This window comes from Physeter macrocephalus, chromosome 10 (assembly GCF_002837175.3).
Source record: "Physeter macrocephalus isolate SW-GA chromosome 10, ASM283717v5, whole genome shotgun sequence".
NCBI lineage: Eukaryota > Metazoa > Chordata > Mammalia > Artiodactyla > Physeteridae > Physeter > Physeter macrocephalus.
This window is the reverse complement of record NC_041223.1, coordinates 11,694,361-11,811,887: the sequence shown is the minus strand read 5'-3', so window position 1 is coordinate 11,811,887 and position 117,527 is coordinate 11,694,361. Positions and strand designations below refer to the sequence as shown.

Sequence of the window (117,527 nt, the reverse complement as noted above, 5' to 3'; positions counted from 1 at the left end):
TGCGGAGCACAGGCTCCGGACGCGCAGGCTCAGCGGCCATGGCTCACGGGCCCAGCCGCTCCGCGGCATGTGGGATCCTCCCAGACCGGGGCGCGAACCCGGTTCCCCTGCATCGGCAGGCGGACGCGCAACCACTGCGCCACCAGGGAAGCCCTCACATGAACTTTTTAAAAGATTAACATTAACATAAAAACAAAACAAAAATTTAAAGGGCAAAAACACATTTACATGGAGAATTGGTGGATTCCTAAGAATTTGTTTCCACATCCATCTAAATATGAGGATTATTGTCTTATGCCATGCTGTCTTAATAATCAGTATTTGAGAGGTGATGACCTTTTATTCCCAAACAGATACTTCAGTTAATTCTCATTTCAATTCCGTGGTGGAGGTTTATAAAGATATTCAGTGTGCCCTGCTATGCTGCTAGCAAAGACACAGCTCAAACTCCAATCTTCTGACTCTGCTAGGCTCTTTTACCTCTGGTGTGTATTAAATAGCTGCTGAACTGAATTTTGAAATTCCACCTTAAGAGAATCTTCCAAGTTTCTAATAGTTCTTGAGATCTAATTTTTATCATCATAAATATCTCATCCTCAGTCTTTTAGTTTTCAGAAAATTTTGCATAACTCCCTGCAAAGCCTATGAAATCAGCAGGGGGTGTGTTAGTAGTGTATTTCACATATTAATGCAAACAGTTTTATCCCTTAAAAGAGACGTATGCAGTTTCATGAGTTTTGAAGTTTTGAATTATCTGCTTCATTTAGATATAAATTTTAATATGCTAAAATATTAGAATTAATACAGAAATTCCTAGCCCCACCTATCAGTGCAGATGAAGAACTACAAGTGATTTCTAGTAAACTACAGAACAGAATTCTAATCCTCATAAATCCCAGAATGGTTATAGAGGAAAATTACTTATCATTTTAGTATTATTTTAATGGAAATGCATAGGGAACTTTGTTTGGTATAAGTAATTTAGTGTCTATTTACAGAAAAAGTGCTAATTCTAAAAGGTTGTCATTTTACAGTTTCCTGAAAGAGACTTGAAAGCCACAAAAAGCAGTATCTTTCTGCCATGTGGGAATTTTCAGAGAAAATTAAATGTGGCCAGGAATTGCCAAATTGAACTTTTTAAAATGACTATTATGGTATGTAGAGTGCCCTTTTCTGATAGTATTTTATAATTCCATGTAATATGACTCCATGCTCTAGAGAAATGTTGAGATACATGTTGCACTATTTAGTTTAGTTTTTTCTTTTTTAATGACTGTTTGTCATTTAACAGTCATTAAATATTGACTGTTTGATGCCCACTGTTCACAAAGGAATCTAGTGACCTACCTAGAGGGAAGAAGGAAATACATGATAATTCTGAGCAGACAGGCCAAATGCTTATTCTTTGCAGATGGAAGCAGGGCAATGATGGCAGGCGACACAGGCTAATTGCCTGAGGGAACCATGTAAGAGTTACACTATTTTTTTAAAATATAGTGTTTATCACTGTTACAAGCAGTATTTGAAAGCCTGCTGATTATCCCCAAAGATCTGTGAACTGTTGTCAAGTATCCTAATGAGGTGGTGAGAGCAGGCAACCCTTACCACTCAGGCTGACTCAGAGCTGGGGGTAGGGATTTTTCCTACAGACTAAAGCAAATCTTTTTGTGAATGAAGAAGTAAACATATGCTAAAGGCATTGCAAAAATAATTAGCTTGTATTATATCAATTGTTTATTAGTTTAAGCCTCAACTTTTAATTGGGAGAAAAAAAGGTTAAGAATAAATAAAACTGTGAATATGAATACATTTGCATTTAAGGCTTTTCAATGCATTAAAAAATTTACGTGGGAACAAACTGCTCTGTGAATGAGGAGACTGTGTACAGCAAGTAAATGGATCTCCCAGGGCATCTTGGTGACAGCTCCCTGTCCCTCTCCAGCAAAGGGCCTATGGGGTGGACTAGACAGTCAGTCAGGCCACGTCTATTCCTTCTTTCTCTGTTCTAGGTTCCCTCTCCTTGCCCATCTCTAGCTCAAGCCCCAAAGACCAAAGAGTGTAGGCCGAGGCCATAGGAGGATGGCGGTGCCGGTGGGCACATACCTGGCCTGGGATCCTCATTCTTGTCGGTACAAGTTAGTGAGTTGTAATTTATTCACAGCAGCTGGCTGCCTATTCCTTCAGTTGAGAAGGGATTGGTGAAAACAGAAGGAAGAAGGATGGAGAGGCTTGGTCAGAGGAGGAGGGCCAGAGCAGGTCTGTTGGCACCCTATCCTTTCCCTTGTGGCCCACCTGGAGCCCAGTGCCTTCAGGCTACTGTTGAGTTTACCATATTCCTCTTTCATACTATACTTCCCCTCTCCTAAACTGTGCAATCGTGGATTATTTGGGTGAGCCCAATGTAACCCCAAGGGCCTTTATTAGTGGAAGAGGGAATTGAAAGAAAAGCAGAGACAAAGCAGCGTGAGAAGGATGTGGTCGAATATTGTTGACTTTGAAGATGGAGGAAGAAGGCCAAGAGCCGAGCGGGTAAAACCTTCAAGGTGTGGGGACACTCTAGAAGATGGAAAGGCAAGGAACAGGGTCCTCCCCTAGAGCCTCCAGAAAGGAGCACAGCCCTGGTGACATCTTGATTTTAGTCCAGTGAGACCCATTTCACCCTCTGAACTACAGAACTGGAAGACAAATTTATGTTCTGAGCCAACAAATTTATGGTAAGTTGTTACAGTAGCAACAGAACACTAATACAGTATCTTTATAACATGAGTATAGTAACAGATAACTTATAGCATTACAAAAATTTTTGCAATATTAAGATATTATAAAATAAAATAAAATATTATGTATCATTCTACCTCATAATAATGAATATAATGGACCAAATATAGTCCCAACACATTGAAGATACTTCATAAATGTTAATACTCTTTCCCTTTTCCTGTCTGAACACACGTATCTAGCAGATCTATATCAAGTTACATATAATCAACATATGAATTGTTGATACTCTTATGGTACTGAAGTCAAATAACCATTAGAATGTAGTTCCCATATTGTTGTAACGTGACAAAGTAAGCTCAGAGGATTACCTGCCTATTTATTATTCTGTGGCTGTCATGAAAGATGACTTTCCCTTCTGCAGATTTTTATTGAGCGTGGCTGTTGCATATTGACTTTTTGTTCTTTTACTTCATTATTTACAGACATTGACAATTTTAACATCAAAGGATTATCTTAAGGCTGGAATTACAAATGTTACACTTGAAAACAAATGTGTCATTTGGTCTTACTCGTACCCAGTTTAAAAACCTTACTCCTTTTAGCCTATTCAATACTTCTGTTGTTCTTTTGTGAGGGCAAGGAAGGGTGAGTAGTTCTAATTAGGCAGAAAGGTTTGGGTAACAGTTATATTAAACCAAATCAAGTGGCAGTGCAAAACAAAGTATTAAATTATCATTACAAAATGTTAAATCGTGTTTTGAAATGTATACACATAGTATTGTGACTGAAATCCTGTAAATTGTAGACTATATAAAAACCAGTTTGCTCATGAGACTTGCACATGGGAGAGACAGTGGGGATGGAAATGAGAGTGCTGGCTTAGGGCTGTAATAACTGTAGTCATTAATTTATATTGTATTGTGTTCATTATATTACATAGTGTCATTATATTAACCATATCATATTTTATCACATTGTACCATATCATACTATAATTTATATATTATATTTTGAGTTAATAAGCTTTTGTGGTTTCACTCAGGAATCCAATCATGACTTAAACTATTATTTCTATTAAAAATGCCTCCTAAATTCCAGTGAATTTACAAATAATCTGCCACAAATAATCAACCTGAACTCTGGTAACTGTTTCTGTCATTCTTATTCTCTTACGCTGAAATCTGCAGCCACTCCATATCCCTTTTATATACTTTTCAAACTTTTTAGACTGTGATCCACAGTAAAAAAATGCCTTTTACATTGTAACCCTGTACACACATACTGTCACATGCAGACGTTTCATAGAACATTTAACCTAACTATGTGTGATCCAATCTATTTCCTAAACTGGTCTATTCTTTTTTAATCATTTCTTTTTTTTTTTCTAAAAGAATGATTTACAATATTAGTTTCTACTGCTCAATAATGGATTCTGACCTGCAGTTTGTAACACACTGTCTTATTTTCTTATTGTCCCCTAAGCCTAAGAAGTGTATCGGGGTCTACTCTTCCAAGGTCTCTGTCAGTTTTCCTTCATTCCCCTGTGATGACTAACTCATGTGACATTTTTCTTTCTTTCTAAGTTTTGGAAATGCCAGCAGGGTAGGTCACTATCAAATATAGTAGGTGGGTTATTCTTTTCTTGAATAAATGTATATAGTCCCAACTTAATTTATTGTAAAATATAATGATTCATGTCATAACAGAAGGATCATATACTGTTTTCTCACTCTCTTAAACGAATTGATTTTGGCAAGTCTCATGATACATATCCATTCTTGGTATATTAAGTGGAAGACAGAGCATTTTGCTTCTTTTCTGTTGCAGGATTAAGGTCTCGTATATCATGTTCACTGTTAGAGGGAGCCTTGGGAAGACATGGAAGCTTATACAACTTGGGACACTTTCTTTTAGAAAAAGAATACAAAATTATGAATACAAAATTAGATATGAGAGTCATATTTATTTGGAATAATGAAAGAAATTACAAGCATGACAAATAGCACAAACATCACAACATCTGAAAAGTAATGTAATGTTTTTACAAATTAACTCCTTTCAAACTGCTTTCATAACTTTTCCCTGACATTTTTGGAAGCAAACTCTTTGGTGGTTTTTTCATTTGAGGAGGTTTTGAGAATATCTTCCATAGAGAGAATAGAAAGATAATTTAGTGTTTCCTCCACTCTGATTGATTAAAACTTGGTTTTTATTTTTGATAGTTTAGAAACATTTCTTGCAGCTTCAAACTCATTATTGGCAATGTCATCTAAATAGTTAGGATTGTTGTCAAATTTGGAAAATCTCTTTTAAGCTTTTTGCGTATATGATCTGTATATTTTTAGGGCATTTCAAGTTTTTTTGTGCTGTGTCTAATTTTAAATACTTTGATGACACTCGTTCACCAATTTGTCACAGGCATCCTCATTGTAATGATGTATTATGAGTTTGTATTAGAGTCACTGATGTCAGTATTTGGTGTCAAATAATCAAGACATTTAATTTTTTCCAGTGTATTCATATGATTCACTTCTCTTTATTAATTGGGTTATCAAACAGTCCATAAACCTGTTCATTATTTCTACTCAATTTATTTATTCCTCTTAATAAATTACTGCATTTGATATGATGAATTTTTTGGTTGTAATTCACTTCTTGATATAAGAATAATTTCTATTGACTTTATTGCTCTATTTATCACTCTGTTGCTTTTGTTTCTTACCCACTATTTTTTAATCTAAATTTTCTTTCAGTTCTTTAAATACACAAATTTAAAGATAACAGAAAGCATACTCCATATTCACACATATCAGGAGTCTATAATTTTGTATTTGTTTTACTGAAATGTTCTAAAACATCTTTCCAAAGTTCAATTAAAATATGTATTCCTAACTCACTTTCCACTTCCGCCAGACTCCCAAAGTGGTCTTGGCCACCAGAATATCACCTGGACAGAGACAATGGTCTTAACTGTGGTTACAATGCCTTACTTTTGCAAATTTTACAAAAACGCACAACCGTGTGAGTATATTTCCAGGGACCCTCCCAGGGCCTTGCAAGAGGTTTGTTCGAGTCGAGGCCTGTCGCTTCAACTTCCCGAGCTTCACGGTTCATCTGCCCATGAGCAGGAGGAACAAGGGCCAGGCTGAAGGACCTCTGGGAGACACTGTTATTAGAGAACCAGTCCCGCCACAAAGGCAGAACCAGGGCTTCTTTACAGTATGAATATCGTAGCTTGTAGCACCTCACAAGCAGATCCTGAGGCAAGGATGTGGATGCAGGTAGTTTATATGGGAGGTAATTCCAGGAAGCACAGAGAAGGAAATGGGAAACCCGTGATGGGAAAGGGAGAAAAGTTAATTAAATGTGGTTAAAGAGTAATTTAGGGCTTCCCTGGTGGCGCAGTGGTTGAGAGTCCGCCTGCCGATGCAGGGGACGCGGGTTCGTGCCCCGGGCCGGGAAGATCCCACGTGCCGCGGAGGGGCTGGGCCCGTGAGCCATGGCCGCTGGGCCTGCGCGTCCGGAGCCTGTGCTCCGCAACGGGAGAGGCCACGACAGTGAGAGGCCCGCGTACAGTAAAAAAAAAAAAAAAAAAGAGTAGTTTAATGCTAGGGCTCTAGGACAACTAAGCCTCAATCTCGCTGAGGACACGTTGAAAAACTTTGCGAAGCCCAGCTCGTAGTCTTCCCACTAGAAGCTGGGGAAGCTCCCCCAAGCCCTCAAAATGGAGGACAGCAGTGGAGGGGGAAGCTGTCAGTCCGCCTGGCATCACAGCTGCAGGTAAACTTAGGAGGACACAGGGACACGGGGTGGGGCAGGAACGCACAGCACCTGCTGCCCTGTGCAAACCCTATTCCCCCTGAGAACTTAGGAACTCAGAGTTTTTCAGAGTGATAAGGAATCTTCAGTGTTGTGGACCTTTCTTATTTTATTACAATGACTTTGAAGTTAGAGGGAAGGGAGTTCAAAGACAATGAGGACTCACCCCCACCTGCCAAAGAAAGTTCTCTAACGCCTGCAATCACACCGTAGAATCAAGACGTTGTGAGCTAGAGATAAGTATTTTCCTTAAGCCAAAAGAATACACTTGGAATTTGTAATTCCCTTCACTGAAATTCATCACCTCCTAAATATCATGTAAACAAAAGTGGTGAAATATTTTTATACCTGTCCACAAGGAACAGTTCGTTCATGAGAATGAAGTTTGCCTTTCAAAGGGCTCCTCTGGTGTGGACTTATTTTGAAGAAGGGAAAACTTGACCACTTCATTCTCAGATACTGTTGTCACCTTATTAAGACTAGAGTTATGATAAATCAAGGCGTCAAAAGAAAACATTTTTACATGGGGCTGGTCTAGTAGGAGAATGAATGCCAGGCTAAGTGTTGATGAAGCTGGGTTCTTGTCCAAATTTGATCAGCTCTGTGATCCTTGAGAAGCCATTTCCCTACTCGGTGCCTCAGTTTCCCCATCTGTATGACAGAGGGTTGGATTGGTTGACCCTGAAGTTCAATCCCAGGTGTGAGGCACTGTTGTTGAAAAAATGAAGAGTGTAGCATGTCATGAGGCCATGTGGGCTTCATCAAAGAAATTCACCTTTCTGACCTTCAATTTTCTCATCTGAAGGATGAAGGGGCTGGGTTAGCTATCTTTAGGGACATTTCTGCTCTATATAATCCAATGAAATAGAAACGTGTGTGTGGTGGGGGGAATCTGGAAGGATGCACTGAGGGAAGCCCAGCCTGGCCACTTGGTGGTGCTCTTGTTCCACATTAAGAAAGATTTTCTAGCTTTTTCCAATAGTGCTGAAGTTTGAGTTAACTAAGCATAGTGAAGATAGATTTTCCAAAGGATACTGAAATAAAATCAGGTCGGCAAAACCTCCCAGAATTATGGAGGAATGACAATAAACGGCAATGCCAAATAAGAGACATAAAATCTCTATAGTCAAGGCAGTAAAACATAGAGGGGGACGTGAGAGTTGTGTTTTGGGTATTATTTAAAGGAATAGAGGGAGAGGAGTACACTGTAAATTTATATAGTTTTTGAAAAACATAGTTTAAAAGTTAACCCTAACATTTAAAGATTTAACTTGTAAAATAACCGAATACCTTAAAACTGTGTTGGAGCATAAAAGTCTAAACCACAAAATCTAAACCACATCAATGAACTCGATATTTCTTCGGTCTATATCTAAAGGAAACACATAAGGGAATTGTAGTTCTGTTCCAATATTTTAATATTAAATAAAAGGAACCAATCTACAAGTTTTGAGCTTTTCCCCATTTTATAGGAGAGTGTGTCTCTATCAGGCCACCTAGCTTACCTTTAAAACCCTGGGACGATTGCTTCTGGAGTAAATGAACTGCACTGGTATCTGCAGGGCTTCAAGTCGAGGTCCGTTTCTGTGGAGATAAACCAGCATCAGTAGGAACGCAGGGGTGGATAAAGGCTTTCTGATCACACAGCGCTGCCCACCCCTATCTCTAGAAAAGGTTATATTCAAAAGAAAAACAATCTCCCCAGTAAAGCACCAGTGAAGATGGAGGGGCTTGTGGAAAAGGGCAACGATGGAGAAACTTGACTCTTGCATGAATCCTTCACCCTCCCAAATATTGCACATGGCATCTTGTATTCAGTGCGATAAGCTGGGAGACGGTGGGAGGAGGAGACACAGGCCCTGGCCTGCCATTTGCCACCCCTGACTCCTCTGCTCATCTTCCCCTCTGGTTTTCTTTCTTATCCTCCCTCTGAGGTGGACACAGGTTTCCTCTGAAGGCCGAAGCATGGGCCTTGTGGCTCTGGTTGCCATGGCTGCTCCTTTTCTCCCCTTTCCTTTGATACATTAGCTATTAGCTTACATAATCCTCTCACAGGAGGATGTCCCTATTCAAAAGAAAAAAAAAGTTAGAGCGCTAAGTAACCTTTAACAATGAATAGCATTCATTATGCATTTGCTTAATGATACAAAGGCTTTGTTTGCTCTATTTCAGGTGATAACAGCAGATCAAAGGCACGGGACCAGAATGCACTTTCGGAGAGCCAGCAGAGACTGTATGGAAATAATGCTTAGCATTTATGTCGCACTTTATACTCTCAAAGGAGTCTGCAATTATTAATTAATTATCCCACACAATAGCTCTAGGAGGAAGGTCAGTGTCATTAGCTCTATTTTACAGATGAAGAATCAGATAGCAGTTAAGTGATTTCCCCCCAACATTTAAAGATCTCCTGTCAAAGCGGATCCAAGGGTAGGGGCTGCAAGTAAGTTATGAAGTGGCTGAAGGCTAAACAGACCAGAGCTGCCCCTGGTGGAGGTTTTACTTCCTTTGATCTACCTTTTGAAAACCCTCTGAACGGATTTATGTTCTGGACTTGTGGACTGCCTCCCCATGGTTCCTCTTGCGTACTTGTCTTCTCTACATCTCTGCTGTTTTGTATGTAATTTCATTCCCCTTTCTTTCATTCATTCATGAACCTTAACTGGGTACTTAATGTAGTTGAGACGGGCAGGAAGAATGGAAATGAACAACTGACTCTTCAAATGGTTCCTGCCTTCCTGCACACATAGTTAGCAGACATTTGGTTCTGCCCCAAATGGCCATGGAGACAAAAGGTCCTTGAAATTGGATCCTGTCTAAAACCTTTGGGCATGGACCAAACATGTTCAAGGATGTTTTGGATAGGAAAAAATTTCAAGGACCTTTGGTATGGACTAAATGTCTTATGGACCAAATGTCTTACAGACATGTTGCACAGGACCAAGTGTCCTGCAGGGACACACACACACATCCCCATCCTGGAGGACACTGGAGGAGGGAGTAGAGGCCCCCTTGTGGAGGGAGGAAGGACAACACTCAGGGGGTGATTCTCCTCAGCAGTAGCCAACCTACTCCACATCGCCAGCTATTCAAGCAGCAGGGCTCCTGAGGGACCCCAGGGGTGAGAAAGTGTAGATAAGGGGTCCTGAATGTGGGTTATTTCACATTTTTGCCTTAGGCTTGGCTTTCTATTGGCTAATCTGATAAACTCATATTCTGCGGGGCGGTTTAATTATTTGTGTGAATGTCTTCTTTTTTTAAATAGGACTCCAACCAATTTGAAAATAGAGACTAATTCTTGTAGCCCATAGCCATTGCAGGAAATAATGGCATGAACAGCTACCGTGTATTGAGTGCTTAGTTCTTTACAATGCTGCTCTTAGTTAAGCCTCACCATGACCTTTGAGGCAGGTATTGTTATTACCCTTTTTTTTTTGTTAACAGCTGAGGAAAGAGAGACTAAGAAAGTTTAAGTAATTTGCTCAAAGCCACATGGTTCTTTCAGCCATTTAAAAGGAATTTAATGACCTATGCTTTGTGCTAAGCATAGAGATCCAAGTGGTGAGCAAAACAGACATGGTCACTCCCTATCTTAGCTTATTCTTATGCTCATAACTTGCTATCTCTGACACTGAGCAAATTATTTAACATTTCTAAGCCTCTCTGTCCTCACGTGTAAAGAGAGAAAGATAATAATATCTTCTCCATCATAGGGTTGGTGGAGGAATCAGGGCTGCTGCTAGCTCACAGGACATCTTGGCCTAAATTAGAGAAAGGTTCCCACTCTCAAGTAAAACATCTTTTTGAAGTTAGTATAGTATATATTTCTCATTAATTACAGTGATACAAACATAAAATAATTCTGAATAATAGAAATCAAATTATTCAACAATATAATACGTGATTTGAATTTTTAATCACAATAATTAAAAAATTAAATTTAAAAATACAAAATACGTAACAAGCCCAAAAGTTTAATAGCAGTTAATTATGAAATTTCCATAGCAACAAATAAACAAGTGCTCTAATGTAATTAGCAGATCATTACATAGTAATCTCTAATTTATATCAATTTAATACTCACTTTGTATATTATTAATGCTAAATTAGTATTAGTTACTACCTAGTTATTTGTATCATAGTGAAAGTGGCTATATGTTTAAAATAGGAACTCTACAATCCCACTTGGCACAAAAAACACATGGCAGAGTATGTGAACTGCAGTGTATTGATGCTGATAGAGATTTTTATAAAATGTTAAGAGACTAAGCAGTACTTCAGTGAGCACAGCAATTTCTTATTTAGAAACATAGGTTATTTTGAATTTTGTTAGATCATCCAGATATTTTAATAATCAAACGTATTCTTCTTTCGTAAGTCCAATCAGACAGTGATAATATTCCAATCCTATTGAAAAAAGACATTTTATAGTCATCTGCCACAAAACTGCCTTAATAAATATATAGCTCACTCACCTCTGAAGTTAACAAAGTTATGATAAAAATACAAAAAAAATTACAGAATCATATGATTGTGATTGGCTATGATGTGACAGTCTCCTTAGATTTGCTACTTTTGTGCAGTGTACAACCTAAAGCACATAGGCAGTGGTTTGGGGCAGGATTACAAGAGATAATTCTAGAAAGTACTTAGCATTCATGGGAACTATCATACACTTGAGTGGTCAAGGTTAGTTGTTTTTTTTGTTTGTTTGTTTGTTTTTTTTGCGGTACGCGGGCCTCTCACTGTCGTGGCCTCTCCCGTTGCGGAGCACAGGCTCCGGACGCGCAGGCTCAGCGGCCACGGCCCACGGGCCCAGCCGCTCCGCTCCGCGGATCTTCCCGGACCGGGGCACGAACCCGCGTCCCCTGCATCGGCAGGCGGACTCTCAACCACTGCGCCACCAGGGAAGCCCATTAGTTCCCTTTTTAATTAGTACTGAATATACATCGTCAGTGTGGATAATGCAGTTTAAAGAGTGATGCCCAACTAAATAGCACAGACTTTCTCAGTTGGCTCCATCTCCTCCCTTCAGCAGCACACATCACAGCAGGCATGACTCTAATCATGGGATGTGTGTGGTGCTTCGTTATCAGTGGCAGTTGATCGCTCATTCTCAGATTCACTACAGAGAAAAATTCACATCGTGGTTTGTTTCAATGTTCTGCTTTAGTTCTCCTAATGGCAGCAGACCGGGAAAGGAGCCCCAGTGCTGACTGCTAAAGTATAAATAACTAGTAGCCCAAGTGGGTATTCTATACAGGGATATTCAAGGGAAAGAGGTGGGAGTCCTTTAATGCCCAGAGGTAACTATATTTAAAGAAGAGGTAAAAATAGAACTTTGTGATGTGATTTAAAATGATTTAGGAGAAAAAAGGAGTCAAAGGTATAGGAGAGATTTTCAGACAGAGAAGATTTAGCCAAAATACTTCCATTATGATCAGGAGACTATGAAAACATGAAAAATAAGCAGCAGGAAGTGATGTGGGAAAGGTCAGGGACACTGGTTTGGGAAGCAGTGCAGCAGATAAATGTGAAAACGGAAAGCTGAAATGTAAACTTGAAGGCGTAAGAATGAGGTGAAAGCAGAGAAACAAGTTGCCGAAACCAAGCGTGACATTTCCACACACCGAGGCGGGTGGGCGTGCACTCGGGACCTTCTGCAGGACATTGAAAGGAAAGAGAGCTAGTTGAAGGGAGAGAGTTCCTCCACTTTGGTATTGTTTGCTTTATTTTTTAAAAGTTACTTTGTTTTAAAGACCATGTCACAGAATTTTCAAAGGCCTTTGTCTTTTTAAAAATAATTTGAAGCATTGTTAGTTATATGGGGTTATCCCTCTCTTTAATGAGAAGGGGAGAGAGACAGAGAGAGGGAGGGAGAGAACAGCAGGCACAAAATGAAGCGATAGGAAGAATCTTTCTAGCAAGGTGAGAGGTGACTGCTGTGATAAGTAAGAAAATGCTAGAGAGAAGCAGAGAGAAACGGGGAATAAATGAGAAGCCTAACCTCTGAGGAAGCGAAATCACCAATAATAGGAACATTTTAAAAATTATATGTATATGGATTCCCATACTTGTATATCTGTCTGTCTATACTTATAAAATCAAGAATAATTACGTCAGGTAAGGGCAAACATTTTCCTGCAAAGTAGTAAATATTCTGTCATGTAATAAATATTTTAGGCTTTGTGAGCCATACGGTGTGTGTTGTAACTACTCAACTCCGCCATTGTAGATTTAAAGCAGCCAAGGACAATATGTCAATGGCTGAGGGTGTCTCTGTTCCAATAAAGCTTTATTTACAAAAACAGACATCGGACTGGATTTAGCCGGTGGGTTATAGTGTGTTGACCCCTGACCTCAGGAGTCTTATCCCCTCATTTCCAGATGAAAATAGGAGATCAAGAGCATTTCAGGAAGCTACCCCAAGTGTCACAACTCAGTAGTGGGAAGTTCAAATGAAGACTAAGAAGTGTTTAGATATATGCTAATTTTGGAGGGATCCTAATCTTTTAAAGCAAAACAGTACTCAGTTGCGCTGGAATTCTGGCTCTCAGTCATGTTTGAATGCTTCAGTCTGGGTAATTGAAGCTTCGGAGTAGCCCAGGGGGCTTACTCTTAAAGCAAAAAGTCTTTCCATGTTAATTATTTTGGACAGATCATCTTTCTAAGATCTATTACATATGGCCACACCTTTTTAAACAGCATATAATTTAACCTTTGTGAAAAAGAAGGTTAAGGTTCACCATTTCAAACCAAGTTTAGAGCCAAGAAGCCCATTAGGTACCATCTAACCAAGGGCCCTCAGGAAGTACTGGGACTCAGAATCCTGCTTAACCCATGCAGGTCTCTGTTCACTCATTCAAGGGCAGATGTCAGCTGGTCAGCAGGTCTCTGACTGTGAGAATGCCTGCGTCCAGCAGCCTCCCGTTCGCCACTTGCTGTCGATAACCAAGACGATCAGATGATGAACTGGTCAGAACTGGGGCTCCTATGAGACTCTCTGTTCTTCCTTTCTTTTCTCTGAAGGTTTCCCCTAGCTGCCAGTCTAGCAGAAATTAGAAGCCTCATTCCTGGGTTTAGTATTAGTGCTCTAAATCTGATATTTGGTCCTCAGGTCCCTAGCCCTGGTGAATGCCTCAGGGGCTGCTGCTTCCCTATAAGCTCCGGCTTACATGCCCAGCCCATATCCCTAGATGTTAAGCTCTGTTCCTCGGTGTTGGGATTCGGGACTGTTTTTGAATTTTACCTCTATTGTCTCAGACTTACCTTCTTGACTGTTGCTGTCTTTTTCTCCATCATTTCTTATCCCTCCTGACCAATCCCCATAGCCCAAACACAGAGTAGTTACTCACTGGAAATACTGGGGAACAAAGCCCTGACATGAGGACTCTTCCATTGCCTGACTCAGAGTCTGGGCACTGTGTTTGATCTGAGGGCTGATTTGACATTTGAATTGGACATTAGCCACAAGTTCATTAAGTGCCCTGGTGACCATGATTTGGACCACTGGCCTAATTCACCTATGTTAGACTCCCGGTCCAACCCTGCCCTTCTAGGCTGACTCTGTACCCCTCACCTGTCAGCTACAGGTAGCATCTTGCCTCACAGGGGAGGCATGTCAGCTATTACAGGAGCAAATAAGCTCTGAGAGAAGGACATGGCTTTCAGCCACCATATTTCTAGGGTGACTGTATGTTCCAGTTTGCCTGGGATCGTCCCAGTTTATGTTTGTTGTTCTGGTGTCATTATTAATAGGGCCTCAATCAATGTCCTGATTTGGAGGAAATCTTGTATGGTAACCCTCCATTTCTCATCTGAAAAATGGGGATAATATTGCCAACCCTTTCCTTCTTACAATGTTGTTAAGAATAACCAAATGAGATTATATTTATGAAGGTGTTTCAAAATGCTTTAAAGAAAACCCACTGTGGAAACATGAGGTCGTGGTATTATTTTTTGTTATCATCTGTTTTGGCTCTCATAGACTTATTAGTTCAATTTCATTTTCTTGGATATGTTTTAGATTGTTGAGGTCATGAAACAAGTTATCTCTAGTTAGAGAGGTTTTGTATATATATGGTTCCATTAGCAGTAAAAAAAAAAAAAACTCACTTTTTCAAGTTTACACTTCATTTAAAAATACAATTGATTTTTACAAAATAGAAACATGCCAGTGCTATAATTTTTCCCCCCACTATTCATGTTGGACTTCTAACTGATAAAAAAGGTATACAAATAGAATTTTAAGCAAAGGATAAGCCATAAAGCACCATTACTGCAATAACACAAATAAGGGGAAAAAAACCAACAGAATACTTAATGCTGTGTGTACGGTGTATGTGTGTGTATGTTTGGTTCAATTTAAGGCATGTAAACCTGTTAAGTCTGCATTTGTCTGCACCTGTTAACACTGAAACGGACAAGTATTCTGAGCAAGAAAGGACAAAATTTGGGGTTGGGTCACCAATAAAATGATGAATCAGATCCTAAATACCTGAGAGTTGACTGTCTTTTAAATAGTGACATTACTTCCTTTAGGCAAAACAGACAATCTGACAGTCCCACCTGTAATTAAACTCTGGTCTGATTATGCTGCTCTAAGTGTGGGCTCTGGTTTAATAATGCTGTTTCTCAAATGGGATTGCTCTTCCATTGCTCTTTATTCCTGAATCACCTGATCCTTCCTCAATAGGGAGAAAATGTGCTTACTTAAATGAAATAATTCTTTCTTTCAGGGTCTGACAGTATCATTTGGTGTGTTATCTATTTTCGGGCTTCTGATGATACCTCCAGGCAATGAAGGAGTTAATGTTCCTCAAATGGACCCTGTGGGTTCCTTAAAAGGGTGGAAAGCGTTTGTGGATTTCACAGACGGATTCTTGGTTGCTCCATTAGAGTTGCTTGTCCTGACTCTTCATTGTAATTTTGTTTTAAAGTGGAGAAATATCGCCCTCTGAAGTTGAAAACTGGTCACCTATATGTTCTGTTTGACCTATAGCATTAAATTTTTTTTTAAATATGAAATTTCATACAGAAATATAGAATTCTGGCTTCGCAAAAAAAAAATAAAGGAATATTTCATGTCAACAAGTTGGCTGGAAACTGAGGCTGTCCTTCTAACGCTGCCCCCAGCGGAGACCTGGGACATTTGCCAACCCCCTCTCGCCTGAGACTTAGAGTTTGCAAGTCGTAATCTACACCTTTATTCATTTAACAAATTATAAAGACCTGTTTCATGCAAAACCCTGTTCAAGGAACTGAGTCAATATGTATATAGCTCTTTACTCAAAGGCTCTTATGGAATCCCTGAGATACTCAGTGGAAGGCATTCCATGGACACATGAGTTGGGATGTGTTACCTGTTTCTCTCTTGGAAATTCATAATGCATATTAGCACATTAAAGGCTCTGAAAAGCCTTTCAGTAAAGAAACTTGTTGAATATTGCTTAACCATTGTTTCCTTTCTAAAAAATATATTTTTAAAGTAATAGCTATTACTTCGACAAAGGCTGGTTCTGGTGAACACACTTTAAGAGTGATCTGTAGCTTGGCTCTAAATTGAAGGCTGTTAACATTTACATGTTAATAAATGTAGGGAATGAATTAGAAACCTGGGGAAGTTTCTTGCAAAAATATTCAAAGGGGAAAAATAACTGAATGAAAGACGGTTTGTCTATAACCTGAAATAAGGTCCATAAGATATAAGGACTCATGCTTTCTTTTTTCATAAAACACTAATGTTGGATGTACTTTATACTTTCTCTTTTAAAAAATTACCATTTGTATAGAGAATTTTTCTAAAATTCAGTCAGTGTCGTAAGTGGGAAGAGTAAATGAATGTGAACTGTTTTGAGGACTGATTCACTAATACATTCATGTATTCATTTAACGAGGCCAAGTCCTGTGGGTTTTACTACCTAAATATCTCCGGAATGAATACACTCCCCTCTCACTGGTATCCTTACAGCAGGTACTACTGTCACCTGTTTTAAGTCAACTGAAAGACCTCCTCACTCTAATATACTGTACCCAGAATGAGCTATTAAAAATGTGAATCTGGGGCTTCCCTGGTGGCGCAGTGGTTGAGAGTCCGCCTGCCGATGCAGGGGACACGGGTTCGTGCCCCGGTCCGGGAAGATCCGCCATGGCCGCTGAGCCTGCGCGTCCGGAGCCTGTGCTCCGCAACGGCACGACAGTGAGAGGCCCCCATACAGAAAAAAAAAAAAAAAAAATGTGAATCTGGAAACCTTTGAATGACTTCCAGTTGCTTTTGAAGATCAAACTCCTTAGGAAGTCTGCAAAAACTCACATACTCCAGCCTCAGCTAATTCAACTCTCTCACTCTTTTTCTGTATTACATTCTCTTAAGCCTTTCTGTTCTTCAATGTGCATTCTCCCTCTTGCCCCAGGGCCTTTGCACGTGTTATTTTTGGTCCTGCCTGCAACTTTCTCCTCCCTCTCTTGTCTATTCCTCCCAAATTCTGTTGGGTTAATGTCTATTTATTAAAATCTCAGCTCAGATATTGCTTCTTTCTTGACCCATCACCACTCCAGACCTACAGTTATGTCAGGTTCCCCTGTTTTATCCTTTTATATAGCACCTTCTTCAGTCATACTTTTGTAATTCATACTTTTTAAGATTATTTAATCAACATTTGTCTCTCTCTTTTGTTTACTAGTTTCCTAGCACCTGGCATAGTGGACATAGTGAGGAACACTCAATAAATATAAATGAAGAGGTATGTGGCAGAAGATAGAATTTTTATGCATATTGGCAAAAGAAGTGACAGAATCTACTTTTTTCGGAGATTTAAAAATAAGCCAAGATTGTTTATAAACTGGGACATTGATCCATATATTTTGATATAAAACTTTTTTTTTTTTTTTTTTGCTGGTGGAGGGAGGGAGGCGAGTGAGAGATGGGATGCAACTAATCCAGCAGCAAAGAAAAACAAAACTATTTTTTCTAGCGAAATAAGTAATGGTTTTCTGGTTGGATAATTCTACACACAGAAAATGATTGATTAAAACTTCCTGTAAGCTTGGGCTATGCAAATACAGCAGGTGTCTATGTATATGCCAGGCTTGAATGCAGTCTTCAATTATTTTTTGGAAAAATTGCCCTGGTGGAGTTTTGAATTGTGCTTCCACACCTGTCAGTATGTTCCAATCACTACCCAAACAGGAAGCAGACACGGCCAACTAGGCAACAAATAATAAAATCATATAAATGAATATAGTGTGGCTTCCCAGTAAGGGATGAATGTTCCAGCTTACTTATTTCTGTTTCATTTAAAAAAAAATGATAGGATGATCATGACTGAGTAAATTTCAGCAGGAAAAGGGCTCTGAGGTCCTGTGGCACTCTTCACTTAATACTATGGTGATCCAATATAGCCAAAACTCTTCTGAGAATTAGCTCTTACTTACAACCTTCTAGTACCCCAGGGTTCCTTTGGCAAACACTTTTTATGTGGCGTTAAAGAGTGCCCTAAGGAGCTCTTAAAAAGTTGATGAGAAAAGGTCCACTTTGTAGCAGGGAATGTTTTACCTTTTAGGTAGGTCAGTGGATCAATGTTTCTGGTCCATTTCAGCCTAACTGCATACCATGTGCAGTATCATTTTTTATCATCATCTTCTGATCTTTTTTTTCCCCCTAGGTCTCATTAAGAGACTCCTTCCTGAAGGAGACTGTGGCCACTAAAAAGTGATTTCCAGCAACAAATTCAACAGCAAAAATTCATTCAGACTCATGGGTATGTTATTGTGCAGTTCCTCTTTGCCTTACACTGCAAAAAAAAGTTTGACCACTTAAACAGGAATTGCTGAGAACAGCCAGTGATTAGGATGGATTCACATATAACTGGCACTGTTTTTCAAAATCCAGTTTTTTTCATTATTGGTAACATTTTCCAATTGACATATTTATTAAGCACCTATGATGACTGCCAAGGTTCCTTCCAATTCCAAGAACATTCTATTATTCTCTTCTTGTATAACCCATCTTAATTTCTGATTCTGTGACCCTGATTTATATGTGAGTCTGAGTTTAAACTCTGCTCAACTGAAGAGAATAATAATATCCATTTCCAGTAGAACAAGCTTAGAAAATGAGTCATAGTACATAAATTAAATAATTGTACTCACTTTAGAAACTGATATTAATATTTTGATTTTTTTTAAGTTAGGGTAGTAACAACATACCACTGGCTCTCTCAACACCCGGATTATTTCTGATCTGAAGAAAGCAGACATGAAAGGAAATCCATTTATTCTCAAACAGAGAAGCAACTTGATAGTATACATGACAACCTTCAGTAATTAATTCCATTAATATGAGCAACTCTTTAAAATCCTATTTTAAATATTTCCCAATTTAATATTATATTTTTTAGAAGGACAAGTCTATGCTATTTATCTAATGGATTCCTTGACAATTTGAAATGAACATGGCTTACCATGCCATAAAGTTAAATGCATTTATTTAAATATTCCATACTTAATATGCAACTTGAAAGTCTCTGGGATGACATAAGAACATATTTGTCTAGCTCTGATTTTCTCTTCTGAAGCTTGGCCATAGTTGTTGGTATTGCTTTTCTGGCTCTCAAGGAAATGATGAAAAATTCCCTTGCAGGTCTTAGGACCACTCCCCCCAATACCAACTCTATTTTGTAACTATCCTTTGCAGTTGTATAACTTCAAGTTTGAGATTGATACACATTTAATCATTTTTAATTATTGCTTAGTGTCTCCCTAGGTTTATCACTGTATTTGCCTTATAAAGGGTATCCCTTAAGGGAAAAAAAAAATGCTCTAAATTTAGTGTTAGGCTTTGGTAGGTAGGAAGTAGGTTCTATTCTGAAAACAGTTGAAGTGAGTGGAGAGAGTTTTTGGGTCCTCATTCAAGGCCACTTAAATGGCACTAGAATTCTCAGTGTTGGTCTTGACTGCTTGAAGGGTACGGTCATCGTGGGGTGCTCACGCTTGTGTGTTTTCCATTTCCTAGTCTAATATCCTCAAGCCCTGTTTTTTTCAAATTTTAAAACCCAGCTAACCTCTCACTTTTTCAAAGAATCCTGAGTGAAGCTAAACTGTCTTCAATCACAGTAGTGCGGAAATCTCTCTTATTCAGGTGTTGGGGGAATCCTACAATTTAGCCCTTCTTATCCCATGACCGGTATTGTTTTCTTTTTCTGGGGTCATTAAAATGACCACTAGACTTCTCAAAGTTGATTTTAATGACAGATAATTAGATTGCCTCACTCAACTTGCCAGGGATAAAATGAGCTATTCTAGAAATGCTTTGAAAAGTTCAAAACTTTTACATCTCCCTTCTCCCCTGCTAATGGGAAATGGGGCTGGCATGACTCCCTGGTGAGTAGACCACGGATCACAGAGATTTTGTCATTTTTGCTGGCAGAACAAAGGAGGAAGAGGAGTTTCCACATTGGAGTGGGAATAACATTGGCGAGCAGAGAATGTTTCTGTGTCATCAGGAGTTATAGACACACAGGAGGCTCCTGAAACTCCATAGATTTATCAATCCATTCATCCGTCATCCATCCACCCATCCATCCATCCATCTATCCACCCATCCATCCACTCATTCATTTATTCATTCCACAGATACTTTTAGAATGCCTCCTCTGTGTCAGGTGACAGGATAAAAGACTGATTTGTGTGCCCTGGAGCTTTTATTCCAGGTTAACTACTTTTGTTTTCTGATTTGTCTTCGCTCCTCTTTAAAGCGCCTCTGTGTTCTCCCTACCTGTGTTTGCCAGGTTCAAAGTGAGTTCAATACGTGCTTTATTGAGGACGATGTTTACAAAGGGCTTTTAACCTAATTTAGCTGCTGAAATTTCTATATAAGAGTTTCTCTTTTGCCAAAATCATTTGTCTCCTTTCTTCCTTGTTCTTTTCTTTAATATTATTTAATTTCTTATATGACTATTTGTCATTCCTTTTCTTATCTCCCTATCCTCTTGAATTCATATTCTTCCTTGGCTAACTAAATAAAAATGTTTGGAGGATTTTTTTACCCCCATTTAAAAAAATCTCTTTTATCTCTATGTGACATTTTCCCTTTCTGATAGCTCTTTCATTTTAGTGCTTTTTTCTTTTGCCTTTTATTTGGCATTGCTTTTTATTCCTGTGCTCAGTGAAGTCGGTTTTTTTTACACATTCTTCCATTTCTTTTCAAGTTGGCCTGTATCTGCTCTCAGTTTCTCTTTTTTTTTCTTCACAAATCTCTTTTATCTCTCTGATCTTTTCCTCTCTCCCCTTCTTATTCTCTTCCCTCATTTTTCAAATTTTCCAATCTACCCTCATCTTTTTATTTTCTTCTGTGATTTCTGTCTTCCTTTTTTTCAGTTCTTTTATTCTTTCTTAGTACTTTAAAGGGAAGAACAATTTGGAAACTTTTTTTTCTTCTTCTTTTTCTTTTTTTTAAAGCTCTTGTCAGGAAAGGCTACCCTTTCTGGGCCTGCTTTCCTAAGCACAGCAACAACACCAGAGGTGATGGGTTTGCGAACCCACCATCCCCGGCCCCAGGATCAGAGCATCGCAGGGCTGAAGAGGCAGCCAGCAGCCCACACCTCAGCCTTTATGCAAAAGTGCTCTTTCACCCCAGATATACAGAGCTGTTTATTCCTTTCTTAAAAGCCATAGTTTAGCAACTTTTTCAGCTAAGCACCTATGCCTCCTTTTACCCCAGTTGAATGAGGCAAGATGGTTGTCTCCATTGGATGAACGGGGCAGCTCAGGCAGAGCAAGGAAGAGCATGTTTCCTGAGCTCTCCCAGTCCTGCAGCAGCTGCATTGCACCTGGGGAAGGCCTAGAGTGTGCTGTGGTCCTAGGCCTTTCCCTCTAGATTCCAGGGGGGCGTTTTCAGTACTTCCTCCTACATCTCCCAGCAAGGCGGTGTTTGTGGCTTTGCTTCTCCCCCTTCTCTTATGCTCCTCTTCCCCTCTACTCTTCATCCTCTGAGAATATAGCTAATGATTAAGGTAGTTTTCCATCTACACTTGGATTGGGAGGCATTGCCCTGGGGTCTCACTCATCAAATTCCAGGCTGGCATCCTCCAGTCAGAAACGCTATGGAATGGATTCCTGACCCTTTGGCTGGTGGGAGGACCATGTGTTTTTCAAGTCCCTTCTAGAGGACCATGTGATTCACTGATGTCTCTTTGGGTAGTTCTGGGTTGTGCGTGGAAACGCTTGCTGTTGAGATTTTTAAAAAAATGTACATCCCTCTTACTTCTATTTAAATAGATACTTCCTTTCATATTTTCTTTCCCTGTTTTCACTTTTCCTATATTTCACAAATACTTATCCATGATTACATATGTTCGGATGTAGACTGTTATCACATCCCAGCTTTTCCTCTCTAGGTCCTAACCCCAAATTATTCAGATTTCAAAGTTAGGATGAGAAGGCCCCACAGATAGCATCAAGACTGCTTTCACCTTGGAGACTCTGAATATAGTAATGTAAGGGTAGCAATGATCTGTTTTCACCTTTAAAAAGGGGAATATTTACCAATGATAAACTGTATAGACTATAAAAATGTAATTTTTCAGCCCTTGGCAATAATCATATAGACTTAGTGTGCTAACGCTGGTTGTCTCAAGGGGAAACTATAAAGGATTGCCTAATGAAAGGGATTTGGCAGTCCAATATTTTTGTGGCATGAGCCCAACATTGGAAGGAGTAATAAATGTGGTCCTTTGCGTTCAAAAGGTGAGGGACCCCCTCATTGGAACTTATTCCAGATCCAATTGCAGTGAGTGGTTGAGGGGGGTTTAGAACTCAGGGCTTCTGACTCCTACTCAAGTGCTTCTCACTGAAAAACAGAGTGTTAACTTGTCCTTTCATTCAACAAACATTGACTGAGGGCTTGTTATTGGTCAGCTTGGTAGAAAACGGGAAGACACAAGGAACACACAGCTGAGCAGGAAGACTGCCATGTCACTGTCTGTTGTCACACTGGGTGACATCACAGGTGCTGTGTGCTCTGCTACAGTAGGCAGAGGGGTTAGGGGAACCCTCAAATCTTAAGTTACTGCTTTTATTGACTATTTAATGTCTATGTGTTATACTTACAAAATGTGCCTATTTTATGTTTATTTATGTCTTTTAACTTAGGGTATTAACTTTCTCTATGATCAGCCCTTTTACTACTTTTAAACCTCTTACACAACAGTTGTATTTCCCCTAGCTTGATGAGACCTCAGGAAATGTTTCTTTGATAATAATGATACATGGTTTGTTCTTCTACTGAGATGACAAGCTCATCAAAAATCCCTATTGAATCTCATTCTTTTGAGGTCCGTCCACTTTTCCAGCTTCTGATCCTTATTAACTTTAACCAAGATCTTAAAGTTGTGGAACATCCCCTACAAATTTTCCTTTTAATAAATAAATAAATAAATTAATTTTCGGCTGTGTTGGGTCTTTGTTGCTGCGCGTGGGCTTTCTCTAGTTGCAGCGAGAGGGGGCTACTCTTCGTTGTGGTATGCGGGCTTCTCATGGTACGCGGGCTTCTCACTGCAGTGGCTTCTCTTGTTGCGGAGCATGGGCTCAAGGCACGCAGGCTTCAGTAGTTGTGGCACGCGGGCTCCGTAGTTGTGGCTCACGGGCTCTAGAGCACAGGCTCAGTAGCTGTGACGCACAGGCTTAGGTGCTCCGTGGCATGTGGGATATTCCCAGACCAGAGCTCCAACCCATGTCCTCTGCATTGGCAGGTGGATTCTTAACCACTGTACCACCAGGGAAGTCCCTCCCCTACAAATTTAATTAGGATGTTCACTTGTCTCAGTGACTAATAAGAGTGTAAAACAGAACCCCATCCAAGGCCAACACCATGCTCTGCCCTAGTCCCTGCTCACCAGCTGGCTTTGTAAGGAGGCTCAACTCACCCAAAGGCTCCCTAGAAAGTTCTTCTAAAATCAAGGACAGCACACAAAGTTATTGCTAATTAAATGTTTAATATCCATTATATATATTAATTTTTAGTCAAATTTATGACAAGGTAGAGTTGTATTTTTATGTGATCAGTGTAGTTATTAGCAGGTTAGGGTCCTGTCGTAGTCATGGTGCATGCTCTATTTTTGCTCATTTTATAAGACCTGGGGCCTAATTTTACTATTTCAAATGCCTATAAAATTTTATTGTTGTGTCTTTTCCTTTATGACTTATTGTTGGTCATATCTATGATTTATTGAATTTAAGTCCTTGATCAAGAACACAACCCCTAATTACAAACTGGTTTCTATGGGACGATACAATCTGCTTTACAGTGATATGTTTCATGATGGAGTTTTTCAGGAATTTTTTGTGGTGACAGTTGTGGACTTTTTAACACTTAAAACTGCTTCAAGTTCAAATTCCTATCAAGGGCCTCTGACATAAAAAAAATGATCATTACATTAAATAAATGAACCTCATTTCATTTTTTTGTAAATTATTTTTGTTTATATGTTTTAAGAGCAGAGAGTCTAAAACCCTATTTATTTTGCATAAGAGATATTGAAATGTTTTGATTTAATACAATGACCACTTAAAGGGAAAGGGAGAAGAATGATTAAAAAGCATGAGAAAAGGAGGGAAGTCCAAAGGAAGGAAGAGAGTTTGCAAAAAGGAGAAACATGGAGAAGAAAGGCCTGGAGCAAGGAAAGAAAGATTAAAAAAAAAAAAGAGGCGGGCTGAGTCAGCAGAATGAAATAAGCTAACTAAACATGAGACCCTGTTGGCCACTGTTCCCATTTTTCTTGTCTACAGCCCTCTGAACTAGTGCTGACCAAGGACCCCTGTGCACAGACCTTCAGGGACACCAGAGGGTCTGGGTAGGATGACTCCAGCAGTCATTCTTGATGATGACACCCAGTGGCAGCTGGGGTCAGGCTGAGGTGGGAATTAGCGCTTGATCAGTGAGGCTCTCACCCCCTTTTCTCCAGCAAGGAAGCCACCCAGAGGTACATTTGTTATAGGCACCAAACCCCTACCACTGTAACTTCTGGAAGGCCACTGGAATCCAGGGTCAGACAGAGACAGCCTCTGCGGAGACGATCCCCTTCGTGCAGCCTCCTGCAGTCTCACTGCCACCTTCCACGGACCCTGTCTCCCCAGACGCTGGGTGGAAATCTTCCCCAATCACCCCCACAACTGCCTGAGTGAGCTTGCTCATCCCCAAGTGAACTGAGCTCAATGTCAATCATGAATAGATAAATAGACATGCCACTGGTCTTAGAGAATTGCTAATAACTGCCATTGGCATAGCACTCAAAATTTACAAAATTTTTCTAGCTACACTATCTCATGAATCTCGATAACAACTTTCTAAGGGACACATTATAATTACTATTCCCATTTTACTGATTAAAAAAAACAGGCTCAGAAAGATAAAAAAAGAAAAAGAAAAAAAACAAATAAAAATCAGGCAGAGAGGTTAAATAACTTGCTTCATGCTACATGGCTAGGAAGTAGCGTAGAGACAACATAACCGACTGGTTCTAATTCTAGCAATTTTCCTCTTATACTTTCAGAACTTTCCACTTACATTCAAAATAAATATTTGATGATATGTCAGGGCAGAGATGGTGCAAATAATTCTTAGAAGTGAGAAATACAGGGACCTCATTCTTCCGAAGGTTAATACTTCTCTGTTGGAGACTTCTACACCTCTGTTCTTTTTTTGTCTCAAACACACATGTTCTCTCTTTTACTTTTATCTTGTGGGTGGAGTTCCACCGTCTTCTGCCCTTAGACTGTTTCATCTGAGTTTGCCCTCTGAGTGTGCATAGAGAAGAACCATTTTGCTGTGGCTGCTCTGTTCTCCAACCGTCCTGAGCATTCACTTGTTTCTGACTGACTTCAGTTCATGAGTAGCTGAGAACCACGGACGGGAGAGTCTTCTTCCTAGATCACCAGAGCTACCAGGAGTAATGTTCTACGCTTGACAACTCTCCAAGAAAGCCAAAATCATGTCGAATTTATATCCTTAGGTGTTCCTTTCTTTTCTATTACACACATTAGTTCTTCCCACGTCTGGTCTTATTGTTGTATTTGTGTCATAAATGAATATCATTAGAAAAGCTGGTTTAGCAAATGTTAGCATCAACTACATTGATAACATCATTTATAGGGGCCTCCCTGGCGGCGCAGTGGTTAAGAATCCGCCTGCCAGTGCAGGGGACACGTGTTCGGGCCTTGGTCCAGGAAGATCCCACTGAGCCTGTGTGCCACAACTACTGAAGCCCGTGCACCTAGAGCCCGTGCCCTGCAACAAGAGAAGCCACCGCGATGAGAAGCCCGCACACCGCAACAAAGAGTAGCCCCCTCTCGTCGCAGCTAGAGAAAGCCCGTGCAAAGCAACAAAGACCCAGTGCAGCCAAAAATAAATAAATAGATAAATTTTCAAAAATATCATTTATACTCTGTTATTGAAAAAATGTTTTAGATTTGCGTGCCATCAAGTTTTACAATTACTAAGACATATACATTACAGCCGACCCCGCAGGAAAATAACTCCATTATAATATATTGATAATAATATATTAGTATATATGTTATATAAATGTGTGTCATACCAAAAAGATATCCAGTTTATATTCAGAGAAGCTCATTATTCTACCATAAAACACATTTACCTCTTTTTTACTATGGTATGTTTGATGCCGAGATTAGAAGGGGAAAGACTAAAACGAAAATAAAAAATGCTTTTCTTTTTTGATGATGAGTATTTTGGTAGTTTAGTACATTGTCCTATAATTTATTATGGGGGTGGTAGTATATATCCTGCAATGGAAAACCCCAGAACTATCTACCAGCCTCTGAGGATTAACAAAGTTGGGTACTGTTCTAGGGGAAGGGATCACGGGGCTTGAATACAGGATCTGTGCAATTGCCCTTGATAGATGGGAGGAAAGAGACCTTAACAAACTCCTGACTTAACTCGCCCAAGGTTTCTGGAGAAGCTTGGCAGTGAGCACAGCACCAAAGATGACTCTTAGGAGCCCGGGAGCTTGGAATGGACAGGGGCAGACTTGGGAAAATGAAAATAAAACACAGTTGGATGCAACACACCGAGTCTACCTACATAGTTCAGGAAATCCCAGGTTGCCCGGTGTCAACGTGCATTCAGAAGAGGACCTTCGACTAAGTGGCACCATCCAATAAAAGGCGAAAGAAAATTAGAAAAGTACAACTCAGCCAGTCAGGCCAGATGAACACCCATCAGCAACTCAGTTTCTCATCTCTCTGCTTGTCTTCTCCAGCAGGCACTCCCTTTGAATGGGATTGGACATACCTGAGAAGAGCAAAAATTAAAACCCTTTAATGACAGAAACAAATGCTCGGTTGGAACTCAGGACTCAGCCCTCAGCACTCCACTCCCCTGTACACTTCCTGGTTTTGCTCATCTGCTCCTTCACTGAAGTACTAATGGCTTCAGAGGGAGTGTCTCCTGCCTTGGGTGCGGCTGGCACCAGACACGACGCCATGATAGATATTTCCCTTGGATGGTTTCCGGTCATCACAGACTCCACATGACAAGCTCACTTTGCTCAGTCCTGGCTGCACTTCCTTTCCTAGAAATATTTTCCTCTTTCTACTCACAGCGATAGCACGCTCCCAGCCACAAACACTCACAGTATCTTTGAATCATCTTGTTCCTTCTCATATCCAGTCAATTTCCAAGCTTTGTCAAGTTTTCCTTAAACAGCTTTTTTGCTTCCTTTTGTGTCCATCTCTACTGTTAATCCCTGCTGGACATGGATCACACTTCAATCTCTTAACGGTCACCCACTCCATTTTGCCTGATTTACTAATGCCAGAACGTTATTCTTTAAACACTTAAAAAGATCACGTTAAAAGACTTCGAGAGACTTTATTTTGCCAGTGGAGTAATGATTGCATAAGACCACACAGTTCATTAGGGACAGAGTTATGACTAGAGCCCAGGATTTTTTAACCTCAGTTCCAATACTTTTTTTTTTTTTACTAAAGTATATTCACTGTGTCCTAAGAATTCCAGCATAGGAATGCATTATCTGTCCTAGTTTCTCCCCGGCTGCTTTAGTTTGTTTGTACTTTGTTTTAATCTATAAGCTGTCTCAGTTCTTTTTGGAAGTAGGAGGGATCTTAAAACTTAAGTAAATCAAAACAAATATTGGTCAAAATAAAAATCCTGTATAAATAGACAGATAAAACTACATCAAACATGTAGAACCCTTTTTTTTTCGGAGACAAATTATACTGAAAGAATTTGGTTTCACAGGCTATCAGCCACCCAGTCCAGATGATTTCTGATCCGGGATTCTCTCTTCAATGACACCTGCTTCCAGGGAGAGTATCTGTTCTGACTGCACAGGCTGAGCTAGCTCTTGGTACTGAGCTCTGGCTCTTGTCCTATTGGGTTTCAAGAATACCTGGATAGCTCAATATCTCAATATTGTAGAAGAATGGAATTCCATCCATCCAGGGAAGGTTGGCTAAAATCCCATTTTAACAGAATCTAAATTTGGGTTGGAAGCTTCTAACAAAGCTATTTATTAAGCCTTCACTTGGCCTTAAGAGGCCTCCTGCAAGAGGCCTGTAGCAGAGGGATTGGCAAACAAAAGCAGAGAACAGCAGGGATGGTAGCTCCATAGCTGTAACCTCGCAGATACTGGGGGAAGATGCTCTCCCTAAATCCTAAAGCGGGGCTACGCTGGACTCAGTCTTCTGAGGGCCAAAGACCTTCCATAGCCCATTTTGGGCATAATAGTTGTCTCAACTATTAGTGGAATTGTTTCTTATGCCACCCAGTTATAACAAATGAGAAACTGATTCAACATGCAAAGCCCTTATTTGGCAATTTTCATCTTCAATGCACTTTCCAAATGTTAACTAATTAATCTGCTTGACAGTGTTCTATTTAACAGTGGTACCTATTTTATGTTCATAAATTCTTTGATATTTCATTTCTAGGTCTTTTTTCCTGTCTTCTTCGAAGGCCAAAATAATGAGGTTCTTTGCTGATGTGGTGCCTGTTCTCTTCCACAATCTAGATGCCCTCCTGGTGGCAGATGATCAAGTGAGAAAATGAGATGAGGATATGGGAAAGAGAGAAGGAAGGAAAGAGCCTCACCCTTGTGAATGTCAGAAATGCCACCCAGCGAAAGACCCTGCAGCGCTACCTCCGATGGCGCCAACAAGATCCCACTAGCTCCTGAGTGATCAACAAGTATTCAGTGAGTGCTTACTATGTGCCAGGCCCCTGTTCTAAGCACTAGGCATAGAGCAGCAAAGAAAAGAGACCTCAGTCTTTGCCCTCACGGAGCCCCAATATCAGAAACTCAGAGATCTACCTAAAACATCTCCCTCAAACAGTCTCATAAGTTTACGTCTTCTTCTTCTACAGCCTTTCTCAGGGAAATGAGTTCCTCACATTTATTTTTCATGGAGTAAACAGAACTTGATTTATTCTAAAACTTTCTCTTGCAAGCCTCAAGATCTGCTCCCAGGAATTAGTGACTGAATCCATACCCTTACCATCTAGACCACTAGTTCTTGAGATTTGGGGGTTATGACCACTGTTAAGAATCTGATGATAACTAGGCATCTAATCAACAGAAGAAATATATATGTATCATAAATATATACAATTTTTATTTATATATATTTACATACAGATATATGTAAATACATATGTATAGAAAAATGTGCATGCCATTCTAAAGGCCATGCACCCCAGGTTAAGAAGCATCACCTAATCTAGAAATATCACTATTTTAAAGACTTCATTTCATTTAGATTTCAGCTATCAGAATTAGACTTTGGAGACTGGAGAATACCAATTACAATCACCGACTCTCAGAGGCAAGTGTCTTCACTTCTTCGACCTTTTTGAGCATTTAAAAAAATTGAGGTATGGTTGATTTATAGTACTATATTAGTTTCAGGTGTACAACATAGTGATTCAAAATTTTTATAGATTATACTTCATTTATAGTTACTATAAAATAGTGGCTATATTCCTGTGCTGTATAATACATCATTTTAGCTTATTTAGTTTATTCTTCATAGAATATACCTCTTAATTCCCTACCCCTATCTTGCTTTAATCATTTCTTTGAATTATTTTGGCCCTTCTTAAAGCAGGACTGAAAATGCACAGAGCACTCTAGCTGTGGATATACAGTTCTTTTTGAGAGTATAATATTGGTTTCTGCATAATTTTTAATCTTTTAGTTGAATCAGTACATTGTCTTTAAGGTACAGTCTGTAATGATGGCATGCGCCACGTTCTAGATGGTGACTAAAACCTTGGAATCCATCATTTTTCTGGATAATTGGTCTTACACTTCCCTAAATGTATCCTCTTATACTTGACTATAAGGAATTTCATCTGCCAGTTTTCCGCTCCCATATGCAGTCTTGTGAAAATTTCACAGCTTCCTCTGCATAAGTGGCATAATATTTCATTATTAAAAAGAACTTAGTGTCATGTGCAGACCTGAGGATTTTCTTGTAAACAGTCTCTTGTTAAGATCTTAGCATCCATTTGTGAGTTGGCACAATTTAAAAAATATTTTTCCTTTCCTTTCTCTCCTTTTTGGGAGCCAGTGTCAGTTCTCTTCTAAGATAAAACAGTTAATTAAATTCTGTGTTTGGTCCCAAATAATATATGGCAAAATATCAACAGTGGATATCTCTGGTTAGCTAGATTATGGATGATTTTAATTGAATTCATTTTGCTTCTCTGTGTTTTCCACATTTTCTACAAAGAATAAATATTTCTTTTGTAATTACAAATATCAAATATGCATAATTTTTCATGGACTCATATCCCACCCAGGCCTACTGAGTATTTAAATGGAGAACATTTATTGCATGCTTCCGTCAGAATATTAGGGAGGTGTAATATCCCTTTCAGAAGCTATCTGGCCTTACTCTGCAGATTATCTTATTCTTAAATGTACAGAATATTACCCTTTGGTCCTTACTCATGAATGTTCATCACATTAGCAGCTCCATTGAATTGATCTGTCTATACAAGTTTCAGTGGATCCCAAATTTCACCCTTGAATGTCTTCTAAACTCTTGGGTAGAGCCCATTTATTTCCAGTGATTACTCAAGTTTGGGAAAGAAAATTGTGACAAAATGCATTATTGATTCAGCCACGACATCTAGTTTATTTATTGCTATTTGATTTTGTATCTGTCACTGGTCTGCTTCGAAAGTTAATTTAGGAGTGAGACTGTCACTAATGCTTTCCTTTATAAGATGAATCATTCTGCTATCTCCTTTTCAGACCTGCATGGACTTTTTATATTGTGATCATCACTCAGTTGGTCTCGTTGATTCTCTTGTTATCTTTCTGGCTCCCCTGTTTCTAACAAGTATTTTAATACCGGGGTTGGTTCCTCAGATATGTGTCCTGATTCTCTTTTTAGCTTAAAAATTTTTTCTTTGCATCTTTTCTGCTATGTATGACATCACTGATATGTTTCTACTCAGGCACATTTATTTTTAATACGATGCCTTTAAAACAATACATTTCCTTTTTAAACTTCACTTAGCTTGCAGGTTATACGGAAATAAGCTGTAGGCTGGATTTGGCCTACAGGCGGTTATCTGCCAAACTCTGATCTAGATATTTAAGTATGGCACTTTCTAACCCCAGTGATTCTATCATATTTCCTTTGCTCATAAAGTTCTGCAACTTGTTTTTGTTTAAGAGGCCCTAAAATACAAAGCCATATCCCCTCCCGTGTGCTTACACCATATTCTTCCCATACGGAGTTTTTGTTTGGCAGCAAGAGGTTATATGGTTCCTTACTTGCTAATTGTATCACAGCCCTCATTTGTTACCATGTATTTCCATCTGGCCATTTGGTCTGATAAGTCTTTAATGTTTATTTGAAGCAGTTACACACACTGAATTGGTCTTTCACCGCTTCTCCCATCTATTAGTTCTTAGGTTGCAGCATCCTTATTTTATTATCCTTATTTTTCTCAGATATGTTCTGCACTTCCTCCTTGATTGCTTTATTTGAATCTTGGATAACTCAGATATTATGTTTCTAGCCATTTTTCTCCCTACTTCTTAATCTTAAACTTTCTGAAATTTGAAAAGTAACCTTAACAGTCTGGTGCTATTTTACCTCAGATGATAGGCTACTTTTTTTTTTTTTTTTTTTTCTTTTCTGTATGGACTCTAATTTTCCAAAAGATATCCTGGTTCTTGGTGAATCTATAAATCTCTTCCTTTTACCATTATCTTCTCTATATATTCAGACTCTGGAAATCTGCTCTCTTGAAAATTTATCAAAGACTCTACCTTACTTCAGGAGGCTGGACTGAAGCTGTTTGCCTTGTAACTTAAATTTGACCCAGGGATGATTCAATTTAAGTCCCTATAATTGTTCATTGTTTATTGTCCCCGGGGATTGCAGCTCGTTTCACGAAGGGCACCAGAGGTGTTATGATGGGCATTCCAGTACATGGATCATGGCCAATACAGTCTATTTTTGAGCCAGTTGTCCAATCAACTAATGAAATTAGCTCCTGTCCAAAACTAACATCCTTCATCTTGGAGAAGTTTGGTCAGGCAAGAGGACTCTGGAAATGTCTTAGGAGTTGGATTCTAACTAAAGACCAATTTCTTTCCTTACTATTTAGGTACTTTTATTTGGTGTGAGGAAAATAGCTTGAAATAAGATTCAAGAGATGGGAATTTTTATTCTAGTTACATGAACTTAACTGAGTTAAACTAGTCTGGACCAAAGTTTCCTCAACTGAAAAATGAAGAATTTGTTGTAGTTGGCTTCCAATTCTGTCTCCAACATTCTGAGGTTCTGTAACAAACTGTATATTAAGAATAATGATGTGCCCAAGTGGTATATAAGAATTGACATCTAGAGATGCAATTTTCAGGACCATGACACTTTCATATGAAGTAAAGTCAAGATTTAATTGCTTAATTCTTTTTTTTTTTTAAGATGTTGGGGGTAGGAGTTTATTAACTAATTTATTTATTTTTGCTGTGTTGGGTCTTCGTTTCTGTGCGAGGGCTTTCTCTAGTTGTGGCAAGCGGGGGCCACTCTTCATCGCGGTGCGGCCCAGTAGCTGGGGCCCACGGGCCTAATTGCCCCGCGGCATGTGGGATCCTCCCAGACCAGGGCTCGAACCCGTGTCCCCTGCATTAGCAGGCAGATTCTCAACCACTGCGCCACCAGGGAAGCCCCAAATTGCTTAATTCTTTAATGGACGATTTTTTTCAGTGATTATGAAAATGACTATGTCTGTCAGGACTTCAACTCTGAACTCTGAAACTTGAACTTTGAAAATTACTGCCTTGACTAAGACTATGAAGAATCTGAGGCACAGAAAGGAAGACTCTTCCCAAAATGAGAAACAAGGAATTCTTCTGGGACCCAGAATTAATTACAAAGTTTTATATACAGTAATATCAGTTTGAAAAATACATTATTATTAGTTCCTGAACACTATTTCTAATTACGGTTTCATGATATTCAGTGTGTGCTATTTCAGGGCCAAAGGTCAAATTGGTTTTGACTTCTTATTCCCAGAATCACTTTTCATAAGAGAAACAACTATCCAAGACAAAAGATCTCTCTTCCCTCTCGGTCCTCAGACCTGGGTTTTTGTTTTTTAATATAAAGCAAGGTGTTTAAGTAGAAGAAATAACACTTGAATTAAGTGAGATTCCATTCAGCTTTTGGATTTGGTATCTTCTGTTGGTAGAAATGAGATGATTAAGAAATATGATTTAGTTTATTTTAATATTAAACAATAAAAGTAGAGAATATAGAATATTTTCTTAATATGTCTTATACACTGGACACATTTTGCTGGCAAAGGGCACCCTCTGACACATGGGATGCCTTGCTGTACTCCAGCGGAGCTATTGGAAATGCACAGTGGATCTTCCTTCAGTTGAGACTTCTTTGTCTGTGATGTTGCCTGTTGACATTCATCTTTCGTTGATGGCTTTGTCTCCAGACTCCTGACTGCTTATTTTTACTCTCTGAGTCTGGCTTTGGTCCCTCTCTTTGGTGTCTGCTGCCCATGACCCAGGCTGATACCACGTTGAGGAGGCTTCCAGAGATTGGTATAGACAAATTGGAGAGTGTTTTTTTTTTTTTTTTTTTTTGTGGTATGCGGGCCTCCCTCTGTTGTGGCCTCTCCCGTTGCGGAGCACAGGCTCCGGACGCGCAGGCCCAGCGGCCATGGCTCACGGGCCCAGCTGCTCCGCGGCATGTGGGATCCTCCCAGACCGGGGCGCGAACCCGGTTCCCCTGCATCGGCAGGCGGACGCGCAACCACTGCGCCACCGGGGAGGCCCTGGAGAGTGTTTTGATCTTACAAATTTAACTTTGAACAAAGAAAACAGGCTATGGCACAGAGGCTTTATTTGACATGGTGATTGCTAAATGCAAAAGTCAAGTGGAAAGAGGTGGTCTTCTGAATGTAAAATTGCCTGGCTTATGTGTTGGTACAATGGCTGGGTGGGTTATTGGGCAAATACCCATGGCCAAGTGTACATAAGTAATGGGCAGAACATAGGAAAGAAGCCACTTAAAAATAATTGTCTTTAGTCACAAAAAGACAAATACTGTATGATTCCACCTATAGGAGGTGCCTAGAATGGTCAAATTCATAAAGACAGAAAGTAGAATGGTGGTTGACAGGGGTTGGGGGGATGGGAGGGAATGGGAAGTCGTTTACTTGGGACAGAGTTTCAGTTTTGCAAGATGAAAGAGTTCTGGAGATGGATGGTGGTGATGGTTGCACAATAATGTGAATGTACTTAATAAACCTGATCTACCCTTAAAACATAGCTAAGTTGATACATCTTATGTATATTTTACCACATTTAAAAATGTATTAAAAATCATTGTCTTTAGTTTATTTGGCTTACGTGTAGGTGTTTTCTGCTCGTATCAAAATCCATTGTATCAGTTGTTTTACCTTAAGAATTTGGTGAAGTATCCTCCTAGGAAATATATCTCCTGATAGTTGAAATTATTAGGCAAGGAAGAGCAAGTTGAGATGGTTACTGGAAGGGCATCCAGTATTTCAACTTCAAGATTAACTTTAGTTGGACTTCCCTGGTGGCGCAGTGGTTAAGAATCCACCTGCCAATGCAGGGGACACGTGTTTGAGCCCTGGTCCGGGAAGATCCCACATGCCGCGGAGCAGCTAAGCCTGTGCGCCACAACTACTGAGCCTGCGCTCTAGAACCCGCAAACCCCAACTACTGAAGCCCGCGCGCCTAGAGCCCGTGATCCGCAACAAGAGAAGCCACCGCAGTGAGAAGCCCACGCACCACAACGAAGAGTAGCCCCCGCTCGCCGCAACTAGAGAAAGCCCACGTGCAGCAACGAAGACCCAATGCAGCCAAAAAATAAATAAATTAAAAAAAGAAAACCAGATTAACTTTAGCATTTTCCTCAGACCATAGAAGAAGTAATTACTAAAGGACTTACTAATTCTATACTTGTAGCATATGGATCTTTGTTCTCTTCCTCTTTCTAATTTGAAACATTAGAATATCTAGGAGAACTGATAGCAATTTCATATCTCACTCAGCTTCACTCAGAATGTTCTCCAACTTGAAAATTTCATATAATTCATATGAAACCCATTTGCCCAGCTCTTTAAGTTTGATAGCTACTAACCCCTAGTATATTGAGCTTAGTTAAAACACATAGAACAGAAATCCCAAATCAATTGTGTTTTCTTAATATCCAGGCATTACCAGGCATATGTGCATGCCTTAGAGTATAGAATGTGTATCTAGGATCTGGGAAAGAACTTACCTCAACAGGAAAATTAGAAGCTCTAGTGTTTGGCCCAGGATATTGGGTTTGAGAAAATGGACATATAACACTCCTTTTCTCTTCCATCTGCTTTGAAACTAAACAATAAAGTGGAATAAGGAGCTAGAGGAGAAAATAGCAGTTTTTTTGGTGTTTTGTTGTTGCTTGTTTTTTTATAATACTGAAGAACATGGCTTTAGAGTGGCAACGTGGACTTCCATCTTGAATCTCAGAATTGGACAAACATCCACCCAATCACAGGTGACACTGCAGGCTCCTCCTGTAGGCCCAGAGCCTTTGCCAGCAAGCCTTGGCACGTGGAAAGCCTAACACGTAATGTGTTCTGCACAGGCAGAGGCTGAGCTGTCCATGCCTAAGTGCTTGCTCCTGAATTTGCCAGTAAGATAAAACAATCCTCCTTCTTGGAGAAGAGTGAGCGAGGAAGAGGAGTATATCCAAATTCACTGGTGTCCCTTCATGGTGAAGATGAGGCCTGGGCTGGGACCCTTTCCTCCTCCAACCCTCACCACCTCCAACACAGCTGGCTCATCAGTATCTTCATAGCTGTTGGCTGAATAGAGCCCAGGACCCACCACACAGACTCTTCTCTGGTCCCGTTTCCAGGGAACAGGATGCATTGAGAATGACCAAAATCTAAAAAACAACAACAACATGCGGGTTATTGAGAGCACAGGCCTCAGCAATACTGGCTTTCGCGCTTAGGCAGGGACTGGAGACAGCAGTCCACACTGACACCAGTGCTCTGGGGGGCAGCGGCCTTCATGGTAATGTTGGCAGGCATTGGTAGCAGCACTGACAGCTGGAAATAATAAAAACAATCATCGTAGTAAAAGCCAACACTAATAAGCATTTACAGAGTGCCAGGAATTCTGTTGAACAATTCACACGCATCATGTCATCCTTTAAAATTTTCTTTTTTATGAAAATTTACGTGCTAAAAAGTAGAAAGTAGAAATTAAAATTACCCATCAACCCATCATCTACGTTTATTTTTAAAACTTATTTATTTATTTATTTGGTTGCGCTAGGTCTTAATTGCGGCTCCTTAGTTGCGGCACACAAGCTCCTTAAGTTGTGGCATGTGGGATCCAGTTCCCTGACCAGGGATTGAACCCAGGCCGCCTGCATTGGGAGCACGGGGTCTTAACCACTGTGCCCCCAGGGAAGTCCCCATCATCTGCACTGGTGTCTTTTTTATCTTGGTGGAAGTACTTTAAGTTACAGATATCACGACGTTACACTCTTAAGTATTTCAGTATGCACCTCCAAAATGTAAGGATATTTTCTACATAACTATAACATCATTATCATCCTTGACAGTTCTCCAATATCTAAAACTCAGTGTATATTCAAATTTCCCCAATTCTTCTCCACAAATGTCTTTATAGCTCTTTTGTTTAAACCAGAATTAAATTGTCATATCTATTATGTCTCTTTAAATATCTCTTGATCTAGAAAATCCTCCCTTTCATTTTTTTTACAGTACAACGTTGCTCTCTCTTTTTTTTTTTTTTTAAATCATGACTTTGGCTTGAAGAGAGCAGGTCTTTTATCTTTAAAATGTCCCTCCTTCTGTATTTGTCTGATTGTTTTCTGTGGTGTCATCTAACCTATTCCTCTGTCCCCTGTACTGAAAAGCCCAATTAGATTTAGGTTGAACATTCCGGCAAGAATGCTTCACAGGCGTTGCTGTGTATTTCATTTTACGTTACATTGGGAGGTACCTAATTTCTGGCTGTCGCACCATTAGTGACACTAAAATTTATCACTGGGTTAAATTGGTAACAGTCTGATCTTCCTATGGTGGCATTTATCATCTGAGTCTCACAATTGTGGCTATTTTACACATTTGACTGGCACCTGGGCTGTAGCGTCGAACCCCAGCTTCTATGTGCTTAACCCCTCTCCTCCTGTCTCCTGTCAGCAGTGTCTTTAACTCAGGTCTGAGGCATGGCTGACCTTTTGTAAGTAAGACATGTCACCACAGTGACCCGGTACAAGAAGAGAGGAAAATGGCAGAGAACTCTTCTGAGTATTCCAGACCCATCTGATAGAAATTTATGAGAGCAAAATCAGAAAAAAAAAGTTTGTGTAAACTGGTATCATAAGTTTAAAATTTTTGTGTACATTCTTACTCGTAAGTTATTTTGGCCTGGAAAAACATGGGTAGACAAAACCAAGTGTGTTAGTAATTAGTTTCCTTCCCCCTCATGGTATAGATGTGGGAGTGAGTGGGTTAGTAGCTGCTGCCAGAGAAAGGGTGCTGGGGCTGTGTGAGCGTGAGGCGTGCTCAGGAAAATCATTTGCACAAGCATTCCGTTCTCTTAATCACATCCTACCTTGGGCCATTTGTTCTCGTCTTGTTCATGCTAAGTGTTGTTTCCCTATTTGATGGTAAGCCCTTTGAGGTCAGGCTTAGACCTTCTGTCTTTCAGCAACAATGCTTATGTGGAAAGAAGCTGGCCTTTGGAGTCAGACCTAATTAGTCTTGAATATGGGTAATTGTATCCACGTGTTGTGTGACCAGGTGCAGATGGTTCAATCTTTGAGTTGAAGTTTCATCATCAGTAAGATGAGGTAATGATACACTTCACAGAGTTTGCTATAAAGATTCATTCATTCAACAGATATTTACTGAGCATGTTCTATCTGCCAAGACCAGCTCTAGGTAGAGGGGATACAGTGTTGGTTATAAGACAAGGCCCCTGCTCTTGTTGAAATCCCATGGATCAGATGTGATAACAGGTGAAACCTTTAGCATCATTCCATGGTTCTAGCACAGAGTGAAGCTCGGAGCTGATTGTTTTCTTTGCCCTCCTCTGAGCCTTACTTCACGTCCAGCACTAGCACTAGTCCACACCGTCGGGGGGGGGTGGGGGTGGGGGGCACGGCCGGGGGGCGTCAATTATAACTTGAATTGACAAGAAAACATCTAGAGACTCCTTTATGCTGCTGAGAGTGGGATGTGAAGACAAAGTCTTCCACTCTCTCTCAGTTCTGTGGTCCAGAGTGTAGCTTTGACATGGAGAAAGTCTTAGACATAAGGAAACAGAGACTTCCTAATTGAGTGTGTTAGGATAAAAAGGTAAAAACATGTATCATCTACGTAAATAAAATGTTAATATATAGGTGTATATGTATAGATATATACACATACTCACAGACATTCTGGAGAGAGTGGCTAAATTCCTAGAATATTCCCCTTAGAAGAATTTGGATCGTTTCAGCAATTCATTTGAAATCCACACCCCCGCCCCGCAATTCTAATGATCTCTCTATCTGTATTTGTTTTGCCTGCTCAATTGGACTGTAAGCTCCTTGCAGACAGTACTGCTGCCTTACACATTATTTTGCCCAACTCATCAGCTGTGGGTATAATTCGTGCTCAGGGAGCACTTACGCCCAAGTCACAATACAGGATTAACTATTCTGAGGATGCCAGGGTCTGGTCAGCATTTCACTGTTTCCAGTGGACATGTGACTTTCATGTAAGCCTGCATAGTTCTTTGAGACTGCACTTTGGCCACTGTTACTATTCCACACCTCCAAGCGTTTTCTGCTAACGAAGCTGACTGAGCAAACCCATGGAGATATTTTTCATTTCCTTTGATGGAGCATAGTGCTCTCGTATATAAACACAATAACACAGTCACCACATACGCACTTACATTATTGTAGCGGCTGTGTACTCAGCAGTACTCCCGTCCAGGCAAGGAGCCCAGTTGTTCTATTTTCCATTCTGATCTAAATTATGTTCATAATAAAAGAGTTTTCAATCAAGGTAAATACAATTTCATCCCAGTGTAACATCTACATTCCTGCTCTCTCTCTCTTTTTTTCCCCCTTTTTTCCTTTTATTCTGGGTCACTCACCCTGCTATGCAGGAGATTCTCCTCTGGTAGGGATAAAACCTGGCTCCTCAATGAACTATAACAACGGCTCTAAATGCATCTCCTATAACACACCTCCGTGATTTGCAAAAGTGGGAAAAAAATCAAAGCTGGGAAGGTGCCACGTTAAGCCAGAAGCTAAATGTTACATCATGTAGCGCGAGGCTGGGGGAAGAGAGAACCTGCTTTTTCCTGGCAGCACAGTATCTTTGTGCTTGTTACCCCATTAAAACAATCTTTCCGAATCTGTGGGACATTGTCACCTCTTTCTTCCCTGCCACAGCAGCTGGTATTGGAGGCTGCAGACATTGCTCATTCCTTTCAAGGTTCTTAACACACGCGTGAAAAGGAAAATGAAGCTTAATTTGTTAAAAAAGAAAAAAAAAAGTGTCAGCTTACCCTCAGGCTCAGTGCAGGCACCAGGGGAAATAAAAGCAAAGATAAATGCCTCGAGGTGAGCTGGCACCAACTCTAATTCTCCACTTACTCTGCTGCTCTCCTGTATGTATCACATTAATCATGCTGGATGGAGAGACGTTTCCAAAACTTAAGCAATTTTCAAACCAAGATGCACCATTAAAAAAAATACAATAACACGACTTTATTTTGTAACACTTTCTTTGTACCAGCAGTGAATCTGAACAATGTGCTGCAGCTGTTAGTACAAATAATTAATACCTGGGTGGGGACAGGAGGGAGAGGTGGGAGGAAATTGACAAGCGTAAGAAGAAGAGGAACAGGCAGCTGCCCTCCCCTTTCTCCTCCTGAGACTTTCCCCAGGTCACAGGAGCTAGGCTGGGTCTTGCCATTCACCGCAAGGCTGAGCTCTGCCCTGGTTCCTGGACCAATTCAGACAACAGATGGGAAGAATTTAAACAGCTCCATCGCTTCATCCCATGGAATTGAATATTCCAGCTTCCCAGACCCCAGAGCCCTGTGATGTTCCTGGGCTCCTGTGTGCTCCACTGCTGAGAACTGAGCGCTGTTTTGGTTCTCGCTACCCTGCCATCCTTAGTCAAGTCCAGGCACCTCTGCCTCTACTACCCAGTCCTGCAGCCAGCACACTGATTCCTGGGTGTGAAGCTGCCTGTCGATGACACTTGCCATCCTCAGTCCAATGTGCTACCCATCTGGGATTTCTACTACCCCGGTCTACGTTCCTTCCTGGGACATGCCTATCTCTTGGAAGTCTTAATGTCCACCGTTGCCCAACTCACAGCCCTTCTTTGGGCATTACACTTTGTCTTCCTGCCCAGCTGCTCTTGCACATAGGCTGGGTCTGCCTCCCGGCCCCCAAACGGCTGTAGTTTGTGGGGTTTGTGCCAGATCCCTTCTCATATTTTCTTTCCATATTGTGCTTTTACCATATTCTGACACTTACTCCAGGGTTTGAAGAAAGTAAATGAATAGAAGCAGAGTGGAGGGTCCTAGAACTCAATACTGTGTGATGGTGGCCAAGACGGGGAGTGTTAGAAAAGGACATCTTTGTGGACTGGAGGATCTTGGTGTGTTGTCCTAAAAGTCCAAATCCCACAGTGACTGGGCAAGTGATCATGTGGGCTGGGAGATGGCAGTGGTGGGAGAGGCTAAGACAGCCTGGGTCTCTTTCATCACAGACTTCTGGAAAATTTCTAGACATCTACTGTTGAGAGACAAGCCAGGCTTCCTTGACACGGACACAATGATGAATTGAGCATGCTTTCCTGGGTTCCAGAAAACCAAGTGTTTTCAAACCCTTATCTTTAATATATGGGATAAGTGCATAAACCCTCAAGAAGGATGAACTTGGGAACCTCCATCCACTGAGGACAAGCCACATGTCCCTTGATAACTTGAGGAGTCATCCTTTGCCTAGCAGAGCAAAAAAATCTACCAAGAATGTCTTAATATTATGAAATATATCAGGTGCATACAAAATTACAGCTTAAGTAATACATATTAAAAAATCCAACTTAAGAAATAAATATTACAGAGACTATTGAGGTCCTTCGTCTTTTTCCTCTTATTAGAAACACACAGTGTTCTGAATTTGGGATGCATGATTTAATTTCTGTGCATTTCTGTACACTTACGTGCATGTGATTATGTGTGTGTATGAGTAAATAATATTGTTTTGCGTGTTTTATAATCTTATTTGAGTAGTTCCACACTATATCTATTCTTCTACACCTTTTTTTTTCTCAATACGATCTTGAGGCTTCTTCACGTCCTTCTAATTCTGGCATTGGCAAACTATGGCCCATGGGCCAAATCTAGCTGGTGGTTTGTTTTTATACACCCCTTGAGCTCAGAATGGTTTTTACATCTGTAAAGGATTGAATAATAAATCAAATGAGTAGACATGACAGAGGTGGACAAAGCCTAAAATATTTATTTTCTTGCCCTTTATGGGAAAATATTTGATGATTCTTGTTCTTTAATTTCGTCTGGGTTATTCTTATTCCTGTGTTCTTCTAAATATTATTTTTCAATAAGCCTATCAAGATTCATAAAAAGCCTTTTCAGAATTCTGATTGAAGTTACTTAGAATTTGTGGATTGTTTTGAGGAGAATTGACACATGGATAACATTGCACCTTTCTATCTGTACCCGTTATCCATTGCTGCTATAACAAATTACCCCAAATTTAGCACCTTGCAACAACATAATGCAAATTTATTATCTTACATATATATATTTAAATTAATTAGTTAAAAAAATTGAAGTATAGTTGATTTACAACATTATATTAGTTTCAGGTGTACAACATAGTGATTCAATTTGTTTGTTTGTTTGTTTTTGGCTGTGCTGCAAGGCATGTGGGATTTTAATTCCCCAGCTAGGTATCGAACCCACGCCCCCTGTGGTGGAAGTACAGAGTCTTAACCACTGGACCGCTGGGGAAGTCCCAGTGATTCAATATTTTTATAGATTATACTCCATTTAAAGTTATTACAAAATAATGGATATATTTCCCTGTTCTATACAATATATCCTTGTTATTTATCTATTTTATATCAATACATAGCAGTTTGTATCTCTTAATTCCATAACCCTATCTTGCTATCTTAAATTTTTTAAGTCCAACTCCAACATGAATCTCACTGGATTAAAATCAGGATGTTGGCAGGGCTGTGCTTCCTTCTGAAGGGTCATGGGGAGAATCTGTATCCTTGCCTCTCTCAGCTTTCAGCGGCTGCCTACATCCTTTGGCTTGCAGCCCCTTTCACCTTCAAAGCCATCCATCACATCATTCCAACTTGTTTCTTGACTCTGACTTTTCTGCCTCCTCTTCCATTTCTTAAGTCCCTTTTGATAACATTGGGCCCGCCCAGATAATCTAGGATGATCTCCCCATCTCAAGGGGATCATCTCAAAGCAACCATCATTTCATCCAGAATTTTAATTCCCCTTTGCCAAAGACCCTCACAAGTTCTAGGGATTAGGATGTGTGCATCTTCGGGGCCTTATCCTACCTACCACAAGCCATCTAGTGAGTTTTTTCTTTTGGTTATTACATTTTTAAGTTCTAAAACTTGCATTGGGTTCTTTTTGTATCTTCTATGTCTTTGCCGAGACTATTTATTTTTGCATTTGTTTCACAGTGATTGCAGTTGCCTGTTGGAGCCTTTTGATGATAGCTGCTTTAAAATTCTTGTTAGATAATTCCAACATTTGTGTCATCTTGGTGTTGGCATCTGTTGATTTTCTTTTCTCATTTGAGTTGAGATTTTCCTAGTTCTTCGTATGACAAAAATTTTGGATTGTATCCTGCACATTTTGAGTATAATGTTATGACACTCTGGTTCTTATTTAGATCTTCTATTTTAGCTGGCAGTTAACAGGTTTGGGTTCAGAACACACATCCTGGCCCACTTTTGTGGTTTGTGGTTCCAATATCAATTTAGTTTTTAAAGCCTTTGCAATGCTATTCTGGTATGCTTCACTTGTGTGCAGCCCAGAGGCCAATCTGAAAACTGGATAATATTCCTCACCAGAGTACAAGTCTCAAGTCATTTGCTGTTGATTCTGGGTGGTTTTACACGCTGGCCTTTTGGGAATTTGCCCAGGACTTTAGATGTAGATTTAAGAATCCTCTTCTTCAGCAATCTTAGTTCTGGGATACCCCCCTCCCCACCCTCTCCCCAGGCCTTTCTTCTCAGCATTTTCTAGATATTTGTTTAGTGTAGGGCAAGCATACTTGACAGGTCCCCACCACACAGTCTCAAGGTGGAGGTGGGGCAGCAAAGGGGTAACACCTCTGTTCATGTTAGTGTGATGAGGATATGGTTGATAGAGTTCTATAATTTTCTTTGTAAAGTTTTCATGTATTTTGCCAGAATTATTTATTGGCACCATATATTGTTGATGCTGCTTCTACACACTCCAAACATTAAAAAAATAAAATTGAATTTTGAGTTAAGTTGGCTAGAGATTTGGAGGATGTGGCACAAGATTGTCACATAAAAAATGTAATGGTGATTGTCCTTTCCTTAGTTAGTGGATTATTTAATTGAACAGTAAATCAAGACTGGATTGTTATTGAGCTGTTTTCTTTAAGATCAATCAGGAAGTTTTGTAATAAACTGAAGGTGTTTGGAATTGACAAAGAATTGTTAAAGCAGCTTTTCTTCTGTTCAGTCTGAGGGAGAGAACTGAGAAAAAGCAACTTCGACAGATTCAGAATTCGTATGAAAATTGATAGGGAGAACAATTTAAGAATTCAAGAAAAGAAAAAAGAAAAGGAGGAGAGAAAAAAATCCAGCACGATAATTGCTGATAGATGTATAAGGAAACACTTTAGATTATTTGGTAATAAGGTGACCTGTGTAGATGAAATGTACAACTAGGATGTCATCCACCTCTTAGTGAAGAGAAAGACTAGTTAACCTGATGATCAGGCCTTTCTTTGTGCCTATATGTGGATCAGCTTTGCCTATAAGTATGGACAGATTGCCTGAAGTTGGACTATCCATAAGCATTAACCTGGAAGTTTCTATTGTACATATTTGAGGTCACGAAAGCACTACATATGCTTTCCTGAAATGTTTTTAGGAAAAAATGGAGACATAAGATGATGAAACAGTGGTTTGGGATAGGGATTCGAGGGCATGATGAGAAAAAGAGAAGAATTAAAGATGACTCAGATGTATTTAGCATTTTTAGCATAGGCATTTTGGTAAAGGACGGTGGCATTAACTGAAACTTAAAAACATGGAAGAGCAGGATTATGAGGAGAAAAATAAAGAGTTTGGTTTTGGATATGTAAAATTTGAGATGCTTGTTATACTTCCAGTGGTGGAGCAGGCAGTTGGATATATCAGACTGGAATCCAAAGGAGAAGTCTATAATGGAGTTTTAAACTGGGAACTCATCAGCAAACAGTGTTCAAAGCCACGGCAATGTATGCGATCAGTCAAGGGTAGAGGGGAGACAGAAGAAGTCAAGAACTATGAGCAAGTCCTAGGAGACTCCAACATTTTAAAGTTGGACAGAGGACCCTGAGAAGAAAACTAAGGGGCTACTATATCACCAGAGTCAGAAGAAGGGAGAAGTAGTCAACTGTTTCAGTTGCCGCTAACAATAAAAAAGAGCTGAATTTCACATTCTGCAGGTATGTCTCTTGAAAACAGTTACAGCTGTGGAGATAAACAATCCAACTGGAGTGCGTTAAGAAAGACCGTGTGGACATTCAACCACAGAGAGTAGATTGATATTGCCACAGTCACACACACATTCACCCACAGACAAAATAAAGGGAAAATCTAATCTAATAAATTTTAAAAACTTGTGCACAAGACAAGGCACAGAGGATTCTGGAGCAGGAAGGAGACCAACAGTATGACTTGGCTTCTACCTCACTCTACTCCTCTGAAGCTTCACTCCTGAGTCACTAATACTCTTATTTCTGGAAAGAAGTGAAGAGAAAGGGTATTCTTATCTTTTTCCTCTTCCACTAGGAAGCTATGAATGGAGAGGGAAAGAAATCAATAGAGCTGACTTTCCCTGTTGGAAGAGACAGATCCAAGCTTCACACTTAACTCCCCCCAAATGGTCTGAAGCCTGGGAGTATCTCCCCATGGAAATACACTACACCCTCCCTCACCCAGTTAGTTGGAGTAAACCAAGATACAAGACAGTCAGTATACTCTGAGTATAGTCAGTATACTCAGAAGATAAAATGGAGCCCAGGAAATCTAAGATAGTCTGTACACCACCCAAGCTGAGCTTCCCTCCTCTCTTACACTCGGCTCCAACCCAGCTGCTGTTCTCTCAGATGACAGAAAAGTGGATAAAACATGAAATACTCAGGCTAAACCAAACTTTGGATGACTCACACAAAAACCTGTACGTGAATATAGTGTACATTCTGCATAGTGACTGCTAATTGATACGGGTTTTCTTTTGTAATGGTAAAACTGCTGTAAAATTGATTGTGGTGACGCTTGCCCAACTCTGTTAATATACAAAACAACTGAATAGTACACTTTAAGTGGGTTAACTTTATGGTTGTGAATTACACCTCAATAAAGGTGTTACAGTAGAGAGAGAGAGAGAGAGAGAGAGAGAGAGAGAGAGAGAGAGAGAGAGAGAGAGAGAAAGGTGGTTTTAGAGATGGCATGGAAAAAAAAATCCCAAGAAAGTATTCAAAATATGGAAGAATCAATAAAATAACTGGACAGAGTCAACTAACATGAACAAGGTAAATAAAAAAATACAAGGAGCATAGCAACTTTGCAGACGTACTACAGGAAAAAAGAGAAAACAACCATAAGAATGAATTAACCAAATCTAGTAGAAATGATAACTCAGGTAATTCCTCAATATTCCTTCATGTAATGGAGAACTTAATGAGCACATTAATTTCATAAGAAAGAGAAAAAAGACAGAATTATAAAACAACAAAATGAGATCAACAGAGATACTGCAGGTCTAAAGTAACAAAGGGCTCCAAACAGCTTCTTTACAGAACTAATTAAAAAATTGTAAACAGTAAGATTTACTGCTGAAAGCATATTCCAAGCCCATAATCTCTCCCTAAGCTGAACTTTCAAAAGTTTAAAAATGAAGAATTTTAGAGGGTTTTTCTTGGTCACCTACTTGGCAGCATAACCTGTCCTGAACAGATATGAAGTTACTTATAATCTTTATTTATCCCACTTAATTTGAATATTCATATTTATACTTTTCATTGAAAAACATTCAAGCTTTTGAGTGCTGGGTGCTGCCCCTGATTCTACTGGGAGTTTATGCAATATATGAAATATACATTTATTTTCTACAATACAAAATAATTTTGAATTCCAAAACATATATGGCTCTAAGCATTTCAGAAAGAGATTGTGGACCAGTAAGAAGATAGGAGAAGCCACAAGTAAATTAAAGAGACAATGAGATTAATTAGAAAAATTCGTATACAAGAAAAAAGATCCAGTATAGGGATGACTGAAGTCTCTGAAATAAGAAGACAAAGGAAATAGAAGTGTATTCAAAGACCTAATGCAAGAAAATTCTCCTGAAATGAAGAAAAAAATATTCAGAAGAGCACACTGTAATAGAGGAAAAATCAGTATGAAGTATTCAATACCAAAAAGTTATGAACTTCAAAGATAAAGAAGAATTATTTAGACATCTAGGCAAAAAAGGGAATTTATTTTCAAAGGGAAAAGAATGTAATTGGCCTCATACTTCACCACAGCAATATTAGATGACAGAAAACACTGGAGTAATACTGCAAACTTCTGAGGGGAAAAGAATATGGTCTAAGAGCACTAGATGCAACCAACTGTCAGTTGAGTGAAAAAGCAACAGACTGACATTTCAAATATGAACTAAGTCAGGGAATATAACACTCATGAGTCCTTCTTAAAACATATTGCTTGACAATTAATTCAACAAATTAGTCATTTAGGCTGAATAAAAACTCAAGAATAGAGAAATTATATTACAAGGAATGGTGGTGAGCAGGGAATCCATTTCAGGTTATCCCTTTTAAAGTTATTTATCGAATAATAAAAGGCTACATTTAGTCAATATTTCTTGGATCCTCCTGAACAATTCTATATGGACCTTAGAATCCCTCAATTCTAGTGTCATCCTCCCATTTTCCATATTATCGTCATCCAGTATTTTAGTTTTGCTTTTTAAAAGCATTCCTTCTGAAATAATCATTTATTTCTTTTACAGCCAATGCTTAGAGATTTTGACAAAATATTTCTCACTGTCTTTGCTCATCACTGCTTTTCGTATCTCACTAACTGAATTTCCTCCTTCCTTAAATCTATCCTTTTGTAGCTGTTTCAGTGAGGGAGATAAATTACAGGATTTTCTTTTGTTTGAAAATATCTGTATTTTGACTTCACTTTTTTAAAAAAATGATAGGAGAAGCCACAAGTAAATTAAAGAGACAATGAGATTAATTAGAAAAATTCGTATACAAGAAAAAAGATCCAGTATAGGGATGACTGAAGTCTCTGAAATAAGAAGACAAAGGAAATAGAAGTGTATTCAAAGACCTAATGCAAGAAAATTCTCCTGAAATGAAGAAAAAAATATTCAGAAGAGCACACTGTAATAGAGGAAAAATCAGTATGAAGTATTCAATACCAAAAAGTTATGAACTTCAAAGATAAAGAAGAATTATTTAGACATCTAGGCAAAAAAGGGAATTTATTTTCAAAGGGAAAAGAATGTAATTGGCCTCATACTTCACCACAGCAATATTAGATGACAGAAAACACTGGAGTAATACTGCAAACTTCTGAGGGGAAAAGAATATGGTCTAAGAGCACTAGATGCAACCAACTGTCAGTTGAGTGAAAAAGCAACAGACTGACATTTCAAATATGAACTAAGTCAGGGAATATAACACTCATGAGTCCTTCTTAAAACATATTGCTTGACAATTAATTCAACAAATTAGTCATTTAGGCTGAATAAAAACTCAAGAATAGAGAAATTATATTACAAGGAATGGTGGTGAGCAGGGAATCCATTTCAGGTTATCCCTTTTAAAGTTATTTATCGAATAATAAAAGGCTACATTTAGTCAATATTTCTTGGATCCTCCTGAACAATTCTATATGGACCTTAGAATCCCTCAATTCTAGTGTCATCCTCCCATTTTCCATATTATCGTCATCCAGTATTTTAGTTTTGCTTTTTAAAAGCATTCCTTCTGAAATAATCATTTATTTCTTTTACAGCCAATGCTTAGAGATTTTGACAAAATATTTCTCACTGTCTTTGCTCATCACTGCTTTTCGTATCTCACTAACTGAATTTCCTCCTTCCTTAAATCTATCCTTTTGTAGCTGTTTCAGTGAGGGAGATAAATTACAGGATTTTCTTTTGTTTGAAAATATCTGTATTTTGACTTCACTTTTTAAAAAAAATTAATTAATTTATTTTTGGCTGCATTGGGTCTTTGTTGCTGCATGCGGGCTTTCTCTAGTTGCAGCGAGCGGGGGCTGCTCTTCGTTGCGGTGTGCGGGCTTCTCATTGCGGTGGCTTCTCTTGTTGCGGAGCACACGCTCTAGGTGCGCGGGCTTCAGTAGTTGTGGCACGCGGGCTTCGGAAGTTGTGGCTCGCGGGCTTTGGTAGTTGTGGCTCGCGGGCTCTAGAGGGCAGGCTCAGTAGTTGTGGTGTATGGGCTTAGTTGCTCCACAGCATGTGGGATCTTCCCAGACCAGGGCTCGAACCCGTGTCCCCTGCATTGGCAGGCGGATTCTTAACCACTGCGCCACCAGGGAAGCCCTTGCCTTCACTTTTGACCAATAATTTCACTGAACACAAAATTCTCAATTGTGTTTCTTCAGCACTTTGAAGATATTACTTCAGTGTCATCTGGTCTTTACTGATGCTTCTGAAAGGCAGCTGTCCAATTTATTGTTGTTTATTTGTAAGTAACAGCGTTTTCTCTCTGGTTACTTTACAGTCTTCTGTTTTACAGTGATGCTCTGGATGTTGAATTTTCTTTTCCTTTCTCTTCCTTCTCTTCCCCTCCTTTCTGTTCTGTTCTTTTTCTTTCTCTCCTCTCCTCTTTTCTTTTCTTCCCTTTGCTTGCTCTTTTCTTTCTCATGTTTTTGCTTCTCTGTTGTTTATATATTTTCCTAGGTAAACTTCAGCATATCTACCATTTCAAAAAGTTTTAAAGAGAATTTAAATTTTGAATGTAATTTTATTTAACCTATTAATTAATTTGGAACAAATCAATATTTTTGGTATGTTTAATATTCCTATTTAGGAACATGCTATTTCTACCCATTTAAAAATCTCTCTCTGTAAATGTTTGCTCATTATCAAGTCTTCTTGCATAATTGTTAAATAAATTTATGTTTGCTACATTTTCGTTTCTATTTGAATATAGTATTTTCTTTTTTAAAAAATCCACATTTCCTATTTTGATTATTGCTGCATTAAAGAAATCTACTGACTTTTTTTGTAATTTTTCTATCTAGATAGGTCAGATTCTACATAGTATGTAGAGAAGTAACCTAAAGCTCAAAACTAAAAAGGGATGCAAACAGCAAAGATTTTTAAAAATGCAGCAAAATCTTTTTTTTTTAATTTTATCTTTTGAACAGTTTTAGGTTTATAACAAAATTAAGAGAAATGTACAGAGATTGAAATCTACTTTTAACGACAAGTATACTTATTAGACAAAATTAGTTGACCAGAGAGTGCATTTTATTTACAAATAGACAGGGAAAGAAAAGTAATAACTGAATCTGATCAAGAGAAAATCTTTTAATATATTTAATTTTCCTGCTAAAGATTTAGATATATACATTTGACTGCAGAAATTCCTAGTTGCAAAGCCTGAATCAAGTTTAAATGGAGAAATAAATAGACAGAAAGATTGGGTATATTAAAATTAGTGGAGTTTGAATAATATTCACCAAGGAATACTTAAAGATACTAATAAATTCCAATGCAAAATAAGTAGAAATAATTCTTGAGACATCAGGGAATATACCCAACTTTTTTCCTAGACTATAGTTAAGTATCTACCCTAGAGATTATAGAATCAACACTAATATCTGAGGATAAAGTAAAAGAAATGATCAATTTATAATTTAGAAATACCTGAAAGAGCTTAAGTGGTTACCTGACTTAGTAAAAACAAATCATGTCAGACCAATTTAATTCTGTTCTATGGCAAAATGGCAGTCTACAAAGATAAGAAGCATTTGTAAAACAGTCTATCTTAATTTCAGTAAACGCTTTTGTTTCATTGTATATGACATGTTATTTTTAAGCTAAGAAAGTATAGGGTGACGTGCCATTCTCAATGGCTAGTTATTATTAACACATTCCCAAGCGGGTGCTCACATTAACAGGCAGTTACAAGAATTCATGCTGGAGTTCTTTGGATTTGATAACTTGAATCTAAACAAAAGAATCTAAACTTGAACATCTAAACAAAAGGTTTGAGATATCACTAATTAAATCTTTAGATATTACTGAGCTAAATACCAGTATTAGTCACTGGTGCTAGACTTGAAAACAATCTCGAAATATTAGAAAGAAAAGTTCTAAAAAAATAATTGATAATAGTAGAGAAAACTATATGCTATGAGGATTATTTTGTGAACACTTTGGGGGTAAAAGAGCTGCATGGCATGGAAAGACTGGCTCAGTGTGAGTGTAAAAAAAAAAATCCCAGTACGTTTGTGGGGCAGAAGTTGAGCTGGGGTATAAGTGTCAAGATGATCATAGATCAAAATGTGATAGTAATGAAAAGTATTTGTTAAAAGAGAGTGAGAAAGAATGTGGAATCAAGGAAAGAAGGAAGGAAGGAAGGAGAGGCAAACAGAATTTAGTCCTATTGAAAAGCATACGTCACACAAGCTCTAAAAAAATCACACTTCTAGCCATTACTAGTCAGGCTTCGATTAGAACGTGGTCTCATTTCAGTCCACACATTTTCAAAGGATGTGAAGAAACGAAAATGGATTTGAAGAAGGGCAACAAGAATGATTGAAGTGCTAGGGTATATATCCTAGGCTGAAAAGTTAAGAGTTCAGTATTGTTTGGACTAGAAAAGGGATAGGTAAAGGATGATTTTATTATCATTTTCAAGTATAGAAAGGATTTTTGTGAAAGATAACCTCCATTGGTGATTTCTCAGATCTATAGAGGATGAAAAAAAGCACAAAGGAGCTTAAGTTTAAAGCAGAAAAGATCAGGTTTGGATACAAGGCAGATGTCTCTGCCATCAGGGAGATGAAATTTGAAATGACTTCTAAAGGAGGCTTCGAGCCAAGCAGCCATGCTGGTCTCCACTTGGACATATTGTTAAGCATGAAAACAAGCTTGGGAAAGATGACCTATATCAGGGCTCAGCAAACTACCTCCTACAGGCCAAATCTGGCCCACCGTTTTTTGGACAGCCCATGAACCAAGAATGACTTTTACATTTTTAAATTGTTGAAAACGAATCAAAAGAAGAATATTTCATGACGGAAGAAAATACTGTGAAATTAGATTTCGGTGTCCATAAATAAAATTTTGCTGGAACACAGCCATGCCCATTTGTTGAGGTCCTGGGGCTACTTTGGTGCTTGTAATGGCAGAGTTGAGTAGTTGCCCCTGAGACCATGTGGTCCACGGAATCTGAAATAATTATTACTTGGCCCTTTATGGGAAAAGTTTCCCGACTCTTGGCCTATGTGATTGTAGCCACTTACACAACATGTGGATTTTTTTCCTCCAAAGTCTAGAAGCTTTCTCTGTTATAATGAAAATGAACGCCCCTGGGGTCAGCTGATGAATATAAGCGGCACATTCTTTGAATTATCTTTGAGAGAGCTTTGGGTCCACAGAAGAACACGCCAATGTTACTGCTGCAATAGAGGTAAGACAAGGGTAGAACGTGTTACACAGGGCAAGGCCATCCAGAAGCCAAGACAGAATGATACAGTCAGTGAGTAGCTGCGGTTGTAACTTTATGTATTTGTTTTTCTCCACCCACTTCCTTTTTTCTTAGACTCTTTTCTCCTACTTTCAGTATCACGTTCTCCCGCAGGTTCCCTGTGTCCTGTTATACCCTGCATCACACAGGCAGGTGAGACCAAGAAGACTGAGGCTGGCAGGGGCCATGAGGGCAGGTGAGGGCGTTTCAATATAGAGGTGATATCGCCTGGAGTTTTGGTCCACCTCTTGGATTGGTGATTAGAATGTAAGCCCCCTGAGAGCAGGCACCTGGTGTGTTTTACTCATCACTGTAATCCTACCGCTCGGAATAGTATCCAGCATACAGTAGACACTCCATATATGTTTGTTGAAAGAATGAATAAAGGGCTCTGCTCATTATTATCTGCGTGGTCTTGAGTAAGACTCTAAACCTCAATCTCCGCATGATTAAAGCCAAGATAATAACGACTACGTGGTATGTTTTATCCAAAGCAAAATGAGATGATGCATTCCAAAAGGTTTTAAAAGTGTTAGTTATTACTATTATTCAACCCTGCCTCTTCACAGTTGATAACATTTCCACAAAAGTTCTAGCAACGTAGTTTATTTCTCCCTTTGGAATTACTTTACTTTTCAAGGAAGATCAAAAAGAAGAGGTGGAAAGGAAAATCACATCGCTGAAAATGGAGTCACCCCAAAGCTGTCATCTCTAATTATGGCATTTCAGAAAACAGTGTTGAAGAGGTGTGTTTGCATATAGTGACTATCCCAGGGCTGCTCAACTCCCTTGTAAACACAACTGCCAGCTCTCGTTCCATATAAACAATGAGTCAGCACCAGGATTCAGGTTGTCTCTGGAAATCGGGAGGGGCTGGTCTCTATCCGGACTTGTAGAGACCATGTTTTCCCCTTATCTTGCTTTGTACTATTCCTTGTAGTATTTTTGCAGTCTCTGGCACGAACTTAATTAGTTGCTCTAGTCTGGATCAAAAGTTCTCATACTTTGCTGTGCATAAGGTTATCTAGGCAGATTATTAAAACATACAGTCCCAGGCTCGAATCCAAGGAATGCATTTTTAGCAAGGCCCCCAGGTGACATTAAAGCACATGGCACTATGAACTACACTTTGAGAAACACTGTCTTAGAGAAATTCCTCGGACTCCAGGACCAGCTCACTACACCACCTTTACCTCCTCAGACCGTTTTTGTTGGGAAATGCCTCTATAGTCTCATTCTTCTTAGCTTGTATATTAACATGATTCCCAGCCATGTATTGAATCCACATTTAATTAAGTGTTCCAGGACCATAATATCCATGGTAGAAATTGATGGTTCAATTACATTTCAAACTCTAGCTTCAAAGGAACTTATCAAGTGGATTCATTTGTAAATGACAGTATGTTTAAAATGTATAAGGATTATTTTTAAAGACATCATTCCCATGGCTAAATTTGAGAAAATACTTTTTCGGAAAGTATTGCCCACTGGAAAAATTATGTTTATGACGTAATGAAGCACTTTCAAGGTGTTTATGGAAATATCACCCAACGGTTAAGAGTGCTACTGGTCAAGAGGGAAGAGATATGGGAACATATGTATATGTATAACTGATTCACTTTGTTGTAAAGCAGAAGCTAACACACCATTGTAAAGCAATTATACTCCAATAAAGATGTTAAAAATAAAAAAAAAAAAAAAGAGTGCTACTGGTTCCACCACTTCGTTGCTGGGAAACTTAGGGCATGTTAATTCATCTCTTAAACGCCACCCCCCCTTTCTTTATCTCTCCATGGGGACAGTTCTATGCCAAACTCCTAGTGCCTCTGTGAGGGTTAGACCAGACTTAGCACATGGTGAGCTCTTGGGAACCGTTGTCTTATGTTATGACCCACACGATGTCTGCCTGCTCCACGAGGCTGACCACAAGTGCGATGTGGGCTGTTAACCCAGCAGTGATTACAGACTTCCTGGATCAGCACTCTTGCACTAGGTTTTTTGAGTTCTGGACTGCAACATTTTGAATGATACACGTCAGGCAAAACGCTTCCCAGTGGGGAGTCTGCTGACCTGAGGCATCCTTGCATCTATATTCAAAGACATTGTTACGGGTGGTGATATTTTTCCATTAGTGTAGGCGTCACCAAAGAGATTGCCCACTGGCCCATTCCCAACAGGCTAAGATTGCCCTTTCGTCTGCAGCCATGGTGACTGTTTGCGGATCGTGAAGATGCTCTTTGATGCTCTGCCTTTAAGACTGCATTTCAAAGGATTCTGATTGCTGGCTGCCAGGTGTACCACTGGTGTCCGCAGCAGTTCACAGTCACCCTGCCTCTTGTGAAGTTGTGGCTACTACATTACACAGCTGAGTACACACGTTTCTGTATTTATGTAACCGTCATGGTTATGCAATGACCAAAAAGTCTCACAAAGGCCGTTTATTATCTACCTTCCACCAAGGCAGAAAGGCCAGTGGTTCACTAGCTCTCTCTGCATCACTGTCCCCACACATGGCATTCTTTTGCTTGTCTTGCTTCCCCTCCTCGGCGTTTGGTTTCAAGTATGGAGCTTTCTCATCATGAAGGCTTACTGTGAAGCATGGAGCTGAGAAGCCCCACAAAGTGGTTAAGGCACAGATGCGGCAGATTTTTTTTTTTCTTTTATGAGGAAACGGACAACTGCAACAGAACCCTAATGGGGTTGGTAAAGAAAAAAATTCTTCTATAAACTTTAATTATCCACGATTGCTCAGAATGGAAAAAAAAAAGCTTCTCTCTAAAAGAAGTATAAAAACACAAGGCATTATTCTTCAGTTTACAGCCTGCAAGCTGCAGAGTTTGCACACACGGGAGGCACTGGATTAGGGACAACATTAGCGGCATTGATCAGTCTGGGCTGCTGACTTTCATGGGAAAAGGACAAATTTTACACAAGCTGCAAAGATGGTTAACATTAACAGCATTATTTTTAGCTCTCATAAACAATAACGAAAATCCTCCTGTCCCCCTCTGTTTTGCTAAATAACTATTGTGCTCTTTTTCCGTGGGCTTGATGCATTTTTCAAAACAGTTCAGCGATGCCATGCCTGAGAGGCAGCCAAAATGTCACCTCCCAGGAGATTTCCGCCCAGCAGATATATGGGAGAGTGGGTGTGCTTGGGAATAATCCCACCATCTTGCTGGCTTCCCAGGTTCTGCTGCCTTGAGCCTTTGCTCTCTTTAAATTGTATGTTTTGTTTTCCTGTGTTGGCTTTTATGCTTGGTAAGTTATAGCCCTGTAGGGGCAGACCCTAAACCCCATTTTTAAAAAAATCAAATTACTTTATGCCCTGAGTGCATTCTGCAAATAAAATCGATAAACAGAAGCTTCCCATGGATTTATGGAGGCTTAGAAAGAAGACAACAAGAGCTACAAGCTCGGTATCAGACAATGGACACAACTTCTGGTTAATCTTTCCTAGAGAATGTTTTTCATTAGAAATGCCTCCAAATGATTCAACACATAATTATATTTTGTACAACACCTTCTTTTTCATAACCACAGATGATAATTGTGTTGGCCTTTCTTTTTTTTTTTTAAACCCATCTCCCAATTGATTTGTAGCAGCCTGCTCTACTACTTTTCTCTGCATCCTAATTACTCAGTTGTTGATTAGGGGCTACAGGCGTCCCTAATGGTGCTTGCTCACGGCTGAGACACTTCTCTCCCTCTTCCCGCCAACTCCATCTTCTCTGGCGAGTCAGCACTCTTGTCCTAGCTTCCTCATCCCTCTTGGGGTCCCTTCACTTGCTGAAGCTGGTTACTGTGCTTGGCTCTGAGGGGCACAGATAAAGTTGCTGCCCTTGCGGAGGTCACGGTTAAAGAGGGGAGAGAAATGAAAGCAGTTGACTCGTAGTATTGGATCCCTGGGAATGGTAGAGCCATGTTTCTGCCAGTCTTGTCCCCTCCCCTTCTCTGATAAAACACGAAAAAATATACACCTTCACACTGAAATACTTCACCCAGAAATATCCAAATATTTTTGCCATAGCTAATGATTTGATAGATAACATCACCGAAGAAAATTTGCAGAATAGTGATAAATCCACCCTGTGCTCACCCACCCCCCTAATCCCACCTGTCACAAATGGAATAGTGCCAGTAATTTTCATCGAATCTTCACTTGATTATAACTGGAGGGCTGGATGTCCTCTGGTGCAAAGGTATATTTACGTATGCTAATAATATCCAGTCATAAGTTTACGGTGGCTTTCTTTTTCTTATGAAGCTATAATTTATTTTGTGTGGGATTTCCACTTAAGTCTATTTCTTTGAATATTCTGAACAATTTAGTCATGTAAGGAATGTTTAGGATATCCTTTTAGATAGGCAGACTTGTGTGCTATAATCAGAATGTTAATTTCTTAAAAATATCATTTGAAAACATTTTGCACATATGCACGTACAAATGAGAATTGGAGGGTGTGCACACAAGCAAATGTGGTTCCAGATGGACACATTTACTCGATTTAGTATAAAGGTATTTTTACATTTCTGAAAACAATGGGTGGTCTAAAATACATTCATGCAGCATGGATTAGAAGCTCCCAATCTTATGGTAAATTGGCACCTTCCTTCACAGTTGGGCTGGGTTGTGCTGTTCTAACAAATGGTAGTATTCTTCTTTATTTTTTCCTTCAAGAGAAAAGAAACACTTCTACTGAAGTTATGAAAAAAATGGCCAAACCTTCAAAGTTTTTATGGTAATTAGTTGCATAAAGTTTTATGCCTAAAAGGCATGGTGAAGTTATTAGTAGATAAGTCAAAAGTGGCAAACTATAAATATTATGTGAAATGTAAGATCGAAGATTGAAGTCTTATGGAATCATTTTATTCAATTAATTAAAAACAACTGATCTACAAATCCAGAAGGCTGGGTACACACATAATGTGTGTTTATCAAAAAAGTAGCTAGATGTGATAAAGATATATTTGTTTTCATTCTGTCTACCTTCTTGGAAACGATTTCTTGATTTTTCTGAACATTTGCCAAAAGCTTGGGAACATATTGAGAACATCTACAAAAAATGAAATATAACTTCTATTTTTGTATAAGATACACATTTCTAAAGATTAATAAGACATAGGTATCAGTGTATGTATTGTATATATTTAATTAACCTATTATATTTTAATTAAGACAATAATTTCCTTTGTTTTTGTGTTTAAAGTAATTTTCTGTGCTTGTCTAAATTAAGCAATATACAACAATTGTCACATGTGTGTGAGTTTGGCCATATCAGTAAAAGACTTACTTTTTACATATCCACTTGCTATTTATTGATCTTCTTTAAAAAATATACTTGTGTTTTTGTAATACAGCTGATACAATTATGAAAATTAATTGCACATAAAAACAACAGAATATACTTTCTTATTTTCTACTCTTGGTCTTTGATCTCTTTTAAATTTTTTCTTTCCCTTTCCTTATTTGTTTTCATTTTGATGCCCATCAATTTGTTTCTCTATTACTGTTATTATTGCAATTTTCTGCTTCCTTTATAGCGTGCACTGTTCTCTTTGATCTGCTTCCCTTTAAGCTTTATTTTTGGTGCTGTTTTTCATGTTCTGTAAAAAAACATTTCTGCCCCTCTTCCCTTTTTTCTTTTGATTCAACTCCTTCTTCTTATAACAAGAACAGAGTCCAGCTTTAAGTGAACAGGTAAATGTTTTTAAAGAGTAAGCCCTAAGAATCCTTGGCTTCATGCTGATGAGCAGAAATGGTTGAGAGCCTATTTCAAAGACCCTCAAGAACAAAGAACCTTTTCTGAGGCCAAGAACAAATCCACCAATTCTTTATGGCCCATCTTTGCCAAAAGATCTGAGCTAATGACAGGACAGACCTATCTTATAAGAGTAGCCAAGAAGGCTTGGGAGGGAACAAACATCTCCTTGACATAATCAGGGGAAAACATACCGTTTATCTCTTTAATAACCATCTTGAGGAAAATTAATGTGACTTTGTCCTTTGTGCAGAACAATAATTGAATTGTCTGTTTTATTTATATCTGGACAAAGGCCAGGATATTGAAATACCTCTCAATATTAGATTTTGTATTTTAAAAATTAGATTCTATTGGCATTCTCTTTCTGAGATTTCTTCATTAAAAGCTTCATTAAGCATAAATCTTCTTTACACAGCAGAAAACAAAATTTTAAGGAGGACATTTAAATGGTCTTTTGGAAGAGTAGTGCTAAGCCTTTTACTGGTGACTTGTCTCTTCCCAGGGATCTGGCATTCCATGGATAAAACGATAATTGATCTTTGCCTACACATGTCTGATATTAATTACATTGATAGTTGAAGCTATATAACAGGTTGCAGTGTTCTAGAGTCTAAATCTATTACAAATACACTATTTTTAGAATTTGGGGCTAGGGAGTATGATATAGAGTCTTGATTCAGTGACATCCAAATCTTGGGGCATTCTTCTACTCTGGAAGAGATGAAGTCATCCATTAGGAAGAGAGACTTTCCACAAGTTTTCAGCTGTGCTGAAAGATTCAACTGGGCTTTAGGTACATGTACGTACTACACTTTGCTTACGGCTTTTGAAAAGGAATGAACACACTCCTCACAAGGGCAATGAGAAAAGTGACAGCTATATAGTTTTCCCACCTTCAAACTCTTCTCTACTCCTCGCTCCCTGCAAAATCAGACAGACTCACTTTTCAGCACGATGCAATACAATTTTGGAGACAGAGTGTGTGCAAACTCAGTTCCACTCTCGGTCTCTTTTTTTTTTTTTTTTTTTTTTTGCGGTACGCGGGCCTCTCACTGTTGTGGCCTCTCCGGTTGCAGAGCACAGGCTCCGGACGCGCAGGCCCAGCGGCCATGGCTCACGGGCCCAGCCGCTCCGCGGCATGTGGGATCCTCCCGGACTGGGGCACGAACCCGCATCCCCTGCATCGGCAGGCGGATTCTCAACCACTGCGCCACCAGGGAAGCCCCACTCTTGGTCTCTTGATGCTGTGTTTCTGGCTCACACCTTTCTGAGGGAAGGGAGATAGTTAAATGGTGTGGTCTGAAAGGCCTTCCCACTCGGCTGCAAACTTCATGTGTAACACAAATAAACAAATACAGTGTGAGGAGTCAATGAAGGACGATCATAGTAAAGAGCAGTCTCATCTATAAAAACTTAAAAACCAAGATATCTGTGTCCGTGTCAAAAGCCTGCAACATGGGAACATTCACCCCATGATAACTGAAAACTGAGTGTAAAACATTTATCAGATGAATAGATTTTTTTTCCAAAAGGAGAAAATACCAATGTGATTGTGACATAGAAGCTTGTGACATTTTGTTAGTTTTCGACCTATAATTTTTAAAGGAAACTGCAGATATAATCATCCAGTCTCTGCCTCTGGACAAGAAGTACTGGATGGGTGTGAGAGGAAGGGTGACTTTCACGGCTCAGAGGAGGCTAGGAGTCTAGGAGCCAGGACTGGGTGTTGAGTAAGGAGCACAGAGGAACTGGATTCTGAAGCTCCAGAAGCCGGGATGGGTTCAAAGCACCACATTTGGACAGATGGAGGGCGAGAATTGGATTCTAGACCAAATGTCAGCAAGAGTCAAGGCAAGAGGTGAAATGAAGCAGCTGGGTTTCAGGAGTGGTGCCTTCAGAGTCCCAAGGCCACTTTCACGGGGCTTGGCCAGCTCTTACAGGGCATCTGAAGCTGAGCCCGAGGTGAGGAAGAGGTAGTGCAGCTGGTCCACTCGTTCCTTCCCTTAACCCTGAAGCCAAAGGTTAAGCTTTTCTTGGCCTTTCCCTTTGGAAGTCTTTTATTCTCAGGACAATTCAAGATCAGGAGTAAGTCCGCACAAGCACTCCTTCTGTCTCTTCCCTGGGCTGACACTGGCATGGTGTGGTCAGGGGCTCAGAGCCTCCGCAGTGAACACTGTTTGGGGTCCAGGGTTTCTCCCAAAGGCTGCCTGGGCATAGGGTGCAGAAGGGTTGGCTGGGGGGCCTCACAGCGCATGACAGTTTAGGTCAGAGTGAATTCACACAAAGGAAGCCACTGGAATTGGATAGGTTATGAACCTTAGGCAGCCATCTGGTCCCTCCTGCACACCTCCCTCCTCACCAAACCTCCTTCAAATAGCTGGTCCAGGGAAGTCTAACAGATTCAGTGACAATTTTTTTTTTTAAAAACTAGAATAGTTCTGGCACAAAGAGAATATAAGAAAAAGTATAAAACAGCATCCAAACTGACCAAAAGAGGAATAATATTCACCAGAAAAGTATTCCAGAGAGCAGAAAAATGCTAGGGAACTACAAAAAGTTAAATGAAGCAATAACCTCTGTGAAGGAAGGCCACAAAGCATCAATGCCAGAACTGGGGGGGGGAAAGATGTGAAGACAACAGGGAAATCACAGGAAATGAGAAATTAGTCAGAAATAGCTTAGTCGATTTTTTTTTTACTGTTACTCGTTCAATACTGATAAAATGGATAGAAAATGGGTTCTACAGAAGACCTAAACAACATGATTAATAAAATAGTGATGAACAATATATAGTGAACTCCATAACCTGCAAATAGACAATATAATTCCCTACCCTCCAAATACTGTGGTTCTTGGAACTCTCATCCATCTATATTTGCTTCTTTCTCCATCTCATCTAGTTTCATGGCCCCAAACACAATTTATATGCTCACACCTCCCAAGCATGTATCTCCAATCCGAACTTCTCCTGTGAACTCCTGACTCATATTGATCTGCCTACTCAACATCCCTGCCTGGATGTATAACAGGCATCTTAAAGCTAAACATGTTGAGAAACTGGACTCCTGACATCCCATGCCTGCCAACCACTCCTTACAGCTGCCCTCATCTCGGCTGGTGGGAACTCCATTCTAGCTTGGGCCATGTTTCCCATCCAACCCATTAGCAAGTCATGCTGACTCTACCTTCAAAAAATATCCAGAATCCAAAGGCTTCTCAGTACCTCCACTGTAGCCCCCCCCAATCCAGGCCACCTCCTCACTGGCCTCTCCATTTCCGTCCAAGGACCCTTACAATCTTGTCTCTTATAGCAGCCAGAGGGATCCAATTAAACATAAAATGGATGGATTATTTCACTCTTCTGCTCAATCCTTCAAGTAGCTTCCCCTCTCAGAGTAAAATCCAAATAAAATGACCTGTACTGTTCCCTAGTTGTCTCTCCTAAATGCCTTCTCCTGCTACTCTTTCATTAAACCGCTGTGTTCCACAACCTCACTGGTCTCTTGGATCATGCCAGGAACAGTGTATCCTGCCTCAGGGCCTTGGCACGTGCTGCCCTTTTGCTCTTTCCCAGTTGTCCACGTGGCACACTCCCTTGCTCCCTCCAGGACTTTCCTCAAACGTGGAAACTATTCTTTAAACAAAGGCAATATTAGGACAGGCTGCTTTCAAGATCTGTAGATGACTGGGTTCAAAACAAAGACTGATTTAGGCGATATATAAGAATAACAATAACTATTTATATTAGTGCTTGGCCCTTTACGAAGCTCTTCAACATACTATGCATCTTTAAAATATGAAAATAACACTGTGGATGCATAGAATCATTCATGTTTTATAGTGAGGCCTTGTCTAAGGTCACATAGCCAGTATCTTCTAGAATTAGCCTTCACTCCTGCCTTATAGTCCCAGAGCAAATGCTTTTCTTCCTCTACATATAATGATAATAATAATAGTAATAATTAAAATAATAATACTCATGATAGCAGCTAACATTTACTGAACTCAAAGCACTGTTTTAGGCTCTTTATAAGTATTCTCACATTTAATCCTCACAGAAGCCTAGAAGGTAAACAGTTTTATTATTTGCAGTTTACGGAGATGGGGACGAAGTCAGTGCCAGGTTAAATAACCTGTTCATGGTAAATTGGTGGTAACGGCAGAGGTAGGATTTATACCCAGGCACTAGGACTCCAGGTCCTGGGTCCTTACGACCACCCCAAATCCCTGCTTGGTTGTAGAGTAGTTTTGTCTGCTTTGCTAGCTATGCTAGATACAGTTTACAGTCTGGCATAAGTGAGTTCTCCAGTTGAGTAATCAGAGGTCAACTGTGTTCACCCAAGATTTCTTGAAGGCATAGGGAGTTTAAGAAATACCATCTTGGGCTTCCCTGGTGGTGGAGTGGTTAAGAATCCACCTGCCAGTGCAGGGGACACGGATTTGATCCCTGGTCCGGGAAGATCTCACATGCCGTGGAGCAACTAAGCCCATGCGCCACAACTACTGAGCCTGCGCTCTAGAGCCCGCAAGCCACAACTACTGAGCCCGCGTGCCTAGAGCCTGTGCTCCACAACAAGAGAAGCCACTGCAATGAGAAGCCGCGCTCTGCAACGAACAGTAGCCCCCAGTACCCGCAGCTAGAGAAAGCCCATGTGCAGCAACGAAGACCCAACACAGCCAAAAATTAATTAATTAATTAATTTAAAAAAAAAAAAGAAAAAGAAAAACCATCCTCTGGACCTGGAGATGATCATACTAAGCGAAGTAAGTCAGAAAGACGAAGACAAATACCATATGATATCACTTATACATGGAATCTAAAATACGACACAGATGAACATATCTATGAAGCAGAAACAGACTCACAGACATAGAGAACAGATGTGTGGTTGCCAAGGGGGAGGGAGGGTGGGGAACGGAAGGACTGGGAGCCTGGGATTAGCAGATGCAAACTATTATACATAGGATGGATAAACAACAAGGTCCTACTGTAGAGCACAGGGAACTATGTTCAATATCCTGTAATAAACCATAATGGAAAAGAATATAAAAAAGAATATATATATGTATAACTGAGACACTTTGCTGTACAGTAAAGATTAAAAGATTAACACAACATTGTAAATCAACTATACTTCACTAAAACTTAAGAAAAAAGAAATACCATCTTCGATTGGGTTTAAGTGTGAAAAATTTCAATGGAATTGATAACTCTCAGGTGTTGTAATCTGCTCAAGCAGAGGTTTGTGGTTCCTGAAATATCCCATGACCACCTTTTCTAAGGTGGATGTTTTATCTCTAAACAAGATGCCCACTGCTGCAGATTAACCGGTTTGTGCCCGAGAGCTTTCCATTCCAGCAGCAATGGAAGCCTTTGTCTCTCCACGGAGGCTCCCAACAGGCAGAGAAGAGAGAGCTGCCTTACCTGGGGTGACTGTAGGCTACCTGCCGGAACTCGTGATTCCAGTTCGGTCTTCCATAGAAGGTTTTCTGCCTTAATCCCGTAATCACGTCAGTATTTTCATCCCAGTGTAAAGCTATGTGAAAGGCCTAAAGTAAAAATTGTGGTATCAGATGACATTTAGAGGAAAAAGAAAAGGAACCTCTAATAAATGAAGGATGAAGTAATTATGCTCATTTGTAGATTTAATACGCAACTTTTTATAGGAAATTCTTTGTAGTCTACCTTGGGCACTATTGAAACAAAGTGCCGTCTATGTGGTTGATGTGCAGAAACGTGAGCCTGGAAAAAAGATTTTTCTTGAAAAGATGAGACTGATACAGTAAAAAGGGGTAAAGGAAAGCAAGCACTGAGCTACTTCCTTTTTTTTTTTTCTGCCAAATTTCTCAAAAAGTAATCTCTAGTTCTGTCCCCATTCACTTCACAGTAAATCCTGGGGATTTGAGAAGGGCCCTGACAGATTAAAGTGATAGAAAACGCCCAGGGTGAAGCTGGATTATACGGTGAGATCTGCCTACTGGGGTGAAACGGTCTGTGTCCAGGTTCAAGTGCTGGGAGGATGTTGAGTCTGGCAGGCAGAGAGGTGGCCAGAACTAGCAAGGGGCATGGCTGGAGCTCTGTGGCCAACGGCTTGCCTTCAAATTACACGAAAGCACCCAGCCATCGAGTGGTCGATAAATAAGAGCCTGGGGAATAGCCATGCCTAGTGATGATTTTTTAAGTTGCTATGATTTGTTTCAGCCCATGCTGAACTCTGGTAGGTAAGGAGGGTTCTTGCTTCTTACTTCCTGGGATATGTGTCTGCTCTGCTCAGACCCCACCACAGCTCTTGAGCTCAGGGCTTTTTACCCTTTGGTGCTTCATTTGCTCACACCCTCTGACCAGTATGGGTAACAACCCTGCTGGGCCCAACTCAGGCAGTAGACGGTGGCAGACTTTGGTGGAGTCTCAGATATCCAGGCTGCAGGAAGCTGGCACCAGGCAAGTCTGAGCCTAGGTAGCAGGGCTACTTACAGGAACTGAATTTGGGAAGAGGACTCCAGGCAAGAGAGGGAAAACTGGCAAGAGAGGGGCAGGACCCCCTTCTTAGGCAAGGTTTTTCAAAGCACGAAATATGAGACAAGAGTTCAGGGATAAGAACGGAGGTGGTAGCTGAGGACAGAGCCTTGAAAACTGGCGGAAGCCCCATTATCAGAAGTGGAACTCAGGGTCAGAGTTGTATTGGCCTCCAGATTAGAATGGCGGTGTTGCATCTCCACAGCCTTTTGCTTGACAGTAGGATGGACTGGTGCTCTAGAGGAAGCTGGTTCCAGCAGTGGGTAGAATAAGAAGGCAGAGACAGTTGACTCCCTTTTGACTAAGTGCCAAATCTAATGACCAACTCAGGCCTTATTTTCCTGGGCTTCTCCACCATGTGGCTGAACATTGCTTCTTCTGGATTCTATTTGCATTACAAAATGCTAGTTCTACTTCTCTCTGAGTCAAGAAAGAAACAGTAGTTGTTGTTTTCTTATCATATTCTCCTGTCTTGATATGTAGCTGCCTTCCCAGTCTCTAGCTCAGCTCTCTGCATCTCTTTCGGACCACTACTCCCCAAAGAGCTTCCATTTTCACAATCCAATGAGCATAATCTACAAAGATGAATTCAAACTTTCTCTCCCAAGCCTTCATCTTCCTGCTTGAGTAGAGTTCGGCATCTCAAACTCCCCAAACATATTTTTATGTAGAATTCTTTTTGTTCCTTCAAATTGACCATCATAGCTAAAATTGAATCATCTCACTTTCCAAATAATTTGTGACTTCAAGTTACTTCCACGTAAAACTGTTAAGTGATTTCCATAGGCAGGCAGAGTGCTATGAGCGGAATGGTACAAAGAAGACAGACAGAAGGTCTCTGCTCTGTGAGGCACTGGTCATTGGAGGGAGAGGCAGACCACGTGCACAATTTCTATGCCCTGATTCAGACCACCACCCTTCTTTACTAGAGACAGAAGCGAAGCGCTCTGGAGAAGTAAGCATGTTACTCTGGTGAAGCCCCAAGTAATTTTGACTAAGAGAACTGGGGAAGGCCTTAGTGGGGACTGGTCTTGAAGGGAGGATTCCATGCAGTAGGCAGCAGGAGGGACAGAGGGCACTGAGTGACATGCCAGGGAAAGGAAACAGTATGAGGGGAGATGCAAGTAAGAAAGTCCTTGGTGTGAGTGGAGAACATGTGTTGTTCGGTGGCTCTGGTGCCGGGGAAAACGATGGGAATTCTATAGAACAAGTGGGTTTTGCCGTCAGGTCAGGAGGGGCCTGGAAATATCTGCTAAGAAGTTTGGGCATTATTCAGTAGAAAGAAGAGTTTTTCCCACTTCCGTCCGTGGTACCTTCCAGCTACAAATCACTGATGTTCAAACATTTGGAATTATATTTGCTCCATATTTCTCAGCCCAGTGTTCAATTAATCTCCAAATCCTGTTGATTTGCCCTTCATAATAATAATTTGCCCTTTTCCATCTGTCCCTTCTGTTCTTGTCATTCTGCCACTTTGAGGTTGTTGAATTCAGTTTAGCAATTGGCTGTTTCTAAAACAGCCTCTTGATTCCTGACTGACAGCATGTACCAATTATTTTGTCCTGAAATTTAAGCATCTCAAGAATTTCCAACATGTCATGGCAAAAATTTAAGAACATGTCTATTTTAATTTGCTCGTATTCAGAAGAAAACTATCTCTTAACAGCGTACTTTTGGAAGTGGCAGGGATGGGATGGGGTAGAGCTGTGTTGTCACAAAATCAAACAGAGCCTCGGTCTTGCAACTTCCAAGTGACTGGGGTTGCTTAGGTAGATACTCGGGGTCGATTCACTTTCGAAGCAGAAGAGCCAGCACAGGACCAGAAAGCAGAAGACAAAGGCTGTGTTTGTACTTCACCAAGTGGATCATTAGTCAAAAATCCCATTTGAATATGAAAAAAGTATTTGTTTGGAAAATATAATTAACACTATTTAATTCATGAAGATGTTTCACGCCTAATTCCCAGGAAACCTCTATTTCAGAGTATCCCAGAGGAATAAATATGTAAGGCCGACTGCAAATAAGACCCTAAAAAATTGTTTAGCTACTGAATTTCAAGCAAAGTCTTATTCATTTGCAGAAGCACAGAGTCAAATTACAGTGATGTTCTATAGGGCCAATTTGTGTGTGTGTGTGTGTGTGTGTGTGTGTGTGTGTGAGAGAGAGAGAGAGAGAGAGAGACAGAGAGAGAGAGAGAGAGAGGCTCTCAGGAGTGCATTCATGTGTAAATTTAGTAACTAATGCAAATCTCTGGCTCAAACACACTTTCCTTAAATATCTATAGTAGCTGTCACAGAAGTGCTGATTAGGACATAAATGTCATAACCTAGTAATCACTTCATTGTTAGCTTCCATATTTGAGGAGTTAAAAAAGATTGGAAATGTAATAGTTATCATTCAATACTATCAACACTGAAATAGTACCATAGTGCAATATTTTGATATGCATTATTTTTGGTAAACTCAACCTTAATATGTCATTAATACATATTAATGGACACAGCAGAACACCTGCCCCAACAGAAGATCATTTTGATCTTAGGTGAATAAACATACGTGCACACAATTTCTAAGAATGCCTTAAGAAAAATAAATCTCTAGATAAATCATGTATTCATAATAATTATTTTCTGTAGGAACTCACATGGTTTACAATACAAAATGCTGAATGTCAACACCTGTCAGTTTTTTCTGTTTAACTCTGAACAGCTCAAAACATAGAATTAGAACCAATTCGGAGCTCAACGAGACAATATAGCCAATCCATAATGTTTGCTTGATGTTACTAAATTTCAAATGCAGCTTTTTAAAAAAATTTATTTATTTATTTTTTATTTTTTGGCTGCATTGGGTCTTCGCTGCAGGATGTAGGCTTTCTCAGTTGCAGTGAGCGGGGGCCACTCTTCATTGCAGTGTGCGGGCTTCTCATTGCAGTGGCTTCTCTTGTTGCAGAGCACGGGCTCTAGGCACGGGGACTCAGTAGCTGTGGCACACAGGCTCAGCAGTTGTGGCTCACAGGCTCTAGAGCGCAGGCTCAGTAGTTGTGGCACACGGGCTTAGTGGCTCCGTGGCATGTGGGATCCTCCCAGACCAGGGCTCGAACCCGTGTCTCCTGCATCGGCAGGCGGATTCTCAACCACTGCACCACCAGGGAAGCCCCAAATGCAACTTTTAATGACATAATTTTTCTTGGATATCCAAACTTGGGGTTTTCTCCCTTTAACCAACCTCTTTTTCCAATCTTCTTTTCTATTCCTCAGCAAATTAACTGTAGCTTTTATTGCTACAATTTGAATAGCTCTTTCTTATCTGGTTTTATTTTATTCTCTTTTTCTTTTAAAGAACATAAAAATAATACTTTCATGCCGCTAGATAACCGTGTAGCTCATTACTGAAATTATTCCTCTTCTCTTTGCTCTGTCATGAGACAAGTTAGATAATATTGCTCATCCTCAAAGTCTTATCGATACCTGATTTTCATCCCAGCCAGTAAGAAATATATGATAACTCAGGAAGTGAGTTTTCGCATGCTCACTCATCCTTGTTTCCAGCGAGAGTAAGAGATCGGCAAACCACTCAAAGGCTCCTGGATCTCGGCAAATCCAGTAGAAATACACCTGTCAAGAGAGAAGGCAAGAAAACAGATCGTCCCTCTTTTCATAATGTGCTGATAATCGCAGACTACTTTATCTCCATTAAATTCTTTGAGCCCAAATGGGCACTTCTGCAAAATAACACACTTGCCTCTGCCAGTGAACAAACAGTCACACTGTGATTTCTTTTGAAAAAATTCACACTGTGTTTGAAAAGGCCCAGAATGAATTCAGAGTCAGGAGCCTGTGGGCTGTTGCCAGTTTCTCTGGATGAGGATCTATTTACCGCATTCCTGGCTGTGCTTCTTCTGAATGAGGTTAATAATCATAACTAGCTGTGCCTTTCACTCTTCCCACAGGGGGATAAACTGTTAGACCAACGCCCTTCATCTCCACTTATGACCTAAGCTCTGGATTTGAACCCTCTCCAGAGACCCAAAGGCTTGTTCACTAATCCACTTCACCAGCCATGCCCTCTGGAGGGTGGAGATTATGGTAATTGCAGAATCAAGCCACACAGGCCAGAAGTTTCTTTCCCATCAGCCAGACATATCAGTGTCCAAGGAAGCCGGTGGGTGGTGGCAGAGGTTGTGTGTCAACTGCTATAATGAAATTACATTGAGGAACATTTCTTTTTTTCTTTCTTTTCTTTTCTTTTTTTTTTTTTTTTTTTTAACTCTCTGTGTTTAGCAAATGGCATGTGATGAGAAGTAGTTTGGCTTTGCTAAAATAAAGGCTTAGATTTTGCGCTTTGAGTTTCAGGTAGTTGTATCTAGAAGAAACCACAGGAGATAGGTCTATTAATTCTCCTCTTTTTCTCACACTCCTACCCCCTACTGCCCACTGCTCTTTCCTGCACCCCCTCCCAAAAGAGATGCTGATTAACAGGATAGAGGAGGGGGCTGGCCTTGATCTCCACCAGGAAATATCATCTCCAAAGGCCAGTGTTCTCACCCTCCCCTCCCCCGCCAGGCTGCAAGCTCACCATCATCATATAATGAAATTTACAGGCGAGATTTAATTAACAGATCACATTCATGAGGAAAAAGAAATCACAGAACGTGTTTCAAGGCTAAGTGTCTTGCCTATTCTCTCCAGGTTTGTGCAGTAATTTATGAAATTAATACTCAAAAAGAACAAAAGCTTAGAGCCTACATATTTGTTGGACAGTTGCTGCTTGGAAGGGTTCTTGGAATATTAATCTCAGGACTAATAATAATCCCTAGGTATTTTAGCTCCCCTACCCCAAAAGGAGCTTCTTCTCAGCTGTAAAACTGAGTCAGTGGTTCCCTCCTGATGATCGTGTTCATCCTTGTTGATTCAAAGAATTGAATTGAATGTACTGAACATACTGAATGCTCACTCTATGTCAAGACTGTTTTCAGCTCTGGAGCTGGAAGAGCAAACAAAGGAGACAAAAATTCCCTGTCTTCATGGCATCTGCATTTTAGAGGGAGAAGCAAGATGATAAATTAACAACTAAAATATAGACTATGTCAGAGGGTGATTGGTACTCTAAAAAAAAAGGCAGGCTGGAAAGTCCTGCAATATTAAATCAAATGGACAGGGAAAGAGGACACTGAAGCCAAGACGTGGAGAGAGTTGAATGGTTAGGGGAGAGGCCCGGGGTGGGAGCTGTCAGAGGGGAGCCAGGAGGGGGTGGAGTGGAGTGGGGGGGCGGTGGGCGGCGAGAGGTGAGGTCTGAGGGGAAGGCGGGGAGGTGCAGACGGGGGCTGTGAGGCCATCCTGACTTTCACTCTGAGTGAGGTGGGGAGACACTGCAGGGTGCCCAGCAGGGGAATGACGTCATCTGAGGAAGGATCCCGGGCCGACCATTCTGGCAGCATTTTTATAGACTGGGCGGTGAATCGGGGAGGGGTGGGGAAGGAAGGAAGAATGGAGGCCAGAGGCTGATTTTATATGCCATGTAGGTGATGAATACTGCTATCCTTTTTCTTTCCACCTTGCATAATACCTCATTTAAATTACTCTTTCAAAACCTCAGCCCTGCCTTTAAGGCCACAGGCCTTGCTCCCTGTGGAAATAAAAACCAACTAACTGAATTTAATGCCCTTCTCACCTGTGCTCCTCTCCCTCCTTCCTGCCCCTAGTAGCTTGTTTGATCTAAGAATATTAATGGTGCATTTGGTATAAAACAAACATCATTGACTTATTTTCTATTATTTTCACTCTTTAAGAAACATGCTAAAAATACATTCATCTGAAACAACAAACCAAAAAATCGTTTTTTTTTTAAAAAACCTGTCAATTTCAAATCCAGTCCCAATCACCCTTACTTGAAAAACAGTCACATCTTAGCTTCCTCCACTTACTGACCCTTATTCTTTCAAACAGAAATCATTCCTGTCCTTACTTTCCTGTGGCTTAGCTGTGTGTCAGTGTTCTGAGGGCTCGCCAAGCCTTTTATACGTTCTGCCTCCTTGTAATGGCTTTGTGTGTTTTTCCCTCTGTAACTGACTTACAGGTGACACTGGGCAGCTTTGGTGCAAGAGGCAACGGAGGGGCACTGAATGGGCTCCGGTGAAGTGCCTCGGGCAGAAAAAGAAGAAAACGGACTTTGAAGAGAGGAAAAAGCACATTTACTTTGACTCCCTTTCATCGTTCTAATAGTGAGGGACGCTCACTGTGAAGGGACAGAGGCTTCCCACCTCTGTGTTTCCTCCAGTAGGAAGGGTTTTGTCAATGGTAGAACAAACGTCCCAAACAATAGGCAACACGTCTGTGATCTGTGCTTCCCAACTCTCGCCCCGCCTCAGTCTCCAAAAATAAAACCACCCTAAAATCGGTTACCCGTGTAAAGCATGGCTTTCAGAATTCTATAGTAGATAACAGAGGCCTAAAATACCTCAGGTAACTTTAAAGGGTTTTGTTACGCAGAAAGTCATCCTCAATAAAATGATGAAAGTTCTGAACTTCTGTAGTAATGAAGTTTTCTTTTACAGGACTCAGCCCACACATTTTTGTAGATCTAATGGATCCCCAGATGTTGTAGGGCACCACTCCAGGAGGTTGTTATGGGGTTAGGGAGTTCTGTATGCATGTGGCCTGTCACAGGCCTTCGCTGTCACATCGTTCCTAGCAAGAACCACGAGATAAACGCAGCCACGGCCAATCTCGCGGTGGGGGGGCCTGGGTCTCAGCTCCAGCTCATCCCCACCTTTCCCACAGCCTGGCTTCTCTTTAACAGAGTGTGGACCAGGTGATCTGGGCCCAGTAGGAAATGTCCCCATGCTATTTTTGGATAAACAATTCCAGGAAATGAAATAAGAGAAGCTACTTATCTATTTTACTACCAGAGCACCAGACTCTTCCATCAGAGGTTCCCGTGCCATGGCCTGGATAGATACCCACCAACACAGCGGAGGACACATCCTCAAATACAACCTGCATTTTGTAGACCCAAAATCAATTTCCTGAGGATGGAATGGGGACAAAAATTATGTATGTATGTATGTATGTATGTATGTATCACCCAGAACACCCAAGGGGCTTTTTCCTTTTTAAGGAAGGAAATTGCACATGAGGGTGCAGGTTGAAGGTGTAATATAGCATAGGAGTTAAACATTGTGAGCCTGGAGTCCTGCAACCTGTCCTAGTCTCCTGGCTTCACCACCTTCAAGCTGTGTAACTGGGAGCAGGTTATGTAATTTGAGTCTAGATTACCACACATTGAAATGGCAAAAAACGCCCCCAAACAAAAACAAAAACACAGAACAATAATCCATGAGATTATGTTGAAGATGAAAGGATAGGTTTCATGGGAGCATTTAGCTCAAAGTCTAAAGATGCAGTAAGTGCCCTGAGACGTTAGCTGAGACATTGCTACTACCTCACTGTCATCTGGAGGAGCTTACAGAATGAATGCCACATGTTTATATTAGAGAGCAAAGGGGGACACTTGCCTTACTTGGGGGTCTGTGTCCACCGTCACTCCTGAATTATAGAGATGGTGGTTATTGACAGGAGGTGAAACCAAAATCTCTAGCACCAGTCTCGAAACCTCAGCATTGATCATAAAGATGTAGTTCTGAAAAAGGAACCCATTCACTAGTGAAAAGTATCCTAAGATCCATGTTGCGTGCCAGGGTTGACCTTGACCTTGACCAACAGCTCCCCCTAGGAGGCCAGTGGGATTGCACTGTGACCTTGCCTCCTCCTGGGCAGCATCCTATGTTCCCCACTGTTATGGTATGAATGCATCCCCCCTAAATTTGTGTGTTGAAATCTTAACCGCCAATGTGATGATTTGGAGATGGGGCCTTTAAGAGATGGTTAGATTTAGATGAGGCCGTGAGGGTGGGCCCCCATGATGGGATTAGTGCCCTTATAGGAAGAGGAAGACACCAGAGCTCCCTCTCTCGTCATGTGAGGACACAGCAAGAAGGTATCCATCTGCAAGTCAGGAAGAGTCCTCTCCAGAACGCAATCATCCTGGCACCCTGATTTCAGACTTCCAGCCTCCAGACCTATAAGAAATGTTTGTTGTTTTAAGCCACTCAGCCTTGGTATTTTGTTACAGTAGCCTGAGCTAAGATTCCATGCTCCCTATACAATGTAACAGAACTGATAGAAGTTTCAATCAGGGAGGGTGATGGTGACTTTCCATGGAGGGAATCATGACTATTTTCCAAAAAGAGAACTTTTCTCTTTGAAATGATAAAGACTGAGACTGATATTTAGAAAACATAATACCTCCTCAATAAATGGTAACTATTATTGTCCTGGTTATTATTTTGTGGTTGCTGTTACCAAGGTCATCGTGGGGGAAGACAATAGCAAACAGATTTTGAAGCAGCTAGTTTTGAGAAGCTTCCCTAACATGGCTTCCACATCTGGTTTTAAAGAAATAAAATTATAAAACTGTTTTTCCCATTATCCATTGTAAGACTAAGACCAGTCTTTGTCAATCACTTTTAGTCCTTAAGACTTTTGTTTAAAGCCGTTATCCTTAATGTTAACTATTTCATGGCTATGCTGCTGCTTTGTCCTTTGACTGGGGCCTAAAGTTTATTGTGCTTTGGTTTGTTCAAATCATAGTTGTTGGACAACCGGAATGTTCATTAATAATAGAATGATAAAATCAATTGTGAGATAGTCATACTACAGAATTCGCTGAAGGCACTAAATAAAATAAAGTCAATAAATAGGCAGTGACACTTGAAGGAGCATCAGGCCATGTTAGAACGAAAAACAAAAACACAAATTGCACACCTTTCTTTCTCTTCCTCCTTCCCCATCCCCACATCCCTATTTATGTAAAAATAAAATAACACCTTGCATATGTGTGTAGGTGCGTATGTGTACACAAAAGTGCAGGAAAGGAATGGAATAAGATGCGCTCAACCGTTTCAGGTGAGAACCCTGGAGGGCCAAGTGGTGGTGGTGGTTAATTTGGGAAGGGAGGTGAATAAAGGGAGTTTTTTTTCAAACTGCTAAATCAATTTATTTCTAAACAGAAATGAGGTTTAAAAAAAACACAGCTAAATGAAGTCTTGATGTCTTTCACTGCAAGGGTCCTCAGAACAGTGCACTTTCCTCTCTGTAAAGCCATGCTTACACATTCTTTTTTTTTTTAATTGAAGTAGAGTTGATTTACAATGTTGTGCTCATTTCTGCTGTACAGCAAAGTCACTCAGTTGTATATATATATATATACATTCTTTTTCAGATGCTTTTCCATTATGGTTTATCTCAGGATATTGAATATAGTTCCCTGTGCTCTACAGTCGGACCTTGTTGCTTATCCGTTCTAAATGTAAGAATTTGCATCTACCAACCCCAAACTCCCAGTCCGTCCCTCGCCACCCCCAGCCCACCAGCAACCACAGGTCTGTTCTGATTGAGATTTTTGACTGAGTATTTTATTTGAATCTTTTACAAGGACCCTGTAGTCATGTATGGCTTGTGTGGTTAATAAACCAAGATATTAAAAATATTAATACTGGTCACTTCCCCACAGGGCAATGGGGAGACCTCCTGGGGGACTGGAGTCTTTTGAGGCTGCCTAGTGAAAGGTGAGAAGCACGTGTGTCTTCTGGAGATGCAAGCTGGCCTCATGTTCCCTGGTTCAATTTATCAGGACACTCTCAGCGGTTACCAGAGATGATCAATTCCAGGAGTAGCCAGAGCAGCAGGGTGAGGGAAAGTGAAAGTTAATAATTTCTCAAAACAGATTAAATTAAATGCATTTTTCATTCATTAGAAAAGAGAGCAGGCCCTCCTTTGTTTTATTAATATATTTAAGGAGAGTATGGATTTTTGCCTTTCTTGGCCTCTTTGCCTTGTTCCCACTGGCCCATGCTATCTTTTTATTTGAATTATCTGTTTATTACATTAGGTTAAGAACCCAAAGGCCATTTTGTGCAGGACACACTATAAATACTCATTATCACGGTTATATATTATTGAGCTGATGAAGGAAGACAATTTAGGAAGAAATTAGGTTATCTCAGTTTTTCTAGAATCTATTTTATTATCATCTGAAGATTACATATGCAGTTAAGAAAATGAACCAAATCATCCAGTTGGCCGTTCTCTCGGTTCTGACTGCACGGCTGTGATATTAGGAGAACTAAAATGTGGAGGCCAATACATTTATGTCAGCAATCTGCCCCCGCCTCCCCGTTTGTACACACCTATTTCCATTCATCATTTTGACAGTTTGCACAAGCAAACTGTCCTAACTTTTTTCAAGAGCTCTTTTCACAAATTGAGTGTGATGTAGAATTAATCATCCCCTTTAGGCAGGAGTTGGGGGGACATTCATCCCCCAGGGGCATTTTAAACCTCAGCTGCCTCCATACTGTATCACAGGGATGTCCCAGCTGCTCACACCCCCTTCCTTCATCTGAAAAGAGTGCTGTGTTCTCATTTGCCTCCAACTAAGTGAAGTTTGGCTCTTACTCTTGTGTTGGAAATATCCCTTTAATATATAACAACTTTTTCCCATTTTCTTCACAGTAGGGCATCATTATATTTATTGTTATTTTGCCTTCTTGGGAAGTCTCCTCCTAACCACTTCTCTCTCTTCCTCTGCCCCTCCTCCCCACTATCTTTAATAATAACACATAGCTAGAAAAAATTTGAAAAACGCCGGCTTCAAACAGAAAGTGCTACATATGACCCCAAAGAAGATGCAGGAGTCCTATCGTATATCCTTTTGTATTTTACTTAGAAGTGTTCTAGAATAATGTGGCAGAGGAGAAGGATAAAGAGATGTAGTCTGCAATGGTCACAACTAAGAAAACTTTGGTGCAAATTTTTTACTCTAGACTTGCAATATAAGCCTTGTTCGTAAAAACGACTGCCTTTATGCCAACTTTTACACAGGAGGGAGAAAATCCCAACCAATTGCAGTTAACTATTTAAGCTTAAAATTCCAGCTCTGAACCTCTATGCTGTTTTTTGCCCTTTCCTTGATGCAGAAAAGAACACTCTGAAAACTATAGCCCAGATCTATAATTGTGAAGATGCTGTTAGATAAGAATGTACTGCTTTGCTCTCCCGCACTTAAAAATTTATAGAGATGCTGACAGTTTAGTGGAAGGAGTAGTATTTATATCTCAAAAGCATGTGGGCGGCCCTGACAAATATTAGTTACATAAGCCTAATGTTAGCTGTACTCAAATAAACACAGAATTGCTTTAAAACAGAGAAATTTCCCAAGCTTTTTCTCAAGCATGCAGATTCTGAGGAAGTGGATGTCAAGTGTGATTTTCAGCCTGAACTCTCTGTAGCACGAAACCTCACTTCTTTCAAAAAAGAGCTTTGAAACCAGACACACAGGCTCCTGTCCTGACTCAGTGGCTAGCCAGACAGGGACTTTGGACAAATCACCTCCCACTCTAAGTATTGTCCTATGCAAAACTGGGAGGTCAAGCCCCTTCAATTTTGTGATTCCATGCTTTTAGCTTCTTTTCTCCCATATACTATAACTCCTGCCTTTATTTTCAGTTGAGGGTTGTCTCAATATTACCCCCAATTTTTATAAGTCATGAAAACATTGTGTTTTATTTCCAATTCTATGATTTCTGTTTTTTGGACTAGAGATCAAAGCCCCTGTTTTATACTTTTGTGGTAACTCCTTAGCCCTCCCACTGAAACAGCTTTGAGAAAACCCATTAACAGCCCAGGAATAACAATGAAATGGTGAGAGAGAAGGTGGTATTAATATTCTGTGGGTTCCAATACAGACTTTAAGATTTTGTGGATTCTTAGAAGAATTTTCCTATTTGTGATAAAATAATTGGAATGTATTATTTTAATTATAAAGTTGCTGAACTAATAGTCTTTTGTTTAAATTAAAAAAAATTAATCTTAAGTAACCTAGAATTTTACAGAAAATTGTGCAGAAGCCATTTGTTAATTCTTTTGGCCAAGTGGACATTTGTTCACTTATTGATTTATTCAAAATTTATAGTGTGTGTGCATATATAAATATACATCTCTCTAATAATGGAGATATCAAGAGAAGCCACGCTCAAGGAGCTCAGAATCTATTAAGGGAAATAAAGTACTTTGTGAACGTTAAAACAAAAAAGAAGGATAAATGATATAAAAGGAGAACAGCACAGGGGTAATGGATGTTGAGAGAAGGGTCAGGTATTGTGAGTCTGGTGAGAGGAGAGTGATAGGCTTTTCAGTCAGTACGAGTGGGGCTTGGCACATACTAGGTGCTGCATAAATACTCATTGAGTGAATAAGTGAATGAAAGTGAGACACACAATTCCATCACCATCTCCATGTGAAGCATAATGTGACCTTTTGTACAGTGAGAACCATGAAGCAATGAGCCACTGCTATAAGTGGGTCTGACTTGGTAGACAGCAAGAGGAAAGAGCTTACAGAGATGGGGAAATCAACATAAACCGTAACGAAGCTTTGCAGTGGGGTCCAAATGTATGAAACAGTGTCTGTTTTGCTTGCTTTGTGCCTTAGACTGAATGTTTGTGCCCCCTGCCCCAAATTCATATGTTGAAATCTAATCCCCAGATTAGATTGGTATTTGGAGGTGGGGAGTTTGGGAGGTGATTAGGTCATAAGGGTGGAGCCCTCTTGAATTGGATTAGTGCCCATCAGTGTCCAAAAAACTTGCCCTCTCTTGCAGTGGGAAGTTAGAGCTAGAAGATGACTGTCCGTAAACCAGGAAGTGGGATCTCATCAGACACCAAGTCTGATGCTGGTGCATTGATCTTGGACTTCCCAGCCTCCAGAACTGTAGGAGAAATACATTTCTGTTGTATGTATGGTATACCACCCCATCTATGGTATTTTGCTACAGCAGCCCGAACAGACTAAAACACTTGGTTAATCTTATTGTGGTATAAAGGAAAGAAGATGGGATTTAGCTTAAGAAGAACCTGGGTTCAAGCTCTCATTCTGATATTTACTAGCTCTCTGTGCTTCTGTTTCCTCACTGGTAATCTGAGGATACTACTTATCTGAAAGAGGTATTATAACAATTCAATGAGATGATTCTATCATTCCTATTAGCTTTGTGTTCCAGCTTCAGTTTTCTCATCTGTAAAATGGGAAAGTGGTAAGTAAAGATGATGTGAGATAGTATGTGTAAAATGCCTAACTCCCTGCCTTCTAGGTAGTCAATGATTGATTAATCTAGGCTATTAGTATTAGTAGTAGTACAAGTAATCTATTTATATCTTTGGCAGATATAATGCACATTTAATATAATCTTATACACATTTACACAGTAATGTTTCTACATTATTTATTTGTCTTATTTGGTATTAAAACTCCCTGATGGATATGGACTCTTATTTCTTCATCGTGTATATCAGGAAACCTAGCTCCAAGAGGTGAACTGATGCACTCAGGGTGATGCTTCTAGTAAGGGTAGAATCAGGCTGACGTAGATCCTCTGACAAGGAATCCCACAGTCTTCCTACAATACAGTAGGTGGAAGCCACGTCTACCATGTGTTGGTTACGTCAAACCAGAGAGCCAGATGCACCTGAGTTCGAACCCTGATTTTGCCTTTCATTAACAGTGTATTTTCAGGAAAGTGACTTTAGTCTCTCTAAAGCTTCAGAGTCCTTATTTGGAGAACAGAGCTTGTGCTATCTACTTTCTAAGGTTGTTGGGAAGATTATAAAAATAAAATGAAAAAACATATGTCAAGCACCTGTCACTTGCAAACTCATGAAATGATAGCTAATTGTACTCTAATTTCTTGGTTGAGAAAGCCCCACCTGTAGAGATCTTCCCTTCTGGCTTTGCCCCAGTGCCTCACAAAGTGCCATTTCTTAAAGAATGATAGATGAAGAAAGTTTCCATGGCTAAATATGCTTGGGAAGGGTGGGTGAAATGAAACTGAATGAGGTTCTTTTCTGCAGAACTTATTTAATAGGCTAATAGAAGATGTGAATCTTCTAAAGGGGGATCTGTGACGGCATTTCTGAAATCATTTCACTACACAATTCTCTTTAGTGGACCTTCTCATGTGACTAACGTCCCACAGACATGCTGACCTAATCAAGCATCTTCCTGGGACAGACGAGGAAACTGCAGCCAAAGTGTCAATCAGAGAAGTGGCAGAACCAGGACCAGAACCAAGTTTGCCTGATGTTCTTGGCCCTCCTGAGTTGCCACCATTTAGTGTTAGCAGGGCTCCCTTTCTCCTGCTGCTCTAGTGTCTGTTGCTGATCCTAAGAGGGTCAAAACATGGGATGCACAAAGTGAGCAAGGGAACCATGGAGGCAACTAGTCAGAGAACATACAAGAAATGACAAAAAGGAGATTTGGAGCTGGATGGCAACACCAGGCAAGCAGACAAATGAATCCCAACTGTGGCATTTTCGCTTCTCAATTAAGACCCCGAGTCCATGAGATGAAGATATTGAATCGTACACTTGCAGCCACAGTATCAAGCTCGAGTCTAAGGCTGCCTGTTAATAGTGCTCACTGCAGCCCAGCCACAGAGCCATTTGTAGCCTGTCCATGTTTTACTGACATGAGCAATTACATGTCCTGTAATGGCAATGAAGCAATAAAATTTGTCTTGTCATCTTTAACAAGATTAGACATAACCCTTTTCATAAATGTAATACTGAATGGAGATTTTTAAGAACATAAGTATAGTTAAGGATCCTTGAGTTTATCCCTCATAGTTAATTAAAACCCTCCCCAGGAACTGGCAGATGATAGATAGAAGGATGTTGAACCTCTGAATTCATGGAAGGGTAAGCTGATGATATTTTCCGTACCTTGCTCAGCTTCCACTGGGTTTGTGACTCACAACATTGGTACCAGATAGATTTCAGAAGAGAGGCAAAGGGTGTGACCCCTATTCCCGTGGCAATGCACATGCTCACTGGATAGTGAAACACATCTGTCAGTGCAGCTCCGAACGGCCCGTCCACCGCCAGCCTGCAATCACAAAGTGTGCCGTTTGACATTCAGAACATTCCGCTCTTGAAAACAAAGCCATCCTAAACGAGTGCTTTGTATGGGATGTGTTAGCAAATGTGTGCAGGGAAGTTGGCTCTGTACTTGAGAATGCCCTATTTGGACACACATAGTGTAGGGATAGGGTGGCCGGCCTTATGGCACAGCTTTTTACAGTTCTTAAGAGTTTGTTTTGCCTTCAAGCATTATGAAGATTGGTAGAAGACGCCTTTTCTTTTCCTTTTTTTTTCCCATCTGCCCTCCGAGGGAATAAACAGAATCATCAAGGTGGCTTAGAAGGCTTATCTGTCCTTTTGCTAATATAATTCTCCCCGTTCCCAGCTCTTCGTATGTTTATATAATTTTAGTCTAATGGAAGCCATTCATTTGGAATAAACATAATTTTGGAATAATTTGTCAGTTGTGTGGAATTTCTAAAACTCATTATTTTAGATTATGCGAACTCAAAAGTCTGTGATAATTAGGCCAGGGGCTGCACTGATGTTTTGTCTTTGCTTAGCAAATTTTTCTTTATAAGGATAATGCGTATTCATTGAATAAGTGCAATTGTCTTTAACTTGGTCCTAAATGGACTGACCCTGGATTCTGCTCCATCTCTCATGGCCAGTTCTCCACACTGGCTTTTCTTTTGTTTCTTAATGTACACAGGACCCTCTTTGGCTAAGGGGCCTTTGCACGTGATAATCCAACTAATCACCTGGAATGCTCTGCCCCAAGTTCTCTCCTATCCTCTTATTTGGTTCATAGTTACCCTTCCATTAGGTCTTATCCCAATTATCATTTCTCTGGGGAAGTCTTCATGGATTTCTTAGACTAGGTTAAATCCCCTCTTAGATAATTTATAACACCATGCATCTCTCCTCTGTAGGCCTTATCACAGTTGTAATTTTATAGTTGTTTTGGGTGGTGTGTGTGTGTGTGTGTGTGTGTGTTCATGACTTAATTTGTGTCTGTTTGGTCACTGGACTCTCAGGTCTGCAGAGGGAGGGACCATGTCTGTCTTTGCCCACCACTGCATCCCAGCACCTTACATGGAGTTGTTCAATAACAATTTATTGAATAAATTGTAAAGGGAATGTTTAAAATATTTCAGTCAACGGAATGTATTAAATAACCTCAACTATTCCAAAAGCACACATTTACATATGAACAAAGATATGCTAATTAAGAAGCTTCTAAGTTATTCATAAACATTCCCCGAGGAGTGTCTGTTGAAGGCACCCGAGGTTGCCCCTTTTGGGCTTACTATGTGTTCATGAAAGTTCAATTGGGTTTATTTTAAAATAGTCCATATGCCAGACCTCCTAACAATTCAAATTAACTCTCCTCAAGTTAATCTTAATTAACAAGGCTTTATTACATATTGATATATGGAAATAGAAGAATAAAAATAAAAGGACATTAATCAGAAAGGGTTAGTATCTCAGCCCACGGTAGATTCTTTTATAAATAATTAGATAAGGGGAATTGAGAGAAAGAAAAAAATATGAGACGGTCCATGATTAAAATGTCTATTGTTAATTGTTTTTATAATTAGTTGTATTTGGGATTTATTTGACACTGATTTTAAATGATAACAATTAAACCCAAAGAAGAATTGTGTCATGTAATTCATAGAAATGCATAATAAACAAATTTCTACATAATTAAAATTGAGAATCTAAGCTGGAAGCAGCAGGAGGAAATATTGAGTCTTACTTCCTGGTTCCTACAGAGATTCCCTCCTTTCACATCCCTGATCACTAATCACTTTCCCACGTGAAATTGTAGGGCCCCTTGTTCCATACACGGGCAGGGAGGGCTAAGTATTAGACAGTTTTTCCTCGTGTCTCACGGGGATCTGTCTTCTGACAACTCATGCCTTTTGCCTGCTTGAGAAACAAACCAGGTGTTTTCCCTTTCCTGCCTCTCAACCCTTAAACTCGCTGATCTAGCTATCATGACACCCTAAGTGTTCTTTTTTGTACCAAAATATCTCCATCTCTCACAATGTTGAATTGGCTTCGTTGGCACAAATTCTCGTTTGTCAAGTTCACTCAGTTACTTCCTGTCTGATGTGGATACAGTTTCTAATAAAGCAGCTTAGAAGTGAGTCCCCTTTCCAGCAGCGCCGTCACCTGGCCCTTGCTGCTCCTGTCAGCAGCACCAGCCACCACCTCCCATCAACCTCCCGTCTTGTCTCTCTGAACCCATGAAATTTATCCATCCACGCTGTCCTTCCTGTGTCATCAGCACTTTCACTGTCGCCTCTGTGGTAGATGACCTTTCTTATTTTGCCAATAATAGTAGCTAACTTTTTTTTTTTTTTTACTACGCATTATGCTAAGGGCTTCATGTGGACTGTTATATTTAATCCTAAACAGAACCTATGTACTATTATTGTCATCTTCATCTTACAGATGAGGAAAGTGAGGCAGGTGTTACATACATCCTCCAAGATCACATGCAAAATTGGGCTTTGAACCCAGGCTGTCAGACGCTGGAACCCTTGGCTCTGGGCAGTAGATTAAAGCGCTAAAAACTCTAACACAGACTCTGAGAAATTCCTCCATTTTACTTCAGAAGGTGAAGTCTTTTCTTTTATTTATTTATTTTTATTGAAGTATAGTTGATTTACATTGTTTCAGGTGTACAGCAAAGTGATTCAGTGATACATACATATATATCTATTCTTTTCCAGATTCTTCTCCGTTATAGGTTATTATAAGGTATTGAATACAGTCCCCTGTGCTATACAGTGGGTCCTTGTTGTTTGTCTCTTTTATATATAGTAGTGTGTATCTGTTAATGCAAAGTCTTTTAAAAGAGCTTGCATTGTCCTTTTTCCTGAGTTCAGAGGAAGGGTTTCCCTGCTCTTCACTAAGCTTTGCATCTCATCTTGGGGTCCTCAGTCACTGCTTGTCTCACAGGTTCCTGGGACTGGATTAAATCCTTTCTGGGTGCAAAGCAGTGAAAAATTATGGTACTCTCCCTAAATTGTTTCGTTTAATCCAAAATTAAAACAATGTTGAGAGGTAAAATCATCGAACGAAGTTCAATAAAATTCTGATTTGTCATGCATTGAAGATTTAAACAAATTCTAGGTTTTGGGGGGTTTCTTATGCCTACACATATATAGAGGCAGAGGTCAAACGAAGTTAACAAATGAAGGGAAGCTGCACTGTGTACAACGACTCATTTTTATTCACTTGGTAAATATTTATTGAGTGCCAGCTGAGAGTTAGGGCCCCTTCTGGGCACCGGGGACAGCAAAGTGCATCAAAGAGATAAAGTGCCCATTCTCGTGTGGGGAGATAAACGGTAAACAAATAAACAACCGGGTATTTAGTGTGTCAGGTGGGGAGGAAGAAAGTAAGGCGCGGGGCACAGTGAACACCACGAGTGTGGAGTGTCTGTCTGTCGGGGCTGCTGGATCACAGGAAACGGGAAGGGAAGGCCTCATTAGGAGACATCAGAGCAGAGACCTGGGGGCAGTGAGGGGGCGGCCAAGCAGAGGCCGGGGAAGAGTGTGCCGGGGAGAGGAAGCTGCAGCGGCAAAGGCACTGAGGAGAGTGTGCTCGGTGTGGGAGGGAAGCCAGAGGCTGGAAGAATGGCTGAGCGAGCGAGGCAGCAGGTGAAGCAGGGGTGCTCTGGGGGCCGGATCATGTCAGGCCTTGCGCTGAAGACGCACTCTGGAGATAAAAGCATGCCAAATATCATACGATAGATACTATGTGGAACCTTACGAAAAAGATACAAATGAACTTATATAGGAAACAGAAATAGACCCACAGGCATAGGCAACAAACATATGGTTCCCAAAGGGGAAAGTGGGGGAGGGGTAAATTAGGAGGTTGGGATTGACATGTACACACTACTGTATATTAAATAGATAACCAACAGGGACCTACTGTATAGCACAGGGAACTCTACACAGTATTTTGTAATAATCTCTAAGGGGAAAGAATCTAAAAAAAGTAGATACATGTATATATGGATAACTGAATCACTCTGCTGTACACCTGAAACTAACCCAACACTGTAAATCAACTCTACTTCAATAAAGCAAAAAGAAAGAAAGCATACCGACGGCGGAGAAACACTTCCCGAGCTCTTGCTGGGGGACTGGCTAAAATGAGAGCTGGTTTGTGAAGAGGAAGGTTGGTCCATAGGCCGGACAACTGTATACACTCAGAGCGGAAACCAGGCTAGCAAACAGGATGAAGGTATCCACCTAGGCAATGCCAAGGGAGGGCTGGGACCTGTGCGTGTGCATATGTGTGTTTACTTCCATTCCTGATTTTAAGCATTCACACTACACTCTGAACCTCAGAATTCTGTTACATGGCTTCCTTTCCATGATAAAAAGGATAAGGTCTTAATGGAATAGTCAGATGCTGTCTTGTGACTTGGGGCTCTAGTCTGAATAGATGACGTCTGTACTTGGGTCACATCACACTGCTCTTTAGTAGCAGCGTTTGAAATGAAGACGGTGGCTCTTGCTACCCGCTCAGCACAAGCAAGCCCAGTGCTACATGGTCACAGTTCAGTGTCCCATGGGAAGACAGAGGAGGGACAATAAGCCGAGTAGATTCTGTGCCTTAAATTTATTCTGGTGCCTAGCTTACCACCAGTAAATATTTGTTAAATTACATGAGTTGAAGCGTCCATCTTGGGTCCAGGTATTCATTCCTCATCAAATATTTACTCTGTATCCACTACATGTCAGACACTGTTCTAGGTATGGGATGTACAGAGGTGGACAGCCTCTTGCCCTTAGGAAGTTCCATTCTAAGTGTGTCCTTACTGGGTTCACCACCCGAAGTCTCGTAGCTGTGGTCACTGCTTGGCAGTTCCTGATACCCTCCAAGGATGGCAGAAGAGGGGATGTCTTGATGCTTCTTTTGAAATATCAAATTCCTTCACAAAATTTTTCTCAACATTTTTTTGTGCGTGTCCCTGTTTTTCTGCGTCCCGACACATGGGCTTTGAGCGCTTACTGGGTAATCCTGCAGCAAGAGTGGGAATCAATTCTAAGCCATTGTTTACTAAAAGGAGCCAAGGACACTGGGACTTCTGTCGCATGCCCAGGCTTTTCTTTTTTTTTTTTTTTTTTTTTTTTTTTGCGGTACGCGGGCCCCCCTTTGCCGTGGTCTCTCCCGTTGCGGAGCACAGGCTCCGGACGCGCAGGCTCAGCGGCCATGGCTCACGGGCCCAGCGGCCCAGCCGCTCCGCGGCATGTGGGATCCTCCCAGACCGGGGCGCGAACCCGGTTCCCCTGCATCGGCAGCCGGACGCGCAACCACTGCGCCATCAGGGAAGCCCCCTGTGGTTTTTTTTTTTTTTTTTTTTTTGCCAGGCTTTTCTGAATAGGATGTTGTTTTGGATTCAATTGTTTAGCCCAGTTGATATGTTGAAACCCTATCTTAGGATGTGACCTTATTTGGAAACAGGATTGTTGCAGATGTAATCAAGTTAAGATGAGGTCATTCAGGAAGGTGGGCCCTTAATCCAGTATGACTGGTGTCTTTGCAAGAACGGACCACAGAAACACAGAGGCACAGACACAAGAGGGGAGAACAACATGTAATGACAGACACAGAGACCGGACTGTCACAGCCGCAGCCTCGGAACGCCAAGGATGGCTGGCAAACCACCAGGAGCTGGGAGGAGCTAAGGAAGAATTCCTTCCTACAGCTTTCAGAGGGAGCACGGCCCTGCTGACACCTAGATTTCAGACCTGCAGTCTCCAGAACTGTGAGAGAATACACTTCTGTTGTTTTAAGCCCCTTTGTTCACGGTACTTTATTACGACAACTCTAGGAAACTACAGATGGTATCAGTGCTCTTCCACTTTCTCAGGTCTACCCATCTTCCTTGTAGCAAAATTAAATCATTTGTTTGCACACCAGTGTTGATTTCAGATGTCCTAGAGAATGGAGGCAATGTTTTGCCATCTTTGTATTTCTGGCACACAGTGGAGGTTAATTAATACTTTTTGCAATGACACATGTGGGACTGACAATGCACAACACCACTAAGTTTCTTGATTCTCAGATTATTTTGTCATTTTCTGAGCTTTAGTCTAATTGTTTAGCTCTTTCTCCAGTGTATGGAGGCTGCCAGATTAATTTGGACTGTAAAGCATCCTTTTTACGAAGACCAAACTTTACAAACATAATTGAAAAATCTTGGACCGTGACAGCAAAAAGTTCACCGGGCTGCCTTACTCATCACAAGCTGCTTATAATTCGCCAAAGTGATGTTTTGGACCTGGGAAATCAAAACGTTTCCTCTCCCTGGATCATCACCTGTCTTCATGGAACATTTGTTTTTTAAAGAAATGTACTTGCTCCTAATGGAAATCTGCTGAGTTATATTTTTTAAATAGAGATTCTCAAATCTTATAAATGGATTCACATTTACCATACAGAATAAGATGTTGCAGAAGTTGTTAGCATGTTGATGCACTAAAGGACCTTATTTTTTATAATATTCTAACTTACACATAAAAAAGAAATGGGCTCCCACCTTGGCAGGCTCCAGGGCTCCTTCAGGGCCTGACCCTCTGCCCCAAAGGCCTTGCATAAAGCTTCTGTCCAGTCTCCTGCTGCCCGGATGTGCACACTGAAGAAGTCCTCCTGGGGAGCGGAGGTGAGGGTGAAGGGGTGCCACTCTAGCGAGGATATGGACGGGCACTGGATCAAGACGTACTGCCCGGGTGCCATTTTAAAGTCACGCTTTTTCATGTGAAGTTCCAGCACTCCAGATGGATGGCTTACCACCTAAATCACAGCAAGAGAGTTGTTGGTTCTTTCACTCAGGTTAAACAATAAGACAATGGCCTTCATTCCATCAAAGGTTTTAAAATTTTTATATCAACTTTTCTGAGGTATAATTGACATAGACCATTCATTATGAGTTTTCAAGAATCGTTCCAACCCGGACATGAAAGTGATGGCAACTCCAGCAAGAATGACATTGACCTCCTTCAGCGTGCTAGGTAGGAAATTTGGGTAGCTGCATCCAGGGGCAAAGTGGTGTCCAGCTCGTGACTGTTTGTCCCAAGTGGCCACTATTTCGATAGCACAGTTAATTTCAGGCCCAAGAGAATATAAACTAGCATATCATCCACAGCACTTAATCATGCTTAAAGTTATCAAAATAGCCACAGAATTAACTTCGTGTTTTAAAATATAGGTCCAGTTTGTTACTATTTTCAACGATGTGCATCTTTTCCTGCTTCTTTGTGAACTAACCCTGGTATTTCTTCATTCTGAGTAAAAAACAGCCTTCATACTCTGAAATGTTTTATTCATTTGGTTTGGTTCTAGTCAAGTCTCTTCCAATCTCCTACCTAGGCTCTGAGTTTTAGATGTAAGAAAGCATGATGCAAAGGCTATTGCTTTTTAAAGAGCTCTATAACTTGCTACTTATCAGAGACAATGAATTAATTTCCCTTCTTAGACTTCCCTCTTGTTTCCAGGCCCCCATGTCTTCTTTTGTGGCAGGAGGTATAAGGGGGCAGAATCTAGTGTCTAGAACTGTGACAGTATTTTTCCATTCAAAAGAGAATTTCACAGCATTTTAATCATTAGTTTCTCCTCTCCCTACTGATACTCGTTCTGATTCTGCTGTTAAATGGTCTCCCTAGTAACAGCTCGAGTAGATTTCCAGAAGTTTTACTGTCTGGCTCTTGATACAGCTTGATATCCTTTGGTGCTTAACTTAAAAACAGCAACAGAGAAGCAGTTTAAAACAGAAATATGAAGCAATTTCTGTGCATCTGCTTTCATGAAGACAGTTAAAGAGACAGAGTATTCTGTTAATATTGTATTAGCAAAGCTGCATGGGTTTGGTTAGCAGAGAATTTCTTTTAAGAGATTGAAACAACTAGGGGGAGAGTTTGGGGTAAGCTTTCAGTCTCCTTGGCATTTATTCTTTTTTAAAAAAATTTTTTGGCCGTACTGCGCAGCATGCCGGATCTTGGTCCCCAACCAGGGATTGAACCCCTGCAGTGGAAGCATGGAGTCTTAACCACTGGACCGTCAGGGAAGTCCTCCTAGGCATGTATTCTTGATCTATCTGCTGAGGTCTTCCTCCAGCACGAGGTAAAAATTGGAGAGCGGTGAGGAGAGATGGCAAGATTGGAAAATATTACCACCATGCCTTCATTCCCTAGGGCAGGGCCCTTCCTCTCCATTTTGAATCCCCCAGTGCCCTTTCTCCCTTTGAACCTGAGGGTGACTGTTCCCGCATCTTCTGTTTAGTGGTTCCAAGTGAGAGTGTGTGTATTTGAAAATATGTGAACATTATTTGTGTGTTTGCAACATTCGTATTTTTATGCTGTGGAGGAAGTGATTATACTCTAAATCACTATGATCCATGTAAAGCATACTCAGCCCTCCTGCATTTTCCCCCTAGAGAGACACCGAAATAAAGAGAAATACAGATGATTCCAGGGCTGTACCATAACCTTTATCAGAATTCTGTGTACCAGTCAGAGCCCTGATCCCTGTCTTCAGTAAAATTAGTCTCACTAAAAGATGCACAGGATACAAGAAATTATTAGAACAGAAGATGAGCCTCTAAATTACAGATGGTTCTGCAGTAAAAATGGCAAATTAAAAACTTGGGCTAATAAAACATTTTCATCTACACTCAGGTTTTTATTCAGACATAAACCTACATGCATACCTTGGTAATGACAACTTCTTGTTGAAATCGCCAGAACCTAATTATTCTTTCACACGCATACAAGACCACAGGGCCTAAAACCCATTTCCAAGCCTGCAGAGAGCAGTAGAGAGAGAGGAAAAGGAAATGAAAATAGGATCCAAATATTTTCAATTTGAACCAATCAATATGTAACACAATGGAGTTTAGACATTTTCCTTTAAGTTTGGGCCAGTTATCAACAACAAAGATATCTCCTTGTATTAAATACTATAACATTCAATTATTCCTTGAAGTCTACAAGCTTATTTAAGACATTAAACTCTTCTGTATTGGTTTTTAGGCTTACTTGATCAATGATGCTTTTATGTAATTAGAAATAATTGCATTTGCAAAGAAAGAGAAAGCAGATTGATGTTTATGTTATATATGATAGGGTCATAAATGCTCCCAAACTCAGCCAAAGTCAAAGGCTTACAAACTACATTACTGAGTTAATAGGACATGAAAATTCAATAAAAAATGTTTCGAATAGTAATCTTGGGGGCCAACAATGCGTCACAACTTGGGGGATCTGCCTAGAGCAACTCACCCCCCCCCAACTCACACTCACACACGTGCGTGCAGCCAATGTTATATGCAATAAAACAAACTTAGTTTCTCAGCACTTTATTTTTTTTTTGAAGTCTTTTTTTATTGAATTTGTTACCATATTGCTTCTGTTTTATGTTTTGGTTTTTTTGGCCACGAGGCATGTGGGATCATAGCTCCCCGACCAAGGATCGAACCCACACCCCCTGCATTGGAAAGTGAAGTCTTAACCACTGGACAGCCAGGGAAGTCCCCAGTTTTCCACACTTTAAATCTAGGTTTACAGAATCAGAGCAAAAGCCTCAACACTCGTCTGGAGAATTTTGACAGGGAACTTCTCCATTCTGTGTTAACCTTTTACGAGTATAATCTGCCTTCCTGAGGATCAGTTTACCGGCAGGCTACTCTTGTAGCCTGGGTTGGGTTACAGCATTAGGTGTGTGCTTCCCCTAAAAGAGAAGGAATGGGAACTTAAACATTTTGAAGATTTATTCTAGGTTTGATATCAAACAACCTTCTGAGGCATATGATATTCTCTTTATCTTGCAGAAAAGGAAACTAAGGCTCAGCAAGATGAAACAAATTGTCCAGGGTCACAAAGGTGATAAACAAGGTGCACAGTGAAGACATGAACTGGCCTTGACCACCCAGCCTGTGCTCTTCCCATGTAATCATGCTTCTTTCTGTCCAACGCTGACATTAGAAAGGGTACGTATTTTACAAACTGTTAGGGACTCATTAATTCATTGAATTTTAGGATGATAAGGGTTCTTGGAAATCTAGTCTAGTTCTTCTCTTAAAGAAGAAATAACATAACGTTCTGGGAATGAGTATAAGTTGCCTAGGGACACAGAAGGAGGTCACAGAGAGCCAGGACTAGAACCCAAGCCTTCTCCTAACTTCCCCGAATTTCCTCCTTGGAATTCTAAATCCACCGACCTTACTCTTAGAATCCTATCTCAGGAACAGAAAGGGTGTCCCCTTCTCTTGAACTCAGATATTCACTAAAACCTCACCGACTGACTCATCACCTTCCTTGTTCATTACTCCCCTATCTATTATCCCTCTCCGTCTTTTCTGTTGACAGGTCACAAGCCCTTCAGCATCATTTTTGCTTTTGTTATCTTTCCTGTTTCTTCTAAATCTCTTTTGTCTATTTCTAGGTCTGTTTGCATGGCACTTTTTCTCACCTACATCAACCTTCTGTGCTTTTTCCCTGGGAGCCTCTTGTTTGCCTGATAAAGGCTCGATTTATGTAGGCAACACAAAGCAATTTGACCCACTTATTCTTTTCTGCCTCAGTGGGGTTCAGCAACGTGTTCAGAATAGCAGAGAGAATAAAACCTTCTGTCCACCTATGCTGTGGGTGAGGTGAGGATGATGATGAGAGTAAGGGATAAGGCAGGAAGGGGTAGACATGAAGGATGGGGTCGGACCAAAGCAGTGAATCCTTAGGTCTCTTATGCTCGAATGAACCAAAAAATATTTTGAGAGTCGGCTTGGATATTTACAGAAATGATAACAAGGATGCAATTCTTTCTATATGAGCTTAGAGAGAGATTTGCGAAAACACTCCCATAGTTTCCATGTAATTTTACAAGTAATCTTCCACACCCATTTTAGAAAGTTTGCGACATCATACACTTCATTTTGTTGGTGTCAAGTCAGTCATGGTCTCTGCTTTTTCCATGTTGATAAAATGGAATGGATTATTTTTCTTTGTACGGTTAGTCAGGAAGGAGAATGTAAGCTATTAATCCTTGGCTCTATCTCTATCTAGTGTATAAATTGCTCCAGGAGGAGAAAGCCCAGTTTAGCTACACTGTGATACTCCTGGGGCCCCTGGAAGGTAGGGATGGAAGGAGAGGATGGCCAGAGATGAATATTCAAAGATATATATCCCAGCAGTGATGACCAGGATAGGCAAGAACAAGTAAAAACAAGAAGGAGACATGGCCCAGAGCAGGGGGGGGGGGGGGGGGCAAGGTAGAACTTGGACTGGGTCCCAGAAGACCTGGCTTCTGGTCTTGGGGTAACCATCCCTCACCCTAGGACTTTAGGAAAATATTGGGCTTTTTTATGTTCAAATTTTCTGTTTTATAAAATGGGAGAACTGAAGGAAATTATTATTGGGGTTCCCTCCAAGCTCTTAAATGTTTTAGTTCTACTCACAGAGATAAACACAATGTCGGGGGCATAGAGCTGTAGATAGCAGCAGAGAGCTGACAAAATGAGGCGTGGAAGGAGGCCAGAGAATCAGAATGAATGTCCAAGAGTAGAGAGGTGAAAGTTCATGGCCACAGAGTTAGGAGCTCTGGCTCCTTGATGTGATTTTGCTAGGAATGCCCTTTGTGACCATAGGTAAGAAATAAAAACTCCTTGGACCTCGATTTCTCCATCTATTAAATAAAGGGCCAGGTCCATTAGTATCTAAGTTTCTTTAACGTTAAAAGACCTGTGGATTTTTAGCTTTATTTTTTCTTCTCTAAAAGTACTCAAAAAGTCATGGTACAGTGAGTATTTTATGATAGAAATAAAACCATGTTGATTTAAAAGCTGCAGTAATGAAACTTGTTTCCTCCACTTTCACTCCTGGTTTCTCATGCCTACCAGAAATAAGAACATGCTGGCTTTGATTTTATTTTATGTATGTGTTTATGAATGGCCTCTTTTTCTAGACAATAAGATTTCCAGGAGCAGAAACCACATCCCTGAATCCTGCGTCTACTGCGATGTCAAGAATATAATAACCACTTGGCAAAAGTTTGCTGAATTGACTCTACCTCAGTTAAAAGCTTTTTCCTATACCATTGCCATCATTCCCTAGTAATTTAAAAAGTGCCAGTCTTATTACTATTATTATATGTTAATGTTGCCGTTAAATGAAATAAGGTGCTTCTTTGGCTAAGGAAGACCAGGCATCTTTTGAGATGGATTGCATGAGGAATTCTATAGAGTCTGGAGTCTTGCATGTGTCTGTGGTTTGGGTAGAAAGGGGGAGTGAGACAAGCGGGGGAAAAGGGGATTGCAAAGTATAACTGTTTCCTTTGATCAGTTCAGTTTATATGAGGCGATGTACAAAGCATCCTTAGCTCTACCATGGGAGTAGTACACCCCTAAAGGTGAACTGATAAATATTCTATTGAGAAAAGCACCATGAAAATGCACCGAGTTAAGAGAGGCAAAGAGGAAGAGATGGATTCCTGCAAAGACGGGGTAGGTGTGGTGCAGTGAAGCGAGGGCACTTGTCCTTGGGATGCCTTTTGGATTCAGTGTCTCTAAGACATCAGAGAGAATATCGTACAGCTCAGCCAAGCGGTAATTGCAGAGCCCACACACGCTTTGAATCAGGATCCATTAAAAATAATGGGAAAGAGTGACAGCGTGAGTTTGGGTGTGCAAGGAAGTATGGCAGGGGAGAGTGAACAGAGAGGTGGGTACGTTCCCCCCTTTTCATGATAGTTAATGTCAGCATACGCTGCTGGGAGCAGGCTCTAGTCTGTATTCATGAGGTGGGGGAGAGTATTGGTTTTTTTATGGAGACGCTGTAGCTGAACATTTTAGAGAGGGATTCACGCTCCTCATCAATATGCAGGCTGGGTAGTGGCTCCCGATGGTTGGGTTTAAGACAGAGACAATCTATACCGGCCATTAAAAGAACCACAGTCTAACGGGCACATCTATTCTACTTCTCTCCGTTTTAAACATTCCTCTCGGCTGTTTCAACTCTTAAAATCCAGCGCTTAATTTAATAGAGTTAAGGATTTTCAAAAAAGTCAATCATTATATTCTTCATATGCTGATGACATAATTTCCCGAGTCCTCACCATTTATATACTGAAAACTATCTTCCCATTGTTTAATGATACATATTTTTTGGCACTTGTTTCCTCCTTGTTTTAATCTGCTGGCTTCATTTACTTTCCTTCTTGCGTTACCCAGCTGCCCCGAGGTTTGCATTGTTCTAAGACCTGTGAGGATACCAAAGAGAATTACTATTTCTATTTATCTATGCCACCAAGTGTCATGCTTACAGCATACCGTGGAAATCTTACTTTTGAGATCCTGTGGACATTATCGTCTACTCTAATTAAGTCTATTTGGGGCTAATATTCTCATTATTTCAGTAGTAAAAGCTTAATTAGAACAGGAAGTAAATGCGCGTAAACTCGATTTTTTCCATCTCGAAAGTTGTGGAAAGAAAGGAGGCAAGCTTATAAAGAGGGCATGATCCTCATTTGGTCGTCGCCTAATGTTCATTTGGGAAGGGATGCTATTAATTCTCAGAATGGAGAGGGCAGTTGTTCAGGGGGTAGGGAGCTGAGTGCAGAGGGAGGTGAGCCAAACAGCTTTCTGAGTCCTCTGGAGACAGGACTGTGCTTGCGGGGGCTCTGAATTCCCACCCTCTCAGCCATCCATATTTAAATGTAAGTGGAAGAACACATTTCAAAATGAACAAAGTGCTTTTGGCAGGCAACCTCTCGTAAAATGATCCATAACTCGAGTTCCCCATTAGCACACTTAATAAAGAGTTGGCTTTGTCTCATGGTGACATGCGCTGTTCTTTTTTCAAGCATATAAAAGCTCTAGCTATTTTAACTGTGGCGACAGCTATTTTTAAAAGCTCCTGGGCTCATTCTTACCGAAGGTTCCTTGCCAGAAAACTGAGGCACCGGGCACCGGGCAGCTGTCTGCCACTCGGCGAGGTGTTCTCTACAGAAGGTGACGTTGTGTAGCAGAAGACTCTCAGCAGTTTGCCCTCGAACAATCCGACTTGCCATTAAAAACAAAACAAAACAAAACCGCCAAATTTGAAACTGATTTTGTGCAGCTGGGATGCCTTGGGATGCCACAGATACATAGTCTACGACGGACTCTGCAATAACATTTCCACTGTCTTGAAATCCGGGCTGGGGTGTATTTCCCTGAGCATCTTTAAAAATAGGAATTTAAGAAGCTTCGAGTAACTATGAAGATACCAGGAGAGAAGTGCCCCTCGGTGGTATCCTGTGTTAAATTGAAAGTTGTCTGTATTAGAGAGTTCATAATGAAGGAAAATTGTTGGAACACTTCCTTTTGTAGACTGTTGAATTTAATTAGGTTACGTCTTGTCCTGATTGCTGATTTGGGCTAATTGGCTAACTTTGTACTATTTGGGTCTTTTGCAAATTTATTGAACTTCTACCCTTCCTGGTTTGTTTCTGAGCACCTAGAAGTTATCAAGTGACGAAGTCAAAAGAAGTGCCCTGAATAATGGTATTTTGCCCCCCAGTGACCGATAGCAGGCTTAGTATTTGACAGGGTAAAAATAGGTCAGTGTGAAATGTGCCCTCGAGACGATATTGTTGAATTGGAGAGTGAGAAAGGAAGCTGGCCTTCGTGAATGGAGCACTGGATCAAGAGTCCTGTGATACTGCTATATTATTATTATTTTTTTTTTCATTTTTCGGCCGTGCCATGCAGCATGTGGGATCTTAGTTCCGTGACCAGGGATCGAACCCATGCCCCCTATAGTGGAAGCATGGAGTCTTAACCACTGGACTGCCAGGGAAGTTCTGATCCCGCTATATTCTATTTGCTACAGATGCAGTACCCATTGACCCTGGACAATTTGCGTAGGTACAAATTCCTCCCTTTAGCCACTGGTGCACAGGCTGTGAGGCATGTGATGCTGAGGTCATGTAATCCAGGTGTCGCTCAATTCCTAGCAGTTTATGAGTAAAATACATGGATTAACTTTTGAGGAACATGATCCTCACAGAGAAAATTTAGCATGACACAGCTCAGGTCCTGGGTAGCCTGTGGAGTAACATGTCTCCTTGTGCATCGTAGGGCCTGGGAGGAGGGCACGGCAATGCCCTTGGAAACAGCCTGGAGAACTGCCATCCTGGCCTTTGTCCCAGTCTGTTTATGGAAGTCATCCAAACCTGATAACATCCCACTGAGTTAGATGAGCAAAACTATCTGTGAATCTCCCATGAGCAAATGATGCCCAGACAGGGGAAGGGTGAATAAAAAATAGGAGCCAGAGGAAAAGAATCTGTAAATTTTAACACCTTCGTTCTCAGGCCTTAGACAACATTTCTTATTTTACCTAAAGGAACCTCAGAACACTTCTCAAATGCAGTAGGTATCTTTTTAAAAATTTTAAAACTTTTTATGTCTTCATCTATGCCATCCCAAAATAAGAAGATTAGTGGGCTTTAACACATTCCAATAATCCTACTTGGCATTTTTGTACAGAATTTGCAAATTACTTTTTGCTGTAAACAGTAGCTGTAGAATACTTCACGCTGAGAAGATTAAATGAGGCCCTTATCCCAAAATAAGCCTTCCAACTAAGTTAAAATGACTAAAAAAATTTCATCTTATGAAATGTTATTTGGATATTAAAAAATATCTCCAATGAAACACTGCCCATTGAAATCCTCTTGTGCTCCTGCAATGGACCAGGGTGTGAGTGCCGCGGAGGAAGGATCAGGGCGATGCAGGCGTAATTTTTGTGAAGAGTTCTTCTAGACACACGTGGATTATGAAGAGCCTCTCAAATGAACTAGAGGGGTTAACACCCTGGCACCGGCAGAAGAAGCCACAGAGAAAGGAAGGCCTGACAGTCTTTGGGGTGGAAGGCTTGGGGGCTACATACCATCCACCCCACCCTCCAAATACAAAAAGTCAGGGTGAGGGATGGCACATTCAGAAGAGTCAACTGCAGGTATTTTCAAGTTAAGAGAGGCTAGAAAGCCCTTAGCCAGGCAGTAGCATCAATATGAACATTGACTGACTAGGTTTCTAAAGATGAGCTGAGAGGGATGGCCAGTTTTTTAGGGCAAAACACACCCCCGGGGCAATTCTTCCCCTACAATGTCTGTGTGTCAGACAAGCTGACAGATGATGGGGGAGCTCTCAACGGGGCAGAGACAGTGGCACCCGCTCGGACCCCCTTCAAGAAGTGGAGGGCTGAGATGAGGGGCGCTTCTAGCGTGGGAGGGAGACTGGAGGACGCAGTTGACTTTGCTGGGAGGTGCGGATTGAGAAGGGCTCCCAGAGGGCCCCGCGTGGGATCCACAGTCACCGCGTGGTGTGTGACTTGCTCGGCCATCCAGCCTCTTGGGCCGTGTGTTTGCCCTTCCAGGTCCGGGCAGAAACAGAGCCCACCTCTGAGACGCGGCCCCCCTGCCCTCAGCAGCTGCCGCGGTGGGAGAACAAGGTGCAGGACATGGTAGCATGTGAGTGTGGCTAGCAGATGAGGAACTTCTGGCAAAGCCTGTAATACAGGGCTTGGCAACATCACCAGGCTCAGTCTTGCAAGTGTCGAGAAACGGTTTATTCACGGAAGTAGAGACCCAAACTTCAGGGCTTGTTACGAGTAAAGGTTTGGTTGCCTGAAGACCAGTGTCTTGGTCTGACTCTGCCATTTATGTGTCCTGGGATCTTGAGCGAATCACTTAACCCTCTGAACATCTGTTTCCTCCTTAATGAAATGGGGATAACAGCACCGTCTCTGTTGGGCAGAACTCTTCTCAAGGCCAGATTGACCATGCATATACATAAATGTACTTTGAAAATTTAACATGGGAAAAAAGGGCATCAATTTATGAAATAATTAATATGGGACAACCTAGTTTACAGACATCAATTGGTTAATTGGTCTAGAGCCATTTTGGTAATATTTAAAGAATTGAAAACATTATCTTGGAAGGTGCTATACTTCAGATGCTACTGCTCCAGCTTCCTGATGAAGGAATTAAGAGTATCAGGCGGGTGTTGCATGCCAGCACAGCATTTTATTGGATGTTTGGGGAAAAAGGGTTCCTAGAGGTCAGACGGGGAAACTGAGGTTCACGGAATTGAAAGCCTTGCACATGGTCACTCTGAAGACTAGAGGCAGAGCCTAGGACAGATTGGCCATCTCACACACTGTCCCCTCCCCGACACCGGGATGATTTTGGTCAAGCAGAAGTAAACTCTGGGTGTCAAAAATATATATCCCAACCAATCCCATATAAATTGGATCGTGGAAATAGGTTCTGAACGAAACAGAGATCTATGGTTACTCAGCATTCGTTAAAATTCTTATATACATGTCAAGGCTCTCCAACAGCGTTAGCTAGGAACAGTATAATCCTTCACCACCTATGTTGCTTATTTTCAGTATTATTAAAAAGGTGTTTGGCACAGTGAATGTGCTTTTTCATACGTTCTGTGTGTCCATTAGTCCTGCGTGTCATGTTTTTCCATCCAAAAGACTTTCTAAGACTATTCTGAGGTTCACAGAGATAAAATCTTACACGTCGAGGACCATAAGGACTCACCCTGCCCCGTGGACGGCCAGACCGATAAGGAAGATGATAAAAACGTGGTGTGTGCACCAGAACAACTCATAGGACGCCTGCCGGATGAGCTCGGTGGAAGAGGTCATGATCAAGATCAAAGCCAGAGAGATCAACAGGCCGGTAATACCCGCGACTGTTGTTAGCAGCTCAGTGATTGTGTTCTAAAAGAAACAAGCACCATGACATTAATGTCTCAGTCCTGTTTTTCCATTTTAGGATCAATATTTGAGAGTCCAAGCAGGTAGCAATTCAAAAGGTTCTAATCAGAAGCATATTAGCCTTGAAAAGCATCCCCATACACTTCACTTCCTTGTCCTTTCCTCCACTCCACCACCTGAGGGTGGAAATTCACGCTGCTCAAATTTTGCCCAGCGCCATTTCCTTAACTACAGTTTTACCCCCATCTGTATAAATCAATTGTCATGTCAAAGTTATTATGTTGAATTGAAATTAGGACAATAGATGAAAATGCATTTTAAGATACAATACTGCAAAATAAAGCCGAGTTTCAAGTTTTTAATTTTTAAAATAAAAATGAGAATGTCCATGCTTAATTGCATCTTAACATTAATAAACACTTTTTTGGAGAGGTCCCTCAGGGGCATTCCTAATAAAGCAGCTGCACACTCCGTTCCCCTGGCAGTTATTCCTTGCTCTCGCTTCTTAATTGGAAGGACCATGACTTGCATTTCTTTCATGTTACCTCAGGAGGCTTGGAATAAGGCTTTGTAAATCCCAGGTGATCAATAAAGACACAGCTATCCTTATCAGACAGACCCTGCCGAAAGGCCAGAATTCTGCCCTGTGAGCGCAGAGGATGGTTAAATAGCTTTTTAGAATGTGAATCACAAAGCATTTTGTTTTTATTGTGAGCCTCCCATATTCTGGCCAAGTCATTAGTATTCACACATTGTGTTACTATCTTTGAGACAACAACCAGCTCAGTGAACTCACACTATATCTTTTGTCAGTGAAATCTCATTAATTCGGGCTGCTTTGAGATCTTAAGGTAATTTGGACAGGGACCTTCTCTGTTGTTTCTTTTTTCTTCATAGAGCAAACAGTGGAAATAAAATTGAAAGGGGTATGTGCAAACATTTAAAAGACTTTTTTCAAGTGTACTCAGGCATTTTAGAAATCCATTTACATCATATGATGTGCTAATTACAAATCATTCTTCTTTGCTTATTAAAGCAAATCCCCACTTCCCTCTTGTCACGACATATTTATAGACTGGTTTCAGTTGCAATGATTGTCTTAAACAATTCCACTGTGTCTCTTTAGAAATACTCTGTAATGTACACATTGTGTAACTGATACCCATCTTTCTCTAAATATCCCAAATTAGAGGGTTTCCTGAACTTAATTAGTACTTAAATAGTATATTGCTTCTAAAATTACGAAATAACCATATAGGGAGTAGCTTAATCATCTTGTTAAATTGCTTTAAAAATATTTATAATAAGTGCTATTTATTACATAGTCTCTTCAAAATGTTGAGATTCATTCTCGGGTGTGTATTGCAATGAATTTTCCAGAGCCTTAGTGGGGAAAAGAGTTAACCTCAGTACGCGCCCAGACAAATCCTGCAGCTCAAATGAGTACGCCAAAGGCATTCCATTCCCACAAGCTTAGGGCATCTGTAGCTTCTAATTGTCGTCAGCTAAGAAAATGTAGCTCTATTTGATCAGTGGCCTGCTTTTCAAAATCATCTTAAGATAATTAGAGGACATGACATGGAAGAATTTCCCCAAAAAGAGACTTTGAGTTTTGCTTCTTCAAATCAGGCTGCGTGAGCAAAGGGTCACTTAAAGGGATGGCCCAGATGGTAGTGGAGAAATTGGAGAAATTTCTCCAATTTCTCCACTACCATCTGGGCCATCCCTTTAAGTGGAGAAATTTCCCTTCTGGAGAGTATTGTCTTAGGGCTCTTCTTGGGCAATATAGATTTTTGAGCTTTGTCAGCATGCTGGATACATATTCCAATATAGTAGGTAGTACGTGGCAAAAGTTTAAATCAATCAGGAAGAGAGAGGTAGAGGGTGGATTAAAGGAGAGAAATGTCTTAATCTTTACAGGTGGCTTTCTGTGGCTACACTTTGGGTGTTCCTTTTTGTTTCCCACATGGGCACACAGCTAATGAGCATTAATGATGTCACTGGCCATGCGGGTCTTATTCTGGAATTAGCTGCTTTGCCCAGCATCAGATTTGCCAAACTAGCTAGTCACCTGTGTGCCGAAAATGACACAGAAGGGATCCAGAAAACAATTTGCAGACTGAAAATGAAGACACCCAATTCCCCCTCCCTGAATTTAGATGGCACTTCACATTCTTTATGATTCTAACATAGGCAAAAAAAAATATCTAATCATGAGCTACTTAACAAAATTTAAATGTTAGGGTTGTAACAGGTTATTGCATTTCTTGTTTAGGTGTATTTACTATTTTTTGCTATCAACTAATTAAGTGGCATCGGTTTTTCTTCTTGTTCATAACTTCTCAGCAACACTGATGGCAGAAGAAAATAACTTTTTTTAAAAGGTGAAATTGATTTTAGCATTTGGCATAAAAACCTCTCGAGCTTTTTGTTTCATTAAAAGCTTTTGAAATACAGTATTCCTGATAAAGGGATCAGAAGAGGAAGAATTTGGGGGATGAGGAGCTAGGCGGAATGCAAGGAGAACTCACGGTGTGGAAGGTCCGGATGGGGTTGAGGTAGGTCTCATCTGGGCTGTCGCCAAGTTTGGAAAGTGCAGCTGCGAGCCCCTCTGCCTCCGGCGACTGGCTCCAGTGGTAGTGCTCCAGGTTACACAAATGCGCCGAGACGTGGATGGCTACGGGCCGGGGATGACATGGGACATGCACCATGTGGGTTTCTTCCTTGGTAGTTACTCAGAAACTCAGTGCCTATCGGGTCAAGTTTCTCTGTTCTGGTTTTTGTAATATCCAAGGAAGAGTAATTTGTGCGTCTTTCCCAGTGTCTTGAATGGAGTGAATGAAATACTTCTGAAGATATTGTATGATTCACAACATTCATTTTAATTATATTCACATAAATTAAAGTTCAATTCACCATAATTTAATTATAAACAGATAATCATTCTGGACCTGGAATAGATATTATGATATACAAGCTAATTATATATATATATATGTGTAGTCCATCCTATACATATATATAAGATACACACACGTGCACACGTACACACACGCACACGCACACGCACCTTCTTTCCCAAGAAATAAGAAAGCATTTTTCTAGAATACTATGCATCATGCACACTAATATATATGCATACGACATACATTATAGATGCCAGAGGAGATAGTGTTTTTGTTCTCTTCCAGACTTTATATTTTTTATTCTCACTTTATACATTTTAGTGTACATGTATATATATACCTACATGTACACATATACTTGCATGTGTTATTCCTAGTGGACTGCAATAAGCCAGTATTTATGGAACTGAGCCTCTCTGTATATTCTTAAGAAGAAAATTCAGCTTTCTAATTCTGGGAATTGGTGATGTGTAAATTCCAAATGAAGAGAATAAGCTCAGAACACAGCATCATCCAGCCTAAGAAGTCTATGCCCGATGCTACTCTTGCCTGTCTTCTGAAATCTGTGGGAAAGCCAGCAGTCACAACATCCAGACAAAGACATCCTGAGTCTTTTCCTACCAATGGAAGCCCTATTGGGTGGCCAGTTGATACTTGCCATTGGGACCAGATTCAAGTGTGAAATGAGAATTCATCACCCAGAGTACAGATAATTTCCCAGTTGATATGTTTTTCCTTTTTGCCTGCACCCACAGTGAAAAGCAGCAGAGGCTACTCCTATTATAAATCTCTACAGTTGTGGGTGAATTCTGGGGTCCTCCATGGCTGTAAGTTGTGGCTTGAGGTACGGGGAGTGAGGGAAAAAGGAACAGCAGAAAGTTCTGTGACTATCGGTGGCATTTGATTCCTGCGGTCCCAGTATCAGATACATTTAGAAATGACATCTTCTATTTAGCCTCTCCTCTCTGCCACCTGAGTTTCTTTGAACAGAGCCATTCCCTCTTCTGCCCTGCAAAGCAGTCCTCGTGCTTTAAGACCCAATTCAAAAGCTGTCTTCTCAAGCATTCTTCGATTCCACAAGCACGGATGTCATACCTTGATGACATTTCCCAGATATTATGGTTCTGAGTATTTATTTATACCTGCGTTTCTTGACGGACTTTGACCCCTCAAGACTCGTTCATCTTGAAACCTCAACACCTGGCACATGCTTAGGACCAGCCTGTCCTTAGTTATGATTTGCAGAGTGACCGTAAGATTACAGAGAGGGAGAAAAGTCCAGGGAGTCGATCTGTGTGCAACGTTGTTGGAGTGGTGTTCTCCCTGCTAACACGTGTTTCAGCACATTTTCCCACAGCCTTTTAGTTAGAAATCAATTCAAATACACTTCTGGTTGAAGCTCACTTAAGAAGGCAAAGCACATTATAGTGTTTCTGAGTCTGTGCTATTGACTGTCTCCTTACGGGTTTGGTGAGGTTATAGCACCAAAGGGGCAGTGTCTTTCCTCGTTATGTTCAATTTGTTCCTATATGCGGCCACATCTACGAAGGGGCTGCCTTGTTTGGTCTTAGCATCCACAGAGCTAGAAAAGCTTACCCGGCAGCAGTCTCTTGCAATATGCTGTATGTAAAATAGGAACTATTTGCTAAATTGAACGTAAACATTGTCCAGTATTTTTAATTGCTGTTTTCTGGTATCTTAAAGTTTTGAAAAGAACAGGTAATATTTTTCATAGCTAACATATATTGAATACTTACTATACTGCAAACACTGTTATAAATTCTTTAGGCATATGATCTCATGTAATCCTCAGGTATTACTCTTATTCCCACTTTACAGACCCGTATATAATAAGTTAAGAGACCTGTAGTCCATTAATGGCAAAGGTAGGATAAAACCCTCTTTGCTTGATTCCAGGGCTCCATCTTTCGACCTTTAAGTTATACTGCTTCTTTTCACTAATCAATAATTGTTATACCCTTACAGTCTACTGAAAATGAATTTCTCCTAAGGGCTTAGCTAGACTCTTCGAACGGCTCACTTGGCGTCTTTAATCTAGAGTCAAATAGCTCCTAAGACTTATGACTGATCAGGACCTTTGGACTCCTCTTTGTAGGTGGTGTAAATACTCCTTTTACGTTATGTCCCTTTACCCTCACTCCTCTGCTCGTAGCTTTCTTCAATTCTCCCTTTGTGGACTAAAGCACACCAGGCAGAGAGGAGCTGTTCCCATTTTACAGAAATAGATACTGAGCTTCAAGCAAAAAATTAAGTGATGTATTTACCATTACATAATCCACATGTGATGGTCAGAAATGGAACACAGGATAAATTCTAGGTCTTTTATAGTCTATGTTCTGTAACATCTTTCTCCCATGTAATGAGTTGTTGATCACAATCTATTTTCTGTTAGGTTGATTTCCACATGAGAATTTGACACTGATAAACTAAATTTAAGTACATTTATTGAATGAGCAAAGATATTGAACTTTTTATTTATTCTTCTTGCCAGGTTTCCCATAACAGAGCTGAGGAAACTAATGAAGTGGTATAAGAAAACCCAAGATGCTTTGCAAAAGGTGGCTCCTGAGGGAATATATTGAAAATTATTCTTTCCAGTTTTTTTATGTACTTTAAAATTCACGTCTTAAATGTTCCTTTGCTCCAGCTACCTCCATTTTGTTTTCTTTTCACAGGTAGAAAATAAAAAATATCGTATCTTATTTTACTTATCTCAGGAATTCTCAGAGAGGATACTGCTTGTGCCCATTTTGTTTGTCCAAATGTTTTATTTCCTCTTAGATCAGACCCTAATTTTACTGTGATCTTGGCTTGGAACCAAAGGTATCCCAGCTACCAAACCCAGGACTGCTGGGACTTGATAGATACCAGGAGAGGTACTGATTTTGTTCTTTTTCAGACATTATATTTCCTATTCTTCCCTTTATACATTTTAGTTATTTTAATATGAATAGCCATGCTATATTTACAGTGACGGTTGCTTCAAGTATGTGATAAAATAGAGATATGGTTTTATTTTCCTCTTTCTTAGTCATCAAAATCATATCATGTTACTAGATTTGATATGAGCATGTAGGAGAAACAATACTGAAGAGGATACTTCTCAGTTACTTAACTTTTTCAGTCCCTGTTTTCTCATCTGTAAAATGTGTGGATTGGACTAAACCTTGATGTCTAGGCTCCCTTCCAGCTGTCTGGCTCCTGTGTCGCCACCTGAAGTTAATTGGGAGTATTTGTCATCTAAAAGGGAGCTGCAGTCCAATATGAGAGCAATGCAAACATGGAACTTACGTTTTAATATGTTTTCAAAATCAACACTGTCTCAAAGGGGTTTCTGAAGTCTTACGGCAAATCCAGTGTCACCAACTACACAGGTTCCTTGTTCCTGGTGCCTCTGGGCACTTTCTGCCAAAGCCCTTGGAAGAGCCCTAGGTACGCATTTCCAGATCCCACCTTAATGCCAGACGAAAAGATGCTGTGACTGTGTCTTCCCGCAATTTTATTTTCTTACCAAAGTACTTTTACAGATAAAAGAGAGCCGCAATCTTAGACACACTACAAATGCACATTTAATTGGTGTGTGAACTTCTGAGTTCACATAAGGAGATTTTATTGAAGAGTGAACAAAAAAACCATAAAGGCTACAATTAGAGCCAGTTGCCCTGAGAAAGTTCCTTTCCCTTCTTTCTTTCCTTCTTTTTCTTTTTCAGGAGATCAAAGGGAGTGTAATTGAGGGAGAATCTTGGAAGTGTGGTCAGTTCTTGCTATCTTTCTGCCTGCCTGTCAGTGATAACAGTCATTCTGAAGTTAGTCACCTTCTAATTAAGCAGCTTTTAGAAAGAAGGACGCTGGGGCAAATCCTGGCTGCGTCTCTTGATTCTGCATTTCAGAATCTGGCCCCAAACTTTCAAAGTTGTGGTCTGATTTCTGCAAGAATACACATATTCTCTGGCATCCTGTACAAGCCACTCGTTTGTAAATCACATTAAATCATGTTAGGCAGGACGGGGTAGAGAGCCTCCTTGGAGCTCCCAGAGCCTCAAGCAGAACTAGTAGCCATTCCTTTGGGATCAAGTCCTGAAGAGTCTGGGCCTCTGGGACTGTTCTCTGTGGTGAGGCCTCCAAATCACTTTTTCTTAGCACCCCGATTCTGAGGTCGTTTCTCTCAACCTGTCTGTGTTGTGTTTCTTGAGGTTTAATCAGCAACTCATCAGGAGCTACACGTGGGTCACTGTCCACCCCGGAACCTAGCGGATGCAAGCTGCAGAATTTGCCAGAGAGAGCTGCCTTGGTCACTATTCACAGACCCCTTGAAGGAAGCTTGGGCTCAAAGTACTACTTTTCAATGGGAAGTGTCTTCAAGGTCTACTGTGGACCAGAGAGCCCAGAAAGGTGTGCATTAATAAGAACGGAGAAGCTGCGAAACTAAGATTTTTATACCAGTGAGGTTATAGGGCTCTGAAAATGATTTATTAGTGGTTGAAGAAGGCTCCAGCAGCTCTTATCATAGGCAGGCATGCAGGAAGGCGGGAAGCCAAAGGAAGAAGAGTTCCTGTCACTGCATTTTCGGTCATGCCCTTGATTATGGATACCATTGTCTGCCTCTTCCCTCCTCCTCCCCAGCCTACTTTCACAAGGCTCTAATTACATCCTTTAATGATTTGACCAATTAAAGCCTGCAGTTCAACTTATAGGGGAACGGATGAGAAATCAGACGCTGGCACACAAACCTCGATGTGGATGCACTTCTTCCAAGGTTACACACCTCTATTAAGCCAGTCGGCTATTTGAAAAGCAGCATAATGGGCGATGCTAATAAAATAAGCACGGGGACATTTTCAGCTGCTCCCAAGTGAATACACCGGAAGGACAAAATGTGAAAAGCAAAGGTATATCTATGAAACCAGGGCTTAGCATTTTTTTTTTTTTTTTCTAAAAGCACAGATGCCAGCCGCGTTTTGTAGTTAATGTGAAGTGTAATAATTGCTTTGTCAGGGTTTGGGAGAAGCAGAGAGTGATCTCCCCACCTTCCTGCCTTTGCCTGGAATGGAAACAACCGCAGCGCTGCTGGTTGCCATGGAGGTGGGAGATGAGGAACGCTCTGCTCTCAAAAGCAGTCAGACCCTGCTGGCACAGCCCCGGGAGCCTGGCAAACAGTGGGGACTCAAGCAGAAGAGGGCCAGAGAGAATACTTGACTCTCTCCAGGGATCTGTGAGGGAAGGAGGGAGAAGAAAGAGCATCCCGCTTTGCCTTGTCAGAGCAGAATGCGAATTGATTATCTTGGATGACTGGCGTCCTTCCGAATCTCTTCACTGCCCGCTCTATCTTTCGTCCACCCCAAACTGCTCCCGCTTCCCTCGGAACTCCCGCACTCTCACATCTTGTCTCTTTTTCCAGTAATTCTCTTGATCTCTTTGGCCTGCTAGCTGACTTCTCTACTCATCCCCAGGTTTGACCGAATTTGTTCAGGACCTATTATGTGCCGGGACCAGGAAAGCCAAGAGGCATAAGGCACAGTCGCAAGTTTTAAGGGGATCAGAGTCTGAGAAATAGTACTATATGGCAGGAGGTGTGGCTGGACCCGCAGGTGAGGAGGGCCAACAGCCCAGACCTGGAGGCTCAGGGGAAAGCTGGCCAGGCAACGAGTCCTAGGTACCTAGGTACCTAGCAACCACTTACCCAATGAAGAAGGAGAGGATAAGCATTTTGGACAAAGGGAATGGCAAGAGCAAAGCAAAGACTGCTCAGGGACCACCAGGAGCTAGGGAAAAGCAAAGGGGTCCAGTGACAGGTGAGGAGGAGCGCCAGTGGGCGGGGCTTGATGAGCGGAGCCTGCGGCCCTGTTAAACTTGGATCTGATTCTCTTTGCGATAGCAGCAGTGAATGACCTTGAAGTCTGTGGGTTTCCTGGAGGTCCACTCCTGACAACTGGTCTGCTCATCTTATAAGGACGGACAGACTGGATTATTGCTCTTTTACTTCCACAGAGGAGGACATAAGGAACTTATCCGAGATCACACAACCCATCACTAGCAGGGGTATAAAATAACTTGGTTATCTGACTCTAGTCAACTGCTGTCCCTATGAATTATACTCCATCCTGAAAACATTACTGACTGTACCAGTTTCAGAAGGTTACAGCTCCTATCACAGGGTATCTGGCACATGGGAGGGAGATATTCAATACACATCACTGATGCAGGTATACTATTGATATATGATTCCAGATGAAGAAATATACATACCCAAAGGTTTAAGGAGAAACCTATTGTATAATACATATTTTCCTTTAGTCTTTGATTTCCTTTCTGATTGTTTTGATGCTGTGGGTTTTTTTGTTCCTTCTCTAATATCTTTGTAACTTTCTCTTAGAGTCCAAGTCTGTCTTAAAGCTATTGCAGTGATCATATTCTTCCTGCCATTGTACTGTGTTTTATCTCCTCTTTTAATGCAGAATTAAAGATTCTTAAGATTTTAAAGGAAGCCTAGAGATTCCTTGAATTCCTTCTCTGAAGTGCTTTTCAAGGAGCAATTTGGATTCCACTAGGAGACCTCCCCCAACAGGGAACTCAGCACTCTCAGGGGACCTTCATTCTAATTTTAGATCATTTTCAAGGTCTGGCAAAGACTTCCATTTCTGAGCTGAAATCTGCTTCCCTGAGTCTTCATTCCTTCCCGCATTCACTCATTCATCAAAGATCACTGGCACCTACATATACTCAGCGCTACTGCAGGCCTTGGAACACAAATATGAATTAGCCCTGTTCTTTGTCCTCCATCCCTTCGCTAGCGTTCTCTAAGACATGATGTATTTTTACGCTTAAGTCTTAACAAACGCCAAAGACCTTTTGCAAACGTTTCCGGGGTTGGTTTAATCTGGCATTGAACACAGCCGGTAGGGAACTCTCCCCACACATCTCAGCGCACACCCAGAGTTGTGCTAATTGGCACTGGGGCACCGGCTGTCATGTCTTGTTGCTTAATTAAACCCACATTTGTTTTGAGTGTTCTTTTTACTCTGCTATTTTTTATGCATGAGAGGATAAAAACAAATGAGAAAAACAGTTTATTGTTAAATTAGTTTGAGGGAAAGAGTCCTGAATCATAACTCTTTATTGTTCAGATAGCCTTTTATTTCAATGTCTTTGTTGCCCAACAAAACCACAAGCCGGTTGGTTATTGCCCCTGTTCCTTTCTTCCTCACCAGAGTTTAACCTTGACCTTTGATGCTAATTTCTAGTGCCTTTATCTTGAATTCTCTTGTTTTCTATTCAAGCAAGAGTGATAACACTTTATATACCTATAAAGCTTCATATCTTTTCAAGATCCTTTTATATCCACTAGCTCAATACTATTCAGAACCTTGTTCACAGGATCTTGCTTTTCTTTTTTCTTTTTATTGCCCATGATACCATTTGATAGTCATTTTCCTACGACTGAATGGGATTTTGAGTATAGGTCAATTTTATTTCTGACGTGAATTATATTGACTGACAAAGTGTTCATTTTTCAAGTGGGTTTTTACCACGGTATTATCAACAAGCTTAATTATTCACAAATAAAAATGAAGTTTCATAAACTTTTCCTTGACAAATTGAAGGCTTGGTAGGGAAGACTGCATGTGTATAAATCAGAAATTTAAAAATCCATTTATATAAGGTTTGTACGGTCAGATGGAAGGCAAAGATTTCTTTTACCTAAGGGTGAGTCTTTGGCAGGGAGGAAATAAAACTATAAAGTGAATGGGAGGTATTATAAAATTAATCAGGCAATTAATAACAAGCACTTACTTGCATTCATGGCTATCCCATAAGCCACCAGTTTGTGGAATTTGAGATTTTTGTCTAATTGCCTCCTCCATGGTCCTCTGAAGCACTAGAATAACAAAAATTAAAAGTCTTATTCAGGGAAAATCATAGCAATAACAGTGCCATAAGAGTTAAGAAAGCAAGACTCAGGCCCTGTCTCTAAATTACTGAAGGTGAGGCTACATGACACAGAAATCAGTGGCCATTAATTAAACAAGCAAAATCAAATGGTTATTACTGGCTTTGCTGAAATTTCAACTCAATAAAAGTGACTGAGTTAGTAGTTGCCTGGCTATAAGCCAAAACTCTAGAATGAACCTGCTAATAATCATGCCTCAGCTAATTCAGAAAATGAAGATGATAACCATCATCCTCAGTGACATGGTTTAAGTAGTCTATAAATTATTCCTTACTACACAAAGAAAGGCTCTATATTCATCTACACCTAAATATTCATAAAATTATGAAGATGATTATATAATAAATTATGTAGTCTAGAAGGGTTATTGGAGGTCTTATTTTTCTGTACAGGGCATTATTCTGTTTGGCAGGAAACACAGGTAAGTACCCAACATGGTGAAATCTACATAATTAGGAAATGCCCCAATATGTCTGGTAGGGGCTAAAATTTACCTACTAAAATCTATGTACAGTGACTGTGTTTTCCTGGGCTGAAAACTCAGAGAGATGCTTCTTTAGTGCATTTGGCTCATCTACTTATTTAGCTCCTTTTAATCAGAAATTGTCCTAATTCAAGCTGTTATAATACTTCCAGCTTCATGAGTCAGGTCAATCTTATTAGCTCTTCTTTTCCGATGAAGCAAATGCATCAGGGGAAGGTTGAGCAATGAGTCCAATGTCATGTAGGGAGTCAATGGCAAAAGTAAAAGACAAATCAGATGTACCGATTTCAGACGTTCAGTTTTAGTCCTTGTGTTCTCACTACAGAGAAACAAACCTCAATCTAACCAGGATTATTGGGAATTTCATAGTGAAGTACATCTTTGTTTTCAATGACATGTATTAGATCGTAACAACTGAAATTATTTCAAATAATTTAGTACTTACACTACTTGTCCCTCTCATGAGTGAAAGGAGGTTTCGACTGATTGGTAATAGAATTAGCATGCAGTTAAAATTCAGGCACACTGCAGATGCTCGAGCCCAAGCCAGTGTTGACTGTCCATATATAAACACACAAGAAAGAGATACAGTGAAAACAAGGAAGCCGGGGAAAATAGAATGCATTTTCTTTCTCAAATGATAATTAATGTGAAGTCTCCAAATCTACTTACACCCAGAATAACTCGTGTATAAAGGAAAGACTCTTCCTCTTCGTACCAACGGAATGTGTCAATAAACAGATATAAATTTACTCCCAGCCATGAGAGCTAGCGTAGAATGAAAAAAGAACCAGTCAATACTGTCTTCAACCTTTTCTTCTATTCAAAATCACTTGGGGTTCTTGGGGTTCTTAAAGTGAAATGAAGAGCTTCTCAATATCAACCACAATATACAGTACTTATTTCTCATAGATTAGTTTTTTAACAGTTATCGTAATGATAAGAAACTGTTAACTTTATAAAAAAAGACTTTAAACACATATGGGTATATTTTAAGGAAATTAATGAAAAGTACAAAACCATCCTAATCAACACTGCTATAACGTTTTAAGTCAATGATGTCAAGAAGGAGGAAATCTTTAAAAACAACTCAGAAAGTACTCTAGAAAAATTCCAATTTCATAGTCTAATTCAAAGCCTTCATTCGACTTAGAGAAACATTCATACATGATGCAAAAGCAAACTACTTGACTTTAAAAGTCATGCCTTACATGATTCTGCAAGGGTAAATTAAATATATCTATTGAATGTTTTCTAACAAGTTTTAGTCCTTTACCCAGAGCAATACTTGAAGTTATTTCATATCGCTATACAAGTTATCCTAAGAATCAAGATATTCAATGTATATATTTAAAGTTAAATAACAAAAATGATACTTACTACTAATATGATGGAGAGACTTTCACTCAAAATCCAGCAACCCATCATGACAGCTTTGCTCTTTTGCTGTCAGCAAATTGTTTCTTTCATTCACCTGAACCTGGACGTTGTAACCTTACCCTTAGTAAGGGCTTCCCTGCTAAGTTATTTTGTCTTTTTGTCTTAGGAAGCACCTACTGGGAGCAGCTCCCGAGGAATTTCTAATTAAGGACTTCTCGCCAAAGGCACATCTCCAAGTTGACATACCTCCTGACCTTGGTGAAAACAAGGCAAGTCTCTGTCTAATGATTCCTTTCTTCAAAGATTTCACAAGCAAAGAAAGCTCGTTTTATTAAATTAGCCTCATGTACTTTGTACCCCATTCCTTTTCTACATGATTGCAGTCAAGACGATAATAAATCCTTATGTAAATTTAAAGAATAACCTAGCTGCTGATGGCTGGATACAGCAAAACATTTTTATAGAGTTTTCCCTACTTAGCTTCTTTACTTCCTTTCTCCATCTTTGAAAAAAGCTTTTTATAGAAGACATAGAACAGCGGGTAAATAAATATAAGTTAAACAATCTTTCAGAAGATGGTGAAGAAAAAAGAAAAGGATCTTAAAAAAGCACAGATGGAAGAATTTTCATAAATTTAACATGTGGCTGTGAAGAATAAAGGAGACATTTTTGTGGGATTGATGGAATAAACCCTATTTTCTTCCTAATCCCACTTGGTGCACCCATGAGGTCAGTGAGAATATTCTTTCATACCTTAGTGATCCCAGGAGTGGCTGCGTATAGGCCTGGTCCATTCTCTGATTTTGTGTAAGTTATAGTTATTAAACAGTGACTATGGTTGCTCTGGTAGGCAAACTTGGCCCACTTGAAGAAGATTTTTGGCTAGTTTGGACTCAAATATTTCATTTAACTTTTTCAGACAATTAAGATGAAAACGGGAGGAGATTTGAATCATTTGAATAATTGCTTAAGCTTTCTGCATCTTCATACGGTGAATCTATTTAGTTATCCTAAAAAAAATAAAACTTTGAAAAAACCTGTCGAGAATAATAATTATGAGTATTCATTGACCTAAATAATAAGAGTAATTCTAAATCCTAAATCAATAATCCAGGCACCAGGTGAAGTACTTTTCCAGTATTGTCCAATTAAATCATACACTGACTCACTCTATGAGGTAGGTTATGAGACGCCCCCTTACACAAAAGTGGAAACAGGCCTAATGAAGTAACTTGCAGTAGGGGCAGCTGGGACCTCAATCCAGTTCTCTCTGATTTTAACATCTTCATTTTTAACCATTACCCTAAACATTTCTTTTTTCCCCACAAATACACAATTTTATTTGCTATTTTCAGGGGAAACTTAGGCATGAACTGTAAGCCGATAAAATATGGATACTTAAAGAAGTACAAAAGTAAAAATATCCACTTAGAATAAATTTTAGTGAATTAAGTCTTGATATCTTTAAATTAAAAAAAAAAAAAAGCCACAAGCCTATGTATTATGTCAAGGTCACAGCAGCGCCCCACAGGCCAAGAAGGGGCCGCCCACACATGAGGGCTCTGGGGAGGGCAGGTCAGCAGGGCTAAGTGTGCCCTATAGAAAGGTTACTATAAACCAATGAAGCCAAACATTTAGCAACATACAACAGACCTTACAAAAAGGAGGAGGTAAGTCCTAGGTGCTGCAGAACTTGGTTCATCAGGTAATACTGGCAAAGGAGAAGAGGGCACAGGCGAGAAGCCTCTGGAAGCGTTTGGAGCCAGACCTGCCTAGAAGCCCAAGGTCAGGTAGCAGAGCTGCCCTCCGAGCCAGGCCCCCCGGACTGACAGGCCGCACGACCAGCTGAGGAAGGTTTCAAAGGAATCCTAGCAGCGCCAACGTCATGTCGGGGACCAGGGCCCATGCAGGCTGTGTCCCCAACGCCCCAGAAATATCAGGGAGACGTGCATAGTTACACAAGAGGACTAGAGGGCCCGTGGGAAAGAGATGTTTGCGATGTGCTGTAAACGTCCGCTTTGCAACGTGACCCGGAGTTCCGGCTCCAGAAGCTGGCTGCACAGACACCCCTCCCCGACCTCCATCCCAGGCAAGACCAAGGCAGGGCTGGGCGCCAGGTCCCCCGAGGCCCCGGGTGGGTCCGACGAGGCAAAACTTGTACCTCCTTTTAACTGACTTAACAGATCAGCCCCAAAGGCAGCAGCACTTTCAGGCATTTCTAAGAAGTAAAAGCACTGTGTGGTCTGTCCACACGGGGAAAGAAAGGATGCACAGGGCTCTCACCTGGAAATGACAAACGGAGAAGTCTCGATTGTTCCGGGCCGGGTCAGGAAGGAGGCCCGGGAAGCAGTGAACACGCGGAGGCCAGGAGGAACCACCAGCCCATCACATCGAGGAGGCAGAGCAGACCCTCTGCCCTGAGGACCAGGGCCTGGTGCTGCCAGGGTGACCAGCGGGCACCCAGAGCCCGGGGCCATGGCGCTGCTGCCACTGCCTACCAGTGAGGCCCAGGCTCCGTTACAGTCTGTTTATGTAGCACCAAGAACGCTGTCCTTTCGGCGATCTTCGGTGATTAAAAGGGTCAGTCAGGAGCGCTCTGCCTCAGGCCCGAGCGGCCCTTGGCAAAACCAAGCGGAGGTCCCTATGGGGACGCCCACCCGGGCAGCAGGCCTCCTGAGTGGAGACGCCCGGCCTCGGACAGCTGGCCCCGTCCCTCACCGCCCACCTCGAGGGCACAGAAGGAGTCACACCCAGACCTCTCTCTCGAGAAATTGTACAAAGCAGGTTTCTTCTCACAGCCAGTCTTCCTCGACATGGCGGATCATTGCATCTTGGGAAAAGGTAAAACATTTCTAAAGCTGTGGATACTGTCTTCCTCACATCCTTCCTTGAACCCCGTTCTCGCAAAATGGTGGCCTTCTCTCCGGGCTCCCTGCTTGGGCCGTCGGGGGAGTCGTGCAGCTCCTGGGAGACCACGCAGAGGAACTCGCCTGTTCTGCACCCCTGTCGTTGCAGGAAGAGCCGAGGCTGCTGCCGAGCTGCTGGGACCTCCCGCCGTCGGCCTGGTGGACCGGGTCTGCGGGAGCTCCGCCCCTGGAGCCCTCGGTGCACGTGCGTCACCCGCAGCTGTGACGTTTTGCTGTCTCCTTCTCTAATTCTGTCCTTTGCAAGTTTTACTAGCGAGGTGTAATTCCGCTCCCTCTGCAAGGTCTTTGTGAATGACCATTGTCTCAGGGAGTGCACCACGGGCCCGAGCTAGGTGCGGTCTCTGACCATGAAGGAGACACCTGTTTCATCCTTGTCCGAGTCCGGGTCCAGGTAGGCCTGGCACAGACGGTGCAGGAAGGCTTTCGGATCCCGGCACAACGTCTGCGGAGCGGTGCCTCGGCCGTTGAGCAGGACACGCTCTGCGGGGATGCCGCGCCGAGGCGCAGAGCCCCGCCCCGAGGCCACGCCAGCCCCGCCCCTGGCCGCCCCCAACCCCGCCCCGAGACCACCCCCCCAATCCCAGGAGCTCGCAGCGATTCTCCGCCAAGATGGCGGCAAGCCCCACCACCGCTCCCTAAACATCTCCTTTTATGAAGTACTAATAAATGGATTTGTGCATCAAACACACAACATACAGTATAAATTGCATTCTTGTAATCAGACACATTTATGTCATAGGAATTAATTTAATTTAGCTAATAATTAATTGTGAATAAACACAGTGCTCCCTCAGTAAATGCAGGGGATTGGTTCGAAGACCCCCTCGCATACCAAAATGTGCGGATGCTCACGTCCCTTATATAAAATGGTGTAGTATTTGCATATAACCTATACTCATCACCCTGTATACTTTAAATCATCTCTAGAGTACTTATAATACCTAATACAATGAAAATACTAGTAAATAGTTGCCAGAGTGCATCAACTTCAAGTTTGCCTTTTGGAACTTTCTGAAATGGAAAAAAAAATTTTTTTCAATCCGTGGTTGTTGAATCCATGGATGTGGAGCCTGCAGGTACAGAGCACGAACTGTATGCTGTTATATGTGATTAAGTATGCCATCTATTTCTACATAATTCAGATAGGTTATAGAGAAATGAATATATGTTATCCTATTTTATTAACCATTTTCTTTTAAATTTTCTATATAGGAAGATGTCTTTGACATGTTGGAGACTTGCAGACTCAGGGGAGGAACTGTACCTTCCAGGGTTGGCTAATTCCTAGCGATAGAAAGCAACCTGCAGAGAACAGCCTTTGATATGCAAACCAATCAATCTAGAGCCCATTCCCCAAACGTCTCCTGGATCAGACTCTCACACACCAATCTAATGTTCTTTTTTCCCTAAGTCACCTGAGGGCCAGATACTGGACAACTAGGCACCACTTTTCCACCCCAGAGCCTATTGGAATTATTCAAACTACCCAATCCTAAGCTTGCTCAGTTTGCCCTCCCTTTCTCACCCATTCATTCCCACAAAAACCTCAATAAAGGCTCTGGCCATGCTCCTCCCCTTTCTCCTGCTTCCTGACGGACCCTGGTGCTTCCCTATGTGGCCCTGTGTGGTGTGTGTGTCCCCTCCTCTTGGGAACTCCAGGTAAGAAACTCTTCTTTCAAGGCAGATGTCTCCATGTCTGTCATCTTACCATACTTGGCTGGAACAAATCCCAGGTCCCTTTTAAAACACCCATATTTCCAGCCATTTTGGACTTTGGTATCATAAGTTAAGCATTTTGGTGGATGGGTGAGCTTTCTCCTTGTCACCCAGACCTGGCTGTGTTACCTCTTTTGAGCCTCAGTTTATACATTTGCTTAGTGGGGCTAATTGTAATATCTACCTTGTGAGTTCAACCTCATTCCTCCTCCACTTCCAGTCCCCCTAACCAAGGCACATACACCCACACAGTTATAAAACACTCACACTTATGTGAGATAATGCTTCTTTGGGAGAATTTTTAGAGTAGCCACAAAAAATTAGCAAATTTGCTTCTCTTTAGAAAAAGATATCATTTTTGTAAGGAACTTTCCCCTCTAGAAATAGATAAAAGTACATGTATTTTGGCAGCATTAACCTGAGGTAAGCGTGCAGCTAGTGAAATATCCTCAGTAGCTTTTTTAACAGTGAGAAATAACAAAGGTATAAAGTCTTCATATTCATTTCTTTAAGCCAGTAATCTTCCATGATGAAATGATTTGTTATTTCTGAAGTGTTTAGGATTTACATGTCTTAGAGGCATTATTCAGTTGGGTTATAAAAATTAATTCAGAGAGACTACCTCCAGAATTTTATACTATCTTGTCTATTTTAGATTCAATGAGTGTCAGGAAGAGTTGGGCTTTTCTAGCCTTCTGTATTCTTCAGTGTTACAAATGAGAGGCATATATTGCTGAATAATAATTGTGGTCACATTTTTGTTGTTAATTGCTGAGACTATTTCTAGTGCTACAATAAAAATATAAAGGTTTAGGTTTAAAAACACATCTTTGCATGCTCCATTCTTATTTCTAAAATGTGATGTGTTTGTTCCTCATTTTGAATAAAGATACTTTGTGTTAAAGTGAAGCTATTATTCATTTATAGCATAAAAAAATGGTTCATAGTTGTATTATGAAAGTATAAATCATGATTTAACTTCAGCACTTTTCTTTATAGATTTTATTTTTGTAGAACTTGCATGATATTTAGTTTACTCATATTAAAAAATATGTGACTTTCAAATTATATTCAGTTCACTCAGAACTCAACACTTGTTCAATTGATGGACATACTGTTTCTTCTCATCTTCTCTATATTCACACATAAGAATAATCTGTTGACATCACTGGTTGGTTTACAATGTTGGAATCAGATGTTAGAAAACACAAGATATCATACCTTATATCACACACCCAAATACAACTCAGTTCAGCCTCTGGGCTCCTCAGAAGCTCTCAGTTTTGATAACTAAGATATTGTGGTTGTGCTCTTTATTTTTAATTTACCTGGTGAAGTTCGAGGGTGCCTATTATGCCCCAAAACGTCTGCCGCAGTTTTTACTTCAGTGAAGAAATCTGTACAGATAAGAATTTAAATCAGAACTATCTGAATCACTTCCCAAGAATTGGGGCCAAGTGAATGGAGTTGCACCTACGGAGAGGAAATTGTACGAAATCTACTAAAATGATATAAATGCTCAGAATTTGATCTAGTCTCACCTAATTGTTTTTCATTGCTTATAAGTTGTGTCCATTTAACTTACAGAATTTTCTCAGAACAAATGAAGTGAAATCTGCATTGTGTGTTTCTAAGGCAGATACAGTCTTTCTAATTAGATGGATATACTCATTGGTTCTTCCAGCTCACTACACAAAAGTTGTGGGTTTTTTTCCCTTGTAAAGATCACCAGTAGGGCTTCCCTGGTGGCGCAGTGGTTGGCAGTCCGCCCGCCGATGCGGGGGACGCGGGTTCGTGCCGCGATCCGGGAAGACCCCACGTGCCGCGGAGCGGCCGGGCCCGTGAGCCGTGGCCGCTGAGCCTGCGCGTCCGGAGCCTGTGCTCCGCGACGGGAGAGGCAGCGGCAGTGAGAGGCCTGCGTACCGCAAAAAAAAAAAAAAAAAAAAAAAAAAAATCACCAATAACACACTTTCTATAATGGAAAAAGTAGGAGGGAAACCAAACAAATACGTTTACAAAGGCAGGTTAATTGCTTGTATGTATGGCACAAACTCCATGCTGCCCACAATACATTCCTGGACTGGATTTGCTGCATTATCTTTTTAGTTCTTTTTAGTTTCTTAGTTGAACAGTTGACCGAACAAAGAAACACTTTGATCCTCAAGGGCAAGATTGATCATCTAGTAGCTTTTGCTGCTGCATATACTAAAATCTAAGTTTTCTGTAGATATAGCAGAGTTCACAGAGCATAAAAATAGCATTGCCAAATTTCCTCTTCTAAGCATTGAACATGTTTTTGTCCCTTTTCCTAAAAGCATTTATAAACAACTAAGTATTAAAGTGAAAAGAGGTGAAAAAAAGAAAATAAAAAATACAAACACATATATCTCAGGTCTTTACATAGTTATTTTGAAGAACATTTGTTGTGAAAATTATGAAATTCTGTTAGATAAATCATATGTTGAATAAATTCAACTTTTTAAAGAAAAAGTAGGATAAAAGAAAAAAGAAAGGCCATGCATTGAAATATATCTGATTTTAAAATAAAATTTAATTAAATATATCACCAATACCCTACCTTTTGCTGAATTAAGTATATTGTATTTTTGTTTTAGGAAACATTGTGCTCTCCATGTGAAAATGGCTTGTTTCACAAACTTTGTTAACATTATCCAGTTCAAGCCTTTTTTTCCCACCTAGGCATAATTCTTTCATTTATCCAAGTTTCATAATTTCAAATGAATACTTACTGAAACCACTGCATGCATCACATCAAGCTAGGCACAGAGGGTCTTAGAGTCTGGTGAACAGTGAATAGTCCCGTATTTAGAAGCTTACAACGTAGCAGGGAACACGTGCAGCAACTAAAGAATCTTTTTTTTTTTTTTTTTTTTTTACACGTTTTT

At 40.6% G+C, this 117,527-nt stretch overlaps 1 protein-coding gene across 1 annotated transcript; it reads right to left on the bottom strand.

Annotated features, from left to right (window-relative positions):
• Positions 1-51,984: 51,984 nt before the first annotated feature.
• On the bottom strand, positions 51,985-110,026 carry NOX3 (NADPH oxidase 3). Its single transcript, XM_007106249.2, has 13 exons — positions 109,979-110,026; positions 109,271-109,366; positions 109,044-109,154; positions 107,958-108,042; positions 99,771-99,916; positions 97,061-97,242; positions 93,389-93,518; positions 88,176-88,268; positions 86,010-86,263; positions 79,298-79,460; positions 67,932-68,078; positions 63,370-63,494; positions 51,985-52,111 (listed from the first exon to the last, which is right to left on the bottom strand). The coding sequence occupies exons 1-13, from the start codon at positions 110,024-110,026 to the stop codon at positions 51,985-51,987; spliced, it is 1,707 nt and encodes a 568-aa protein (XP_007106311.1).
• Positions 110,027-117,527: the final 7,501 nt, after the last annotated feature.

Excerpts from the sequence above, each read along its gene's own strand:
- NOX3 (XM_007106249.2), bottom strand. The coding sequence starts at position 110,026 with ATGATGGGTTGCTGGATTTTGAGTGAAAGTCTCTCCATCATATTAGTA. Across the intron at positions 109,367-109,978 it reads GTCTCTCCATCATATTAGTA|CTCTCATGGCTGGGAGTAAA; the intron begins GTAAGTATCATT and ends ATTCTACGCTAG. Across the intron at positions 109,155-109,270 it reads ATACACGAGTTATTCTGGGT|TCAACACTGGCTTGGGCTCG; the intron begins GTAAGTAGATTT and ends ATATATGGACAG.